This window comes from Trichogramma pretiosum, unplaced genomic scaffold, assembly GCF_000599845.2.
Source record: "Trichogramma pretiosum strain Unisexual culture from Peru unplaced genomic scaffold, Tpre_2.0 scaffold89, whole genome shotgun sequence".
Classification (NCBI taxonomy): domain Eukaryota; kingdom Metazoa; phylum Arthropoda; class Insecta; order Hymenoptera; family Trichogrammatidae; genus Trichogramma; species Trichogramma pretiosum.
Window position 1 is genome coordinate 105,960 of NW_019641656.1, and position 140,966 is coordinate 246,925.

At 41.0% G+C, this 140,966-nt stretch overlaps 16 protein-coding genes across 23 annotated transcripts; 12 read left to right on the forward strand and 4 right to left on the reverse strand.

Annotated features, from left to right (window-relative positions):
- The first annotated feature begins 819 nt into the window (after positions 1–819).
- LOC106653680 (ATP-binding cassette sub-family G member 8) lies at positions 820–6,148 on the forward strand. The gene is made up of 3 exons (XM_023460125.1): positions 820–1,618; positions 2,802–3,401; positions 5,263–6,148. The coding sequence occupies exons 1-3, from the start codon at positions 820–822 to the stop codon at positions 5,937–5,939; spliced, it is 2,076 nt and encodes a 691-aa protein (XP_023315893.1). The 3' UTR covers positions 5,940–6,148.
- An 880-nt stretch (positions 6,149–7,028) lies between these two features.
- LOC106653721 lies at positions 7,029–8,631 on the forward strand. 3 transcript variants are annotated; one of them, XM_014373258.2, is made up of 2 exons: positions 7,029–7,099; positions 7,351–8,631. In XM_014373258.2, exon 2 carries the CDS (start codon positions 7,368–7,370, stop codon positions 8,577–8,579), a length of 1,212 nt encoding a protein of 403 aa, XP_014228744.1. In that variant the 5' UTR covers positions 7,029–7,099; positions 7,351–7,367; the 3' UTR covers positions 8,580–8,631. The 3 variants fall into 3 exon arrangements, with proteins under 3 accessions (XP_014228744.1, XP_014228743.1, XP_023315909.1); XM_014373257.2 differs by having other exon boundaries at positions 7,031–7,099; positions 7,235–8,631; XM_023460141.1 differs by having other exon boundaries at positions 7,031–7,099; positions 7,374–8,631.
- A 1,371-nt stretch (positions 8,632–10,002) lies between these two features.
- LOC106653681 (ankyrin repeat domain-containing protein 39 homolog) lies at positions 10,003–10,350 on the forward strand. The gene has a single exon (XM_014373212.1). It carries the CDS (start codon positions 10,003–10,005, stop codon positions 10,348–10,350), a length of 348 nt encoding a protein of 115 aa, XP_014228698.1.
- A 15,048-nt stretch (positions 10,351–25,398) lies between these two features.
- Positions 25,399–26,616, forward strand: LOC106651726 (ankyrin repeat domain-containing protein 27-like). Its single transcript, XM_023460126.1, has one exon. It carries the CDS (start codon positions 25,399–25,401, stop codon positions 26,614–26,616), a length of 1,218 nt encoding a protein of 405 aa, XP_023315894.1.
- Positions 26,617–31,663: 5,047 nt separating this feature from the next.
- LOC106651763 (WW domain-binding protein 2) lies at positions 31,664–37,816 on the forward strand. 3 transcript variants are annotated; one of them, XM_014370428.2, is made up of 6 exons: positions 31,664–31,921; positions 32,676–33,010; positions 33,083–33,241; positions 33,559–33,768; positions 37,424–37,509; positions 37,610–37,816. In XM_014370428.2, exons 1-6 carry the CDS (start codon positions 31,866–31,868, stop codon positions 37,655–37,657), a joined length of 894 nt encoding a protein of 297 aa, XP_014225914.1. In that variant the 5' UTR covers positions 31,664–31,865; the 3' UTR covers positions 37,658–37,816. The 3 variants fall into 3 exon arrangements, with proteins under 3 accessions (XP_014225914.1, XP_014225916.1, XP_014225915.1); XM_014370429.2 differs by lacking the exon at positions 31,664–31,921 and adding an exon at positions 32,391–32,527; XM_014370430.1 differs by lacking the exon at positions 33,559–33,768 and having other exon boundaries at positions 31,866–31,921.
- Positions 37,817–38,897: 1,081 nt separating this feature from the next.
- LOC106651762 (ubiquitin domain-containing protein UBFD1-like) lies at positions 38,898–41,877 on the reverse strand. Its single transcript, XM_014370426.2, has 3 exons — positions 41,550–41,877; positions 40,505–41,259; positions 38,898–40,418 (listed from the first exon to the last, which is right to left on the reverse strand). The coding sequence occupies exons 1-3, from the start codon at positions 41,557–41,559 to the stop codon at positions 40,311–40,313; spliced, it is 873 nt and encodes a 290-aa protein (XP_014225912.1). The 5' UTR covers positions 41,560–41,877; the 3' UTR covers positions 38,898–40,310.
- An 835-nt stretch (positions 41,878–42,712) lies between these two features.
- Positions 42,713–64,932, forward strand: LOC106651753 (polycomb protein suz12-A-like). 2 transcript variants are annotated; one of them, XM_014370407.2, is made up of 8 exons: positions 42,717–43,556; positions 45,688–45,734; positions 46,239–46,737; positions 47,352–47,747; positions 47,843–48,132; positions 48,225–48,478; positions 48,545–49,026; positions 49,161–50,351. In XM_014370407.2, exons 1-8 carry the CDS (start codon positions 43,340–43,342, stop codon positions 49,631–49,633), a joined length of 2,658 nt encoding a protein of 885 aa, XP_014225893.1. In that variant the 5' UTR covers positions 42,717–43,339; the 3' UTR covers positions 49,634–50,351. The 2 variants fall into 2 exon arrangements, with proteins under 2 accessions (XP_014225895.1, XP_014225893.1); XM_014370409.2 differs by lacking the exons at positions 46,239–46,737; positions 47,352–47,747; positions 47,843–48,132; ... (1 more) ...; positions 48,545–49,026; positions 49,161–50,351 and adding exons at positions 61,060–61,341; positions 61,413–62,056; positions 63,033–63,784; positions 64,302–64,932 and having other exon boundaries at positions 42,713–43,556.
- On the reverse strand, positions 52,173–55,504 carry LOC106651756 (methyltransferase-like protein 22). 3 transcript variants are annotated; one of them, XM_014370414.2, is made up of 5 exons: positions 55,438–55,504; positions 53,900–53,990; positions 53,640–53,810; positions 52,968–53,324; positions 52,173–52,886 (listed from the first exon to the last, which is right to left on the reverse strand). In XM_014370414.2, exons 2-5 carry the CDS (start codon positions 53,982–53,984, stop codon positions 52,603–52,605), a joined length of 897 nt encoding a protein of 298 aa, XP_014225900.1. In that variant the 5' UTR covers positions 53,985–53,990; positions 55,438–55,504; the 3' UTR covers positions 52,173–52,602. The 3 variants fall into 3 exon arrangements, with proteins under 3 accessions (XP_014225900.1, XP_014225897.1, XP_014225901.1); XM_014370411.2 differs by lacking the exon at positions 55,438–55,504 and adding an exon at positions 55,160–55,404; XM_014370415.2 differs by lacking the exon at positions 55,438–55,504 and adding an exon at positions 54,142–54,241.
- LOC106651755 (protein disulfide-isomerase) lies at positions 56,790–60,292 on the forward strand. Its single transcript, XM_014370410.2, has 3 exons — positions 56,790–57,170; positions 58,358–59,559; positions 59,658–60,292. Exons 1-3 carry the CDS (start codon positions 57,023–57,025, stop codon positions 59,793–59,795), a joined length of 1,488 nt encoding a protein of 495 aa, XP_014225896.1. The 5' UTR covers positions 56,790–57,022; the 3' UTR covers positions 59,796–60,292.
- Positions 64,933–65,016: 84 nt separating the features above from the next.
- Positions 65,017–96,437, forward strand: LOC106651725 (dynein intermediate chain 3, ciliary). Its single transcript, XM_014370370.2, has 7 exons — positions 65,017–65,261; positions 65,351–65,512; positions 66,380–67,251; positions 70,837–70,972; positions 71,174–71,320; positions 96,006–96,191; positions 96,276–96,437. The coding sequence occupies exons 1-7, from the start codon at positions 65,079–65,081 to the stop codon at positions 96,354–96,356; spliced, it is 1,767 nt and encodes a 588-aa protein (XP_014225856.1). The 5' UTR covers positions 65,017–65,078; the 3' UTR covers positions 96,357–96,437.
- LOC111693929 (zinc finger protein 62-like) lies at positions 67,678–69,724 on the reverse strand. Its single transcript, XM_023460140.1, has 3 exons — positions 69,599–69,724; positions 69,414–69,519; positions 67,678–69,330 (listed from the first exon to the last, which is right to left on the reverse strand). The coding sequence occupies exons 2-3, from the start codon at positions 69,516–69,518 to the stop codon at positions 67,795–67,797; spliced, it is 1,641 nt and encodes a 546-aa protein (XP_023315908.1). The 5' UTR covers position 69,519; positions 69,599–69,724; the 3' UTR covers positions 67,678–67,794.
- Positions 96,438–97,264: 827 nt separating the features above from the next.
- On the forward strand, positions 97,265–106,573 carry LOC106651723 (jouberin-like). Its single transcript, XM_023460127.1, has 7 exons — positions 97,265–97,861; positions 97,932–98,323; positions 100,443–100,707; positions 100,763–101,152; positions 101,226–101,910; positions 102,938–103,578; positions 104,597–106,573. Exons 1-7 carry the CDS (start codon positions 97,265–97,267, stop codon positions 106,571–106,573), a joined length of 4,947 nt encoding a protein of 1,648 aa, XP_023315895.1.
- A 327-nt stretch (positions 106,574–106,900) lies between these two features.
- Positions 106,901–109,866, forward strand: LOC106651751 (nuclear transcription factor Y subunit beta-like). The gene is made up of 3 exons (XM_014370404.1): positions 106,901–106,974; positions 107,046–107,642; positions 109,692–109,866. Exons 1-3 carry the CDS (start codon positions 106,927–106,929, stop codon positions 109,737–109,739), a joined length of 693 nt encoding a protein of 230 aa, XP_014225890.1. The 5' UTR covers positions 106,901–106,926; the 3' UTR covers positions 109,740–109,866.
- Positions 109,867–112,957: 3,091 nt separating this feature from the next.
- LOC106651722 (extensin-like) lies at positions 112,958–114,944 on the forward strand. The gene is made up of 5 exons (XM_014370368.1): positions 112,958–112,981; positions 113,487–113,675; positions 113,755–114,238; positions 114,314–114,418; positions 114,496–114,944. Exons 1-5 carry the CDS (start codon positions 112,958–112,960, stop codon positions 114,942–114,944), a joined length of 1,251 nt encoding a protein of 416 aa, XP_014225854.1.
- Positions 114,945–120,209: 5,265 nt separating this feature from the next.
- Positions 120,210–122,144, forward strand: LOC106651721 (leucine-rich repeat extensin-like protein 2). The gene is made up of 5 exons (XM_014370367.2): positions 120,210–120,233; positions 120,614–120,802; positions 120,876–121,347; positions 121,424–121,612; positions 121,690–122,144. Exons 1-5 carry the CDS (start codon positions 120,210–120,212, stop codon positions 122,142–122,144), a joined length of 1,329 nt encoding a protein of 442 aa, XP_014225853.2.
- Positions 122,145–122,567: 423 nt separating this feature from the next.
- Positions 122,568–127,303, reverse strand: LOC106651720 (membrane metallo-endopeptidase-like 1; the record flags this gene model as incomplete). The annotated part of the gene is made up of 13 exons (XM_023460128.1): positions 122,568–122,744; positions 122,859–123,035; positions 123,109–123,295; positions 123,362–123,410; positions 123,543–123,601; positions 123,809–123,912; positions 123,979–124,361; positions 124,936–125,224; positions 125,296–125,980; positions 126,808–126,865; positions 126,980–127,036; positions 127,116–127,207; positions 127,290–127,303. Coding segments are annotated over 13 exons (2,331 nt in total), but the record flags the coding sequence as incomplete, so codon positions are not given.
- Positions 127,304–140,966: the final 13,663 nt, after the last annotated feature.

Genomic DNA, 140,966 nt, shown 5'->3' on the forward strand with positions numbered 1-140,966 from the left:
GATGATGATGATAATCGACGATGACTATGCTGGATGATCCTAGAGTCGTTGTTGTTCAGGAGGAGGAGGAGGAAGGAGAAAAGTATGCGCTTTTGCCAAGCGGCGGAGGGGGCCCCCTCGTATTATTATACACGGGGCCCTTCGAGCAGCAGAGAGGTAGAGAGAGGTAGAGATAGAGAAAGAGAGAGAGAGAGAAAGAGGGAGAGACGCCTTGACATTGCTGCCATGCCAGTCGTCGGGAGTGGACCTGTTGTTGCTGTTCGCGCTGCCGCTGCTGCTGCTTCGAGCTGCCAGACAGCAAGTAAGTACCGTTTTTGGGGCCTTTATTTTTCGTTTGTTTTATCACAAGCCTTCGCGAATATTTAACTCATCTCTCCCTTTTAAATCTTTACTAATATTCCCTATCTATACTTTTTTCCTTACGTTCTTCTTATGGCTTTACGAATATAATAATTAAAGCGTATATAGGAAATCGGATAAAAATAGCGAAATACATCGTGCGCGTGAGTCACACGGGTGCGCGCGAAAAAAAAAGCCCCAACTCTCTGAAACAATGCGTGCGTATTTCTACACCGCGCGCGCACGCACGGATTGACATTCTTCGGATTATATTATAATAATATCGCAAAAAAGAGAATTCCATAATAATGATCGTGTCGCGCGCGACAATCGATCGTTAATAATCGATTAAATATAGGATCTATAAAATAAAGCGACGCGTATTGTCTTTTGTAGGATGAAAAAGTTATTGGCTGCGCCTACGCCGGTACTTTAAATCGAATGAATAAAAAGTAAAGAAAAAAGAAAAAAATAGACAAGATGACCGAGAGCGTGCTCGACGTCTCGTCCGTCTACTACTCGACCAGTCTGCCGGTGATCGGCGACTCGGGCACGTTCGGCGCGTGCTGCGGCTGCGCCGGCCAAGCCGAGGCCACCAGCGTCCTCAAGGACGTCTCCACGCGGGTCTACGGCGGCGAGGTGCTGGCCATCCTCGGCTCCAAGGGCTCGGGCAAGCGTGCCCTGCTCGACGTCGTCGCCGGGCGCACCGCCAAGGGCGAGACCCGCGGCCGAGTCAGTCTCAACGGCAGCCTCCTCACGCCCGAGCTGTTCCGTCGTCACGGCGCTTACGTGTCCCATCGTTGCCACCTGCTGCCCTCGCTCACGGTCCGTCAGACTCTGCTTTACGCCACCCGGCTGGCGGGTCTCTCGGGTCAGCGGGACTCGCGGGTGCGTCAGACTCTGGCGGATCTGGCGCTGTCGCAGCTGGCCAACAGGCCCGTGGCGGAGCTCACCAAGCCCGAGTATCGCCGACTGATGCTGGGCGTGCAGCTGGCCAAGGAGCCGCTGCTGCTGCTGCTCGACGAGCCCACCTGGGACACGGATCCGCTCAATACCTACCTGATCGTGTCGATGCTCTGGTCGTACGCCACGAGGCGAGGCAGCATAGTGCTGCTGACCATGGAGACGCCGAGATCCGACGTGCTGCCGTTCGTCGCCAGGGTGACGCTGCTCTGCATGGGTGGCACGGTGTACTCGGGCCCGACCAGGAGCATGCTGGATTACTTCACGTACATCGGGTTTCCGTGCCCGGAGCTGGAGAATCCGCTGATGTACTATCGTGAGTGTGGAATGTTTATTGTACAATAATATTACAGTTATGTTAAGTTTTTGTTGTAAAGGTGATCTAGACTTATACAATTATTTTTACTTTTCCACTTACAGATTTACAGATAATGGTACTCGCCATCTAGCGGCAGATTGTATAAAGTCTACACTTTTGAAATAATAGTTGAATTGTAATTGTCGTATCATTTAAATTAAGCCTAAATTAAGTAAAATTAGTTATTCAGTGCCGAATCCACTTTCTTTTTAAATATATGATTTTCGTTATCAGAATTTTCGGTATACTTCTAGGGGAGATCGGGGTGTGTTGGCATGTGAGGTAAGTTGGCAAAATGGCATATTTCTCCTTATCAGTGACTTGAACCGATATGGTGCCATTGCATACAAATACAACCTATTATGGTGTTAGCACTACTGATAGTATTATTTCTATACAAGTTAGTGGTATGGAGAAATATGCATTTTTGCCAACTTACCTCATATGCCAACACACCCCGCTCTCCCCTACATTGAAAAACCCAAAAATATAAAATTTGCTGTGAAATAGGATAACTTACGCAGTTTATACTACTGTATTCAAAAGTTTTTTAAACCTTTTTTGACGAATCATCACAGTAGAAAAAGTGTAAGAGGCGCAAATTAAAAACAAAAATGTAATTTTGACGTTGATTTTGATTGACTAAATTTACCTAATTTAGGCGCATTTTAAACGATCCGACAATTACAATTCAACTGTTATTCCAAAAATTTAGACGTTATACAATCTGCCGCTAGATGGCGAGTACCATTATCTGTAAATCTGTAAGAGCAAAAGTAAAAATAATGGTATAAGTCAGATTTAATTTAAAACGAAAATTAAGTTTTCACAGCACAGCATATATATCTGCTGTAATGGTATTTCAAAAAGTGTAATCTATGCTCTTGAAAAAATACACGTTTGATAAAAGTAAATAATAAGCTCCTTACACTTTTTCAAAAAAAAAATAATTTTTAAAAGGTATAGTATAAACTGCGCAAGTTATATACTATTTTACAGCTAATCGTACACTTTTGGTTTTTCAATGTATGCAATAGAAAATCTAAAAACATCCAGTCTATGCAAGCTTATTAAAGAAATTTTATTTTCGAAAAAATCTCTTATAAAAAAATGTATCATTACCCATTCGTTCACTTTACAGTCTGTCTGGCCACCGTGGATCGTCGCACTCGCGACCGCTTCTACGACTCGAACCAGCAGATCTCGGTGCTGGTCGACAAGTTCAAAGCCGAGGGCGGCTCCTTCCTCAAGGAGGCGCCGGCCTCGAGCCTCGGCGGGGCAGCGGCTGCCTTGGCCCTGGCCAAGGCCGACAACGGCGGCACGCCCACGTCTTCCCAGCTCGCCCCGACGCCCTCGTCCATGACCCAGCACCACCAGCATCACCACCACCATCATCATCATCATCACAATTCGCCGTCGTCGGTGGCCGCGGGCCAGACGACCGCCACCATGTCGTCGCACAAGTCGCTGCAGAGCCGGGGCGGCGTCAAGTCCGGCTGCTGCTCGACCCTGCTGGCCCTGTATCTGCGCAGCTTGGCCGCCACCTTCGCCATCAATCGCTCGGGCGTCTGCCACTTCGGCGCGCGCCTCTTTCTGCTGCCGTTCCTCGTCGCCGCACTGAGCGTCTATTACTCGCACTCGGAGCCCGAGCAGTCGACGGCTTTCTTGCAGACCAACGGTCTGGTGTTCAACGTGCTGACGCTCTTCTATCTGGCTGGGATCGTCGTCACGGTGTTGCTCTGTAAGTTGGCATATTGATACTAAGACTTGAGAAAAAGAAGGTAAACTTCAAGTGAACAACAAACTTTCCCAAAGAAGAGCTCTTTAACTTATGCAAATATTTTTACTTTGCAACTTGCAGATTTACAGAAAAATTTGCACTCGCCACCTAGTGGTAGAGACTGGCATTGATTAAGTTGAAGCACGATCAAGAAGAGCTCTTTAACTTATGCAAATATTTTTACTTTGCAACTTGCGGATTTACAGATAAATGTACACTCGCCACTTACAAGGATAGCTTTTCAGGTCCGGGTCATGGTTTTGCTACAAAATTTTTTTGCAATACTGAAGCTCCCTGTGCTTAGTTTGATCTCATTGGCCTTAGGGCCCATTTTTTAGATGATTTTCCACATTATAAAAAAATCTTTGTCATTTTCTATATCGATATAGAAGTACTTAAACGAAAAAATGCAACGATCAAAAGTTTTAAAATTTTTCAAAGAATCTGCTTGAATTTTTTCAGAATTTTTGGGATCATCTATCACTTAATTCAAGAGGCCCAAATTTGACGCTTTTTTTAGTATATTTTAGGACTTCTTGAAGAGAATGGTGGATGGTCCAAAAAATTCTGAAAAAATTCAAAGAGATTCTTTGAAAAATTTTAAAACTTTTGATCGTTGCATTTTATCGTTCAAGTACTTCAATATAGAAAATAACAACGATTTTTTTATAATGTGGAAAATCCTCTACGAAATGGGCCCTAAGGCCCATGAGATCAAACTAAGCACAGGGAGTTTCAGTATTGGGTACCAAGAGACCGCAAAAAAATTTTGGAGCAAATCCATGACCCGAACCTGAAAAGCTCTCCTTGTTAGTGATAGAGACTGGCATTGATTAAGTCAAAGCACGATTTTGAGGATGTATAAACTCTCGTGTTTGCTATAGCTATAATTTTATTTCATTTTTTTTTATAAATTCAAAATTCGATATAATTAACGTTTTACATTAGATGCGTAAAAAATTGGATAAAAAATGTTTACATTAAATATTAATGTAAATTGTTTTTTTTCCTTCTTCTTTTCTTTTATTTACAATCTGTCAGCGAACAATAAGACAATGAAGCATATATAATTTGAGCTAATTATGTATGAGATACTGAAGTCTAGTCTAGGTGGACCAATGATCACCAGCCAGTTTTTAATGTAAAATTGCTGCTTAATAATTGATAAAAAATAGTATACTTTACCCCTAGGGAGTGAAAAATATACTATCAAAACACATCAATTTTAATGTAAATGCTTGACCTTAATACAAAATTTTAATTAGACGTCCAAATTTTTAAGGAATTTACAATCTTCTTTGAAACTTAATGTATAAGTGTCGATTTATTTGTTTTTTAAGTAAAATACACAGACCATGCAATGAATGCAAAAATGAAAAAAACAGATCTAATTATACGCTTGAATTGGAAAATTTCCATGAAAAATTAATTTTTCAATAATGATGTACACTGAAAAAAATCTTAGAGGAAAGTCCAACCAAAGTGGCAGCTGAATCAGAAAAAGATATTCTGCTGCCACAGCAAATTAATTGAGCAAAATTGAGCATTGAAACATATCTCGATAATTTTGCTGTGGCAGCTAAATATTTTTTTCCGATCCAGCTTTCCACTTTCGTTGGACTTGCCTGTAAGTTTTTTTTCACCGTAGTATTTGCGTCAGCTGTACACAAAACTCGAATCAAACTCAATGGTCGTCCTCCACCGCCAGATGGCGAGTACCTCTTTATCGATAAATCTGCTTGTGGCAAAGTCAAAATCACGGTACATAAGTAGAAGCTCGTGTCTCAAATCCTTATGGTAATTTATATGAAATATATTACAGTCCCAGGCTTTCGAGCGCGCTACTACCAGGAGCAGCGCGAGGGCCTCTACGGCGGCACGATGTTCATCGCCTCGTACTCGCTGCTCAGTCTACCGCTCAGCTTCGTCTCCACCGTCATGAGCGTCGGCATACTCGTGCCCATCGTCGAGCTCGCGGATTTCTCCGCCTGGGCCAAAGCCACCGCCGTCCTGTGGGCCTCGTTCGTCTGCACCGAGCAGCTCTGCTGCGGCTGCATGATGCTCGTCAAACGGCCCGCCACCGCAGCCTGCGCCGTGCTCTACTTCACCCTGGCCATGCTGCTGCTGGCCTCGGGCTCGCTGCGCAGTCTCAGGGCGCTGCCCGACTGGCTGAGGCCCCTGACTCTCGGCTGTCCCGATCGTTACGCCTCGCTGGCCCTGAATCAGCTGGCCCTGGACACGGAGCAGTTTCGCGGCTTGAGATACAACGCGACGGTCGCCTGTCTGCCCGCCGGACCACCCGAGCTCTGTCGCTACGCCGACGGCGCGGCCTATCTGAGGGAGCGCTTCGTCGCGGAGGAGGACAGCGTGTCGCGGGTGCTCAACGTCGATCTCAATCTGCTGATATGCGTGGCGCTGTCGACGGGTCTGGTGCTGCTCAACGGGGTGCTGTACATGCTGCCGCTCTCGGCCAGCTTCAAGGCCAAGTTCCGAGAGTGAGATTGTGTATGGATTTTGTCACGATCGCCTGGTTAAGTTATAATTGACGTGAGAAACCGACGAAGCCGATACGCGATAGAAAGTAATAATGGACAATTTTTTGAAAAAAAAATTTTTTTTTAAAGTATTTAATTGTTCGATTTTACACGAGGCTTTGGCAGCAGCAGCAAAGTTTTTTTGTTTTTGGTGACAAGTGCAATAATTAAATGTATAAGAGTGATTTGTAAATTTTTAATTCAATAAAAGTTATAATAATTATGTATAAATTTTATTAATGATTGTAATTATTTTACTTATTTCTCGGGATTCTAAAATGGAAATCGTCGCGAAAAACTACTCGATTGTTTTATGCAGTCGAGTTCGAACGTCTATAGCACGATTCCTCGTATTTTTCAATGAGATAAAAAACAAAAAAAGTATACCATCGATGTATCACTTGTTAAAATCATTACGATTTTTTATCGAAGGCTCGAAGGGAGCTTAAAATCGCAAAACATTTTATTGTATCTTCGAGTAAGGTATATGCTCCTATTAACGGTAGTGTCTCTATATTCGGTTAATAAAATGAATCAAACATCTTCAATAGAAATATGTTATAGAGTCACCTACCCCCAGTGAATGAAAGGTTTCAACAAATTTTCCTTAAATTTAGCTCAAATCAACGTTTTTCAGATGGATTATAATAATAAATGTCTTTACTGTAATGAATATAATTTTTGCAGAATTTTTACTTTTAACTTTCATTGATAAAATAAGGGAAAAAATACACGATGCACCAGTGAATGAATCATTTTTACCAGCAAATGAAATCATTTTCAGAGTCATCTAATTAATGATAATATATTCAGAAAGTTGTTGAAAACTATTGAAATATTTAGTATTAATGCTCAAGTATATTATAAAATTTCACTACCGATGAATTAGTTCAGTATAATTAAATTACATTAATTTATTAATAAAGTTTCAATCACTGAGCAGGTGACTCTATTTGTAATGTTTTTGTCGAATTAGTTAATATTGTATTCACGTGTTATTGTTTGTCGCTGTAAATAGCTGACTCGTATATTATGTTATGTTATTATTGTCGAGCCTCTCGATCGGTGAGACGAGAGCAATCCTGTATAAATAATTAAAATACAAAGTTGGTCGACCGAAAATAGGTACGTATACCTTCGGACTTTTAGTCTCCGTTCAATCGCATTTTTCAAAATTCTCGTCGATCTTCTTCTCTTACTCGCGCATGTGCATGTGCACCGACCTGCCATGTGCTTTTGAAATATACTTTCTCTTCGTAGATCGTAATTTACGTACATCATCAGAAGTCTATACGACGCCGCAGCGCACACAGTTCTCATCCTCCTGCTGCAGCAACTTTATTATTAAAAGTCGAGTGTTAAACGTGTGTTCATAGTGTGTGTAATTTTATGTATGGAGAAAATGATGACACCTAGCCAGAAGGAGCAATTCCTACGCCAGGACGACTACCTGTTCAACAAGCGGCTGAGTCGCTCGTCGTCGTGCTGCCTCGTGTGCAACGACGAGGTCTGCGTGTCGCGCTTTCATCGCGCCTGCGAGGACGGCCGCTCGGACTTGGTCGGCCAATTCCTCGAGTTCTGCCGGGATCCAGACTGCCGGGTGCTCGAGACGGATGATTCACCGCTGCATCTGACCCTCTACCACGATCGCAAAAGCTCGACGGAATTGCTGCTGAGGGCCGGGGCCGATCCGAATTTGGCCAACTCGATCGGCTGGACGCCCCTGCATGCGCTGGCCAATCGAGACGGCGGCGACGACGAGGACGACACGACGAGGACGTTCTTCAAGATCTTGGCGCAGCGAGGCAAGGAGGTGGCGGTCGACGCTCGCGACGACCTGGGCCGTACGCCGCTCGAGTGCGCCGTGGCGAGTCTGAAGCCGAACGTCGTCGACGCGCTGCTGGAGCACGGCCGCGCCGATCTCGCCAACTTCCGCTTCCCGAGGCAGGTGTACTTCAGCAAGTGGCTGCGCAGATCCGTCGGCGAGTCGCGGTTGTGTCTCGTGCTGCGAGCGGCCTCGGGCATGATGGCCGTCATGGAGCGCTTGAAGAGGCACGGCTACCCGTTCGACCACGCCAAGGTCCTGTTCATCCTCAAGCTGTCGGGCCTGCACGGGCTGTTCAATGCGCCGCCCGAGGCCAACGAGCGCTGGCACGAGGACGAGCGATTCCAGCGCTTCGCCAAGACGATCGCGATCCGCGGTCTCACGCTGCACGCGCTGCTGCACACGCGAGCCGAGGACGCGACCAAACTCGTCTCGTACGAGGAGTACGCGAGGCTGGCCAAGTCGCCGGGATTCGCCGAGCTGCCCGAGGAGTGCCAAACCGCGTGCGCCAAGCATCTGTGCGCCAAACTCACCCGAAAGTTCTTCCTCGCCTGGGCCACGGAGTGTCTGATGCGAGTGGCACCCTCGGAGATGAGTCAAGAGGTCAAGCTGCAGCTCTGCGAGCGGATGCTGAAGCCGTTCAGGAACGCGATTCTGTATCACGTATGCCTGGCGGCCGAGCGCGGTCTGCTGCGCGAGCTCGCGATGTTCGAGGAGATGAAGATCGACGAGGTGAAGCTCGATAGCTTGTTTTCTAGGAATAAGATTGTACAAGATTGAGTGGTTTTTTTGTCGTTGTTTTGCAAAAGAAATAATTATTGTAATGATTGGATGAAGAATAATAAATAAAATATCAATGTTAATTAATGAAATTCTTTTGATTCATTTATTTCATCCAAACTTTTTCCCCGACTTTTGTACTTGATGCTTTTTCGTGAAATGCTCATCAACGCCGCTTTAATTGACCATTATCATATAAATGAGCCTTTTCCCTTTTTAATGAATTTTCACTTTCTTAAATTCCATCCCAATTATCGTCATTAATATTTCGATTTACTTTATCTCAGACTGTAATTGAAATTTCATCGAAGAAAAAAGTGACTTGCATTATGCAGTAGACATTAACTTGAATGGTGTAACATGTCATTAGCTTACAATTAAGAATGTGCTTAATTTCACTTCAAAATGTAAATGACTTTTTTTTTAAACTCAAACGTTGCTTTGACAATATAATAAAATGCCATTAGAGGAACTTATGATATTAATTGAAATGAAAATTGGTTTAGTTCCTTTCGAATCTGTGCACTAAATTTAATGTTCATTAATGCTGTTATGGCTACTACTTTTACGATACAATCAGCTTTTATAAATAAGATAGTTTCTAACACTTCTTAATATGAAATGATAATAATATCAATATGTATTGATATTATGCTTTGGCAAGAATGACAAAAATATATTCGTACTAAAGACTAAATTATTTACAACAATATAACATTTTTAGAAAAATGTATTCAAGTGCACTTGAATTTTTCAATTTTTATTCGGCTTGAAACATAACATATTCGTTTTTGGTTAACATCTATCGTTGAATAAAAAATGTATGGCGTAAAATGTATGAAATTATGGCGGCCTCCCATAAGAGCCCATGTTAAGTTTGCTATTTTCAAAGGCTTCGTTCTTAACAAATTAATTCGATAACCCATGCTGAAATTTCGACTGTATATCAAGGGCACTTTAAATGACATTTCTGCAGTTTCATAAACATCTGTTGTCAACCCGTTTTACTGATGAGCCACCTTAAGATAAAATGTAAAGTTCGAGCAGCCGAACTACATTATATCTTTTTTTCCGGGCGAACGAAATCTATTCAGGTATTCACGAACTACAACTTGGCTTTCTCTTTCTCTAATGATTCGACCATGTGTTTTTTACTCACTAAAACGTGGAGATCAGTATACGTTCGAACGCGGCAGTGTGAACATCGAGAAATAAACGCAGCGATTGCTCCTGAAGTGACTTTTGTGTAAAAAAGAAATATATTTTGTTATATCGCGAGTTAACTAATAATCGTGTGCGAGTGTGAACAACGGCCGAGCACATTGTTTGGGAGACTTTCCACTATCTCTGCAAATTAGCCAGTCACTACCCGGTGAAAAAGTGCCTCGAGCTCGGCCAGGATCCCAATCATCCACAGAGAGAAATGGGCGACTCGCCGCTACTCTTGGCTTCGTCGAACCACGACATGGACCGCGACGTCGGACGAGCGATCGAGCTGCTGCTGAGAAACGGCGCAAATCCTAATGCAGTCAATCGATATGGATCGACGCCTCTTCACAGGTTGTGCGAATCCCGTAGCCCCAATCATATCAAGCTGATCGAGAGGTTCTTGTCGGTCTGCGGCCAAGTCCGGCAGCAGGTGAACATTAACGCCCGGGACAATCTGGGTCTGACACCGCTGCACTTGGCCATGGAGAAGCGTCGACAGGATGTGGTCGAATTGCTGCTGAGACATGGGGCCGATCCAAATGCTGTACACCATTGCAATTGACCGTGTACAACGCGGCCTCTGGGACGAAGCCAACACGCTGCTGAGCAGAGGCGCCAGTCCCAGGGCGTTCGACGCGGCGCGGGCTTGACACCCCTGCACGGCGGAGGAGGAGCTACAGCAACGACTTGGCATTTTTCCGGCGCAGGGCGATATATCCTTTCTGGGAGCTGATACACCAGCGGCTGACGATCGAGTGCTGCGAAATGATCCTTGGAACGCTGATGAACGAAAATTTGTTCGATACCATCTTGGCGGTTGACGACCGCAGCTCGTGATATTGATGATCACGTTCGTAGAGTAATGAGTGTTGCAGATTTTCTATGTAGCATTCGCGTAAATAAATTCTAAACTCGTTATTTTATTCATTATTTTGTAATTGAAATGTTTACACTTGTAATTGTTATAAGGGAATCATCAATAAAAAAATATAAAAAACTATTAATGTAAAAGAACTGTAAATGAAACTCTATAAATTCAAGTATCTCGTATCTGAACATATCTTGTGTCTAACTTTCTTTTACTCCCATAAACTCTTACGAATACGAAAACATAATATTTAAGCTTAGACTAGATCCTCTTATAAAAAATGAATGTGCTATACAGATTAGGGCTGAATACAGATCACTCGAACAAACTCGACTCGAACTCGACTCGTCGAGCTCGAGTAAAACTCGGAAAATTGATTATTCGTACTACCCCTATACAAATAGCGTAAACAAATTTGAGGAAACTGTAATAAAATGGACATCGACTTGAGAAGTTTACCAATTAAGGTATTACATCGGCTACAATCGGAGCCAAAAGTTATACCACATGCTTCGCGCGAGTAACATTGCGCGCGCACGAAGTACAGTATCAAAATTTCATGGGTGACTATACCACACAAGCATGTCCGAGCGCATGTCCGTGTGCACGCAGCGGACAATCCGATTTTCCGAATCTTTCGCCCCAGTATTCCTTATGGTCTAATGTACCAGTATAGTTAAATTTTTATTAAAATCCTATGAAAACTTTTCTTTCTGTGCAACTTTGTCGAAATTTTCCTATCTTACCAATGTTAATTTAACAATTTTAAAATTCAATATCTCGTTAACTACACGGTCGGTTTTTTTTGTAATTTGTAGAGTATTTCTATGTTGACTAAAACTAACTACCCTCCAAATTTCAAGAAAATCGCATGAAAGTGATTTTTACCGATGTAATACCTTAATTAGTTTACAATTAAGAAATCACCTCATTTAACTCTAAACATTTTTCGATTTTTTTTTAACTTGAAGATTGTTTTTACACTACAATGAGATAACATTCGAGGAATTTGTGCGATTAATCTAAATGGAAATGTTTATTTGACTCATTTATTTATATACCACATCTATGTGTTTATAGGTTTTTAAACTCTATTATATATAGAACTCGGAATATTATAAGAAAACAGCTGCATTATTTGAATAATTTGCAACGATGAAAATGGAATTCGGAACCAGAAATTATTATTTCCTCGTTCTCTTCACTTTACACTTCGAGCTACAAGATCGATCGCCAGATGGTTTATCGTCGAAAAAACGCACCCGCAAGTGGAAAACCATTTTTTAGACTATTAGTAAGAGAGACTTTTCAGCTAGTTTTATCTAGTTTCTTTAACATATTTTCCGTTAAGACGTAAATTGTCCGCAAAACTTCCTTCTAATTCGACAAATGCTGTCGCATCCATCTTACGAATGTTTGTTAAATTGGCAGGCTGAGATGACACCAGAATGAAATATTCTCCACGTTGATTAATTACAATAAAAACATCATTGAATTTTATTTGTTCAAATATAAAAAAATGTATTAGTCAGCACACAGTCCGAGGTAAGACCCAGTCACATTGACAACATTTTTATTCCAGAAACTTGCGGTATCAATTTTGACAATTGTCATGAAAAATGTAAACGCTTTTAATAATTTGTTGATGAAATACATGTTATTTACTTAAAAACTATTCAGTGCGAATGATTGACAAGAAATGTTGAGTCTTTCTTAATAATAATAAATTCGTGGCACAATAAAAATTGATTATAATAAGGGCTCCTTATATATGAGTGATTCTGACTAACTTTTAAAATAACGCCTAAAAAAATTTTTGATGAAAAATTTAGCGGCACAGTATCCGGAATGAATTTTTCTTGAATATTATCAACAAAGAATCCCAAAAATAACTTTGGGCTTTATTTTCCTCCATAGTCCATTTGGGAAACCCGATTTAAATGTGGGTCAAAATAAAACTTCTTCAAATTTTCGAATGACACCGATCTAGATGCGCTTTTGATATGTTATAGTACATGGTAAAAAAATCCTAAAGCCAAAATTTTACTCCCCATCCCCCCCTCCTACCCCCTCCACCCCTATAAACGTCCATTCTTTATTTATATTCATTCTGAAGCCCTGAAGTAATTAAAAAATCTGAAAAAATTCATAATAGTACATATCAACAAAACTAAGCACCTTGAATTTCTTCAGATTTTTCGAGGGCTTCAGGCCTTCAGATAAAATAATTAAAAATTTGGAAAATTTATATACGGCGATACGAGCCAATATCAAACTCGAAAATTTTTTTCTCTGTTTTATGCATTGAAAAACATGACCTTAAATTTCTTTGGATTTTTTCAAGTTTCCTTATGCACTTTTTGAAGCGAAAAAACCCCTTTTTCTTTCATGTGTTTTCATGTGACATTACTTATATCATCCCGCACATAATTATCTACGTAGGCGAATTGCGTAGTCATTATAAATGAATTAAATGTAAAATTTTTTTTTTACGGCCTTGCCCTTGATGATATAGCAAAATTTTTTAAATAAAAAAAGAAAGTGTGTGAAAAAAAATTATTTGTTGAATAATTTATTTATTCATGATAAGAAAAAAATTTTTCATGAAAAAAAATATATTTATAAAAATTTTTCATGAAAAAAAAAATTGTTTATAAAAATTGTTTATAAATTTCCCATGAAAAAATTTTTTTTATAAATTAATTAATTTATTCATAGTAGAAAAAAATTTCATGAAAAAAAAATTTTTTTCAAAAATTTTCAAGTGATTAACGCAGGATTATCGAATGTTCAATCCAGCGTACAATTCTTATTAAATAAGGGACAGAGTTCTGGTTGGGCTCATTTTGTTCGTCTTTTCCAGCCCTTTTTAAACATGTATATGTAGATATTTATTTGTAGCCGCCAGGTCGGGCTATCTAGCGGTCCCGAAGAGGCGGTTGCCGGAGTGAAGGTTTGAGGTGAAGAAGAGTAAAAGGCACAGTTACAACGGTTAAGCTTTATTGTTGGGCTTTCGGAGTCGCTGGTAAGCGACTGTGTGTGGCGCCGGCTAAATACGATCTAACGCTCTTACTGTGTGAGCTGTGCGCGCAGGCACAAGGCTGGCTTTCAAATAAGGCGCGTACGTTCATACATGTATCGTGACGTCGCCTGACGTATCTATGAGTGCTTATGCCTACATACCTCCCCCCCAGTGGGTTAGAGGGAACTGAGAACTACACGGCTTGTATCAAATGTATGCATAGCACTTAGTAGCCGATTTACAAACGTTTATCCGCTATTAAACAAATGTTTTAGCATTAATTACATATTTTTGAATACATAAACTAGTTGAAAGCCGATAGCTTTACCTGCACTTATTCGTGCAAAAAATAACAATACATTGAGTAAATGTGTACTTATTTCTGCTAATGGAATTACATATTTGATTTTTTGAATCTTATCGCTGGTTTTAAACAATAACAACCATTACAATTATCGTAGACTCTTATAAGATACATTTACAGGTAGTTTTGTTTTTATGTAAAAAAAATTACAAACTTCTTATTTGAAGCGGTTACTCTAATCTTACTGACTACAGAGGTTACTCGGTACACTCATTCATTCAGACATACGCGTTTATTTTACGCTAATTATATCATTACCTACGTAGTTTTTATTGGTCCCTTGCAAGAGTGACATTCAATTCGTCACGTACAAGCGAGATTTGATTATTTTTAATTCTTTGTTCCAGTAAAGCTGGAATTACAATTTTACATTTATAAAAACTAAACAAGAATTTATCCGCGTGCGTTAAATGTTCGACGCAGTTCAAATCGACACATTTACTCTTCTTTTTACCCAAATTGTTTATTACCGAAAGATACTTAAATGAATCCGCCAAAATAGTCGATAACGACGAAACAACATACCTCGAATAACAGATCTTTAGCGATTCAAGTGCCCACATCTCGGTAAAATCTAAATAATCGAGAAGCGGCACGTTTGACAGGTCAAGAGTTTTAATGTTCTGTACATTTATGATTATGAGAGGCAAAAACTTAGCTATGTGCGTATTGTTTGAAAAATTAATCTCTTTAAGTGTCAAATTATTTGTCAGGTTTATAAACTGACCGTCAAACGGCTGCTCGACTGTGACATTGCTAAATGCAATCGTGAGTTTTTCGACGTACGTGTCCTCGTTGACGATAGCCTCCAAGAGCCGCAACATGGCTTCTGTTTGATTATTAATTAAAAAAGTACAGTCATACATATACAGTTCTCGCAAGATAAGGTTATCTCTCAACACGTCAATAATCGGTCTGAACGCGACCTCTCGGCAACGGTTCAAATGCAAGACTTCTAGCGTGCTCTTGCTTTCTGACAAAAAATCACCTCTGAGGTGGCTATTATCGTCGACGCGCAGCTGTCTCGGTCGAATGCGTGAAAAAGACGTACTCAAGGTGTTACTAGCCTCCGCGATTTTAAGCTCGACTACCGCGTACGACTCGCCGATAAGGCTTATAATTTGACTATTTATACGCACACCCGTTAAGTCCAGCAGGTGCAAAGAAAACGGTAATTGACCGGAGGGTGAGTCCAACACCGTAAATGCCACGGCGGCGTCGCGTATAATGCCCTGCTCAGAGAGCACGACTTCCTTCGGCTGGAAACGATAAATATAATCTTTAATCATTTGCCGCGCGTTCTGGCCCACGAAACCAGGCCAAGCCGAATCTACCCTCCTCCTCATCAGCAGGCGCACGAGGTTTAAATTTTTGCAGAGGAGCCACGCGTTGCTCAGATCGTCATACGACAACATCTTCGAGAGATGCTCAATCAAATCAACATGGCTCACTACTCTACTCAATAAGGACTCAGGGTCAATCAGCTCGCTCGTCGGCACGGCCGCCGCACGCTGGCCGGTCTGCAGGATCGGACGCACGACGACGTGACTTTCGCTCTCGTGAAGTGTACTGGAATACCTAGTCCATAGGACTCTCTTCAGCATCGCTGCGAGTTGAAGCCTACACGACGATGTCAGAGATGGACACGCGACTTTGACGGCGGTTGAATGGGGCCTGGGCCTAAAATATGTCAAGTCGCACGTGTGTACACCTGCGTCTGCGAGCATACTACGTACTTGGTTGCGATGTAAGTAACCAGAGATATTCTTTAATTCGAGGTTTTTCACCGGCTCGCCGTTATGAAATAACGCCGGCAACCGCAGGTCAACGGACGCAGCCGCGACGCTGACGCCGTCTCTCATGCGTTTGCGATTAATGCGACGCAATCTTTGATTGATGACTTCTTCTACCTGCGGGAGGAACTCGCGGAGGCAAATTTCCGTATTTGTAAGGTCGCTCGCCCATAACGAATCCCGCGCCGACTCCCGCTGGATGCGAACCGCCTCAAACAACGCCATATAAGAATCCATCGTGGGGCCTGCGCAACAAAAGAAGAAAAAGAGAGTGACTATTTGGAAAACACCACAGCTACCGAATGCCGAACGAATATCAAATCAGCGAGTCGTTGCGCACCGTCTCCGGTGGAAAATTTTCCACCCTCGACAACGGAGGCTCGGACATTATTCGCTGGAACTCGACGCTATTTACGCCTTCCACGCCTGGTGTTGCGGGCGCGTCTCACTCGCACAGGTGCCACAGGCCCCTCAGACGACGATGCGCGCACGGGGCTGTTTACAGCTTCCGCTGCCACGACTGAGTCACTACTTGCTTCGCGCGTGTCGGTGGCGACTATAAAATGAGCCGGTTTCAGCCTCTCGATCGAAACGACCGATTCTCGGCCGTGGTCGTCGATAGTGATAGTGTGGAACTTATCGTTTCGATCCAAAACTCTATGGGGTCCTGTGTAAGGTGGAACAAGAGCAGTTGTTATTCTTTTATCAAGCTTAAAAACGTGAGAGCACGTGCTCAGGTCGTCGGCGACGAAACCTTCCTGTTTTCTTTTGTGATCAACGAGAACCGGTTTTACTTTGCTCATATGAGCTCTAAGTTCACTTTTGAAAATTTTAGGATCGACCTTGGTCTCCTCGTCAAAACAGAGATCACCCGGAATTCTCAACGGCCCGCCATACAGCATCTCAGCCGGACTGCAATCCGCGCCGCTAATCAACCTAGTCCTGAGCCCGAGCAAAACAGAGGGTAAAACCTCTAGCCAATTCTCCGCGTTCGAGTAGCACATAAAAGCGGCCTTCAACGAGCGGTGCCAACGCTCGATTAAACCGTTCCCGGACGGATGATACGCGCTGGTCCGGCAGCGCCTGACGCCACATACCTGAAGAAGCTCTGAAAAGACGCCACCCTCAAACTGCCCCCCCTGGTCCGAGGTCAAAATGAGAGGCGCGCCGAATCGCGCCACCCAACAACGGTAGAATGCGCGAGCGATCGTGACGGCCTTGGTGTCGAGCAAGGGGACGGCCTCTGGCCATCTAGTGTAACGATCCATCATCGTGAGGAGATAACGGTATCCGCCGCAGCTCGGTAACGGGCCCACGATGTCGATGTGGACATGGTCAAATCGCGCATCCGGGGTATCGAAACGCAGCGGAATAGGCTTTGTGTGTCGGGTGACCTTGGCGCGCTGGCAGTCCAGGCAATTTTTGCATCGCGACGCAATATCTTTATCGATGTTTGGCCACACAAAGTGTTGTTTTATCCGTCTCTTCATTGCTCTCGTACTATCGTGCGAAAGAGAGTGCAATAATGAAAAGATCTCATCTCTTAATTGCGCGGGGACGTACGGTCTCGTAACGTTCTCGCGTCGCTCGCAATAGATTTCTACTTTCTCCGGGCCAAACGGAATCTTACTCAATTTCAGCGGATACGCAGGGTCGTCAAGAATACTCGGTAAATCTGAATCAGAATTTTGCGCAGATTGTAATCTACGTACGTCAAAACGCGCGGGGAAGTCAATGCTGTGCACGCTCAGAGCCGGCTCTCCACGCGTCACCTCAGTCGACCCGGGCTCCGGTACCTCTACGCGCGACAAGGCATCCGCCACATCGTTGGACTTGCCCGGCAGGTACTCATAAGTAATATCGAACTGCGCTAAGTACATGAACTGTCTCAATCGTCGCGGGGGCGCTTTCTCCTGCGACAGCGATCTCGCATAAATCAAGGGCTTGTGATCGGTGCACGCGGTAAACTTTCGTCCCTCGAGGTAATAGTGAAAATGTTTAACCGATTCTACCATGGCTGTCAGTTCACGATCAAACGTCGAGTATCGCAGTTGAGCCGAATCAAACTTACGTGAGAAAAATGATAGGGGTAGCCAGGTCTGATCGACCTGTTGTTCAAGAGCGCCGCCCATGGCCCGGTCCGAGGCATCCGACACCACGCGAATCGGGGCATCGCACCGCGGAAATGCAAGCAAAGTTACGTCAATGAGACTTTTCTTGCACTTCTCAAAAGCTTCAACAGCGTCAGCGTCCCAGATGACTGGACGCTTATCGTTCTTACGTGAATCGGTAAAAAATTTATTAAGATGGGCTTGCATCTCCGCGGCGTGGGGTATACTGCTACGATAGAAATTAATCACTCCCAGGAACCTACGTAGCTCCTCTATGTTCTCCGGTCTCGAGTAATTAACTATTGCTTCTACTTTTTTTTCTAAAGGTTTATAACCGTCTCGCGAAATCAGATATCCCAAAAACTCGACCGAGTCACGGCCAAAAACGCACTTGTCAACATTGAGTTGCAGCGAGAACCGTTGAAGTCTCTCAAAGACAGTCTCGAGGTGCGCCTCGTGCTCGTGTACCGACGACGATGACACGAGAATATCATCTAGATAAACGAAGATGAAGTCTAAGTCGCGAAGCGCAGAGTCCACATAACGCTGGAACGTCTGCGCCGCGTTCCGCAGGCCGAAAGTCATTACGTTATATTCCCACAGACCGAACGGCGTAATTACCGCCGTCTTGGGAATATCGTCTGGGTTCAAGGGAATCTGATTGAAAGCTTTCTTTAAGTCCAGCGTCGAAAAAATTGACTTGCCCGCGAGCATAACAGTAAAATCTAAAAGACGGGGTATGGGGTACGCGTCGAACTTCGTAACCGAATTTAAGCGGCGGTAGTCGCCACAGATACGCCAAGAGTTATCTTTCTTGAGTACCATGTGGATGGGAGAAGCCCAGGGGCTACTGGATGGTCTAATTAAACCAGCCTTATGGAGTCTGGAAAACTCCTCTTTTGCGGCCTTGAGTTTATGTGGAGGGAGCCTACGCGCTTTGTGCAAAATAGGCTTACCCTCTGTCTCTATATAGTGAAAAACATTGCTACCTGAGATCCGCTTAGGGGAAGCACGTCCGGATACTTCAGGAAAATTATTTAAAATTTGAAAAAATTTTGATTGATCGTTACGTAATGATAAGCTGCAAATGGCTAGCTTACGTCGATTTATGCGGGAAATAAAACCACGTCCGACCACCGCACCTGATGCGTCCAACAGGCACTTGCAGGTAAGGTCAGGGAGAAAATGAAAACATTTGAGTAAATCTCCTCCCACTATAGGGTAGGGTACGTCCGCCACAACGAAGGTCCAAGAAAAGGGTTTGTCCTTGCTAAATTTAATTTCTAATTTCTTGGTACCATAAACTTGTATCGGCAATTGATTCGCCGCGGTCATGCCAAAGCTCACGGGTCTCGCCTCCCACTCGCTCGGCCTAGGGATCGCCGACACCTCTGCGCCCGAGTCTATCATAAAAACTAATCCGGAATTTATATCTTCTATATGGAGACGAATAGAGTCGTCCGACGCAGCCGTCTCGGAAGCTACGCCGGAGTCCGAGAGTTTTTTGATTGAGGTGACTTATCGGGGCCAGAATTACTACCATTCGATCTATCCTTGCCATGATCGCCGCGATGGCTTTTACCGTCAACGGGCTCCTTCCACGCGCACGAATCCGGGTCGGCGCATCGCCGAGCAAAACGACCGTATTTGTAGTGCGTGTGACACAAGCCGCCGCGATCGCGACCCGAACCCTCGCCGGAGTTGCGCCGACGATCAGACTCGCGGCCACGACGACTGCGTCCGTCACCGCGGGACTCGATACTTTCCAACACGCGGTCTAGTTTGCGCTCCAGGTTATCGATACGCATATCCGTGTCGCGCTCGCTCGCGCCCCTCGAAATACTGGCAACGTCGAAAGAAACCCTATTATCGAAATCGCGCTTAAATGAATTATAAATGTAATCAGCCCTTTTCACATTTTTCGACTCATTACTTGCGTCAATCATATCGTCAAGATGCACGCCAATGTTCGCCGGTATAATCTCGCGCCAAATTCGCACGACCGTTTCTCTGCCCAATATGCCACCCGCGCTCGAAATAAGATACTCCAAAAATTCCGATGGTGTACGTGAGCCCATATTAACATTACCCAAAATATTTTTCAAACTTTCCGACTCACTCATTGAAAATTTACGAACGAGAGAATCTTTTAATTTCGTATATCGCTCAACGGTTGACGAGCCGACCGCGGCTGAAACAGTTCGAATGAGGTCTTCATCGAGGTTGCTAATAGCGCAAAAATATTTATCGCTATCCTCGGTAATGTTTCTGCTCTGAAATCGCTCCTCAAGCGTGCTAAACCATAAATCTGGCGCGCTTCTCCAGAAAGGACGAAGGGAAATTTCGGGCCTCTGTGGAACGCGAAGGGCACCGCTTAAAGCAGCCAGATCCTCAATGGCTGAGGGTGCTCCCCGCTGCGCCTGAAGACGCTCGAGGTGCTGAGCGAACAGGGACTCGACGCGCTCGATCATCTCCTCTCTGAGTCTATTAATATCTTCTCGGGAAGCCGAGGCCTGCTGCTGGTCGCTGGACATCGCGCTCGCGTCGCTATTGACCGATGCTGTATCGCTAGTATTCTCAGACCGATGTTCCCCCCTACTACGCAACAAATACGGCGATGACTTAACGGGTGATCTCTCAATGCCCATGTAAAAAGGCTTAAATGCAATACGGCGATCAAAAACGTGGAGAAAAAAATCCAAAAGAAAATAACAGCCTAATCAAATCTTAGAGTCGCACGCATCAGTCAAACTCGAAAAAACTCACTCTCAATTCAAAAGCCACAGTGCCGCGGCAAGGCAGGGGTCGAAAATTTACTTGCGATATACAAGTTCAAACGCGGGGACACGAGACAGCTGCGCGACGATAACGACGGTGTCGTGAGTACACGTGCACCGACGGTATACAAACTTTCAATGTAATCGTTAAATGAACACGGAACGCTCGCCAAAATCCAACGCGTACACCGAACTCCAAAACAAAGGCTCGATTAGCCGCACACCGTACAACACACAAACGCGTACATTACATCATACATAAATACACTCGGCCACGCAAGCTCGCTCCTGGGTGACTTGCTTTGTTTATCTTTCATATGAGAATACCTGAGCGCGGTCGAAATCCAAAATTTAAACTAAACAATCTAATTAAAAATAAATGAATAAATCGTCATCAAGAACGATCCGCTGCGTACGAATCGTTACGGTGTTGGCGACGACTCGCTATGAAGTCAAAACTTCGAGGTGCGAGAAGCTGCACCGAACTAACGCATGCAGCAGGTCAAAGCTTAAAAACTGATAAAAAATAAATAGCAGACCAGCTCAAGTATCTCTTCTTTTGGCGCGGGCCAAACCAAGTGTTTGCGATAAGATTGTACACAAAATTCTTACGACTTAATCGAAGTTGATCGCAGCAACGCGCCGGCAGGCTCGGACGCAATCAGCAGGAGCAGACGCGCCTCGACGAACAGGTGGGAGAGAGAGAGCTCCGAAATCCGTTGATGGTGGTAGCAGTGACGGCGATGCGCGAAAAATCGGCGCGGCCCGCCGAGTCGCTGGTAGCCGATGACGTTGCAAGACGAAGCTCGACGACGATGAAATGGCCGCCAAAAATCCGCTCGCCCAACGAATTTCCGTTGCGAGATGTGTTGACGCAAAACGGAGCGAGCCGCAGCAAGATGGCCGGAGCGCGGCTGTCTCGCTCGTCGAAAAGCTGGTGCGCCGCGTACGTGGCCGTAAAGTGCCAAGATGGCTGCCAAAAAACTCCAAACGTATAAATACGTTACTGCCGGAACGGCGATTGATGAAAAATGGCGATTGGTTGGCTGCGTAATTAGATGATGATTACGCGCTGCAGAGCGGCAGGAAAAGCGGCGTCTAGGTAGAAAACCCGATGTCGTGAATGTGGTATCGGTATTCTCGATCCCGCTGAGATCTCGCCTTGCGCCACGGCGAGAGAAAATTCTTAAGCCCGGTAGATGCCAAGAAAAATACCTTCTGTTTTTCGCTGGCTAGCCTGCTGCCGTTGCTGCTTACGCCCTGGGGGTCGCGATCCTCCTTGACGAAGCGCTGCTGTGCTTGATGAAGATGCTGGTACTCACTCGCTCCGGCGATGTGTTCGTATCTCGGTCAGGTCGTCCTATGGTGGTGGTTTACCAAACGCTTCGATGCTGCTACCCGGGAAGCTGCGGCACGATGAGTCTCGATGACGACGATGACCGGTGTTGTTAATGAAGCTAAGATGTTGAGAGCTTCTTCTTGTCGGAGGTCACCAATGTAGATATTTATTTGTAGCCGCCAGGTCGGGCTATCTAGCGGTCCCGAAGAGGCGGTTGCCGGAGTGAAGGTTTGAGGTGAAGAAGAGTAAAAGGCACAGTTACAACGGTTAAGCTTTATTGTTGGGCTTTCGGAGTCGCTGGTAAGCGACTGTGTGTGGCGCCGGCTAAATACGATCTAACGCTCTTACTGTGTGAGCTGTGCGCGCAGGCACAAGGCTGGCTTTCAAATAAGGCGCGTACGTTCATACATGTATCGTGACGTCGCCTGACGTATCTATGAGTGCTTATGCCTACATATACAGATATAAAAAAAAACAATAGTCCATTGTAAAAAATGAAAATGTATAAAAAAAGCTAAAAGTTCAAATAATCCAGTACGCGCGGAAAACATTCTGGGAAATTTCCAATTTAGGAGGATCAAGTTCAGGTCACAAATTTTTCTAAAGTATGTGAATAAAGGAAGGTAACATGATAATTTCAGATCATTTGGTTAATAGTCCATTTTTTAAGAAGCTATCGAAAATTTATTTTATTCGCAGTACGTTTTTTGACTCAAGAGTAAAATCGATTTTCAAACGTGCGATACAAAAAGGACGGGCCACCCAAACGCTCAAAAATAAAAGTGTAGATCTCTCAAGTCTTCTTAAAGACCCTGATAAAATTTCAGAACTGTGCATGGTAAATTACCTGACTTACACATCAGTACGTGCAATTTTAAAAGTTAGTCAGAAACACTCATATGTATTATACGCAACACAGCCTGGTGGTGATTTATTAAGAAAAAGCTCTTGAAATTTCTTTACCATCTGCACTCGTTGCGAGTCTCGAACTTTTTTTTGCCTTTGCTCCAGCCTTTTTATTTGACAATAATCTTTGATACCAAACAATTATAGCATCTGTCAAGAAGTTTGTCTTTGTGGATTTTCTTGGCTTTTTTTCTTTTTCTAATCGTATTCGATAAATTATGTTTGTATCGTTACAAGGAACTCGTACTATAATTTGTTCGACAAGAAGCACTGTAATGACTGTTCACGACTACATTGTTTACAATTAAGTTTAAAATCAATCTGTTTGTATATTGTCTGCACATCTTTGAACTTTGTCAACACTTTGGCTTGGCGATTACTCGAGCAATTTTTCAGCCTCATAAAACCAAGTACTTGAAATAAGTTCACACATGTTTTTCAGTCAGTCAAACCGATGGTTAAAGCAAACGTACAAAGAGTATAGTTCCTCGTTGTTTTGCGATATTCATAGGAAAAAGTAGGTTCATTACGTTTGAATATTTGGCTTTTTCATCGAAATAATGAAGGAAAAAAAGTGAAACACCCTTAACCGGCGTGTTTTTAATCTGTATTCAATCTCATACCCCAACTAATGTGTAATACAATGCATCCAAACATAGCTTCCAAACATGGCATAGCATTTCTTCGCCGCTCGAGGCTCATTACGTATAGATGCTATATATATAGCGCGTATTTACGAGTGCATATTTACCAAACACAATCTGTGCATCGGTTGCATCGACAACGATGCTTTTACGCAGTATTATTGCAAAAATCGAGCAGTCTCTTTCTCTACATTGGGATGGAGGAGCACTTTGATACTAATTTTGTAAAAAAATCTGAAGGGCTCGACGCTAAATTTCCTCGCACCGATTTGAGTTTTATTGATAATGTGTAGTCATAAAAACGATTCCTCCGCTAGGTACTCGAGTTCATTGAACCTATTTTGGCTAAAGCATTTAGTCGATGTAACGATTATCGGCATATGATCGTCGCGAAATCGCTCTAGTTAATCGCGAGATGGATTACGCAGCAAGACTACAATACCTTCCCGGCTGTTTATACGAATCGAGCCCTCGCACTCGTCGAGCAAACTATTTCATACGAAGCACGACGATCTTAAGGTGGCTTATCGGTAAAACTAAACGGGTCGACAACAGATGATTATAGAACTTGGCGGAAATGTCATTTACAGTGCCCGCGATGTGTTGTCAAAATTTCAGCATGGGTTAGCGTACTAATTTTTTAGAACGAAGCCGTTGAAAAAAGATCAAATTTAATATGGGCTCTTATCGACAGATCTTAACCAGAAACGTATATGTGTTATGCTTCAAGTCACTATACCTTTCGATTGGTATGTTAAAAATGACTCCTTACCGTACTAACTAATGAGTAATTAAACAAAATGTGCGTAAAATCATTGATTTCGAATAGTGCGAGCGGTTGCCTCGCTATACTATTGTTATTATTGCTGACGAGAAAGCTTATGAAAGTAGCGAAGTGCCATGTGCTTCAGCTGTTGGTTACGGGCGTTAGCGCAGCTGGTCGCTTTCTCATGTTAATTCTCTTAAGTTGGCTCGTCAGCAATCATAATAATAGTACAGCGAGGCATCTGTCTGTCTCTTTCTCGCATTAGGCAGACAACCGCTCGCACTATTCGAAATCAATGATTTTGTTTAATTACTCATTAGTTAGTTCGATAAGGGGTAATTTTTAAGGAAAGGTAGTGACTCGAAGCATAACATACTCGTTTTTGGTTAAGATCTGTAGTTTAATAAAAAAAGTGATGGCGTAAAATGTATGAAATTATGGTGGCCTCCCGTAAGAGCCCGTGTTAAATTTGCTATTTTTAAAGGCTTCGTTCTCAAAAATTAGTTCGATAACCCATGCTGAAATTTCTACAGCATATCAAGGGAACTTTAAATGACATTTCTGCAGTTTCATAAACATGTGTTGTCAATTCCCGTTTTACTGATGAGCCACCTTAAGATAAAATGTATAGTTCAGGCAGCCGAACTACATTTTATCTTTTTTTCCGGGCGTACGAAATCTATACTGTTATTCACGAACTACGACTTGGCTCTCTCTGTCTCTGTCTCTCTCAATGATTCGGCCGTGTGTTTTTTTTACTCTCTGACTGTGGAGATCAGTATACGTTCGAACGCGGCAGTGTGAACATCGAGAAATAGCGATTGCTCCTGAAGTGACTTTTGTGTAAAAAAGAAATATATTTTGTTGTATCGCGAGTTAACTAATAATCGTGTGCGAGTGTGAACAACGGCCGAGCACATTGTTTGGGAGACTTTCCACTATCTCGGCAAATTAGCCAGTCACTACCCGGTGAAAAAGTGCCTCGAGCTCGGCCAGGATCCCAATCACCCACAGAGAGAAATGGGCGACTCGCCGCTACTCTTGGCTTCGTCGATCCTTGGCAATGACGACGAAGTCGGACGAGCGATCGAGCGGCTGCTGAGAAGCGGCGCCGATCCGAACCAAGCAAATCGGGAGGGAAGGACGCCTCTGCACAAGTTGTGCGAGTTCCGTATACCCGAACATGTTGGCTTGATCGAGAGGTTCTTGTCGGTCTGCGATGAAGTCGGGCAGCAGGTGAACATCGACGCCCGGGACAATGAGGGTCGGACACCGCTGCACGTGGCTATGCAGCAGTGTCGACAGGATGTGGTCGGATTGCTGCTGAGTCATGGGGCCGATCCAAATGCTCGCGATGCGAAGGGAAAGACTCCGTTGCATTTGACATTTGCCTGGAGTGAAAACAAGGCCTTTAAAACTATGCTGAGAGGCGGCGCAGATCCGAATCTGGCCGACGAGGATGGAAGCACCCCTCTTCACCTTATCTGCCAAAGAGACCACAAAGATGAACTCGTCGGGATTTTGTTTGAGATTTGTGATGAAAGGCAGCTGACGGTCCAGGTCAATGCCGGAGACAAGAAGGGGAAGACAGCGTTGCACTGGGCCCTGGAGAATATATTGCCAAACACCGTCGATGTGCTCTTGAGTCGTGGCGCAGATATGTCCAACTGCACTTTCCAAACACACGATTTGATTCTCCGAGACGATCCACGTTGTTCCTTGGAAGTGAGTTTAGCGGCTGGTACCCTGGCCATCGCCGAACATCTCGAGGCAAGAGGATATGATTTCAATCGAAGCGAAGCCTTGAAAATCATGAACTTTTTCGTCGAACAGAGATTGTTCAAAAACCCGTCGTCGTATCTTGAAAAAACTCTGCGCAATCAAAAGTTCGTGAGCCAGGCGAAACAGGCAATGGTCGTTCCGAGTCTGTCGCTCTACGATCTCATCCACTTAGGACCCGAAGAGGAGGAAAAGCTACTCACGTATAGGGACTATTTCGTGTTCGCGCGTCGGTTTGATAAATTGATGAAGACTTCAAAAAAGAATGAAGAGAATTGTCTTTTGCATCTGTGCGAAAAACTATCGAGAGGATTTTTTCGACGCTGGGCATTGGATCCTTTCTACGAGTTGATCCACAAACGGCTGCCGATTATCTGTTGCGAGATGGTCCTGAAGAACCTGGACAATCGAGATTTGTGCAATATTTGCTTGGCGGTTGCAGGCCGAACCTCGTCATAACGATAAATGTATTTCCAGTACTTTATTTATGTTCTTGTATTATTCATTGTTCCGTAAAGCTTAACAGAGAACTTTTTTCCAAAAATACTCCATTGTAATATTATTTGATTGTAGATTGAGCAAAAAATAAATTGAACGACTTGAAAAAAGAAAATTGAACCTACGTATCTTTTAGATCCCGCTAATTCAAGATGAAAAAGTAGTTATTATGTATATTCACCAAAGAGCATTTCTTTGCAGTGTAAACGATACTTATTATCTGATTTTATGGCAGTGAAAAGATAACAATTTTAAGTATACAAAAGTAATAATTCGCTTGCTTGTCTTATTCTGGTTTGCAAAGCCAAGTGTATACCAATCTTACAGCGCCTTATTACAACGATTCTGCTGGGATCGAATCAAACAAACCTAAAGTTGGCTAGAGATAACATTCGTCGCGCGGTTGTTAGCCTTGCTAAATAATCCTTGACGACGCGAAGATAACTCGTCAGTTGACATCTTTGAGTTGAATTTAAAAGATAAAATGACGTCAAAAAAAGAGGAGGTATATTTGTTCATACAAATACCTGGCGAAAAAACCGGTGAGAAGGAGACTCGCGAGATTGTAAAAGCTGATGAAGTACGAAAATTTAATTTTGAAGACTCCCAAAAAAATAAAACGATTTTCAAAGCAAAAAAGTTTAAGTTTCGACGCGACAAAATTGAGAAATCTAAGAAATGTTTTGTTATTTTCGCCTCAAGTTAGTATAGAATATTTATATCGATATTACAATTCTTTATGATGCTTGATATCTATCTTGATTATAAAAACGAAACGCAAAATAACCAATTTTCTATATTGTATATGGGCAGAAAACTATGACGAAGTCTTCGAAGCTCAATCTAATAGATATGGAATTCCAACATTGAACACAAGTGTTACAGATGATACTGACGACATAACCGAAATCTCATCGCATTTTTTTAGCAGCGATGAAAGTGGTAAAAAATTGTCCGATAACAATATTACAGATGAAGAGCCTGAAGTTGATGAAATTACGATTAAGAAGAGCAAAGCAAAGCGAAAAAATTTAAAAAAAAAAAAAAAAAAAAAATAGTAACGAGGAAAATGCTCAAAGAAATATTCTAGCTGCTTATTTGAACGCTTTATTGGTAAGTAGGTTTTCTAATCGAAATTTTATTAAATAGGTATTTATTTCAAATGAATTTTCAATATTAAATGTTTTTATTTTATTTAGAATGATGATGAAAATGAAGTACTTGATGATTTGTTTGACTCTAGTTCATCACCAATAACAAGTAATAACAATAAAGATTGTGGAAAAGTTTCAGCGGTAAAGCGTCATGCTGTACGTATACGTATAAATATATTATAAATAAATGTACATCCTTTTTTTTGCATTGTATTTTAAATAAGTACTTGTTTGCGATTAGGAAGCGGATTCACACGTTGAGAATGATAGCGATTTCGAGTCTACCTCAGCGCCAAAGAAAGCTCGCAAACGCTCAAAGAAAAGGAGCGAAGAAATCGTATGTATTTATTTATATCATATTTATGTCATATACTTCGTGTATATCTTAGAGTTATTTTCGTAATTTTTTTATACAGTTTAATAGTAATTTATACCATATTGATATTCTACATTCTATATTTATTCTATATTCTATATTTTATATTCTAATAGGAAAACTGAATTTAATGTTTTTACTTAATCTTTCAGATTTACGCAAAAACTACTGAATCTGCACCCAATTACAAAGAGTTATACGAGGAAATGCGGGCACACTATGAGGCGTTGCGTAAACAAGTCCAGAGAATGAGGGAGGAACACGAAGAATTGATGGAATCTTTATCTTCAGATTATAGTCACCATTCAATACCTCGATACCAACAACAGCCAATGCCTAGTAAGTATTTATAAACATTTTCATAATTGTCTTAAATTATATTGGAGTGTACTTTTTACAGGTTGTCAATTTAACGTTTATAAAACGCATGATAGCATTTATTGCTATGGTCCAAATGCAGAGTATAATTTAGAATACAACGAGAATGGAGATGTCCATTTGGGCAGTAATATATACTGCAATAAAATAGCGTTTCATGACAGTTTTAAGTCAAAATCAGCTGCGAAATGCTTAACAACTTTAACTCAAGGAGTGTACGATTTAAAGGACTTGGCTTCTCGATGTGTCAGAAAACAGAAAAATACAGGCTCGAAAAAGGTTTTGTGCCCAATAAAAAAATTTGTTGTCGAGAAAAACGTTTATGCTTTCATGCGCATGAAGGATAAAACCATAAGTGACATTGACGATTTTTTTGACGACATCAATAGAAGACACCACAATGCCATCACTTGCGCTCAATCCAAATTGGAAACGCATAGAAAATTAAGAGAAATGGAAGAACTCGAGGCTCTTAATGGCCTTATTGCTTAAGACTTCATTCATGTTTTAAAAGTTGCCATGGTTATATTTCATATAATGTTCAGTACAGATGTATTATGAAAAATAAAAATATAAATCTTAATTTATGTACTTAAAAATTACTTCTGTATTTACTACAAGATAAGAGAAAATGTGCGGGAAAATGTTCTGAATTAAGAAGAAATCATTCTTTCCTCCAACTTGCACTAACTTAAAGTAAATCAGTCCTAACTACAGTGGTCGCGGCTTAAAAGAATCGTGTTTAAAAATATCAGCCTGTACTTGAATCAAAAATCTTGGTTCCGATCGGATAGTAGAACTCCACGTATAATTGAATCAAAATCGGTGTTCTGAAGTAATTTTTTAAAGCGACGACCACTACATATTTTATAATTTTAATAATTCAATTTTCTATTAAATTGACCTTTTATGGTAATCAAATTTTTATGATTTCTTTTTGGGGCAGATTTTTTGAAAAAACTTAACGAAAAATGAATTGAATTTACTATCCGTAAAAAACGAAAAATATTGGTAAAAACCTGTAAATATTTGTTTAATAAAGTTAATAAGTTTAAAAGTAAATATTTCGATTTGTCGTCAGCAATTTTTGAAAAGTGAATAGTTGTAAAAAATTGTAAAAAATGGAAAATAACAGTAATTTTCTCATTTTCATAGTCCGAAATGCAGCAATCATAAACTGTATTTAATAGTAATTTTCGATAAATTATCAAAATTTACAATTTTTTATATTTGAGATTTTTATTCGGGCAATTTAAAAATTATTTAAATGAATATGTAAGGACTAAGATAGGTCATTAGAACACAAAAAATAAACATGCCAGCAATGAATTAAATTTTTCTTTTTAATTTATTCGTACAAGCTTTTGGAAATATTTTGGAATAACGCAGTGAAAACTTTACATCAACAAATACTTTTTTACTGTAAAATATCCAACTTAATTCAATTTTAATAAAATTACTAACCAGCCGAAAGCATGAGTTGTTTCATGAAAAGAAAATGTATTTGCTGTTTTACATAAATTCTTATTTTTGTGATAATTTGTACTTAAATTACCATCCTCATTATCCATTTGTATTAAACCTGAAGTATTTGGGTCAGAATTAACATACTAAAATTTACAACATTTTGGATATATTTATCTTTAAATATAGAAATTTCTATTTTACATGGAATTGCTTTAGAGCGAAAAAAATCTTAAATTATATACATTTACAAGTCTTCATAAAATAGAGCAGTCATAAATTTTATTTATGATATTTTACAAAGGTATGTGAATTGTAATAATTTGACACTAATACTCTTTGTAGCTAAGAAAATTGATATAAAATCAAAATTTTTCAAGTACAAGTATTAAAAATATCCAAGTACTAAGGGTTTATTATTTCAATCGCAACCTGCATGCTTCAGATTAAATGTGAGTGCGTTGGAATGGTAATTTAAGTATAATATAGCAAAAAGTTGAGAATTTATCTCAATCAACAAATAAACCAATAAAGTTTCCACTTGTTTAGCTCAATTTGCACCTGATATCCATGCAATTTTTTTAAACTGGGTTTATTAAAATTTAATATGTTAATATTGATCTGTTGCATCTTTGTATTAATATGTTCTATCAAATCTAAGGTAATTGTTGATCAACTTTTATATGAGCAGTACATTAGATCTTGTTGAACATATGAAAGGACATTGACTTTAAATAAAACTATTAGTGTATTACCTGCAAAGTTTAGTAATAAATGTGAATTTGAAATCAAATTAGTATACCAAATGCATAAGAGCAGACCAATTATTCCTGGAACATATTAATTCAAAGCATGCAACAGCAGTTTTTGAATAATTTTTATGTTCAAGTAACTATGTAGATAAATTTACTAAGGGAGAGATTCATTACATTTTTATTTTTTAATAAACGCATAGTGATCTTTTGTTTTTTTTTTGTATTTGATAGCTTCTGGCCTATAACTTTGCATGAAATCATTTATATACAAAGAGTACATCAATTTTAGAATGTTCAAATGCTGTGTACATATCTACAGTAATTCTTGGTGCATTAATTAAGTGTATTGAGAACTTTTTTTCATGAAATGTTTATATTTTTCTAACATGCAGACATTGATGTGACATACTCTTGTGATGGGTGTTTGGCGCATTGACAATTGTTATCACTATCAAATACACAATAAGCACATTGAATGCACTACACCATGAGTGAAATTCTTGTAACAAGGCATTCGTAATAATCTTATTTAAAATGTATTATTTACAATAGATATTATGAATCTCATGAATAATCGAATACTCATGAGATGTTATACAGCTGATGGAGCTTATCTTAAAAAATTTGTTATAATTTTGATACCTAAAATGATAATCATCGAGTGTCTGTGTATGAACTAATGAATAAATCAATCACTTACTGTATCAGTATCTGGTTGAATTAAAATTAGCAGTATGAATCTCGTTGCTCGACTTCGCAGTTGGTAAAAAGGCGATCCTCTACAATTTGTCATCGGTAATGCGGCGCATGCCCATTTAAAGAAGACCACGTTATGCTACAATATATATACTTCACACACACTGCACGCACTCACACAACCAAAGTATACGAATCTTCGAAAAAACTTAGCTCTATTCGCTCGTGCCTCGTTTCTGCTACACAGTCGTTTTCTCTTCTCTCGCACGCACACGTTGCCAGAGAGAATACATACGTGTATCGCTGCTCAAGTGAAAACAACCAAGTCCGAGGCTTTTAATCGACGAGAATATATAAAAAAAATATAATAGCAACGACGATAAAATCATGTCTTTGAACACGGCCCACGCCAACGGCGGCGTGTTGTTACACAATGGAGAGGCGTAAGTACATCCAGACCCTTTTTGTTGATTGATAGTGAACGATTTTTTCTTGTGCGACGCAATCGCAACGTTTAGTGTCCCGCGACGATAACGTAAACAGACGTCGGCTTACTGCGCGATAAGACCGATGCAAAGGATCGACGTTCACGACGAATTGTTTACACGCATATATTAATTATGGCAAAATCGATACGGTTTTTTTATGGTTGGTTGGTTAAGGCTCGTGTGACACATCATCGTCACGTGGGAGATTTCTCTCTCGCTCTCTCTCTCTCTCTCTCTTACTGTACAGAGGGTTGAAGAATTGTTATTAATGCTAGAGTCGAGTGTGACGACGCATCGAATGCAATGGAAAATTCATGACAATTGCGTCATTCAGTGCAATTTAACGAAGCGCAACGCAGCACACACAATGGGAGGTGCAGTTGTATTAGGCCTTATCTCGACCTTGATGAGTTCGGCTCGTTGTTTTACGACTTTTTAGACGTGCGACTAACGCAGACGATGAAATTTAGGTTAGAGAGGTCCTGTCAAAGCTGAGAAACTGTTTTAAAGTTCTTTGTATAAGGCTTTTCCACCTGATGATTCAGACTCGACTAGATCTAGGTTAGAAATGTCCTATGAAAATAAACACTTCTTATGTGACGTATGAGTTGAATGTATCATTCTATGCAAATACTCAATAGATATTAGTCATCTTACATGAGCTACAATAACGTTATGACGTTTCAATGTTTTATTTTAACTATTGCAGAATCCTGCTCTACAGTGACAATGTTACCATCACTTTTCATGGCCAGGAGCAACCGGAGTTTTTGGGAACTAAGAAGGGTCGAATGTTCTTGACGACGCACAGAATGATCTTCAATTCCAAAGATCAGAGAGATAGAATGTTGTCGTTCAGTTTTCCTTTCGGAACTCTGAGAGACATTGAATGCAAACAGCCAGTTTTCTCAGCCAACAGTATCCAGGGCAAATGCAGAGCTCAGCCGAATGGAGGCTGGATAGGCGAATGCAAATTTAAGTTTCACTTTAACAGCGGAGGAGCGATTGAATTTTGTCAAGCTATGATGGCTGCTGCTCAACTTGGTAAGCATACATTTATGATTTAATAATTTCCTTGATTAGGTCTTCATCTAAAACTTACAATTTAAATTATAGCTTCGAGACATGGACCCATGGATGCGAACGATTCTCCACCACCGTACCAACCACCACCGACTAACTGGTATGCAGCTCCACCGCCAGCGTACCAAGCTGCTCCAACTGGCTACTATGGTTGGGTACCACCAACAAATGCTTTTCCAAATCAACCTCCAGGTAATTATATCTCTTTCATTATAAATCTTGTATAAATTCAAGAGGTGATATGTAATATTTAAGAAGTATCTTTAATGTAGCTTTGAATAATTGAACAAAACGCTCTAGTAACATGCCCATTTAATTTTCAAAACAGCTAACTAAATTAAAAAAGATTGAATTTCATGCAATTTTTTTTTAATTTTATTTTACAAACAAGATCTTAAACAGTCTTTACATTTGTCACACAGCTTTGCGGCTAAATTTATTCAATTACATGTTAATGCCATCATATTGCTAATGATTAACGCTTTCTCATGGCCCACTGTTGTTCACAGCAAACAGTGTGTTTATGACTGACATGCCGCCACCCTACCCGGGAATTAACTCGCCATACGCCTCAGCTGCACACGCAGCCCAGCAACATCAACAAATGAACGGAATGGGTATGACGAACGGCAACACATCGGCGAGTCAACCTCAGGCCGGTTCACCGCCCGCTTGGGCCAATCCTAACGTCAATAATCCAAATACGATGTCTCGTGCAGGTTCGTTCGTATATGTTTATAGTCCGACAGAGGCTGAAATCGAAAGTATGCGGCGTAATTCAAAAAAAGAAACAGAAAGTCACACTAATAATCCAGAAAGTTCAATCGATGATTCAAAAAAAGAGACACAGTGTGAAACGAGCAATCCAGAAAATTCTCGTCCTTATTTTGACTTTGCCGAACTTTTGCAGCAAACGATGTTTAGCTCGACCGAAATTAATAATAACGATACAAGAATCGCTTGATTTACTTTGTGTCTTTCCTCAAGCAGGCTCTTTAGCACGCTTTAGTCGGACTCTTAGAATATCGATCATTAAGGACTATGCTTATTAATTTTAGCTATGTGAATTGTAAAATTTTGTCACTGGTTACTAACCAATCATTTTTTTTTTTTTTTTAATATTTTTTATGTAAACATCTCTTGTAGGAATTATTTTTCATTTGTATATGTAACATTTTCTTCATTTATTATGTTTTAAAATACACAAATAATGTTCTATGATGTTTTTCATGTAGATAGTCTATAGTAATAATCACCTCTCATGTTGTAAATGTGTAATTTTTCTCATCAATCATTTTAAGAGTAAAAACTTTGTTTTTGTTTTTTATGTAAGTAAGAATCGCTTTTCACTTGTAAATATTACATTTTTGATTTGCATTACATTGCGTCAGAAAGAAGCGTAAACATTTTCACCCAACATTGCATGTAAAATCGTTTCATACAGTTGCTTGAAAAAGTTTGTCCCAAAACTTTTTTTCCTTCTATTGAATGTATTTTCACTGAATATTTTTCTAAATCGGTGATTGCCTTATCTTTTGTCATCACGTAAGTATACGGAAGAATATTCAGTTAAAATAGTGGATAACACTTTATTTAGTCCGCTTCATTAATGCGACCAAGTGCAATAAATTGTTAATTTTTTTTTATTTATTTTATTTTTTAAAACAAATTTATGTATCATTGAATACAGGAGAAAGACACATTAAAATTTATACATCCAAAACATAATCGTCACGCATTACCATTATTCACCCACACACAAACACTCGACATTCATATCCATACACTTTGATGAGTGATCGATACCGATTTTCGAAAACGAAATTCCACAATCTCAAACACGTATATGAAAAAAAGAAGCGAACCTTTTGATCGTTGCAAAACCATTTGAAATGCGTTTTGAATATTATGTAAGGCTAAACTCAATAGGTAAACACTCGCGCGTGCACATGCTCATTTGGACATTGCATAAGAAAAGCGCCGCTGCTGTACGTATACCGTGTACACACACACACACACATACGCGTACTTATGCGCGTCCAATGGCTTTCACTTATGCCGCTGCAGCAGCACATATAAACATGTGACCTCACACGCATTATATACAATGAACATATATATATAATTTTCGAAGGATGTAATCCTAGGATACGAAATGCTTCGCGAGGAGAGTCGGAAGAAATTTTACCGAACCTCGTGGAATCGGCAACGATCGTTCGAAAATCGCTCGTGATCATCGCTGCTGCATCGTACGGGGGCGAGAAAAGGAGGTACATACGTATTCGTATAAAAAAAAGTTCAAGGTCGTTTACGTGCGCGTGCTCCGTTAATTATACTCTGCGTGGCTTCTTTCGCTGCTGCTCCTTTTTTTACCCGCAACTACGGGATTTCGTATTTATAAAATGTTACTTACATAAATTCATTGACAAAAATAAATGGAACACTCGTGCACCACTCATGATCGACATATTAGTATACTAACATATATACACAAGAACAACCTGTTCTCTCTCTCTCTGTCTTTCTGCGCGTTCACTTTGTGCGAAACACCAAAGGCAGGCAGTATAGGCAGTATAGGCAGGCAGGCACAACCAGCGTATAATATAATCTCACGACGAGTATATAGCCTCAGACAGTCATTGGTGCTGCGCGTTCGGTCAACACTGTATCGCGGAGAAGTGAAATAGTGCAACTTTAGACTCTGCTCCCTTGTTTGTTTTTGTTTTTCTTCCTTCTAAGTTCAAAAGAGTGATAGAAGAAAAGTGTCCGGTCCCTGTGTGTTTCGCTGCGCTTCTTTTTTGTTTATATTTTGGTATCCAGTGCGTGTGCGCGTCAGTGATTAGCATTTGAAATTTTCACTCTTTTCTCTCGTGGAAATGAAGTAATAGCGCATTATTACAGATATATAGATAGAAACAAATTGAGTACCTCAAGATCTCTCTCTCACTCACGATGATGCCTATTGCAGCAGCAGCCACCACAGCGGCTAACGCCAATAAAAGTTTAGGCTTTGGCGCGCCGAAGGTTGCTCCCTGTGCGTGTGTATATAGTAGTTATCCAGTAGCAAATCTTGCTTTTTCTCTCTCTCTCTCTCTCTCTCTTTTTTGCTCTCCAACGTCTTGATACAGATTAATAGAGCACAGAGCGGTGCGCGCGCGAGTGTATGCCCGCGGCTGTCTTTTTAATATATGTACCGAAAGTCCTTGAAATGTTTTTTTCATTTTATTTTTTTTTTATATTGGCTCTTACATACTGAGGTCTCAAGAGAGTTGACCGATTACTTTATCATCGATGGGATAATTATCTTTTTGTGCATCTTGTATGCGTTTTTCGTTTGTTGTTTTGACTCGCAGCTCCTCGCGTCACACTTGGCAGACGATCAAAGAAACTTTGCCCATGCCATGCACCTGTTGACTTTATCCGGTGCCCGCGCGCTATATACATTGAAATCGAAAGCGAATCGGTCTGGGGATTTACTTTGATTTATGTACTCGATCGATCGATTCGCGCTCGCGTTTCGAAATGGCACGCGTAATTTGTTGTTTTTTTTCTCTCTCTCGCTCTCTGGCTTCTTTTTTCCTATTCGAGCGTGTTTTTGCAAAGAGTCTATAGATGTACATGAGTGATCGGCTCGACACACCGGTGACACTATTCTTACACGCGCATCGAGCATAATATACTTTACTACAACTAACTTTCACTTCTTTACTCATTCTTCTTTCTTATAAAAAAAAAAAAAAAATATCGACCCCGTCATCTTGATTAATTTTTTTTTTTTTGATAATAAAAAATACCGCATTACGTATTCGCACGCGCGCGCNTTCCTTTTTTTTTTTTTTTTTTTTTATTACCGCCGTGCGAAAAATCTTCATCGTTCGCGGCGCTTATATACTCGCATAAATATCATCACATATACGTAAGTCGACGACGACGACAATCGTCCGGCGCGTTCGCCGGCCAGCAGCGCACAATGATTGGGCAACAAATTTTTTTTCTCCGAAAATTACGTTTTCAAATTAGCAGTTCTGTCTCTTTCTCTCTATTTGTACTTTGAATTTGCTCGGGTGGCCGCGATTCCGGATGTCGTATACACTCTTATTCAAGTGATGGGCATGTGATTTTCTTTGTATATTCGCGCGCGCACGCACTGCGTTTATAAGCGGCTCTGGTATCCTTCAAGGTCGTTCCTTATATATACACTCGCTGCTCTCTCGCCTTTTTTCCATGCCGTCTGCGGTTTCACCTTTGTCTTTCGCGTGTATAAGGAAACTTTTAATTCAAGGATAATTGAGAGATTATACCATAGCACGTATGTTATTATATATTTTTTTGAACGTGGAAAAATCATTTCTCCGCTTTGACGATGATTCGCAGATGCTAAAGCCGCGGAAGCAGCCCAGAGCGCCTACTACGATCCGAGCAGGCCACAGTGCGCTTACGTGCCGCCACCGGCTTACTATGTGAGTGTTTTTTTCTTCTTCTTTTCTTCTTTGATTGCAAAAAAAAATCTATCCTCGTATTTGACTGACGATTTTTTTTATTTTGATGATGATGATACAGGAAAGTCCGCCGAGTTTTCACCAAGCGACCGAGAAGAAGGATCAATAAAAGACACGACATAGACCCGAAACCAGATCGGACCAACGAATTTCTATATTTCTGAAGAGTAAACATCAAAATTCACACGTTTCTCGCTCGCATTAATTAATTATTATATATTAAAAAAAAAAAAAACGCAAATACACACGTGTATTATATTGCAAGATATAATACAATATAATGTATTACCATTATTAATTTTATTTAGTTTAAGAATCTTAAAACAAACAAATGAACTTGTCATCGATGTTGTTATATTTATATTCTAAAGCTCTTAATGTTATAGTATAAATTAGTAAAAAGAAAAAGTTTTTTGTTCTCAAACACTTTGACAATGGATTTATTACGACCAAGACGATGAAGAAAAAAAAAATGAATCGAATTCTTTTTGACGATCTTCTGCATTTAATATTAAGATATTAAGATGCACGCGTGCGAAGGGGAAAAATAATGTGATATGTCGCATTGAAGTAAAAAAATATAAAAAAAAAAAACAAAGACAATTGTAAAACGATTGTACATTAGTCCGCAACGTTCCTTGTATATTATTCACTTCTATATGATCGCAGTATTTTAGAGTTTTTCTGCTGTGTACGATTTTTTTGTTATCATAATTCTACTTATACCGTCAATATTAGTTCTCTTTTTCTCTCTCAACCAATCGGTGAACTTCGCTAAAGTACAAATTGTTTGTCTATTGAAAAAAAAAATTATGGATTTTATCACTGATTTTTGTTTTGTTATGTATATGTTATAAAGTTTGGATGTGAGTAATGAAAAGAATGAAAAGCAAATAATGCCCGAAACGAAGTAAAAGCTTATCCTGTTGGCTTATTATTCGTTGAAAGCAATGGAGATGTTAATGATAAAAAAGAACTTGTTTTCAGCGGATTTTTGTATCATATTAAGAGCTAGATTTAAGTATGAGTTAATTTCATAAAAATTTTATAGTGAAATAATCGTACCGGGCTTTGCGTCGAAAGTATTGTAACTCGTAATGTTTGAAGCTTAAGAAATAAAGATTATCTATTACCAAAAAAAAAAAAAAATAAAATGTTTCATTATTTAAAATCTTTTGAGTTTAGTTGAAAAGAAAAGTATAATTACTCACTGATATAAAAATTGTTAAGACTGGTAAGTAAACTCTGACAATAATTATGATATAATCAGAGTAAGCTATTATTATGAAAGTATAAATCAGACTATTTTTGACAAGTAGAATGGTTTCGATAAAAAATTTAACATAATGTTCTTTAATGACTCCGTTTTTATTTGATAACATTTACATTTATTATTTAATAAATATCATTTGTGCAGTATTTATAGTGCAAATAAAGATAATACCAAAAAAAACTACGCCTCACTAATAAATGACTTTTAGTAGTCTTGCTTCCTTTTCAATTAAAAGTGCAATTGTTGGAAATTTTGAAATTTACAATGATTTTAGTGATTGTAATATCACATTTGAATTTAATTCTGTTTTATGTTTTGTTCTTTTGTAAACTAAAGTATCACTTTGTAATGAAAATATATTAAGCATTGAAATTCGTCGTGAATCAGATTTTGTGATTAGAAATCAAGTTCATTGGAGATTTAGGACGTATCATTACTTTGATAACAACTTTAACAATCTATTGGATGTTTTCAATTACATCTATTAAAAAGTATTATTGCTTATTTGTGTGATGAATTATATAGCAATCTTTACAATACAAATAGTCCTATAATTCAACAAATTGAGCAGTAGTCGTAGCATGCACAACTCAATAAAATTTACCATCTTTAGTTCGTTTCAAAATACATTGGTTTTAAATAGCTACATTTTACTAGTTACATACACTCACATTGACTTTTTATTTATAATAATATGTTTGATATTCATGCATTTATTATAGCTCGCTAAAAGTTATAATTTGAGGATTCTCTTTTCAATGATGATGTTTTGAATGATGTCTTCACGAAAATGTTTAATCGATGCATGTTATAACGACGACATTACTTTAATTTCAATATTTTGAACGAAGAATGAACACTGAACGAAAAAATTATCGTACATAAAATGTATCCAGCGAGCAATCTAGAGGCTCGAAATTAATATTCTCGATGTAAAATATAATATTCATTTATATTTATAATATATATAAGAATATAAAATATCAATCATTACGTTTTTAGTTACGCAAGAGAAAACTTTAATAAATTTTCTATAAGTTTGAACGGTATTTTTTTGAAAACTCATGATATTTAATAAAAGATAAGAAAAATGAAATGCAAGCATTTGGAACATCATGCATTGTTATGATTATGCATTGTTGTTGTTACCATAATCATAATTTCTAATTGACAAATTTTGCAATATAAATTTGATTTACAAAATCTTCATAATAAATTTTCTTAAAATTTTGACTCCATAAAATCTGTATATTAATTTGAAAGAACAGTTTTAAATATTTATATTTCAAACAGGCAGTTTGTTTGCTTTATTATGGACATTTACTTTGACTATCAATAGCGTAATCTCAGTGTATGACAAGTTAATTACTTATTTTTTAATTAATAAAAATGCCTGACTAGTTTAGTCTTGTATTGATGTTCACGTCCTGTTACGCTAAGTTTTTTCCTTACACATATATTTATAGTAGTAATTACATCTGATATTCCATCAAAAGTACCATTTGCCAAGTATAACATCTCTAATTGCTTGTGAATACTGTGCTGGCACCCAATATAACCAATATCTGGAAGCCTCTGTTGGTCCCAGTTGTATCGCCTGTAACAGAATAAATTTTAATAAAATAAGATCCATAAAATAGTAAAACAAATAGTAAAAATAGTTGTGTGACTTTAATAACTTACCATAATGTGATATTCAGTGTGATCGTGAATTGGCTCACTGATTACATCTTTAATCGAATTCATAGGTATTTTATCTGTCCTTTCCTTTGTTCCTATCCACAGCTGATCTGCTTCCATTTTAAATGTTAATCTAACTTTTCCACCAGATTTATTGAGCATACCCTTCATTGGCTCTAACGGAAGTGACATTTGCTTTCCTTTCAATCCAGGCATCGCGTCTTCTGGTTTACCTTTGTCCAATATTTTACGATGCAGTTTTTGTTTCGAGAGAGGTTCTGCTTTCGACTCAGACGACTCGCCTTTGGCTCCCTGCGCATCTCCTGATTTACCTGGTAACGACACTTGGAGAACGTCGTCCAACTTCGAGCCGACAACCATAACTTTGGCACTTTTGGTCACACCCAATTCTCTGAGGGTCTGTTCGTCTTTGGCGAGTCCCTTGATCATGATCTTTTGCATGGTCGACGGCACGGATATGATGTCCTGCAAGTGAGACTTGAGCTCGAGCACGGTGCCGTCGAGGGCAAAGGACACGTCGATTTTCTTTTTGTTGAATATGACTTTGAAGTCGACCTTTTCTCTGGTATCGGGCTCGGGGGTTTTGGTCTCCAGCAGATTATCCAGAATGTTCCTCAACGGACTGTCCTCTTTTTTGTCGTTGTCGTCGTTCGTTGTCTGCTCGGCTGCGTTGGAATTCAACAACAATTCCGACTGGGAGTCGGCGTTGCAACGATTGTCGTTGTTATCTGCCATCGCTGCAAGGAAAGATAGTCGAATTAGAAAAGTGAACTGTCAAATCGAAGCACGTGTTCACGAGGTCTCCCCGCACGAGCACGTGCGTTTCGAAAGGCCTCGTAATTTTGACTTTCGTCGAGTATATATGGTATATAATTTTCGTATCGAAGCGAGCGCGTGCTGTGCAGACGTCACTGTTCGCGGAGAGGGTTATGTTCGACGTAAACTTTTGCGCGTAAATACACGAATCATCGCGAATGACGAGGTGAAAAAATCATCGGCACTCGGACGATCGAGCGAAGCGACTTACCTATATCCATTTTGCCTCGAAAAGTTGAGCGCGAGACCACGTGTTCCTCGATATCAAAAAGAGAGAGACTCGAAGTTTCCTACACACTATATGCCTTACTGTTATGCAGCGAGAGATCAGTGGTTTGTTATTGGTGCTATTAACCTCGACTGTCAGACACTGTACTGTGGAGTGCTCTGCTGTACTGCTACTGCTACTGCTGCTGCTGCTGCTGCTGGGCAACTGATATCTAAACTGCACGAGGAGCCGAGGCTTGAGAAAGTGAGACTTGCATATACGAGTTTTACTGTCTTCTATTCCCACTGCTGCTGCTGCGCATTACGATCGAGTTATGTATGTAGGGTGCACCATATGATGCAGATGGAGTTATTGACCGTGAATACCAAATTTGAATGATATTTACCTTTACAATCTTTAGTGGTGAATTATTACAAAGTAGTTATAGTTTATAAATACGTTTGTTTAGATTTTATACGAATAAATTAATAATAAAGTTAGATTGATCGGTGTTTTGATTTTATTATCGATACTTATGCCTTGTACTGTTAATTTTAATATAATATATTTTTTAGCCGAACGAGAAAATGTAGCTGTCACTATTTTTGTTAAATAAACCCGTATCCGCACCAATTCAATATACTATTTTTTTCTCAAGTAGCGACAAAATTGCATATTATTGGTCAGAGCGAAAAAAAAAATGTTTATACATCTCGATCATTAAAAAAAAATCCAACTGTCAAAGTTATCCTTCGGCACTACCCTCTTCAATTCTTATTTCTTATCATCGACGATATAGACGTCGACCGTTAATCGCGTTTTTATTCCCGCGTCATTCGAATTTCAGCGCTCGATCGAAGAACTTCCAGATGTCGCTGCGAATTTCACACGCGGCCGCAGCGCACAGCACACGCACACACACACATGCACGAGTGCACCGAAAAACACACAGGAATTCCTGCAGCTAAATTTGTGCACGCGTATGTGTGTGTGTGTGCCTGGCTGGTTGCCGATGTTCGGCCCGCGCATTCGTCGCGGCGCATTCTCCCAGGCCCAAGGCGAGAATGGGAGAGAACTATGGACAGAACCGCGATAGCAGTCGGATCAGCCGTTTCTCTCTGTCTCTTTTGTCAGCGTGTGTTACAGCATATATATATATATATAGACATATATTATATCGAGCCGCCATACGAATACATATACACACACACGCCGAGGAGAAAGACTCCTTTTTTCATTCTGCACTCGGGGGGCCTTATAAAACATACACATAGTCGTAGCTTCGTGATCGTCGCGTTACCAATAGGCACATTATATAGAAAACACACCCAATGATCGAGCCGTGGGCGCCGCTCCAACTCCTCGTTGCTGCACCACTTCTCTGTGTAGTTACATAGCTGTGCGCTGCCTCTCTGTGCGTGTGTGTCAGTATTATTATACACGTATATAAAATAATCGCGCGGTGCTCCGCTCGTGCAGGTATATTATAACATGGTGCGAGTATAGGAGTTTTGAGAGCAGAGTGTGTGTTGTACGTGCCGTAATAAGCGCGCGAGCGCGACTAGGCTGTTTCTTCGTTTCTTTTTTTTTTTGGTTTGGTTTGGTTTGCATTGCATCGAAGAAACAAGGAGACCCACGACGAACCGTGTCCAATGAGTGCTCGATAAAAACTCGCGACGCTGAAAAGTTTTTTGGCCAGAAACTGTGCGCGCGTGTTTGTGTGCCTTTTGGTTGTTGTCAACAAAAAAAAACCCGCGCTGCAAGTACAGTAGCAGTGTGCTGCAGTCAACAACATGCCGCCCAAGAGAAGATCCGACAAGGATCATCAGCTGCAGCAGCAGCAGCAGCAGCAGCAGCAGCAGCAGCAACAACAGCCACAGTCCCAACAGCAAGAAGTCGGAGTAGCAGCCACAACGGCGACGGCGTCCTCGGCTGGCAGTACCAACGGCAACAGCAACAATCCGAGATCCGCTTTCGCCGATCACGAGCTGTTCCTTCAGGCGTTCGAGAGTAAGTGTCTCGACCGAGTCGATTCGAGAAAATTTTCGTTTGTTTTGGTTATTTGTATAAGGGCCACGCGGTGTCTCGAACGTAGCGGTGTCCCGAGCGTATATCGAACAAAGAGAGGTGTTGTGTGCAGTTGTATAGCTGCTCTCGACGATACAATTGTGTATCGAAAAATTCGCGAGACACATAACCTGCAAAGCCCGCGCGCGTCGTTATATACATGTATACAACCGCACGGGGGCCGCCTGTGCGTGCACGATGCTGCTTCTCGTGTTGTATATTATATTATATACTTACACCATGAGAGAGAAAGAGAGACTCGTAGTCCGAACGCTACTCTATGCACGAGAAAAGCGATACAGTTTTTTTGACGTTATGTTTCGTATCCTGCCTCGTTCGGCGCGATACGTTTTTGGATGTACCAACAACGGCCCCCGAAGTTGTTGACGCGGTACGTCATTTGCGGAGCGCGCAAAAAAATATATACCAACGACTCCCGTCGTTCTGCATCGTTTCTGTATTTCTCTCTCTCTCTCTCTCTCTTTCTCCATGCATCTGAAGCTCGTGAAGAAATTTAGCCAAAAACCAACAAATAATAAATAAAAAGAATAAAAAGAAGATGAGACTTATAACTCGAGCATCTCACGGACGTGCCCGGGTGGAGCTACATGGTTTCCGCTCTCTTATACTTCTCTCCTCTTTACTTCTTCCAATTGAATTTGTTGCATATGTCATATATACGAAAACGGAGGGGTTGTTGCGTGCACGCGTAATTCTCCTTTCATCTTCCATGAGAGAGAGAAGGAAAAAAAGAGAGAAAGAAAGAAGGAAAGAGAGCGAGAATGAGAAACGTGAGATCGTTGTGTACGCTTCTCGTATTAAATCTGCTGACTATTACGAAAAGTTCGTTACCGCATCTATACGAGACAGAGAAAGAGAGAGAGAGAGAGAGAGAGAGAAAGAAAGAAAGAAATAAAATTGAATTCTACTGATCTAGAACAAAAAAAAAGAATTACTTATTCCGCGTGTGACAAAGCCGTGCTTACGCGCGAAGCTATTTATCGATTTTTAAAAAGTCCGGGTAATCGATTCCTTTCATCGCGATGAAAAGTCGGGGCGCTTGGCCATAAGCGGCAGCTGCACATCATCGGGATCAGTTTGCCACGCGCGTGTTTTTAGCTTTTCGAATTTTATAAAGTCCTCGAGACTGGGTATACCCGGCAAATGGTTAAAAGTCTTCCTAATATTATATTCAATATTGTAGACTCACGGAAGCGAGAAATGGGCAAAACTTTCCGTTTACCCTTTTTCGTGCGTACCCATTATGTATATTTTACGCTCGACGAAGCAGCACCGAGAGACACCAGCTGACGTAGACGTATTTGGCGCGTGTTTCCATGCATACGATGCATATACAATATATGATATATACTTACCTGCTGGGCCCCCAAGGTAAAAAACGGTTTTTTAGTTTTTCGAGGGGTTAATATCATTTTATTTATATCTTTAAAAAAATTGTAAGAAATGTAACGTGTCCTGAGCCTTGCAATATAAAAAAGAAATTCGTCACATTGTCTAGCGTATATAGGCGCGATGCATTCGTGGCCGAGTGTTTTTCCACGTCGCTCTGACCCACATTTCTCGTTGGTATCGTTTCGTTAATCATCTATCGTATAGACGCACACTACTTCTCATTAGAAGTTTTACTCACGATTCGGTGAACGAATTTTTTCTAGTCGCTTTAACTTTTGATTTTTGATTTATATATTGGGGGTTTTTGAACGGGATCAGAGTGTCATAGTCTGCCGATTGCGTAACAAGGTTCCGAGCGAACAGACATCTCGTATGGGTAACGAGCGACTTACTCAGTCATCATCTCCCGTTCTGAATCCAGAAGGATCGTCTTTACGGCACCAAAGCACGGTGCTTTGTACGTTTTCGGCCGCACTTCGCTCGCGAGTGTCGTAGACCAGACAGCCCTAAGACATCTGTTGGCCGAGAGAGCGTACTAATGTATAGGCGCGCATCTGTTCGAAGTCGATTCGAATTTCGAAGATACTTTCTTTTTTTTTTTTTTGGAGATTATCCGAGAGTTCGAATGATGGAAATGTATGGTTTTGTTTTCTTCTTGCAGAACCGACGCAAATCTATCGATACCTACGTACCCGCAATCAAGTATCGGTGAGTACACGCAACGCAATTAAATATTTTATAACATTTATCAACAAACGAATTATTATCATTTATATCGTTTATATCATTACTTTATTGTGCTACGATGCGATATATACTATACCCCCCAGCCCTACATGTTATGTTACTTTGTTTCAACACCTTTTTTGCGCCAATTTTTTTGCATCTCATCATCATCTCGCTCGTTGTAAAGTTTTGTTTATTTTTCTTGCATCTTCGTCTGTATATGTATGTAATATATAAAGTGCTTGTCGTTGACTTTTGATTTATAACACACATCTTTGATCTTAATTTCTGCCACGGTACGTATTACGCTCAAGTCTCTTCATTCAAATGCAATTTTACTTTTCTTTTTTTTTGTTTCTTTTATATAATCAGTCTCCGAACTTTACAAAATTAAGAAAAAAAGAGAAAAATAATCATTCGCGCGACTCTCGTCCCGCCCGGCACGTATAGCCCGAGGATATATACTCGTCTGTTTTTCCGTTTCAGCCGATATTCCTGCACAGAAATCTCAGCTACATGATGGACTGGCGAATGAAGCGCAGCAACAGGACGAGGCGCAACTTTCGCGTCAACTCGATTCTCGATCGGCAGCTGGCCAAGATCGACAAGAACGTCGCGGGCAACGGGCGCATGACCATCACCTTCGCCGGCGTCTTTCATCCGTCGCTGAGCGACACCCAGGATCCCGTCACGGTCGAGACGTATCTCGTCAAGATCTGCCACAAGAAGCGCAAAGACGTGAGCACGCCGATCATGCAGGTCTCCGTGGGTAGCGCCAAGATCCCCGTGAATCCGACGACGCAGTCCACCAACGGCGTCGGTGGTGCGACGACGACGACGACGACGAGCTCGTCCCCGGCGACGACCATACACGTGCCCAAGGAGTCGTTCAACCTCGGCGGTACCTCCAAGACATACATGCTACTGATGACGGTTCAGTTCCCGAGCTCGAGCTCGCCCACCATGAACGGCGACAGCGACGATGGTAAGAATCGAGGAAAAAATAATCATACTAAACTGAAAAAAGTGTAAGGGTAGATCTAGGCAAAAGTGTAGACAGCTAGATTAGAACATGTATACTTTGCTGTGACATTATTTTGAGTAATAATAGTTTGTTAAGGGCTAAAAGGGAGCTTAATTGTTTTTTAATTTTTTATTTATTTATTAAAATGAATAAATGAATAGTAAATTCTTAACAAATTGTAATACAAAGTGCTAAAGATCACCTTATGCTTACCTTATCGAACAAAATGAAATTTCAGAACTATTTTGATTCATCCAATGACTTGGAATTCTAAGATAGGTAGCTTAAATGTGTGAAATAGTTACCTATAAGATCAGTTGACTCAATCAGTGCATTTTACTGTTTCTAAGTATCTATCTCGACAAAATACTTTCAAATGAGGTATTGAAAAGGTTTTTATATGTGTCCTTCAGAAGAAAATTTCTTCCACTTTTACAGTCTAATACTGTAAATGAAAAACTAAACCCATTGGGCCATATACTGTGCTAGATCTCTACCCATAAGATTTTTCTCAGTGATCTATTTCACCACGGCTCCGACTCTACAATTTTATTTCTCCCTTTTTTTTCCCCCAGAACCGGCCGCCAAGCGCTGCAAACTGTCCAACGGTACGGCCAGCGGCAAAGAGCCGGAGACGCGAATCTACAGCTCCGAGCTCACCGTCTACGACAAGCACAACAAATGCCAGCTGACGGAGGGCGAGTACGCCCTGAGCCTGACCGAGATACAGGGTGCTGCGCGTGGCAGCCCCAAGAAGCATCTGTCCTGGGAGACGCTGACGCAGGAGGCCAAACGCGACTGTCCGCCCGTCGACGATTTCGAGCAGCAGCTGTTGCTCAAGTTCAAGCTGAGCTGGACCAGAGAGCTGGGCAACGCAGCGCAGAACGGATTCGTCGACAGGAGCGCGAGCAACGGTCTGCAGTCGGCGGCCACCGCTGCCGGCGACAACAAAGAGAACAGGCCTGGAAACAGTGAGTACACACGGTTGCGACTGTTTTTGCGTTCGCGAGAGATCGCGGTCAAAAGAATGCGTGAAAATAACGATTAGTTCTTTCGATGATCTCAGATGGCCTCATTCACAACAACAACACGTCCACGAACAACGCCAATAACTCGTCGCTAAACTCATCTAGTCTGTTAGGAACTCCGAAGGTTACCCTGGCGAACGGAGAATTGGCCGAGGCGTCCAAGCGACACCAGATCGTTTATCAATTCCTGTACAACAACAACAGTCGACAGCAGACCGAAGCCTGCGAGGATTTTCAGTGTCCCTGGTGCTCGCTCGAGTGCGGCAAGCTCTACTCGCTGCTGAAGCACTTGAAGCTCTGCCACTCGCGATTCATCTTCACTTACGCCGTGAGTAGTGGACTCTTCCTGAATTCTTCACACCTCTTTCGTGTACGCAAAGGAAAATGTTTGAAATCTACGTTATGACTTTCTTTTTACAGCCCATACCCCAAGGTGCCAGGATAGACGTTGCCATAAATCACTATTACGACGGCTCGTACTCGGGCAGTCCGCACACGCTCATCCAGCAGCCGAGCACCTCGAAAAACGCGAAAACCGGCCCGGCCAGGCGCACGAGCGTCTCGAACATTTTAGTCTGCAGGCCAAAGAGACCGAAACCGAGTCTGTCGGAATTTTTGGAGCCCGACGAGAACGAGCTCGAGAGTTCGAGGCCTTACATAACTGGGCACAATAGGCGAGTACAAATCATTCAGTTGAAAACGATGACAATATTTTTTTAATTTCTCGCTTTACCTTTCAGGCTGTATCACCACACGGTCACCTGCTTACCGATCTATCCCAAGGAATTGGACGTGGACTCGGAGGGCGAGAACGATCCCAAATGGTTGCAAACCAAGACGATGATGATGATCGACGATTTCACCGACGTGAACGAGGGCGAGAAGGAGCTGATGAAGATGTGGAATCTTCATGTTATGAAGCACGGTTACGTGGGTGACTGTCAAATACCCTTGGCCTGTCAGATGTTCGTCGAGCAACGCGGCAAAGAATTGCTCATGAAGAATCTCTATCGAAACTTCATTCTGCACATGAGCAATCTTTTCGATTTCAGCCTGATTAGCCCGCCGGTGCTATTTCAGACGATACAAAAGCTCCAGGACATCATGCAGGCCGAGGGCGCGAACAGCGAGGCTCGCAAGGTCCTGCAAAAGGCCCACGCCGACCAGGTCGAGTGGTGGAGCGCCAACGGCTCGCAGAATTTCAGCGAGCCCGTCAAGACTGGTTAGAAAAAATTTTAATAATTTTACCGCATGCTAGAGATGGTAGAATTTAAGAAAAAAACAAAACAAAACACAGATCTCCTTTACCGAGAACGTATTTTCTTAATTAAAAAAAAAATTACTATTATCCTTCAGCGAATAGCGTTCAAGCGAGCAAAGTCCATTTCAACAATCAGGACACGCATCGTCGCAAGACGACGACCCTGCCGATGAGCTCGCCCCCGGGCAATGCGCATCTGCACGCCAAGCACCCGAGCATGATGTCGAGCGGCACCAATGCCCTCGGCAACTTGCACTCGCCGAAAGACGCGGCTGCCCCCGCCGTAGCCGCGTCCGTCAATGGCGTCGACGCAGCCTCCTCCTCGCAGCAGATCCGACGCAAGAGCGCCGCGATCGATCATCAGCAGGACGGTAGTAGTGGCGCTTCTGGTAATAATGCCAAAGCGTCGGCGACGACGACGACGACGACAACGTCCACCACGGGGATGCAACGACGCAAGTCGTCCGTGGGGGGAAACGAAAGCGAGTATCACAGGCGTAAACTGGTACTCGATCCCGTGCCCAATGGCACGACCGCGACTAAGACTGTGCAAAACGGCTCGTTTTAATGATAATAACAAAAAGAAAGAAAGAAAGAAAGAAATCAACGCCGTCGCTACTAGGAATAAAATGTATATTACGATTATATTATTATAATGGATGTTGAAAAGTTTGACTTTTAATGTTGTTTCGCGTGAATGGATTCATGCTTCGCTCGTTTTGTATTTTTATTGACAAAATAACATTGTGGTATAAATGAAATAAAGAGACGTCCACATAGAAATGGCATGATCCTCGGCGGTGGTTCAATTTTGAATGAATTTGTTGAACGTTTGTTTATCATAAATTTACAAATCAACATTTGTACAGTATTTGTTGGAATTATCATATTACTTGAGTTTAAAACATTTTCTATTTTATCGATCAGGTCAAGTAGAATAATTGTCGAAAGTTATCGATCCCATTTTCGTTAAGACAATTGTTTTAAAAGGACTTGATATCTAGTAGAATTGCAAAGAACTATTAATTTTTTTTCAAATGAAACAAAGAGATCATGAAAAATTAGACGCAATTTTTATTAAGTTTTTCAATTTTGTATAACTTATTAAGTTTAGGTATTATTTCTTCTTCATGAACTTCGAATGAACTAATATCGTTCATTTTTTGCTTTCAATAGCGAAATTAACAAATAATGTAATTAATTACGATTTACGTTTGAATTATTTTCCTTTGATCATAAATTCATGCATTTTTACTGAATAACGATTCGCTTTCATAACGCTTCAATCAATTTGTATACTTTTTATTTACACTCTAGTCACCCATAACATTTTCGACGCTACCTTTGATAAACTGATGAATTTTCCCTCTCGCTTTATTTACAAATTCCAATGATCTTATTGCGTTTTGAGTCGCAGACACTAATAGTTAGCTTCAATTATTTAGGTATTGAACAACTATAACTCAATTATCACAGGACACACACATTGACTATAATAATCCGAACGTGTAAAAATTGTGTAATTGATAAATATAATGCTAATGAATGATCTGAAAATTTCGTTCACAAGTAAAACGTGAAAGTAAAAAACGAATTTGCGTACAGATATTTAAAAATTCATGTAATGCAAATCATATCAATATATATCCCATATAAGTTTTGTAACGTTTTTCCGATTTTGTCCGAATTAAATCGATTTCGATAAAACAGAAAAACATTCTACGAGCGCAAAAGTGCCTTCTGTGAAAGTCCAGGAGTTGCAGATGGAAAAAAAAATTTTTAGCCGAAGCTTGAAATTGATATGTATAATCTTCTACCATTATCGTAGGAAAACTCATGAATTTAAAATATTAATCGCAAACGAAGGCAGATGATGTTTTTTTTCATGCCGATGCGAAAGTGCAAATTATTATTATTTTCTTTTCGTTGCTGTTATTATTTTTTTTTTTTGTATTATTTTGCGCCTACTCTTGTAATAAGAATATTGATGCGCGATCGGACAGTGCAAAAAAATCGAGCGACACACACACACACACACACACCGGTGCCTCGTCGCGCACTGTCCACATTCAATCGTACGATACATATTTATGTAATAAATTTACTGTTTACACTGTAAGGATGTATATAGTATGTAAAGGATCTTTCAATAAAAAAAAAACAGTACAGTGGACGAAAATTGTACAATGTGTAATATCGTTTTTATTATATATAATATATACTCGCTGATATGTTCAATCGGTATCGTACACCGAGGCGGGTCGTTAACCCAGTTTTTTTTTATAAATCTGTGCAATCCTATATATGTACATGGTATTTTTGACGACTTTTATCAGCAGAGAAAAGTGCGTACGTATATCTACAAAAGACCTATATGGCAAAGGACAATGTGAACAATGTCGGATAGGGAAGAGGCTGCCGCGATCGACGACGTCATGGACGAGAGCGTCCCCGTCCCCTCCGCCACCGACGACAACGATAATAATAATTCCGAAATCATCAAGGCGAAGAGCAACAACAGCAACAACAACGGCAGCGTAATCAAACGTCGACCCAGCATCAGCCGGCTGAGCATAAGATCGGCGAATCTCGAGCAGCGCGGACGCAGACACTCGCGCGCCCGCTCGACCGGCCACCACCATCATCATCACGTTCTCACGGACAAGCGCTCCGTACAGCAGCTGCGTCGGCTTCAGCGCGCCACGACTCAGGCGCAGATCGTCGTCGGCGCTGGTGGTGGTAGACGACTCAGACGAGTGCCGGCCGCCAAGACCATCTCGAGCGCCGACATCGATAACAACAACAGCAACGAGAGCAACATAAAGCAAAACGAAGAATTGGCCAAGTCGTTGGAACTGCTGCAACTGGTGGACGACGAGACCAACGACGCGACCAACGCCGAAGCAGGTGATAATAATCGAGCGTTGATAGATCAGAGCTCCGGTGACTTTAGCTTCGAGGAGGAAGCCGGAGGAGCTTGCGCAGCCGCTGCTGCAGCAGCAGCAGCAGTCGAGACGCCGAGGCCGCGCAGCGTGCAATGGAAGGGCGACGTCGACGTGATCTATTACGCCGGCGACAGACGCGGTAGGTGATTCAAAAAAAAAGAAAAGAAATCAAGCCTTCGGAAGAAAGAATCGAAACTTTTCCTTTCTTTATGATCCAACTTGGACACAGGTAAATTGATAAGACGCGAGAACGAGCCGCTGCGCGAGGAATCGGACCAGCAGGCGCGCAAGAATCGCTACGTCCAGCTGGCCCTGGCCAAGAGCCTCTTCTCCAACGTCACGACGGTGGCCACCACCACCGCCTCGTCGTGCCACCTGCGCGGCGCTGCTGCTCCTCCCAATTGGCTCGCCGAGTGGCCGAAATGACACACGCGTCGCTTTTAAATGACGCTCGAACAAATTGCCCAGTGACTTCTCTTTTTTTAATATATACACAAAATATACACACAACCGCGCACATTTTTATTCCGTTTTGAATCAATAAAAAAACAAAATGATAATACTAATGATGAATTCACGCTCTCTCTCGTCGTCATCTCGTCTTCTTCTCGATCTTGAGCAGCACCAGCTGCTTGAGCCTCTGATAGGCGAAGTACTGGGGAAAGTCGAGGCTCAGCTCGGTCACCAGCCAGTCGCGCTTCTGCCTTCTTACGCAGCGCCGAAACTCCTCGTACATCGGCGCCACGGAGTCGAGATCCGCCAGTGTGAACACGTAGCGCTTCTCGAGCGCCACGTAGGCCGCCCGGGCCGGCGTCTCGTCCAGTAGTCGCGCGAGGGTCGCCACGAAGCCCGCCGTGATCTCGTCGTCGTAAATCACTGCCACAGCCCAATATAGGAGAGATGATATAGAGTAAAAGCTGTGTTTTTTTGTTGTTGTCAAGACGAGACTATACTCACCGTCGGCAGCCATTATCACGTCTATCTTATCCAACTTGCTTCTCAATTTCGGACACCAATCGGCATTCAAAAAGTCCAGCTCGCACACGCTGACCTTGGCTTTAACCAGCTCCGAGTTGCGTTTGAAATTGCGCTCGATCAGCTCGAGTATGCCCGTGCCGCAGTCGATGTCGGTGCAGCAGACCTCGCGCGCCAGGCTGGAGGCGACGATGCCGTCGAGGCCCACACCCGAGCCCAGCTCCAGTACGTGCCTGTCGCGAAACAGCTCCGGATGCGACAGCACGTAATCGGCCAGCAGCAGAGCGCCCCGCCATATCTGCAGACCGACGAGTTTCAGTTCCGTGGCGATGCTGTGCTCTGTAATGCCAGGAGTGTATAAAAAAATTTTACGAGATATTTAGAGATATCGATCGTGGTCGATAGATAAATTCTATATACTGAGAAAAAAAATTAATTGATTCAATGAAATACTTAATTAAATACAATCTATGAAATAATTTCATTGAAATAATCTTTTTTTTCTTTAGTTTCATGAAATTTCGGTAAAAACAACTAAATATTTTGTTGGATGAAATAAAAAAAGATTGTTTCAATGAAATTATTTCATAGATTGTATTTAATTAAATTTTCATTGAATCAATGATTTTTTTTTCTCAGTGTATAAATACGTACCTATGGAGATGGCGGCCTCGGTGGCTGGTTTACGATCGAGCACGAGATCGCCGTCCTCGTCGACCGCGAGGCTCGTCGTCGTCGACGATTGTCCGTTTTTGTTACTGCTGCTGTGGCTGTGGTTTCGTCTCATGTAATCCGGAAGTACGAAAAAGAATTTCGATACCGCGCCTGTGTTTGATTTTGATCGTGGGATGCGATTATTATTTTTTATCGTAGGAAATTTTTATGCGAGTGATAAAGATATAACTGTACTCAACTGTTGCTGCCCTCCTCGTTGGTCTCGCTGCAGGCGTCCTTCTCGATCATTACCTCCGAGGTGATCTTGTGCTTCGTCGTCGTCATTTTTTTCTACAGGGAACATAAGAAAAATTACAATTATGATTTTTTTTTTATCCAATCTGACCTCACGACGAGTATTTATAATTATAAAATTGATCGATGAGTAGACGAAAACTTGGCCCCACCCAAGGCTTTTCTTTCTACGTTCGAGCGCACGCACCTCTGTAAAGCACGCGTTTCAAAGTTCAATGCCAATTTTCGCGCGTGTCTGCGCCGTGCAGTCGGGTCGATCGACGACTTTTCTCGCACTGATGATGGCACCACAAGCACGCTCATATAAAAAACGATCGATATTGTATCGAATAATTATGATTTAAAGAGTGCAAAAAGAAGTACAAAATTCAGATCTCGAAATCGCGCGAAATCCAACTCGATACAGTGGACACCGACTGCGACGCACGACACGCGTTTCTCGGATGTCGCGTCTGCAGTGCGTAATTTATTTTTGGTTCTGCAGCAGCAGCAGCATCGGGAGAGACGAGATTTACTACTTCTTCGTTTTAATACATATATACCTGCCTCTGCAGCACAGAGCGCATAATTAAACACACGTGTTTGCGCGTTTAACTCGAGATGCATTAAATATAGGATGGTACAACTATTAAAAGTCATTTCGGTTTTCTGGCCATCTAGCGCTTGTATTATATATAGCTGCTGCTGCTGCAACTGACAGCTGCGACGGTGGCAGCGAGATACGATCAGCTGATTCTATACACAATTTAGAATGTTCTATTATTTTTTCTGTACTATTGTGTGTTTAAATCACGTTAAATATTTACCTCGCGTACCTGAAATAACAATAGAATCGTTGCCGTTGGAGCGTGCGATTATATCCATGCCCTACTTCGATTCGATTGATTTTAATATCAACAAAAAAAAAAAAAAAAAATTAAATTTCGCAGCCCTGAACACCTGTGCAAACGTGTGTGCGTGTTGCGTCTATCGTGTCTCTCGCGTTTCGAGAGAGACAAACAAAACGCGCGCGAAAAAAAACTTGGATAAATAATACAACGCGTTTCTCAATTCGTGCGAGAGAGACACGCGCATCAGGTGGTTTTTTTTTGCTCGAGACATCGCGCGCGACGATTTCTGTCGCGCACGAAAAAAGGGACGCATCACGATGGCGTATCATGGCACCCTTGACCCTCGTGACACCCTTGTGTGTTTATCATACTTACATAGCTCTCAGAGTCCGAGTTGCAGCAGGTGGTCGCGTCTAACCTACATATAATGTTATTCTGCTGCACAGCGGAAGTTCAACGTATCCCACACATCGACACACATTTGTTGTTGTTGTTGTATGCACTTACGAGATTTCTGTGTGGCAGCAGCAGCTTAAAGTCATAACGCGTGACATAATATAACGAGAGAGCCCGGCGTCGTTCAATTCTTCGTTTCGGAGAGCAAGAGATAAAAAAGTACAGTTATTATATCTTACTTTATATATCGATAATACCTATTGGACGTAACCCATGGGGTGGTGGGGAGAGCAATGACGCAACTAGCTCGCGGACGACGATGGCACCTACTGTCTCCCTGCGCCTCCTGTATAACCTGCTGAAGCTAAAAGGATATATGTATATATGATAACGCTCGCAGGTCTCCGTGTGTATTATACCGCGCCATGGAAGGGGAACTGCGTGCGTGTGTGTTATATACCCATATTTGACCTGTGAATCTCTCGCACCTTGGGCCATTTAAAATTCGATGACCCCCCCAACTGAGTGTAATAGATTTCGTTATATATTTATTTTTGTGAAAAATAGATTTGTATTATAGATACGCATAAGTGATCATCTCTCTCTCTTACATACGCGAGTCACACGCGGAGCTCCGATATTTCCTGCTCTCTCTCTCTCTCTCGGCGGTTTCGACTTTTCAGTTTCGGTAACATTACGACTCGTCAGAAGTAGAAACGAGCCAATGGGAGCTCACCACGCTGCCGAGTACGTTGATACACGTACTCACGGCTCTTTACCGAAATGTGTGTATACGCGGGCTTATTGCCACGACGCGACTCGTCGTTATTTTTTTTCTTCTCCGTTTTTTTACTTTTCGTTATTTTTATTGTTTACCACGAAAAGATGAGATTATATATTGTTTTTGCCTCGTATATAATGCAAGCCGACGTACGTCGTGCGTGTGCGATGACCTATTTCGTGACTGTCACGAGACGCCGCCGCCGCCGCAAATGCGGATGATGATAATGCAATGCGATTGTTTAACGCTTAGCGTATACACGAGAGCTTTATTTTACCATGTTTACTGCTTCATTATGTTATTAGAAAAAAAAAAAATAAATAACGAGGGAGAAGACGATTCGAGAGCGAGTGATATCTATTATTTTTCCATTCCAATTGCGATCGTCTTCTGTCGAATCGAATTAAAATCCCATCAAGATTTCATTGACACCCGCGCGACGGACGCAAAAACATTTAATCGATGTAACGTAACACCGCGTAATAACGCTTGGCTCCGAAAAATTGTTTTTCTCCTGTGGGACTTTTCTCTCTGTGTATCAATCGCCTCCGGAGTCTTTTTCCCCCTTTTTTTTCTCATTAAAACCACGTCGTCGTCGACTCTCTATGTGTACACGAGATTTCGCACACACGCAAAACTACCGCTGCTTCTCTCGTGTGTGTGTGTGTGAGTATTACTATAGCTTCCATCTCTCTCTCTCTCTGTCTTGCGCGGCGCCGCTCGGCTGCTGCTGGCTGCTGATCGTCTCTTTCCTTCTCTCTCTCTCTCTTGTACCTATACCACTGCGCAACCCTATGGTTTCGCTGCGTGTATAGTATAGTATATAGTACCGCACCGCCGCGGCCATTCCGTTCGCGAGATTCGCCGTCGTCGCTGCTGCTACCGTATATAATACAACATAGTCGCGGGGCGTACATTAGCGAGAGCCAATATCTACTATAAGCCGTATAAATAAGCGCGCCGCGTGCCAGCCGACGTTTTGTTTCTTTTCGGGTACGAAGCAGTCGAGAAGTGTGTTGTTGCCTCCGTAGTCACTTTTTATAACCGCTAACCGCTACACCATGAAGTTCGCGCTGGTGTTGTTCGGCCTGTTCGTGGCTGGCTGCTCGGCCGCCACCGAGATCCCGACCGAGGACGAGGTCCTCGTCCTCGGCAAGGACAACTACGACGAGGCTCTGAGCCAGCACGATTACGTGCTCGTCGAATTCTGTAAGTATACAATAATTGATGTACGCTTTCGTTTATTTATTTTCTTTCTTTCTTTTTTTTTGTCGTTAACTGCATTGTCGCACATATACGCGTCTGCTTCGTCGTAAATGGCATCGTCTATTTCTATACGAAATATAAAAATTTTCGGAGGAAATTCGCGCTCAACGTCTTTCCAGATGTGTCGTGTGCGTGTCTTCTTATCTCTCTCTCTCTCTCTCTCTCTTGCTCTTCGCTGCTGATGCGGCACAGCGGAGAAAGAAAGAGAGGAACACACGATCACACATCTTCCTCGTCGCGGCGTATAAACTCTCGCCTTACAGTTGCTGCTGCTTCGCGAATGTCCACGTCATCGTGCCGTTTCTGCGGCGCGCACGAGGCTAAGCAGCATATATACACGTATACCCACACACACACATACAACGACTCCTTTTCCTTTGTGCGTGTGTATTTATAAACATATATATAGTACGTTCTATACGCATACACGTAAGCAGCAGCAGAGGCAGCAAGAGAGAGCGAATTGACTTAGCCGAAGCATATTGTTCGCGAAAGTTGAATCATTGTCAACTTTTTTTTTTTTTCTTCAATAATTATTCAACCAAGGCTCGTACGTGTCTGTCTGCGTTGCGGTATTAAATACATTATGCTTGAACCGAGGCACTTGCCGGCTTTGTCGCGGCCGGTAGTACAGCGAGCCGCGTACACACACACACACACACACGTCACGACCTCGTACAATTTTTTTTTTTTGCCACTTCCTTTATACGCGTTTACACTGGTACATACGTGGTATATAATAAAATATCAACGGGCGAAATTAGTCACAATTCAGCTGCGAGCGAGCTTTTTTTTTTGTCGCGTTGTCACGTCGGATGCACGGATGACGATGATGATACCTTATGATCAATTCGAAAGATGATGACTTTGATGTTTACAAGTTCTTCTCTCGCGGCTGCTGCACACTGACAATTTTATGGTCTCTCGCGCGTGGTGTCCCCTCCGCGCACGCGATCTTGAACTTTTAATCCGCCGTATAGTGATAAGACGATAATGATGCGCGTTTCTCTCAACGAGACATATGTTCGTCTTGCTTACGTGTATATGGATGCCACTTATGTACGAATACGCAACCGTATTGGAAAAATATTACAATATATCGTTATCGTTACTTTTCCTTGTCATCATAGATGCCCCATGGTGCGGACACTGCAAAGCTCTGGCGCCGGAGTACGCCAAGGCCGCCAAGAAGCTGCTCGAGCAGGGATCCGCGGTGAAGCTCGCCAAGGTCGACGCCACCATCGAGGCCGAGCTCGCCGAGAAGCACGAGGTCAAGGGCTATCCCACTCTCAAGTTCTTCCGCAAGGGAACACCCCTGGACTACACGGGCGGTCGCCAGGCCGACGACATCGTCAACTGGGTGACCAAGAAATCTGGCCCAGCTGTCGTCCCGTTGGCCGATGTCGAGGCAGCCAAGAAGTTCGTCGACGCCACCAACGTCGCCATCGTCGGTTTCTTCAAGGACCAGGAGTCCGCCGACGCCAAGACCTTCATGGAGGTCGGCAATCACTACGATGAGTACGGCTTCGGTGTGAGCAGCAGCGACGACGTCTTCGGCGAGTACTCCGCCGAGGACGGCCAGATCTACCTGTTCAAGAAGTTCGACGAGGGCAAGGTCCTGTTCGAGGGCGAGGTCAGCATCGAGAACCTCAAGAAATTCGTCGACCTGCAGTCCCTGCCCCTGATCGCCGAATTCAACCAGGAATCGGCACGCAGAATCTTCGGCGGCGACATCAAGACCCACCTGCTGGTCTTCCTCAGCCAGGAAGCCGGTCACTTCGAGAAGTACGTGGAGGAGCTCAAGGAACCCGCCAAGAACTTCCGCGGCAAGCTGCTCTTCGTCACCATCAACGCCGACGACAACGACCACGAGCGCATCCTCGAGTTCTTCGGCATGAAGAAGGAGGAGGTCCCGGTAATGCGTCTGATCCAGCTCGAGGAGGACATGGCCAAGTACAAGCCCGAGAACCCGGAAGTTAGCGCGGCCAACATCCAGGAATTCGTATCGGCCTTCTTCGACGGCAAGCTCAAGAGGCACCTGCTCACCCAGGACCTGCCCGAGGACTGGGACAAGACCGGAGTCAAGGTGCTGGTCGGCACCAACTTCGCCGAGGTCGCCTACGACACGAAGAAGCACGTACTCGTCGAGTTCTACGCGCCCTGGTGCGGACACTGCAAGCAGCTCGCCCCCATCTACGAGCAGCTCGGTGAGAAGTACAAGGACAGCGACAAGATCGTGATCGCCAAGATGGACGCCACCGCCAACGAGTTGGCCGACGTCAAGATCTCCAGCTTCCCCACGATCACCTTGTACAAGGCCGAGACGAATGAGGTAAGCGAATTAGCGCAAAATTGCTCGCGTCACGTTGTCGTTTCGTTTTCTTACCTGAAATCATGAATTTTAATCGTTTATTTTTTCTCCGATTCCAGGCTGTCGAATACAACGGCGAGAGAACGCTCGAGGCTCTCTCCAAGTTCGTCGAATCCGAAGGCAAAGAGACTCAAGGCCCAGTCGAGACCGAGGAAGAAGACGAAGACGACGACGTCCCACGCAAAGACGAGTTGTAAATTAATTTCGCACCTTTAAGAAAAGACGAAACAACAACAACAACGAATCGCGAGACGATATCCCGGAAAATATTCGCCATCCATCGTCGGTAGTCGTCTCGAAGATTTCTCAAACGCGATGTCGATTATACATATATTTTTTTTTCTATCGACGTGAGCTATATAACAATTTGGCTGTTGTATACATCATCTCACTCAAAGCCTTAACTACACTCACACACACACACACATTTTACATAAGTTCGTGCTACATTCGTTGTGTACATTTTAATCATTGAATTTCCTTGTACAGTTGTCAAAGCCTCCGCGCTTTGTGATTTAATTTTTTTTTATGTAACTCATGTATAACTAATGTTGTGCCGGTACTAACTGCGCGGAAAATTCACTTGAAGAAACAAACCTTGTACGCTAGAAAATATACGCGTCTTCCATCGTTGGCGTGGTAGTTTTTAAGATTTTATTCTTCGTAGCCAGTACTATTATATTTTTTTTTTTTTTTATAAAAAAAAGAAAAAAACGTGAGATCTATGCATTAAAACACTTCGTGAAAAATTGTTATTAGCCATTCCGGTGAAACTCGACAAGTATATTTATGAAAATAATAAAACAAACAAAAAAAAAATTTTTTAACTTGAAAGAAAGTGCGCGAAAGAAAGAGTGTGAATGACTATTATTATTATTACAATATACTAGTTGATTATTAGAATAAGTGTGACATCTTTTTCATTTTTAAATTTGTTAAATTTTGCCAAGTATAACTTAGAGACGGGGTGTGCCTCGTTTATTTTTTTGAATGGACACACACACACCTTTGACAAATTGTTGTAATTCAGAGCGACGTATATACTTTTTCTTTTCTTTTTTTTTTGGACGTGAAAGATATCGACACTTTTTTTTATGACTGAGAGCGCGTTTTTTTCACGAAAAGAATATTGCTTGAGAGAGTATAGTGATACGAATAAACGAAGAACAAGTGGTGCAGACAGACACACATACATGCGCGCCCACGTATTGGACGATAAAGAATACTACGAAAATATGTGAAAAAAATTCATTATTTTTAAGCCATCATAATAATATGTAAACTATATTCTTAATATTTATTCGTTTGTAAAAAATGTGAATTAAATATTATTTTGATATACCAAAAAAAAAGAAACTGTTGTGCTCAATGTTATTCTTCCTCCCCAACATGTGACAAATTACCAATTACCAAAAAGAAAAAAAAAAGAAAGAATATGAACACTGTATACGATATTCGCAGAATGGCACGATGAGCAACGGACACCACCACCACCACCACCACAACAACATCAACAACAACAATCACGACGATGATCGCGACGACGACGACGAGACGCGACCAAATAACGGCCCGCTGGACCTGCAGGATCTCGCGAGCTTCGTCGACTCGATGCTCAGAGCCACCGAGCTGACCAAGAAGACCCTGCAGATGGAGTGCGAGGAGGCCAAGTTCGCCCTGAAGCCCTGGCCGATCGAGTCGACGGTGGTCAGGCAGCTTGATCGCAACGTCTGCACCTGCGACGTAAGGATAAGGATAACGAAGGATTTAAGGTCTTCGTTTTTTTTATTCACGTTTATATCCTTCCTTTGTAGCCCATAACGACGGACGAGAAGGCCGAGGAGATAGCCGCGGAGATCGGCCGGACACTGCTGCACTCGCAGCAGCTGCGCGAGAAGCTCGCGGCGAATCTGTTGCGCGAGCGCCAGAACGCCCGCAAGCAGCCGAGCACGCAGGAGATCTACTCGAGCTCGATGTCGCAGAGCAGTTATCACGGCAACAGACCGGCGGCGGCGGCTGGAGCTCCTGCGCCGGTTCCGCGCACGAGACTGCCAACGGCCGCGCCGATGAACAACAACAAGGAGAACTCCAGACCCGCACCGGCGCCTCGACGCAGTATCTCTCAGGTACGCGGCGGCAGCAATACCGGTCCGAATCAAGCGAGACCGGCGCAGAGACGCCCGAGAAATCGTAGCGTGTCGTCCGCGAGGAGGCCTGCACAGCAGCAATCGACGGCTTTAGAGCCCTCGAAGGACAACGTGTTGGCTCAGATCACGGGATACAGAGCCGCGCCCACGAAGCCCCAGACGAATTTCATACTGGCCAACAAGAGGAGCGCGGCCAGCACCGCGGCCAGATCCACCGCGGAGAAATCTTACGGGACGTTGGGACCGCCGCCGCCCACGATCTCGGCTGCCAAGTCCCACGGAGATCTGAGAAAGATACCCTCGAGTACTGGGTAAATTTTGGACGACAATTCTGTTTGGAAAAAATTCCTGGAGTTTGATTTAAAAGCATCCAGCTAGATTTTATACCTGTATATTTCCACGCGAATTTTAAATTATTCATCTTAGTTATTATCAGGATTGCAAATATTTAATTGAAAAATTTATGTTATTACCCGAGCGATTTCCAATTACAAGAATAAGATAGATTCGTATCCTTGTACTTGGGTTGGTAATTGATTTCAATCGATGAATGAAAATCAGGTATCAATTGAATCTATTTTAAATTATAAGTATAATTTTAGTTGTTGATTTAAAATCAATTGATATGAGAAAATCGATTAGATCGAATTGAATTAATAAATAATTTTAATTCATATCAAATTGATTTGTGCAGTAAAATAGGTTGCATTCAAAAATCAAATGGATTCGTGATTTATTAATTTTCATAGTTCAATTTTACAATCTTAAATTACAACTTCATTTCAAATATCAATCAAAATTATTCACGAATTCGAATCCATTGAATTGGTTTTTAATTTTTAATTAATCTTAAATTAACAACTAAAATTATACTTATAATTCAAAATAGATTCAATTGATTATCAATTAAAATTATATTCTAATTAAACTGATTCAGTCGTTAATTGATTTTCAATTTACTATAGTTATTATTTTATTCAATCGAAATTTTCGCAACTCTGGTTATTACTCTTAAGTTTGTAATTAATACTTAAATTGTATATCTGTACTTAAACAACAATCAATAATGAGTATTTACGAAATACTTGACATTAATCATCGTAGGTTCTTTTTCATACTTTATTTATAAACTTAAAAATAATAACTAATCCGATTAATCTCAAATTAACGTGGAAATGTTATTTTAAATCCAGCTGGATCATACACTTAAAAATCGGCGATTTTTTTCAAGCATTGATTTCTTTAAATTAATAATCTTTTCACCGATGCATAACTTTGATTTTGCAGCGTCAAACCAAGAGCGAGATCGGTAAAGAATCTTCCCAAGGCGGACAACAACGACAAAGCGGCTCCGACGACGCCGCGCGGCAGCGACGAGGTCGAGACCCTGGCCGAGCTCAATCGTCTGATCAAGAGGTTCGCCAGCGAGGCGGACGCCAGCTCGGAGCTGCTGCGCCAGAACTGCCCGCTGCACGCCGACAACGCCACGGGCTGCATCGAGGAGCGCGTCCTGAGTCACGTGGACGCCGTCGAGGGCCTCGATCGTTACGGCGTGCCGAGTCCGCTGCTCAAGTGCCTGAAGATCTATCACGCCTACGTGAGATCCGAGCTCAACCAAGGCAATAATAACGGCAACGGCGGTGGCGACGACGATCTACGCAACGGCAACGCCAACGTCAACGTCAACGTCAAGGATCGTCACCAGCAGCAGGACGATCGATTTTTGGCGCGCTTCGAGGCGGCAGCGCGCCGCAAGAGTCCGGCCCGGTTCTCCACGCATCGGCTGCTGCTCGACGAGCTCGCCACCCTCTTCGGCGAGACTTTTAGGCCGGGCGTGACGCAGCACGAGGTAAAGTCGATCAAGTCGCGATTCATCGAGTTGGACCCGTGGTACAACGAGTGCAGCATCAAGACCCAGATCGGCCACATACAGCTGCACAAGCCCGACCAGTCCGATCTGCCGCGGGAGATCACGGCCGACGCCAAGAACTGGATGTCCAACGGCGTCTGGAACTTCGCCTGTATACCCATGCTGTCGGGTACGCGCGCGCGCCGAGAGCTTTGTTGAGCGGGGTTGCGCAAAATTTCGATTGAATCAAGTCGATCGTTTTTAATTAGTATATAATTTTAATAGATCATCAATTGAAGCAATTTCAAATAATAAATAATTTTAGTTGTTAGTTTAAGATTAATTAAAAATTGAAAACCAATTCAATGGATTCCAATTGATAAATAATTTTGATTGATATTTGAAATAAAGTCGTAATTCGAGATTGTAAAATTTAACTGTAAAAATCTATAAATCACGAAACACAAACAAATCGATTTGATTTATGATTTACATTCATTTTAAATCACAATTCGCTTTAATCGATTTTCACATGTCAATTGACTTTAAATTAACTACTAAAATTATTTATTACTTGTCATTTAAAATAGATTACCAATTGTTCGAATAATTACATAAATTTTTCAATCAAATATTCGCAACCCTGCTCGTAAGACACAACATCGCATAAACGAAAATCAATCTCTGACATCTCTAAATCTTCGCAGGTGTATTCGGCACTCACTGCCTGCGCTACTCCGAGCGCTCCCACCTCCTGCTGTTCCAGGACTTCGTGCAAAAGCTCCAGCGCAAGGTCTACGAGTCGCAGCTCATCGACCTCTTCGTCGCCAGTCTCGTGCCGAAGATCTGTCGCGGCCTCGAGCCGAGCAGTCCCGAGTACGCCCTGGCCTACAAGCTCATGATCGCCATGGTGCAGGTGCTCAATCCCCGGCTTCCTGTGCTGGCCAAGACCGATTCCGACGACTGATTTCTGTTTATTCATTATTATTATTTTATGATTGTGTGTATTTTTTTCATAATTTTTTTTTCGTTGCTTTTACCGATTTTTTGCCAAGCGTTACTTACCCTGCGTTGATACAGCAGGTAGTATTTATGTATAGAATCAAGGCGCGAGGGCGCGTTCGAGAGAATGCATGCCACCGGCGCGCCCTCCTCGAGTATTATTATTATATCGATCAAACGAATCGCGCGCAACTTTGCGTTGTACCTATTGCGAGATAATAACAACAACAATGAAAACTGCGCGTCTGCACTGCCAGAAAAAAGACGACGAGACTGTATCATGTATTCCTATCCTTGTGTCGAATGAATAAAGAAACAGAAATAATAGTGCCTTAATTTCTTGTGCGTTCGTTATTCTCTCTACACACGATCATCGTCGTTGTTATCCCCTCCATGCGTTACCGATTCTCGAATACCGATCGTAAGTCAGAATTATTATAACCTCTCGATCGGTAGCAGCATCGTAAACAACAACGACAAAAATGACGGCCCCCGAGTACATCTACATCAAGAAGCGCTCCGAGTTCGGCAAGCGGGCCTACTTCTCGGACCGCAACGAGATCGAGGTGGACGTGAGGCCGCAGCGCGAGCTCGCCCACGACTTCATACGCATCGATCCGGCCTGCAAGTACACGCAGACGGAGAAGATCATCGCCCTCCATGAGGTATAATACACAACTATGCTTCAAAATGAGCCGCCGCCGTTGTTGTTGCCACCCTATTTTTACAAAATTACAATTATCGTTGCCTGAAGGTCAACACGACGACGGCGACTTTTCAAAATCGGGGCATGCTGCACACGGAGGGCGGCTGGCCCAAGGACATCAACAAGGACGACATCGAGCAGACGGTGCGCTATCGTCGCAAGCTCGAGAAGGACGAGTTCTTTGTGCATACGATGCTACAGCTGATGACGGTATTAACAACGAGGATAAAATTATGTGTCAGAATTTAAAGAGAATCGAGAACCATTTCTGTCCTTCATTTTATGAAAAAAAATACAAATTAATGAAGTAACCATTAGGAGTTACAAGTCAAATATGTTTACGAAACGTTGAATTGTTTTTTAATTGATCTTTTTAAATTTGTGACATTAGGGGAACACACCTGTGCCAAATTTTTAAAATTTTAAAAACATGAAAATTAATTGTTAGCATTGAATTTTTTGTTTTTGATGTAAAAGTATGTTTTTGTAAGTCTTTTTATATTAGCGAACATGTCTCTAGTACATTTTATTATTTAAATTCCTTCAGGCCTCATCTAAAAATGACTTATGATTTCAATAAAAGCCCATGAATTTGAATAGAATCTTTGAAAAATTCTATGATAAAATTTTATTTTCATATTTCCTAATTCATAGGAAAATAAAAGTTTTAACACAGGTGTGTCCCTTTACCCCTACGGAAATTTTTTTCATGAGTAAGTTTTATGAAGTCTAAAAAAACCTTAAAAAGCCGTAAAGAGTTAATAAGAGTTTTTAAAAAACATTAAAAACTTTCATCAACGCTTAATAACTCTTTATAACAATCACGTCACCTGTAAACATTTTTTTTTTAATCGAATATTTTGTAAACCAAATATCAGGTTTTACATAAATTTTTTAAATTCATTTATATCATCTAAAACTCTTAAAAATCTTGGTACAAAATCCGGACATTTACAAGAATTTTTCAGGCTCATTCAGACTTTTAAATAGTTTTTAAGAGTTTTTAATTTCCGTAGGGGTTGATAACAAATATTTAATAATCATTAACATCGATTTTGTGCACTCGTACCCGTGCAGCCGATGGAGCACTGCGTCTTACAAAACAACGCCTGCAACATCTACGAGCAGTACTTCCAGGACATCGAGCCGCGGCCCCTGGTCCAGCAGACGGTCTCGCGCACCGTCAACGTTTATCGCGACCCGCTGCCCACCAAGCGGCCCGTGACGCACATCAGCTGGTCGCCGGACGGCCAGCGCATGGCCGCCAGCCACTGCAGCACCGACTTCAAGCGCGCCGGCAGCAGCAGCAACTACAGCACCATCTCGTACATCTGGGAGGTGGAGAACCCGAACAAGCCCTGGGCCAAGCTGAAGCCGTTCTGTCCGCTGCTGGCGCTCGAGTACAATCCCAAGGACAGCAATATTCTGGCCAGTGGACTGACGACGGGACAGGTGGCGTTCTGGGACGTGCGCCGTGGCAGCGAGCTGATCGAGGCGAGCTCCGTGGAGCACAGCCATAGGGATCCGTGCGACAAGCTGCTGTGGATCGCCTCGAAGACGGGCACGGAATTCTTCAGCGCTTCGAAGGACGGACAGATCAAGTGGTGGGACACGCGCAAGCTGCACGCGCCCATCGAGACCATCGCCATGGATCTGACGCAGCCGGACGAGCAGTCGCTCGACCGGGCGATCGGCGTGTCCTCGCTGCAGTTCGAGCCGTCGATGGGCACGAGATTCATGTGCGGCTTGGAGAACGGCTGGGTGATATCGGGCAACAGGAAGGGCAAGACGCCCCAGGAGAAGCTCATGGTCAGGTTCAAGGCGCAGTACGGCCCGGTGATCAGCGTGGAGAGGAATCCGACCTTCCCGAAGAACTTCTTGACGGTGGGCGATTGGACGGCGAGGATCTGGTCCGAGGACTGTCGAGAGTCCTGCATACTGTGGACGCCGTGAGTTTTTATCTATAACTTGTTTTTTGTCTTGTTATCAGAGGACGATTTTGTCGGGATCGTTCGAAACTTTTTTCTAACTATCTTTCTCTTTTTGGTTTTTGGGTATTAAACAATTGAAAGAAAAATCGCTTAGAATTTAAAAAAACATGACATTAAATACCTTCAGAAAATTATATTCATAGTAACTATGGGATATATTTTTGTAATTGAGAATGTACGATAGCTTGCATTATGTACTTCACTTACTTTGAAAAATTTATTGATTTTTTTTTCCACAAATTAAACATTGTTTTCAAATTTTAATGAGGTAATATTAGAGGAACACATTATAATATTATAAATGAAAAAGCTTAAATTAGTAGTCATTCGATGATGTAAATTAAATCTTTGTGAGCGATGCACCCACCCAATGTGGGCTTCGAGACGTCTTTTTTTTATGTCCTCGCGCATGTATCGTAAGGGTGAGTGACGACTTTATCCACCGTATCAATGTAGTTGCTGAGACGACTACTTCTTCATGAAATTGCAGATTTGTGCGATTCAGCTATGCACCCTATTGATATGAATTTTGAGATGACCTTTTTGTGTGAATGTATTTCCACAAGTATCACATGCATGTCTGACATCGTTATGCACCAAATCCATGTGGCGTTTGAAACTAATTCTTCGTTTATACACATTTCCGCAAATGTCGCAAGCATGTCTGACACCATTATGCACCGAAACGATGTGCTTTCTGAGACCACTCTTGTCTGAGAATGTCTTTTGGCATTTATCACATGGGTGCGTAATTTTATGATGTACCGACTCGATGTGGGTTTTGAGATGACCCTTCTGTGTGAATGTCTTTTCGCAAATATCACATGCATGACAGACACCATTATGCACCGAATCGATGTGATTTTTAAGATGTTTCTTCTCTGTGAACTTCTTTCCGCAAATGTCGCATGCATGACGGACACCATTATGCACTGAATCGATGTGAGTTTTGAAATAACCTTTTTGTGAGAATGTCTTTTGGCATCTGTCACATGTGTGCATGATTTTATTATGCACTGAATCGATGTGGGTTTTGAGATTACCTTTTTGTACGAATTTCTTTCCGCAAACATCGCATTCGTGTCTGACATGATTATGCACCAAATCCATGTGGCGTTTGAAACCAATTCTTAGTTTATACACATTTCCGCAAATGTCGCAAGCATGTCTGACACCATTATGCACCGAACCAATGTGATTTCTGAGATAACTCTTGGTTGAGAATTTCTTTTGGCATATATCACATGGATGCGTGATTTTTTGATGCACCGATTCGATGTGGATTTTGAGATTATCTTTCGTTGTGAACGTCTTTTGGCATATATCACATGCATGTCGGACTTGATTGTGCACGAAATCAATATGTTTTTTTAGATAACCCTTGTGTGAGAATGTCTTTTGGCATATATCGCATTCATGTCCAACACCATTATGCACCGAATCGATGTGTTTTTCGAGATTGTTCTTATATGAGAATGTCTTTTGGCATATATCACATGCATATGTGAAACCCTTGTGGACTGCATTAATGTGGACTTTGACCCAACTTTTTTGAGTAAAAGACTTTCCGCATATATCACATGAGTGGGTAATACCATGATGTATTGATTTGATATGCCTGTCCAAACTTGCCTTATGTGCGAAATATTTTCCGCATATTTCACACATGTAAGTTGGATCATTACGCACCGTACTTTGGTGTCTTTTGAGGTTATGTTCGTTGCTCAACTCTTTCGTTATTTTTCTTGTTTTATTTTGCTCGCCACGTTTACAGTCTGAATTCAAAGTTAATTCTTCTACGGTGTTCACAAAAGATGCCTGTTGTACTTCCTCCGTGGGTTCCATTTTAATCATATTTTGAGTTGCATAAACATTATTGTACTCCATGTCTTTCAAGCCATTTTGAGAATCTTCTTCAATTTTCTTAACTGCTAATAAATTAATGTTGGGCTTGACGTCTTCACACTCAACGACTATTTCCACATCGTCATTAAATTCACGTGGATGATTCAAGTCACTTTTTCGAAAGGTATGGACCTGTTGAAAAATCAAAACTACGTGAGAATGTACTTCAAAAAACAATTGGAATGCGAGCTACGCACAATACTATCAACACTTACTGAATTTTCTGGTGGAAATGGTTGATAGTTTTTAAGATCGGGCTTTTCATCCACCATCTCCGAATTATTTTCACTACGGCACTCGCCACTAGGTTCCTCTTTCATTCTGAAATAATAACCCCAGTAAGATCAAGTATTCTGTAATAATATTTTTATTCATTTAACTCTCGTACAATGAAAATTACCTGGCGGCACAATTGAATGAACCACTGGATTCCACCTTGCTAACTTTGAAACTCTGCTGACAATTAATCTTTCGGCGATGATTTTACATATCTGCAGAACTAACTGTATACACATCGAAAGATTGACGATCACTGCTGCGCTGTGCTCGCTATAAATTATTGTGAAAAACTGTATATGCGGGTTTGCGGAGAGCAGCGCGGCTTATGCGCGACCGACTCGACCTCCTTGTGCGTAACTCAGCGCTCTATGTCGTGAACGCGCGTGCAAAACAAGAGAGATCGTGGACTCACTACTCGCGAGACGTAAACAACAGAACGAGCACTTATACTGCACAGTGCACAGCTTCGAGCGCTTTGAAATATTTTGAAAAGATTCACGCGTATTTTTTTTGAACGATTTTTGTTAGCTTGATGGTTGTCAAGTAGAAAAGAATTGTATTCGTGCGTTGATATAGTTTAACGTTCACTTGGAATGACACCATTCGAATGTAACTTTTTTGAGAGTCAGAAAACATTTTCGAATACAGGGTAAGGAGGTATCAAAATTTTCATTCTGGAACAAGTTATTATTCCACTATTGTTCGCATCGAGTGAGAAAAATGTCAACCGCCGTTTTAGTCTCGAAACTTAATAGTTTCAGAGCCCATTGACGTATAAGATCATTTATTAATAACAATCTGTAAATTTCTGTATGTATTAATCAAATCCAGTCTGACAAATATTCGCTTTGTTAATAATTAATGTCAAAATAATGACCCCAAAAAATTTATTAATATATCAATCTAATTTTTTCAGTAAATGTTAAAAATAACATTTAAATAAGGTTATTTGACTTTCTCTGACAAAATTTATTTACCGCTTTTCTATTCTGAAAAAAAAACCCGATAAAGAAATTATGAAAAATTCAATTTTGTTGTCATACTGGAAAATCGGTGTATAAATTTTGTTAGAGAAAGTCAAATAATCATTATAAATGTTATTCTTAACATTTACCGAAAACATTCGATTGATATTCATAACTTTTTTGGGGTCATTATTTTGACATTAATTATTAACAAAGCGAATATCTGTCAGACTGGACTTGATAAATACATACAGAAATTTACAGATTGTTATTAATAAATGATCTTATACGTCAGTGGGCTCTCAGACTATAACCGTTTTATAGATTTGTTCACGGCAATATTCGTCGTGTTTCGTGACGCCTCGATTTGATGATCAATATATTTTTTCCCCAGGTCTCACGACGTCCTCTTGACGAACGGCATGTGGAGCCCGACCCGCTTCTCCACCTTCTTCCTTACCAAGGCGAACGGCACCCTCGACGTCTGGGACATCATCGTGCAAAAGGACACGCCCGTTCTCAGCATCAAGGTGTATATACACTATACTTTATTATACAACATTATGCATACGCTCGAAATTCGGCAAAGGCAATGATATATTCGGCCCCGAGAAAATTAGCATACATGGCATTTACGATATCGCGTGTCGCACGAGTTTGATAGCCATAATACGCGCGATGTAAATGATCTTGTAAATGTACCACGGAGAATAACGTCGGGTGCGCCGCAGGTGTGCGACGAGCCGCTGACCTGTCTGAGGCCGCACGAGCAGGGCGCCCTGGTGGCCACCGGCGGCAAGAACGGCTCGGTCTATCTGCTGGAGTTCTCGGAAAATCTCACCGTCAACCAGAAGAACGACAAGCTGCTCTTCACGGCGGTGAGTTTGTTTTTTTTTTTCTTGCATCTCTCGATTCTGCTCGTCAAAGTAAAACTTATTTATGTACGAGCGTTGAATGCAACGAAAAGTATACATTAAACAAAATAATCGTAGGTAGGAATAGTTCTGATAGGATAATTCATTGGATACGTTCTATAACTATTCTTATATTAATAGTACTTTTGGAGTTTATTCAATTAAAATTTTTTTTCAAAGTCTAAAAAAACTTCATGCAATTTTACTTTACTATTTTTAATATAATCGCAGCTACTATTTTCATCTAGATCCTGCGCTTTCAAACTTATAATCAAATTTGTTAAGAAAGGATATTGAATGAAAAGTGTATGAATTCGCTCCGAAAATGAAATGTGAGTTTTTTACAGAATTTTTCAGACTACTTTGAAAGAATACAAAATGTTTGATGAAAATTCTTAAATCAATTTACACGTATCCTTTGAGCGATTTTAAAAACTTTTCATACTGTGACATTTTTTCATAAAGTGGATGGTTATCGAGGAAAAATCCACGCATTTTTATATCACAGCCTCGTTTTGTGAAAGTTGTACATGAAAAATGTACATGTTTTTTAGCCAAGTGACCAAAATAATGACCATTAGAAATATTCTTACAAATGTTGCCAATCATTAACTTGTTTTTAGTAATTTTCCCGTAACAATTGTATTACAAATGCATTTCCCAAGATCTAAACATTTACATTAATTGTTTGAAAAATTAAAAATAGTTTTAACCACTATAAATCGATAATACTACTTAATGAATACACCGCTAGATGGCGAGTACCTTAATCTGTAAATCTCCAAGTGGCAAAGTCAAAATAATACTATAATTCACAGTCCGATTTTGTATGGAATTCATGAATAAAGTTTTTAGTTCTTCATTTAGTAAACCTTCAACGAGAAAATTTCTTTTGATACAACTTATGGTATTATTTGGCGCATCCGAAGGGAAAAAACGACTTTACTTTAGGTAGAACTCTAAAAAAAAAGTCGAAAAATTGTAATATTTTCTGTTTTACCGTGATTCGATGTTTATGTATCGCAAAACCAAAACTAGATTCAGAAAGAGCACACCCTTGAACCGTTCAGTAGGGATTTTCGAAAAAAGATATCATTTAAATCTATGGTTGTTAACGATTGAAAATTCATTAACAAAATGAAAAGTTTGAATTTTATAGAAAAGATATTATTCTGCGCTGGGGGCGATATGTAAGCAAGCATAGAAAGCAGCAACTCAAAAAATCAATAAAATTGAACGTCCTACAAGCTACAGAAAACATAAGTCGATCCGGAGTCGGTATACGATCGATCCGAATTATTAGGTTGCAGCCCTTCTAACGTTTCGGGATCAATTTATATTTTTGTCTCTCTTACTCGCGCATATGTCCATGTTTTATTTACACAACACAATATCCCTCGCTACTATAAAATTTCCCCGGACGCCTATACGTGTTCAGATCGTAGCGTATGCGAATACCGTCAGTAGTAGTTACGACGCCGCAGCGATGAGAACAAAAAGATATCGCATCGTTTGCAACAATACACAGTAAAAAATTGTCAACTATTAATTATAAGCGATTGTGTTTTCGCGAAAGTGTGTGTGACGATAGGCAACGACATGAACTGTTTGAAAAATTTGAAAACCTCTCCAGAGGAGGTCGACTTGAAAGAGCAAACCGAACTTCTCCATCGATTCGACAATATAAGCAAGAAATTGATAATTTGTCGAGAAAAAGTCGATTCGGAGGTCGAAGAAAAACCATGCGAACTTCTCGATCAACTCGCCACTTTAATTGACAACTGGCAGGGTGAATTGCCAGATCTTGGACATTTTTTTCGCCGCGACGATATCGACTGGCTTCTCACGCTGGCTGTGAAAGATTTAAGGGTAAGATCACATTTTCGTCGAGGAAGGCGAATCATTGACTTTGTTGCTCGCAGCGGCTACAAAGACGAGCCCGACCTGGATGAAAACGGCAAGCCATCGTCGCGTCGCACTACAGCTATTCACTCGATCAGAAGGTCCAACTGGCTGCATTTATTTATTGATTCGATCGAAAGTCTTTTTAAAATATACGACAGATTCGACGTGAATTATACCGACGAATTTGGATGTAGCCACTTTCACGTGGCCTGCGAGAACGGGTATACGGACGCCGTCAAAAAATTTCTCGATCTCGGCCAGGATCCCAATCTGATTGAGAAAGAATCGGGTAAATCGCCGCTGTACATGGCTGTGAAACATCACAGTGACGAAGTCTCCGAGATACTGTTGAAAAGAGGCGCCAATCCGATTCTGGCCAACAGGGATGGCAAGACTCCTCTGCACGCCGACGTCCCCAAGCGTCTATTTTTCAAGATGAACAAAAGCATGTGTCAAAGATTACGGGTCAATGCCCGGGACAAATTTGGCCGAACACCACTGCAATCGGCTGTGGTCTGCGGCCACAAAAGGATGGTTAAATGGCTGCTAAAATTAGGTGCCGATCCTAATCTGGCCAACGAATGGGGGTGGACACCTTTGCATATTATTTGCTGCAGGAACTACGACGACGGCTTAGCGGAGTTATTTTTCAAGATCTGCGACAAATTAAATCGGCCGGTGCATATCGATGCGCGGAACAAGTTGGGCCAGACCCCGCTACACTTGGCTATGTCCTGCAAGAAAGAGATGTTCGAATTGCTGCTCAGAAGAGGCGCAGATCCTAATTTAGCCGATTTCGAAGGATTGACTCCTCTGCATTTTATAAGTGATAGATACTACGGTGACGAATATGTCAAGATGTTCTTCGAATGTAACGATGAATTACATAAGCAAGTGCAAGTCGACGTCTGGGATAAAAAGGGCTGGACACCGCTTCAATTAGCTCTACTTCGAGGCAACAAGAAAACGACCGAAATTTTGATGAGGCGAAGTGCTGATCCTAATTTGGCCAACGAGGACGGATCGACCCCTTTGCACAGTATTTGCAAATATTATTGGGATGACGATTTGGCCAAGATGTTATTCGAGATCAGCGACGAGTTAAATCAGGTGATACAGATCGATGCAAAGGACAAGTGGGGTCGGACGCCGCTTCAATTGGCTGTGGCGAATCTCATGCCGAATACCGTCGATGTGCTTTTGGATCGTGGCGAAAATCTGTCCAGGTTCGTTTTTCCAATTGAGAGTGATTTCGACGATGGCTTTAAATTTACAGAAGCACGACGTGAAAATAAATTGAAGCTGACGTATAGACTGATGGCCGTCATTCAACGTCTCGAGAGAAGAGGATACGAACTGGATCGAGGCAACGCTCTGATCGTCATGAAATTGTTCTCCAAGTACGGATTGTTCGAGAAGTCGACGAATCTCGCAAAATGTTGGTACCACGACGAGGAGTTCGCGACGGAAGCCAAAGAAAAAATGGTGAATTCAAGCCTGTCGATCTATGACTTGATCCGACTACGACCCGAGGAGGCTGAAAAACGTTGCACACATTTAGAGTTCTTCGAGATCGCGTATTCATTCCAATGGTTCCTCGTTCGAACCGAAGATTCTTGTGTTTTGCATCTATGCGAGAAACTGTCGAGAGGATTTTTCCGGCGTTGGGCGATATATCCTTTCTGGGATCTGATTCACCATCGCCTGCCAATTGAGTGCTGTGAAATGATCCTAGAGCCACTAATGAACAAAGATTTATATCATATTTGTCTGGCAGTTACAGGACAAAGCTAGTGATGGTGATCAGCATATTTGTTGTATTTTTCGTGTTCGGTGATAGTACATTTCGAAAATTTTTAATATCATTCGAATAAATGCATTGAAAAAACAATTGAATGCATGAATCGACTTGGACTTAACTTTAATTATTTTTTAATTTTCTATTAGTTCTATTTACAAAAAGTAAATAGAAAATGTATATCTTGGAGCTGTTCTTATGTAAGTAGGGTATTAAAGGTGGATTTAAAGTGCAATGTTGGAGGCATTTCAACTACATTTTAAATAAGATGAAGCTCGTTTTTAATTCTTTGATGTTCTAGTCTGGAAATAGAGGCTTTGAGAGGACACACCTGTGTTAAATCCTGTATTATCCTATGAATTGAAAAACATGAAAATAAAGTGATAAAATTGAATTTTTTGTTTTGGATGTAAAAGTGTGTTTTTTCAAGTCTTTTTACATCATAAAACATGTTTATGGTACCTTTTATTATTTAAATTAGTCTAGGAGCCATCTATAATGGCTTATGATTCCAAAGTCCTGTGCTGCATGTATCTGAATGGAATCTTTGACCAATTTTGATCGTAGAGGTCTTATATTTTTCTAATAACATTCTTCTTTCTCAGAGATCCCCAATTATATTTAATGGCAATATATAATTACAATGTCGATTAAATTTTTAAAATACTTATTATTCGAATTTGATACTTTTTACTATCACCGTTTCAAAACTGACTCTAAAAATGTATAAATTCAAAAAATAAGCCAAACGCTGAAAATAGATTGAATTCGTTCATTTAACTCATTTAATTCGTTTGAACTTAGAGTCAAAAAAGTACCTCAGCCCTATATTAATAGATAAAATTACATTACTATTCAGGCTTCTAAGTGTAAGCCTTTCCGTTTAAAATTACAACTCTGCTAATAAATTTTCAATTGTATGCAAACCGTAGATGAAGTTCAAATTTTTTCTTGAAAATCCTTTTCAAAAGATTTTCGGATTTGTTATTTCTTAATGCAGTATAAGTTTTGCGATTATTAAACATTATCACCGTTTATTTTCCATTTGAACACAAGAAAACGTAATTTTCAACTCAAATTTTCGCTCGATTTTCTACTTTCTTTTAATAGAGGACTCAAATAACACAAAAAGTCGTGCCATTTCCGTCCACAATTTTCAAGAAGATTGTTGTTGTGATTTTTATCTAGCTCCTACGTCGTCAAATTCACTCATTTCTTGCAGACTTTATAAAAAAAGTGTACATGAATTCATCGAACGATTTTGAACACTTCTTATTCTACGAAATTTTTGTGAACGTTTTTTCGGAGAAAAGAAAAAGTAGAAAATAGACTGTAAACAAATTTCAAGTCGAAATACATGTATACGTTTTTTTGTGTTTAATTGTCTAATAAACTGGTCTAGTATTTATTCGTGGCAAAATTCAAACCAGATTCAAAAATAGCACACTTGAAAAACCTCTCAGTACGGAGTCGTAATAGGAATTGAACTTTCTATTTTGATTTTTGAAAATATATAACTCGACTATAGTTTTAATACGATCGACGATTCTTTTGCAAAATTACTATTTTGGACTAGAGGGGATCACCGTTCTTCGCATGGGGTGGCGATGTATGTGCTCATCGACAGCAACAACCCCAAAAATCAATAAAATTAAAAGTCCTACAAGCTAACGAAAACATAAGTCGATTTGGAGAGGGGAAACGATCGTTTCGAAATATTCATCCGCAGCTTTTTCGAAATCTCTCGGAATACATATACAGTCATATTTTTGTCCCTCTCCTTCGCGCATACGTGCGTGGCATCGTTCTATATACGTACAATATCTCCCGTTACATCATACTTTCGCAGCCGTGTTTTAGATCTTGAACGCACAGTCAGTAGTCGTCGCGATGTCGTAGCGAGAAGACCAAAAAAATATCGCATTTACATATCTCGACTCCGGCATCGATAAAAAGTGAAAATTATTCGATATCGTACGTTTTAAGCGACTGTGTGCTTACGTGAAAGTGTGCGAGACGATGAGCAATCGCGTCATGAACCGTGTTAAAAAATTGAAGTATGTCCCAGAGGAGGTTCACGTAATAGAGCGAAGCGAACTCGTCCTTCGATTTGCCTGTGTGTGCAACGAATTGAAATTTTGTCGAGGAAAAGTCGCCTCGGAGATCGAAGGACTACTAGCCGTACTTCTCGATCAGCTCAACACTTTGATCTATGAATGGCACGGCGATATGCCGGATATCAAAAAAATTTTCTGCCGCGAAGATATCGACTGGCTTCTCAAGCAGGCTGTGATTCAGGAGATGACTCACGAGCGATGGTTTCGAGTACGACGACTCATTGACTTTGTTATCAGCTGCGGCTACAAAGACGAGCCCGATCTGGACGAAAACGGCAAGCCATCGCCGCGTCGCTCCACTGCCCTGCATCATTTTGCCCGATTACGCCGCGTGGTATACGTACCCGAGGTAACTGGTCTTTTTCAAATTTACGATCGATTCGACGTCAATTACACGGACGAGGCCGGCTACGCGCATTTCCATGTGGCCTGCATGTACGGCCTCGCGGACATCGTGCAGAGATTCCTCGAGCTCGGACAGGATCCCAATCTCGTTTGGCCGAAAACGGGCGATTCTCCGCTGCACCTGGCTCTGTATTACGAGCGCCAAAGCGTGCCGCAATCGCTGCTGAGAGCGGGCGCGGATCCGAACGCGGCCAATAACTCCGGATTAACTCCTCTGCATCGTATCTGCGAGGTGACATGCGGCTACGAGTCCGGATTGACTCCTGTGTATCGTATCCGCGAGGTGAGCCGCGGCTACGAGGATTTACTGGACGAGTTCTTCGCGATCTGCGACGAAAAGGGCCACGAGGTGCGGCTCGACGCTCGGGACAAGTCGGGCGGCCGGACGCCGCTGCACTTGGCCCTGCAGAACACGTCCACGGCGATGCTCGATACGCTGCTCAGGCGGGGCGCCGACCCGAATTTGGCCGACGCGGAGGGATTGACGCCGCTGCACATTATTTCCATGAGACGCCGCGACGACGACTTGGCGGAGATATTCTTCGAGATCAACGACGAATTGAATCGGCAGGTGCCGGTCGACGTCTGGAACAAGAAGGGCTGGACACCGCTGCAATCGGCCCTTCGTCGGGACAACAAACAGACGGCCGAGATTCTGCTGAGACGGGGCGCAGATCCTAATTTGGCCAACGAGGACGGATTGACCCCTTTGCACAGTATTTGTCAGACGTACATTTACGATGATTTAGTCAAGATATTCTTAGATACGTGCGACGATTTAAATATGGTGATACAGGTCGATCCGAAGGATAAATCGGGCCGTACACCGTTGGATTTAGCTGCGGCGAATCTCATGCCGAATACCGTCGATGTACTCTTGGATCGTGGCGCAGATTTGTCCGGCTTCGTTTTTTCCGTCAACAGTTGGTACGACTCCGAAGACGAATCGTCCGCTTGGGTGCCTCGTGGGAGATTGAGACTCGCGCTCGGTCTGATGATCATGATCGAACGCCTCGAAAAAAGAGGATACAAACTGACCCCTGGCGACGCCCTGGCGATCATGGAAACGTTCGCCAAGAACGAACTGTTCGAGACGACGACGTGGCTCGGAAAACGTTGGTACGACGACCAACTGTTCAAGGGAATAGCGAAAGAGACAATGGTGAAGTCGAGCCTGTCGCTCTACGATCTGATCCAGCTGCGACCCGAAGAGGCGGCAAAATTACTCACTTACGAGGACTATTTCACGTTCGCGAACACCATCAATTGGTGGAATTTTGACGATATTCATTGGAAGGTTTGCGGCACGCATTTGGTCGAAAGAGCGTGCAGAGGATTTTTCAGGCACTGGTCGATGGATCCTCTTCAAAAGCTGACTAACCAAAGGCTGCAGCATCTCCCTTGCGAATTGATCGTGAAGAACTTGAAGAACGAAGATTTGTATCATATTTGTGCAGCGGCTGCCACGCTATAAGCGTGTTTCCGGAATTTCTTACGTTTATAGAAAATACATTTGAAAAATTTTTAATATCATTGCAATAAATACATTTGAAACAAAATTGAATTTACGAATTGACTTGGACTTTATTTATACTGCTTTTTAATTTTCTTTTGGTTTTATTTACAAAAAAATTATATAGGAAATTCACATCTTGCAGCTGTTCTTATGCAGGTAGGGCATAGCATAAATAAAAAATGCAGTGTAGAATACTTTTCAAGAATAATTTAATACAATACAATGCGGTTTTTAATTTCTGATGCTTTAGATCGAAATTAAGGTCTTCAACGAAACTTTTTTCAAATCAACATTTTTAAAAAATTATTTTAAAAATTTTTTTTGACGCATAAATATAGAAATGTGCTGAGTTTCATCGAAATCTCTCCATAATTTCAATTTGGTGATATACTACCTTAAAGCGTCAAAACAAAAAGAAGAATAAATTCTAGGATGCTTGTATCATAGAAATATACCTCCATGAATTTGTTTCAGATTTTTTTATAAAGTAAAAAACTGCTTTAAAATCGGTAAAAATAGAAAAAATACAATCTACCCTTTTCTGTGCACAAACCAAAAGCGCGTCCAAATCGGTGATATCTGTGCGCATGGTTTTTTAAACAAGTTACATTTCAACCCATTAATATTATAATAAGATCCACTATAAAATATTTTAGCGTATGAAGTAAGACTTGGAATTCAATTCCTGTGTTTTTTGCATAAAAAGCTCCCTTGGAGTGTGTAGAATGCAAAATCAGCGAATTTCGATAAATTTAGTAATTTTTCTATTCAATCATCGTCGCTAAAATTTCATGTAAGTACATTATCGTACGAGTGAAAAGTGGCTTTTAATAAGTAAAACGACCTGTAGAGGTTGCTATAGGAGGCCAACTGTATGGTGCAGGGATCGCTGATTAAAAGTAATACATAGGTTTTGTATGAATTCCGTATCAAAAAAACTTTAAACGCGTTTTTCTCGAAACAACATTTTTCGGCACTGGCGGAACGATATCTCGAAAAATATTGAACCGATTGAGCTGAAATTTGAACAGAAGCTTTAAAATAAGATTACTAAGGGGAGTACGTAGGATTTTTTCGATAAGTTAATTATTTCAATTTTTATAAACAATATTCGGAGGGAATTTTCTCGAATTTTTGAAATTTTTTTTTAGAAACACGCAATTTTCACAATTTTCACTTTTGAGCTAAAATCCTACGTACTTCCCTAGAAAAAGCATTTAACTTTAAGACCTTTTGTGATATTTTGTTCTAGATGCCACAGAAGTCGAGAAAGCTTTCCGCCAGTCAAAAAATCGCTATTTTGTAAAATTGTGATATCTTCGCTATTTTCTGCCTAAAACTAATAAAAAAATATTTTCTTATAGTTCATTGCATGTATTATTAGTCCTCAAAGTCTCAAATTAAAGTATTCATCGTGGCCCCCCACAAAAAATTCGTAAATTTTACCAATTTTCAAAAATCCTAGAGTGGTGTGGCTTAATGTAGGGTGTACGCTGTCGTTCGATCACGCTTGCCACGCGTGAAAGAAAAATAGGCAAGCACAAAAGTATCGTATAGATTTAGTCAATAAGGGTCAAACCAGAGTCTAAAAAAAATCATCACTCGTTTGTATAAGCTGCGTGGTAATAATAACAATGTTATATATAGGCCAGCAAAGACAGATACCCTAGCTTCGCTGTGTTTACATTTTCTCGACATTTATGAATTAAAGCCGAACCGGTGTTCACGATCATTGATTTTTACGAGATGGTGAATTATATAAGGCAATAGGTCAATAAAGTGTCAAAATTTATAAATTCAAAAATAAACCCTATGCTGAAAGTAATTTGAATTCGTTCATCAAAATCATTGGATCCATTTGAACTCGGAGGCAAAAGAGTAACCTCAGTTCAATATTAAGTAGATAAAATTAAATTACTCTTCAGGCTTCTGAGTAAGCCTCCACGTTTAAAATTATAATTTTGCGAATGAATTTTCAATGGTATGCAAACTGTAGAAGAATTTCATATTTTTTTTAATAAAAGTACTTACCGTAGTATTTGAAATTGGATTTTCAATTTTAATACGAAAATATATTAGTCTATGGTTCTCGCACGATTGAACATTCATTCGTAAAATGGGAAAGTTTGGATTTTATACAGAGAAGATATTTTTCTCCGCTGGGGGTAGCAAATTCGAATAAGTCATATTTCTATTTGTCTCTCTCTCTCTCTCTCTCTCAATCTCCCACATAGGCTGACCTTGTTTTATTTACTTTGCCAGCTACTGTGTAGCTCCCCCTGACGCCTACGCGTTCGTATCGTAGTGTATGTGCGAATAACAGTCAGTAGTCGTTACGCAGCCGCAGCGATGAGAAGAAAAAAATATCGCATCGATTCCAGTGATACGGAGTGAAAATGTGTCGATTGTTAATATTAATATCATAAATTTTAAGCTATTGCGTGTTGAGTGAAAAAGTTCGATACGATGGGCAACGACGCGAACTGTTTCAAAAAATCGAAAACCTACTGCCCTCGAGAGGAGCCCGAACTTCTCCGTCGATTTGGCAGAATATGCCGGGCATTGCACTTTTGTCGAAGAAAATCCAAGTCGAAGATCGGAAACGAGCTACCCGTACTTCTCGATCAGCTCGAAACTTTGATCCGAGAGTGGCGAGGTAAATTGCCGAAACTTGAAAAATTTCTCCAGCGCAGTGATATCGATTGGCTTCTCAAGCAGACTATAATTAACGCGACGACCGACTCGCTGTATTCGCGACGCGGAGAACGAATCGTCAAGTTCTTGGCCGACACCGGCTACAAAGACAAGCCGCTCGGCGGCTCGATGGACGAAGGGCCCGCGAAAATATGGCCTCGCACGACAGCCCTTCATCGCGCGCACAATCGCGGCTGCACCACCGCCGTGATTCACGATCTCTTTCGAATATTCGACAGGTACGACTTGAACTACATCGACGCGAACGAGTCGAGCCATTTTCACTTGGCCTGCGAGCACGGCTGCGCGGACGCCGTCCAGAAATTCCTTCGGCGCGGACACGATCCCAATCTACTCGTGCTGGCTACGGGCGATTCGCCGCTGCATTTGGCCCTCAAGGGCCGTCGTGGCCACGCGAGGATCGTCGAGTTGCTGCTGCGACGCGGCGCCGACCCGAACTCGGCGCGCAATCGCAACAAGTGGACTCCTCTGCATTACATCTGCCATTACACCGACAACCAGAGCGAATTGATCGAGGTGTTCTTCGATGTCAACGACGAATTGAGTCGGACGGTCAAAGTCGACGCCCGGGACAAGTGGGGCCGGACGCCGCTGCACTTGGCTCTGCCTCGCGGCTGCAAAAAGACGGCCGAGATTCTGCTGAGGAGGGGAGCGGATCCGAATTCGACCGACGAGGACGGATCGACCCCTCTGCACTGTATTTGCCGAAAATTGTTGGACGACGACTTGGCCAAGGTATTCTTCGACGTCAACGACGAGCTGAATCAGCGGGTGCGGGTCGACGCGAAGGACGACGAGGGCCGGACGCCGCTTCGATTGGCCGTGGCGAATCTCAAGCCGAATACCGTTGCTGCACTGATGAACGGTAGGGCCAATTTGTCCAGATTCGTTTTCCCGAACGAGAGTAATTTCGACGACGGCTTTGAAATTCACGTGAAAGGCGGACAACTCGAACATAAATTGAGGCTGGCGTCTGGTCTGATGGCCGTCGTCGAGAGCCTCGAGAAAGGAGGCTACGAGCTGGACCGAAGCGACGTTCTGATCGTCATGAAAATGTTCTCCAAGTACGGATTGTTCGACAAGTCGACGAATCTCGCGAAATATTTGTGCAACGACGAGGAGTTCGCGATCGAAGCCCTAACCGCAATGGTAAATTCGAGCTTGTCGCTCTACGACGCGATCCAGTTACGACCCGAAGAGGCGACAAAATTACTCACTTACGAGGACTGTTACAAGTTTTCGTACGCCAACAAAATGTGTAAATTAAATCAAATTTATCGTATGGCTTACGAAACGCATTTGAGCGAAAAAATAAGCAGAAGATTTTTCTGGCGCTGGGCAATGGATCCGTTTATGGAGCTGATCAACTACAGGCTGCCACACCTCCCCTGTGAAATGATCATGGATTACTTGGATAACGAAGATTTGTATCATATTTGTGTGGCGGCTCTAGGCCAAATTCGCGATGTTTATCAGCGTATTCGCAGATTTTCCCACGTTTAGTGATAATACATTTCGAAAATATTTTACATCATTCAAATAAATAAATCTGATACAAAATTCGATTTATTAATTGACTTGGACTTCACTTTTATTACTTTTTAATTTCCTTTTAGTTTTACTTACAAAAAATCATGTAGAATTTCCTATGTTGCTGCTTATTATTATAAACCAAAAAATGATAATCTAATCCAATCTAACCATAATATTATCGATTGCATTTCATTTTTAACATTTAATTTGCCTATAACGATGTAACATAGATTTCTATGTTATAAATGCTTGCGGAGGGGAATGGCATGTGAAGTAAAGAGTACGATCTGTTCGATAGTTTTTGAGCATCATTTTAATAAATTTTTTTCTAGTACATGGCGAACTGCAGCAAATTTTTCACACAACTGAAAAAAAAAGATCGATTACGGTGGACACTGTAGCTGAAAAACTATTATTTAATTACATATCCAGGTAATCGCGGAGAGGTCTCCAGTGAGGAGTTTCATCATAGTGCACGGCAGGAAGTTCTATATACTCTCTACCATCGTGGCGATGATGTCGATGATGCCGATGATGCCGAAGAAGCTGATGATAGCGGTGTTCCGCCGGTTCATCGTCAAAATCTTCCCCACACGGCAGAAGCTTTTTTCACAATTTTATGCTCCTTATTATCGCTATACTCATTGGCTTCTCTCGAATACTTGAAACCCAGTGGCTCCTCGGCTTCAAAATCTTGAAGAGTATGACGGCGGTGGTGATGGTGGTCGTCGTGGGCGCCGTGAGCTCGTGTCTCTGACACCGAGTGGGCCAACAGGAGCAAAAGAACAGCAGTAAGAGCAAACAACGTGCAGGACTTGGCCATCTGCACGGCCAATGAACGACCAATCATGATGTCGCTGTGTGATTTTGTGCGCTTGGTGCAAAAAATCGAATTACTCTTATGTGTGTGTGTATGCGGACGAACGCACATGTGTGTGCACGTGTATTTAGTTTAGGTTGGATGTACACAGTACATTGCCAGCAAGTAGCGACCAGCAACACGTTACGCGTTACACACGTATATCAGGCTCGGATATCGATGTGGAGTCATCTACTTTCACTATCGTGTATGGTCGATCTCGGTGGTATTCGTAATTTAGACGGTGCGGCGCTCCTGGAGCGGCTTTTTAAAGACTCGAAATATACAGCATAGAAGCATTAGAGATTGTAACTCAAAAACTAATGCTATTAATTCAAATGCCAAAGGGCCGCTGGAATAATTCAATTTCTCGATCGCGCCTGAGTAACCGCCACCTGACGCGCTTCAAGCTAAGTGAATGGCAAATTGACATTACGATCGTCTTATCAGCGAAGCGCTCGTGTAAGTCATAATATTGATTGTCGGCCTTTGTCCACGTCTCACGTCTCGCAGTAATGATTAGGGATGTGCGATTCCACTAAAAATCGAATCGATTCTTCACAGCCGATTCCTGAGAGAATCGTTTTTCAAGAATCGATTATTTTGAAAAAGAATCGATTCCGATTCTCAATTTTTTTAAAGGAAAAGATAAATGAGCAAATATTATTCAAATTATCAATAAGTAAATTAGATTGGTTTATTTTAACTAATTGAATTACAAAAACTATTGAAAATAGTATTCAAAACTTTTGATCAATTTGAAATTTTTTTCAAATCACATAATTCCAGTCATTGGTAATTCTTTGTAAAAATAATAACATATTCAAATAGTTTCTTGTCACTCAATTGCTACGAAGAGGCATTTCAATTTAAATTAACTTATAAACATGCTATACTCTTCGTTGGGAGCGTCGAATTACCCCTTTTTATAAGGTCTAGGATTGAAAGTATAAGCTGATAAGTTTTCGAAGAACTAATTTGCTCATTACTGGAATGACTGAGCACTATTCTTTCAAAATTTATAAATGTTTTGATTCCGAGGAATTATTAGCAATTTTAAGTATCTCATCAACGTATTTGCTGTATCTTTTATGGTTTGTGATAATTATTCTAATAAATATACATTCATTAATTTTTTTAGATTTATAATCTTGTTTGTTCTTCAAAGAATCATAAAAGAGTTGCACATCTGTTGCACACTGTTAGTCTGAAATCCATAAATTCCAAAATTGAAGTTTATGCTGATGATGAAAATAATACTTGTCTTTCATACAAAAAAGTTCTTCAGCTAGAGATCTGAATTTTGGCCAGTAAATGTGATGTAACATGTTATAATACTCATTTATATTTTATACCTGTAGCTTAAAAAGTATCAAACTTGACTTTGAAACTTATAAATTCAAAAATGAGTCATGCGCTGACAATATAAAAATAACTTTTATCTCATACTTAAAAAGTTCATAAGCTAGAGAATTAAATTTTTACAAGTAGGTGTGAAACAACTTGTTAAAATACTTGCTCAAATTTCATAGTTGTAGCTTTCAAAGTTTTAAATCTGACTGAAACTAATAAATTCAAGAATAAAGGTTTACGCTAGCAATGGAATTTTTGAGTTTTGTTTGATACATAAAAAATTGATAAGCTGGAGATATGAAACTTGGTAGGTAGGTGTAAAAAAGCTTGTTGAAATACTCATTGAAATTTCAAAACTGTGGCTCACAAAGTATTAAAATTGACTCCAAAATTTAGATATTCAAAAATGAGCCATGCGCTGAAAATAAAATTTATACTTGTATTTTATTTATAAATAGTTCATAAGCTAGAGATCTGAATTTTTGCAAGTAAATGTAAAAAAGTTGTTTAAATACTTTTTCAAATGAGTTCAATTTAACCTTTAAACTTTACTCATTTCAATTTCCAGCGCATAGCTCATTTTTGAATTTACAAGTTTTAGAACCTGTTTTGAAAGTATAAGGGCTACAATCGAGAAATTTAAACAAGTATTTTAAAAAGTTGACAAGATTCTCTAGCTCATGAACTTTTTATGAACAAAATAAAAATATAATTTCTATTTTCAGCGTTGATTTATTTTGGAATATTAAATTTTCAAAATTTTCCTTTTAACTTTAGGAGCTAGATATCAGAAATTAAAACTAGTATTTGACCAGTTTTTCATCATTTACTTGCTAAAATTTAAATGTACAGTTTTTAAATTTTTTTTTATGAATTAATGAAATAAAAGTAAAAATACAATTATCACCAAAGGGGCACTCTTAAAAGAATAATTCTTATGTTTACAGCTAGTACTAAATATTGTACTTTTATTTATACTAAAACCATAAGACAAAATTACCATTAGTTTAAAAAATACAAATGAAAACACACATTATAGGAAAAGCATCTTAATTCGAAATATCTGTGTAACCCGGTCATTCATCTTTTTTTCATCTCTTTTACTCGCGCATGTGCATATCCACGTCGTGCGTACGTATAATATTTAGCTCTCACATATATAGCTTCGTTCACTACACGTGTTCACAACGCCGTAAAGAAAAAACATAATGTCGACTGCTTCGAGTGATGTGTAAATAAAAAAATATACTACAAGTGATTGTGCATCGTGTCAACGGCGTAAACATAGCTGTCCAGCTGTGTCGCGCGTGTCGAACCAACAATGGACGAGCTCGGCCAAGCCAAAGTGAAACAATTGAAAATCTTACGAGCCCAGGTTAACTGGGCCCACGCGAACGAGCGAAACAAGTTTCACGACGAGCTCGATGCTCTGTTCAAGAGATGGAAGGGTCCTCTACCCGATCTCCGCGAGATCTTTCGGCCCAAAGAGATCGAATGGATCGTTCGGGAAGCGGTGTTTGACAAAGATCGGGGCCAACGAATCATCGCCTTGGTGGCTGGCAGCGGCTACAGGGACCAGCCGGACGCAGAAGTGCTCGACGACGCGGGCAAACCGCTGGCGCGTCGCGCCACACCGCTGCATCGTGCCGCCAGACGATCGCGCGATCCCGACGACAAGATGGTCGCCGAACTGTTCAAGATCTTCGACAGGTACGACGTGAACTACGCGGACGACTCGGGATTTACGCACTTTCACATCGCCTGCGAGTTCGGACATCGAGAAATCGTCGAGAAATTCCTCGAGCTCGGCCAAGATCCCAATCTCGTTTGGCCAGAAACGGGTGATACGCCGCTGCATCTGTCCCTGGCCAATCGACGCAAGGACGTGGCCAGGTCGCTGCTGAGGCACGGCGCCGATCCCAACGCGGTCAATGCCAACGGACTCACGCCTCTGGCCGTGATCTGTCGCAAGGAATGTGACGACAACCTGATGGATATATTCTTCAAGACTCTGGGCGAGATCCAGCAGCGTGTGCAGATCGACGCTCGGGACTGCTTCGGTCGGACGCTGCTGCAGTCGGCGGTGGCCAACGGCTTCAAGAGGGTGACCCGAACGCTGCTGAGACAGGGGGCCGATCCGAATCTCGCCAACGGCAACGGAGAAGCCCCGCTGCACGTCCTTAGCAAGTATCACGATCGCGAGTGGGCGGACATGTTCCTGACCGAGAAGAAGAGGGTCGACGGCGGTGGCGAGCATCGAGTCAGGGTCAACGTTCGCGACAAAGAGTTTCGCACGCCGCTGCATTTGGCGCTGCGCTGGGGCAACGAGCAGATAGCCGAGGCGCTTCTGAGACACGGCGCGGATCCGAGCACACCCAGCAGGGACGGATCGACTCCGCTGCACGTCATCTGCGACCGAGACGACGACGCGGACGGCCTGGCGAGGATATTCTTCGAGATCAACGATAGGATCGGGCAGCAGGTGGAGGTGGATTTCATGGACAAGCTGGGCAACACACCCCTGATCTTGGCTCTGCGCTCCGGCCACGGGTGGGAGACCATCGAGCTGCTGCTGAGGAGAGACGCCGACCCGAATTTTCGCAACGACCGAGGACTGACGCCTCTGCACGCGGCATGCGAGAGCGATTACGACGACGAGTTTGTGACGCGGTTCCTCGGGATCGGCAAAGAGCTGGGCAAGCCGGTCAAAGTCGACGCCCGGGACAAGAGGGGCCGGACGCCTCTGCACTTGGCTCTGGGCCTGCGCTGGAAACATCGGGTCGTTCGAGTGCTCCTCGACAACGGGGCAGATCCCAATGCGCGGGCGAACGATGGTACGACACCGCTGCACAGGATCTGCGACGAAAATTACGACGACGCTACGGCGCGGACGTTTCTCGAGATGAACGACGGTAGGGATCGAACGGTGGAAATAAACGCCCGGGACGGGAAGGGCCGGACACCGCTGGAATTGGCCGTGACGCATCTCTTGCCGAATACCGTCGAGGTACTTTTGAATCACGGCGCCGATGTCTCTCGCTTCGTTTTTCCCAGCCAGAGTCGTCTCTTCGAGGGAGCCAAGCTTTACGAAAATGGTTTCTCGTTGAAACTACTGTCCGCCGTTCTGAGGATCGTCGAGCGGCTCGAAGAAAGCGACTACGTTCTGGATCGAAGCGACGCAAGGACGATCGTAAAATTGATCGCCAAGCACGGATTCATCGTCGACCAGTCGGAGGACGTTGTGTACTGTTGGTACGACGACGTGGAGTTCGCGACGAAAGCGAGAGAGATAACGATCGTTCCGAGCGTGTCGCTATACGACTTGACTCGATTGACACCTCAACAGGCTAAAAAAGTAGTCAAGTACGCGGACTACTTTAATTTCGTTCACACGATGGAGTGTAGGGATATCTCGAGAGGGCTGCATCGGGCGTGTCTCGGGCACTTGTGCGAGAAGATGTCGCGAGAATTCTTGCGCCGATGGGCACTCGAATTTTTCATGGAGCTGACGCACTATCGGCTGCCCATTATCTGCTGCGATATGATACTCGACGAATCGTTCACGAACAAGGATTTGTTGAATATTTGCTTGGCGGCGAAAGATTAGAGCTCGCTATGGCGATGATCATATGTACATAGTTATTTTTTATTGCTCGTTGTTATTAAATGTTGTAAATTATCTATATCGTTAAAATAAATACACGTTTGAAAAAATTAAATTTTTTATTTGACTTTGAGTTTTATTTCACTTACGTTATTTTTTAATGTATAAAGAATTTTACCACGTAGCTTTTCTTATATACCTGTCAATTGTTTCCAAAAAACGAATGATGATTTTGGTTCCCACAAAATAAAAGCATAAAAAGCACCCGTTTCAAACAGAAACAAAACATTTTCTTGACTTTTTTTTCGGCAAATTTAGAAATATTTTTAAATCAATAGCCCGAGTTACTATGCAGCGTTGCATTTAATTGATTAAAAAATTAATCAAATTATCGGAAATCAATAAAGAAACTGAATTTTTAATTATAACAGATCATGCGTTTACTAATTCTAATGATTTTTAATTTTAAAAATTCTTCGATTAAAGATTTAATTTTAATTTCAATTGGTATGATTGCTTAGTCACCAGCTTGGGTTTTATTATTATTATTAAAAACAAAGAAATTTTAAGTTATTTTCAGAGTCAAATACGCAACTAGTACAATTTATGTAAATATTGCAATTTTCATCGATTATCAAGCACTTTTTGTCGTCGGGGCGCTTGGATTATGTTCCAGTAAAATCTTACATAAACGAGCCTATTTTCTTTACACGTTCGAATATTGTAAAAACCCTGTTATTTAAAAAAATTAATCTTATCGTTTTTTAATAAAGGAAGCAAATACTCATTTTTTGATATCTATTGTAGTTTCTTAGTTATTACGGTTTTAACTATTGGAATGTTAATAACTAATTCTGACCCACTGGGGAATATTTACCCTACAGATATTTGTGAGCAGCAGCAAAGATTACAAAAATATTGCTTATAAGTTATGCCTCGTAACAATATAATTCTTATTAACTGGTTCAACGAATAACAATGAAGAAATTATTGATATCGCAATTTACCGTCATGGGTGAAGCCAAATTCTTGTCACAGTGAGAAATGATTTCGTTCAAAAATTCGTATATGTTTCTTGTTCACTGTGTCATAAATACTTGCTCATTTAAAAATTATAAGATGTATTCACACTGTAGAGATTAGAAGAATTTCTCGACGATGTCATCGAAGCCATACCTTCAGAACACATTAAAATGAAATTTTCCTGAACCTCGCGTACTTACCAACGACCTGTCTGCAATCCTGCTTTGTCATTCGGAGGGAAATGGAGAGTCTTTGCGATGGTTAACTTAGGTTAATATCAGCTCAAAACACTGTCTTGTCCCCTTAAATAAACCCGCGGACGAGGTCCACGGATTTTCCTGAAATTTGGTATGTTATAGTACCATTTAAAGTAAAACTTAAAGAATATATAGTTTCCCTTCTTTTTATTTCTCATTGTTCATTCAAGGATTAAGAAACCTTCTAGAGTCGAAAATATTTGTGTAAACATTTTCGAAGGGTTCTTTCTTTCTCTTTCCACGATCTTTTTTTTGAAAATTTTAATTTTTCACACTGTTGAAAATGTTTTTCAACGGTTGCACGTACTCTGACATTTCAAGTTTTTTTTTAATTTAATGACTCTGCCACCGGGTGATTTAATTATCATAATTAATCATTGCATATAAAAATCAGAAATAAAACTTCAATTTCTTTATAGTTCAAAAACATTTACATTTCAACCGGTTCAAAAGTAAAACACCAATACGGTAGTGAATGAAAGTGTAATGAGAGTTGATAGCGTGAAGTTAAAATATGACTATTATATGGACATGATTTTTATTGAAATTTTAAAAAATCGATTTAAGATTCTATAAGGTAAATGTACCAATGGCTGGCCAGTTAAGCAGCTTAGCTGAAAAGAGCTCTATAGAAATGATATAAATGAGTAATTTTGATAATAAAATACTCTTGGGTTCTTGAGAACTAATAATTTTGGACACGAGGGAATATAAAAAACTCATCATAAGCCAGTAAATAATTGATACAGTTGAATTGATCAGATATTCACATCGTGCCAATGACTGGCCAAAGTAATTTTTTCATGTACCAATGTCTGAAATCCCATGTTCCAATGCCTGGCCACCTTTTTTATAATGAGTATTATTTAAAAAAACATGCTTATTTAATGAGTTACATGTTTTTTTTTTGCGAATGAGTTTTTTTATACGAATATGTTAAATTGCACGAGTTTTAATAAAAACAAAAATGATTAAAGAGATTTTGTTAAGATTAGTTTTTTTATTACTTTTTCACAAATTTACTGCATTAACATAATCAGGAACATTTTAAAATCATATCGATCATATTGACTAATAGTCATTAATATATAATTTTTGGTTTTCAAATCTTATAAATAACCACGAAAATGTGAGGTTATGTCGGCACTTTTTTGTACTTAATCGAAAACAATCGGCTAATTAACTTTAATTGTCACAATATGTTTCAAATATTATGAATTTGGGTATTTACACATATATATTTAGTCCAAAAATATTCCAAATAAAAATGGTCCACTAGCTCATCAAAACTGCGAAAGTAAAGTTGGCTATCCAACGAATTCGAGATTTCGTGAATAACAAATTTTTGAAAAACAGTCCATAAAATTCACTAATTATTTTTCAATGAGAAGGCTGAATATTCAAACACAGCTTGCAATAAATGATGGAAGGATTTCAAGTTTTTGTGAATAATTTATAGTTTTTACGAATATAGCTGGAACTTATTGCAGGCACATGATAACATCATTCCCAAAGAGGATAAGTGTGCATTTCATCAGTGAAATTATGACAAGGGCTTATTTTTTTCTTGGCTAATGTAAATATTTATAGAAACTTATATAGATTTTTGAGTTCAATTTGTTTCTAAAATCTCAATAAAAATCATGTCTATATGATAATTTTATTTTGCGCGTCGAGACTGCAAGACCTCTGAAAAATTGAATGAGATATTAATGTGGGACATGAAAAGTATAGGAAAAAACAGAAATCAAAGAAAATTTTATATATTGATATATTTATTCAATAAAAAACATGAAAAATGTACAAAAATCAACAACAGCAGTCATTTAAAACCACCAGCTTCATCCTATTCCCAAAATGGCTTAATTTGGTGTCAAGGCATCTCTCACGAGGTCCTCCAGCTCCAGGAACTCGTCTCGCACTCGCCGGTAAAATCTCTTCACCACCTCCTCGCACAGATGTCTGTCGCAGGCCTCGAACAGTGGCCCCGTCGGGAGTCGCCACAATTTTTCCGAATCGGCCAGATTGAAGTACGTCGCGTACGTGACTCATTTCTTCGCCACCTCCTCGGGTCGTAGATACATCAGCTCGTGGAGCGTCAGGTTCGGCCGGACCATCGTCACCTTGGCCATTATCACGAAGACCGTGCTGCTGTCAAAGTGCGGCATCGCGGCATTGGCGGACAATCTGTGAACCAATGCGTTCCGGTTGAACAAAGTCGCGATCGTCCTGGCATCGTTGGCCTTTAAACGGTAGCCGTGCTTTTCCAGCCGCTCCAGGCAGGTCAGCACGCCCGAGGCCAGTTTCAGCCTGTGCAGTCCGACTCGGCGCTTAGCGTGCCACTCGAAGCACTGGTCGAAGTGAGTGTAGCTCGGGAACTTGAAGCCGGACAGATCGTCGTCGAGTTGCAGGAGTCTCTCGACCAGATGAGGCTGATGATTCGCCACGGCCCATTCGAGCGGTGTACGGCACCCCTTGTCCCTGAAGTCGATCTGCACCACACGATCGATTTCGCCGCAGACTCTGAGCAGCGTCTTGGCCAAGTCGTCGGCGGGTAGTCGTCTCCGGCTGATGCAGTGCATGGCGGTGGTTCCTTCGTTGTCGGGCGTGTTGGGATCCGCGCCTCGTCTGAGCAACAGCTTGATCACGTCCTCGTTAGCGTGATACAAAGCGTAATGCAAAGCAGTTCGTCCTTTCAAGTCCCGGGCGTTGACCGGACAGTAGCCGGCCATGGCGTCGAGAATCTCCTCGATCGATTTGCTGTCGTAATTTCTCCGGCACATCAGGTGCAGTGCTGTACATCCCATCTCATCGGCCGCATTCGACTTGGCGCCTTTCTTCAGCAGCAGCAAGGCCGACTTCTTGTCGCTACGGTTCAGAGCCACCAGCAGAGGTGTCCGACCCCAATCGTCCACGGCGTCGATATTGATCGACTTGCTGAATTGTTTGTTAACTTTCAAGAACATCTCTACCAGATCTTCGCGGCTTCTCTTGCAAAGGTCGTGCAAAGCCGTCTCTCCCTCGGCGTTGGTCAACTGTGGATCGGCGCCTCTCATCAGCAGGAAGTGAATGATTTCCTTCTCGCCCCACTGCGCCACCAAGTGCAGAGGCGTTTCGCCCTTTCCCCGGCACGGAAGATTGGAATCTTGGCCGTTGTCGAGGAATTCCTTGACGAATCGCTCGCAGCTCCTGAACATGCACGCCACGTGCAAATGAGTCAAGCCCGACTCGCTCGCGTAGTTCGCGTCGAATCTGGGATAGATTCGAATCAGATCGCCGATCGCGAAGCTGAACAGGAGGACGTCGCTCGCCGCGTAATGCAGCGGTGTGGTCCGCAGCAAAATTACCTCGCCGTCTTCATCGAGCTCCGGTTCGTCCTCGTAGCCGGTTTTGATCAAGAATTTGACCACCGTGATAAACGGCCATCGGATGAGTCCGGGTTTCCTCACGCATTTCATGGACTCGATGATGAGCTGGTCGATCTCTCTGGGACGAAATATCTCTCGGACATCCGGGAGCGGGTCTTTCCAATTGAATATCAAAGTATTGAGCTTACTGAAAAAAGCCATGCGCTCTTTTCCCGACTCCCAATTCAAGCCGCCGTCGCGTAAGCTCTTCAATTGTTCGATATCGCTGCAGTGATACATCGTTGAAACACTTGCACAAAACACACAGACACGATCGTTTATGATATTCAAAAAAATTAAGGATGAATCCTCTTTACCCAAAAATCACTCGTTGCAATGGATGGTGCGAGATCTACCTAATAGCTGTACACGCTACGGCGTCGTAAACTGTACTAATGCATCGGATGAAAGCGTAAAGAACACATGGCCGAACTCTGAAGTAGATAGATGTGAAAGTATTGGCCTCAAGTCTCGACTGCAGCGCCAAGCGCGCGGTGGCGGTATCATGAACTGGGGGAGGTCTACAAATGTGTACGATTGCATGTATTTACGAAGGCACCCACCATAAACAACTGATAAATAAACAATCATTGATAATACAACATTACATTGATAAAACAAGCATTTCTGCGAGTTACTCTATAGGCAAATAGCTTGTTATCTGTAGGGAAACTCTGACTAGCATTGACCACTCACAGTTCATTTGCCTGACACCATGGGCGCTACATGTCCCAGACTCGAGGCCGATAGTCTCGAACTCGATTGCCGTGCAGACGATACTTTTATAAAAATTTTCAAAATTTCCATACTTACAGTAAATGAAAAAGAACGATTTTTATGAGTATTTGAAATATGGCAAGTTTACCTAAAATTAAATCCAAGTTTCAATATTAGTTCACACTCATTAGAAACCGAGGGTGTTTCGCGCTTGTGACTGAGTATGAATTGTGCTCGACTCAGAGCGCGAATGTATCTCTATGCATTCGAGCGTGAAACATGGTCAAAAGTTTTTCCGTGTAGGCCAAGTTCAAAGAATACTCGTCTATGTAATCGTATCCATACCTATGGAACACATGAAAAATTTTCAGAACGATCTACGTTGAACCTATGGTAACTTTCCTTAGCGGTTCGGCTTAGTCATTCGGAGAGAAAGCGAGAGAGTCTTTCGGAGCTGCGACGTGTGCGATGTGTGCAGTACGTGTACGATGGTACGATGGCGTTTTGTCAAAGTTAGTTTTGTTCTTGTAGTTGGTATTGTTACCGTTATTCTTTATTCTTTGCTTAAATAGCTGTAATTCCACTTACGCTATTCAATCAGTCTCATTTTTTTTTATTAAGATGATCCACGTATTAAAAATTTTAGTCGTCGCTCCCGTCAATTCCGCTTTCGCCATGAAAATTCTTATCGGACTCCTCGCCGTACAACATAAACATCGTTCTACACACTCACACAAAAACACAGTCACTTGGATTTTAAAAAATTTAATTTCTCTGAAAAATACACTTTGAGCAGCTGATGCCACTTTTTTTCATGCTATGCCAGCCGGAACTAAACTTTTTCGTCCCGATAGCCAAAACGAAAAAATTAATTATTGCTGGAGGATTCGCGAAAAATAGTGTCACACCTAAAAAACGAAAAAGGAAGCCTCAGAGCACATGTTTTCGGCCTGGACTACGCCTCGGGCGATATTTACACGTGCTCTGAGGCATTAGAGTTTTTCGCTCCCTAGACAAGTTCTTCACTCTTGGACATTTAAAACTAGACTAAAGACAGCCCTAATGCAAATTAAGGGGACATTCCCATTGAAAATGAGAAAAAAATCGATACATTTTTTTTACGTTAAAACGTTCTTTAACATCATAAAAATATCCTGTTAAAATTTTAGAACGAAATTCATAAAGGAAAAAAAAGACTGGTAACGGCCTTTCGTGTGCGTGTAATGCATGCTTTTCATTAACTTAAACTCAAGATTTGTCATTAATTTATCAATAATAAAAGTTTCGTTGGTGTGTATTAGTTGTCATACATAAAAATACCTTTTTTTTTGAGGAGAGGCTTTTCCTAATAATAATAATAATAATAATAAAGATAATAATAATAAAAATGCTTTTTACGATAATATTTTCTAATGACATTTCGTGGCATTGTGCCTACAGCTGCTGGAACGCGAGACGAAGCGCGAAAAGGTGATCGAGGCGAAAAATCGCGAGTTACGGCTGAAGATGAAGGCCGTGATGGCCGATCCCGGGGACCAGGAGCAGGCCAAGAGGCACTCGCTCGCCGACATGAAGGATCCGGCCGTGATACAGGCCGAGAAGGACTATTACGCCGCGATCGAGGCCGTGAGTTATAGCCGAGCAAAAATTTTCAACTCTTCGTAATACATTGTTTAATTGACGTTAATGTTTTTTTTTTCTTCTCGTCAGGAGCGAGCGAGACTCGCCTCGTTCGACAAAGCCCAGGCCGACAACAAGGAAGACGACAACAATCCAGAGAGGGACGGTTGATCGGGATGAGGCTATTTTGCTAGACTTTAAGATTTTCGTATTCAATACTGTATTTTTTATTCGAACAAATCGTACGATATAAAGTTACTGTTAAACCATTGAAGAAAAGACCGATCTCGATTTTTTGAATCGTAAATACACCTTCGGCCATTGTCTCTTACTTATCACTGCGATAGACGTTAAAATGCATATAATCAAGAGGGCAGTGGCACGCGTATACGTACATATACCTTCCGCGTGGATCGATATTATCTATTATGCCGAATATATAACCCACCGGTAGTAGTGCCGCAGACAAAATGTATTCAAAGCTATATACATGTATAATCGTACTATACGCTGGTATAGTGGCGCGTCGACCTGTGCGCCCGGTGAACACCTGTCCCGCCGAACGTATAAGTATACGTACACACTCGATCGCCGTTGCCGCTGTATATGTACTACCTGTGCAGCGTATAGTTATAATAGTCGTTGTGGTGCTGCCGCTGCCGTCGCCGCGTTGGCAGGCAACAGCACTCTCACCCAAGACGACAACAGTATACAATATAGATAGCCGGCGCCGAGAAAATAAGATCGAGAAGACGATCTCGTTGCGTTGGTTTACTTGATTTTTTGCGCTCTTTGAATAGTGTTCAACGTGTCGTGATTGTGTTTTGCGATTAAAAAAAAAAAAAAAAAAAAGAGAGAGGAAGAAAGGGGAGTAATAGTCGGTGCGCGACAAATCTATATTACGTATCAAATGCACACAAGCGGGTATTGTTTAATCGATTCGCTCGTCGCGACTTTCTATACCACTTGATAATGGGTCATCATCGTCATCGTCGTCGACGACGAAGCACGCGTGTAAAGCACACAAAAGTCCAACGAGCGTCATGAGAATAGTTTTTTCGTGATAAATCGTGAAAGCAATGGATCAACAGCAGCAGAAATCGGCCAAAGGCCGAGCTGCCGCTCGTGGCAAATTGAGCCGTTCGCGAGCCGTGAGATCCTCGTCGTCATCTTCGTCGTCGTCGTCGAGTTTATCGAGCAGCAGCGATAAGGACGATGCCGCGGCCGACGACGAGTCGAAGGATTTCGGCTCGCGTATCAAGCTGTTTCGCGAGCGTGGAAGATCGTCCTCGTCCGCGAGACAGAAGAAGAGGCAGAAGAAGGTGGCGAACGACGAGAAGGAGAACAGAATCGAGACGGCGGTCGAGCAACGGCAAAAACAACAACAAGAGGAGTCGATAGGAAAGGAAAAAGAAGTTGTAACAGCAGCAGCAGCAGTACCTTCGACGAGTATAGCGCAAACGATCAAGAAGCGATTCGGATTCTTTCGCAGATCCGAGAGCGTCAAGTCCGCTACCGCAGCGGAGAACGTGGACGTCGAGGCTGGATTAATGGTGAAGGATCAGGACAAGGAGAGCTTGATCGATAGCAGCAAGATCGACGAGGAGCATGACGACAGTACGCGCGTACTCGATGTCGTGGCAGACGTGCACGTGGAGAACGAAAAGCAGCAAAAGGTAGGATGATTTTTTTTGTAGACGCGATTGAATTTTCTTTAAAAAATTAAATGCATGTATTATTGTGTAGAAGAAGCAGGATAGATCGTTGTCGTCGTCGACCTCGCCGGAAATCGTCGCGATCGAGTCTTCGTCGCCGGCCCCGCCCGTCGAGGACGACAACAATATCGAAGAGATCGGTTCGATCGACGACGACGACGACGACGATAACAACGAAGCTCGGCCAACTTCCGGCCGTAGAAAGCGCTGGGACAAGAAGAAGCCAGCGGCGGAAAAAATCGGCGCGGAACTGATCGAGCTCGAGGCGGACTCGAAGAGCCAGAGTAATAAGCCACGCCAGCGTCGGCAGTGGGCCAAGGGCGGAGCGGCCAGTGCCGAGATACGCAACTCCAGTGGCCAAAGGATTCTCCTGCCCGAGAGATCGGCAACGGCCGAGCCCGTGGTTAGGCCTGCCTCGTCGAGGTTGGCTTGTTTTTCATTCTTTTCGCTTTCCGCTCCTACAACCGATATGGTTTTTTTAATTTCATTTCGTACAATTAAATCGTGGATAGGGTAAACTTATCGGTACTCGGCCAGTAAAGAAAAATTACCGATTATAAAAGTTACGCATAAGGTTATGCATACTTTTCTAAAAATAGTTTCTGATAACAAAAAAGGTAAACTTTTGAATGAGTACTCACACTTGATCGTAAAAAGATGTTAATTTTTATAAAAAAAAGTTGTAAAGCTAAAAAATGCGTATCTTCTAGTTGGTGACCACATTATCGAACAACCCATGACATGAACTTAAAACTTGCTTAAAATTTTATTTTTGAAGACTCAGAATATCATAAATAAGTGTACGCGTTTTGAAATGCAAAGGAATCTATTTTTTTTTCTTTAAAATTTAATTGATATATATTTACCTGGAAATTATTAAGGTTCCTTGAAGAAGCTCGAATACTAGACGGCGTTTTTTATTAAATAGTCTAGTACTTGACCAGGGTTGACCAGGATAGAGTTTTATATCACGTAAAAGAAAGATTTGACGATTTAAAAGTGTATCTATAATTTTTTTTCTGAAAATATAATATATAAAGAAGTGAAAAAAATTTTCACTGAATCATCATTTTTTAAAATTAATATTTATTTAAATAACAGCTCATGGTGGTTGGTCATTAGTAGGTTTACCTTATTAAGGGAAGTCATACACCAATTTACTCCTCTTTGTCATTTTTGTAATATAAACCACAGTTTAATGTCAATCTTCATTTTCAACATAAAATTTACATTTTTGAGTCCTAAAAATGTGAAAAACGTTGCAAAATAATCCTTTGCATCTTTAAATAGCTTATCTTTGCTTTTTTATCCTTTCGTCACCCTGCGCAAGGTTCAGATGAGAGTTATTTAAGTGGCCATGCCTGATAGGAATCATAATCTTCAAAAAAATATCCTTTATGGGCTGAGTTCTGTGGAATTTTCATTTATACCTTCATATCAGTTCTATTATTCAATATGTATCAAAAACATTAATACATTTTTTTTATTTCTTGATTTTTTCACATCTGCTGGCATACAAACTTTTTTTATAATTCTAATCAAAATTCCACAGAACTCAGCCCATAAAGGATACTTTTTTGAAGATTATGATTTTTATAAGGCATGGCCACCTAAATAACTCTGATCTGAACCTTGCGCAGAGTGACGAAAGGATAAAAAAGCAAAGATAAGCTATTTAAAGATGCAAAGGACTATTCTACAATTTTTTTCACATTTTTAGGACTCAAAAATGTCAATTTTATGTTGAAAATGAAGATTGACATTAAACTGTGGTTTATATTACAAAAATGACAGAGGAGTAAATTGGTGCATGACTCTCTTTAAGGGCTAACAGAAGGCTTAATCATCATTTTTTAATTACAGTATTAGGCTGTAAAAGTAAAAAAAATTTTTTTTTCAATAACACAAATAATAACCTTTTTCAATAGCCTATTTGAAAGTATTTTGTCAAGTTAGATACTTAGAAACAGTTAAGCACAATAATAATGAGGGTATTGGTGCTCAACGCAAGCTATACGTATATCTAAGCTACCTGTCGTAGAAATCCAAGAGCAAGCATTAATCTATCGTAGCCCATGTGGTTTCATTTTGTTCGATAGCCAATTGGCCATGGTCGCAACCAAAAGCTAGCCATAAGATGAACTGTAGCTACTTGTACATATAGCAAAGTGAAATTAATTTATGGAAAATGATAAAAAATGAATACGAAATTGTAGAAAATGGTACCATCGATTAATGCTTGCTCTTGGATTTCTACGACAGGTAGCTTAGATATACGTATAGCTTGCGTTGAGGGTCAATACCCTCATTTTTATTGTATTTAACTGTTTCTAAGTATCTATCTGGACAAGATACTTTCAAATAGGCTATTGAAAAGGGTTATCATTTGTGTTATTGAAAAAAAAAACATTTTTTTTCACTTTTATAGCCTAGTACTATAGTTGAAAAATGATAAATAATTAAGCCCCCTGTTAGCCCTTAATTATTGAGGAATCATTCGAAAGAGCTGTTAAAATTTACTGGTTTTTTTTTGTGAGTGTAGGCTTCGATCGAGGCCGCCGATAGCCGCTCCGAGATCGAGGGATCCTCGAAAAGAGGAGAAAGGGGGTGGATTCGACAACGAAGCTTTTTCGTCGGATCACGACGAGGTCTTGCGAATCGAGACGATCGACGATCGCAGCCCGACCATCAAAATGAGCAACGGTGGAAGCGAGTACAACGACGACGATAGCACGACTTTGAGCGAGGAGCAGGAGGAGGAGAAAAGATTGCCGAGCGATCGTAAATCCAGCATCGAAAAAGCTGAGGTAAGAGAAAACTCTACAATAAAGAGGACAATTAAAAATTCTGGGATCGTTTCAGATACAAGACTTCACAGCCCCAACGTCGTCAACGAACACGACTACAACAACCGAATCGAGCGAGATTCAAGACTCGCCTCGCAATGATAATAAAATCGCCTCGTCGTCGAGGCGATCGTCGAAATCTAGCGTAAGACGAAAGTCTTCCGGCGAGAAGCGATCGTCCGGTGGCCGAGGAGACGACGACGATTTCGACGAAGAGGACGAGGAAGAGGAGGATCAGGAGACGACGACGGTACTGACTGCCATGCAGCGAGGCGGCAGCAAATCGAGACGCTCGTCGAGGAGCTCGAGCAAGAAGATATCGGCGGACAACTTTTTCGAGAAACGACGAGGACGATCCAGTGGGGATGAGACCACGACCATCACGACCAACGAAGACATGCATACGGTACGATATTTTAAATACGATGAAGTAGGGTATAGACGTGACATTATGTGATATAACGTTTGTTTACCCACAGTCCCGGAGAGACTCTCGACACTCGCGCAAATCGAAATCGTCATCGAGACGTAACGACGACGACGAAGACAAGAGCAGCAGTCGACGCTCGTCGAAGCATCGTGCTGCCAAGCAGCCAAACACGAGCTCGTCGACGACACGTTATTCCGGCGACGAGCGACGACAACAACAACAACAACAACAATCACAACGACCGCAAAAGCCACCGCGTAAATCCAGATCGAAATCGAAGAGGCGCTCGAGACGAAAAAAATCCTCCGATCGATCCGATGCTGCTGCCGCTGCTGCTGCAACGAACGACGAAGAGGAGGAAGAGCAGCTGAGATACGCGTCGATCAGGATCCATCGCTCGGACATGCTCGAGGCGGATTACCTGACGCGACGACCGATGGTCAAGGTGCACCTGGTCTACGCCGAGACCGGCGAGTATCCACGGTCGAGAGGTGCCAAGCCGAGCGACGAGCAGCAGTCGCTGCTGCCGATCGTTACCGATCGCTTCGACTTCCGGGCCAAGAGGTCGATGGTGCCCGTCTGGGAGCAGGAGCTCGTCTTCGAGTTCAATTACAGGCATCTGCTGGCCCAGGGCCGAGCTGCCGTCGTGCTGCTGTTCGAGATTATCGATCGAGTCAGCGGCGGTGGTGGTGGCGGCGATGACGACGATGGCGGCTCGTTCGATCGGAATGACAGTAAGCTCGTTGTTGCGGCGTGATTTCATCGAATGAACGTGTAAAAAAAGCTTTGGTAGAAATGCTCAACGTTAATGGTGACGTAATGACCAAAATATTACCGTTTAGAATGTTTTCTACATTATCATCAACTGGCTTGTTTTTGGCGATTTTGCTGTTGTAATTATATTAGAAATATTGAGGGCACTTTAAATGATCTGGAAATGACGATTTGAGTTCATGAAAATTCAAACTATTTTTCAACCACTTTACTTGCGACGATACTGCTTTAAGCCTCCGCCACTAGGTGGTGAGTACCTTTATCTGCAAATCTACAAGTGGCTAAGTAAAAATGATTGTATAAGTCTAAGCACGGGTTGCACAGTGCCAACAATAAGTATGTTCGTATCTAACGATATGGCCAATATTGTAATATGTTTATCAATACATCAAAATACCACTTCTGATAAATTTTGGTCATCTGCAGACAAACAGACCCCAGGAGGGACAGGAGATGGTTTTCTCCAGGTTGTCACTGCGTTACAAAAAAAACATTAAATGGAACAATGATTAAAATTAGAAAAAATTTAAATATATGAATGAAAAAAAATCAGCTATTTATGAACAGCTGCAAGAATTGCAAGTTCAAAGTTGAATAAAATAAAAACAAGAAAATTGATCAATCAAATAAGTTATAATGAAATAAAATAAAAAATTCAAATAAGTAAAAAACTAAAAAAAATCAAAAAACATGAATCATGCAAGTAAGAGTCAAAATAAAGAACCAAAATAGAAACTAAAAAATCAAGTAACAAGAAGAAAACTTAGAAAATCCACACACAAGCTTCGATGTTTCACATTAAAAACAAAAAAATATGAAACTTTTGATTAGTACATGTCCATTTTTTATGTTCAAGAAATCTTTCGTTGGTCAAGCCTTTGAGCATTTCTACCAAGGCAGAAAAATTCAATCGCATAATTTTAAGTTTCTGTGTACTTTCTTGCTCTTGTTTTTCTACCATCGGTTTTATTTTTTTCTGTAACGCAGCTCGCGACCCGTACTGGTACAAGGTCGCTTGGGCGTTTCTTCGCCCGGTCGGCGTCAACGGCGCCCAGCACGTGGACAAGCGCGTGCGTCTGCAGCTCTACCGGCCGAAGAAGTCCTTCTGGCGCTGCTCGACGATAACGACGAGACGCAGCAACAACAACAACAAAAACAACAACTCGAAAACGCCGACGAGATGCGACATATACAAGTGGTGGAAGTCGTCGGCGAGCAGCCGCGTCAAGTACCCGAGCAGTCTGTACGTGACGGTGTGCGGCGTCGAGCCGTCCACGCCCCGACTGCTCGAGTCCGTGCGGATGACGACTCGTCAACATCCCGACGAGCAGCCGCTGAAGATCGACGATCTGACCGATTTGAACAACGACGAGGACGACAATAACAAGACCGGATGCCGACCGTTGATTCTGGACGAGGAGTCGTCGAGAATGACGACGACGACGGAGCTCGGCAGGCCCAAGTGGACGCGTCACGCCGCCCAGTCGTGCCAGATACCCAACGACCTGGCCTGGGAGACGGACGAGACGAGCGAGCGTGGCTGCTTCGCGCTGGCGTTCAGCCACGACGGCAAGTATCTCGCCTGCGCCTGCTCCGAGGAGTACGACTATCCGATCCTCGTTTACAAGGTAATGCATTCGAGAAAAAATTCCGTCTTTTCCCTTTCGATTCCAAATGTACTTCTAATCATGAGAAATTGGATTGCAACGTCTAAAATTCAATAGTTCGTTTTGTATGGATATAAAAAAAGATTCACGTCGCTCGCTTGTAGCAAATTAAGCATGAACCTGAAAAATTTTCTAAAAATATCTTCCAACAGCAAAATAGGTAACCTTTCGAATGAATACCGACACTCGATAAAAAAAAAAACTAGTAGTGTATATTAACGAACGATTAAAGCTAAAAAAAAGTGAAATGTACCAAGTTGGCCAATGACCCTGAACTTATAGAACTCGATTATATTTTTAATTTTCGAGGACTGAAAGCATTAAAAATAAACGTACTTGTTTCGAAATGTATGTGGATTAAACCTATGATTTTTTGACAAGACAAGTCGTAAATACGAAAATACAGGTAATTTAAAATCAATCTGATTTTTAATTTTTTTCACAAAGGTGCGTTTTTTAAAAGTAAATTTCACACATTTATAACTTTTCTTTGGACGTGAAATTGGTCGAAGTGCCGAATTATTTTTAAACCGTTGACTAATGACTGAAAATTTATTCCCATTCATATATGAAGACGATGATTATGCCCTATGAAGCGTCATTTTTTAGACCTCGTTTGATACTACAATTTTCAGTAAGGTCACTTCCCAATTTTCATCAAACTTTGAATTCATTTCTTACATGAAATAAAAGCTTAAAATTGAACAAAAATTGTCTGCATGAGCCGAACATGTTTAACAAAACTATATTTATTTAAATACTGGTGGAAGTGTTTTATGCACAAATTAATACTAAGCATTGAGCGAAAGGATTTTTTTGAAAATGTCCTTGAAATTATGATTTTCACGCGACCGACACAGAGAAACTATAAAAAAAAGTCTTGCTCCATGAATCCTTGAATTTGAATTACATTTCTAATCGATTTATCGTAAAATTCTTGCTCCTCTACAATTCGTTGTAACATTATATTCGATTGCAGCTCGACGACGGCAAGGTCTCGATGCGCTTCGCCGGCCACAAGAACTTCGTCTACTCGGTGAACTGGTCGGGCGACGATCGCCAGCTCGTCACCTGCTCGTCGGACCAGACGGCCCGCGTCTGGGACGCGGCCGAGAAAATCATCGAGCCCCTGCAGGCACTGCCGCACCCGTCCTACGTTTACTGCGGTCAATTTTTGGCCGGCAACAGCGGCAGCAGCATCGTCACGGGCTGCTACGATCACGTGGCTCGCGTCTGGTCGCGGTCCGCTCGCGAAACGACGAATTACGAGCTGATCCAGGAGCTGGAGGGCCACGAGAGCTTCGTCAGCGCCGTGTGCTGCTGCGACGAGGCTGGGGACCAGCTGATAACGGGCGACGGCGCGGGTACGCTGATCGTCTGGCTGCTGCAGGCCAAGAAAACTTCGACGCCGACGAGCTCGAGCAGTCATCGTCATCGTCGTGGAGTCAGAAAGGAGTGGCAGATCGCCAAGAAGCTCAAGCTCAAGGATCTCGAGGGCGTCGCCATCAATACTCTCCTGGCCCTGGGCCGCAGCGCCAACGGACCGCGACTGATCGTGCACTCGCGCAACGACGAGCTGCGTCTGCTCGAGGCCGCCACGGGCCTGGTCGTGCGCAAGTTCACCGCCCCGGCGCAGCTGCGTCGCAATCGGCGCATACAGGCCAGGGCGTGCGCCTCGCCCTGCGGCGGTCTGCTGTTCTGCGGCGGCGACGAGGCCTCGCGCCTCTGCTGCTGGTCGCTGGACACGGGCCGACTGCTGGCCACCTACGAGCCGACGACCAGTCATCCGAATCAGGCCTGCACCTGCGTGGACTATCATCCGTACGATCACGCGCTCGCCTACGGCTGTTACGGAGCGCCGGGTCAGCCCGTGCGAGTGCTGAGGTACGATCGCGAGGCCGACGGCAGCCGAGTGGGACTGAGGCTGCTGCAGGCGCAGGGTCTGCCGCAGGCGAGGATCAAGCTGCTCGAGCCCGTGAGCAGTAGGAATGGCTCGGCGACGAGGAGCTTGACGACCTCTCGGAACGGTAATAATTTATTGGCTCGTTTCGGGCGCGTCGACGACAGCGCGGAGGACGACGACGAGTCGAGATCGAAATCGAGACAGCAGCAGCTGCAATTGAAGGGCAGAGTGCAGAATTTCATGGAGACGGGGCCGAGTCTGCGTGCCAAGAGTCTGAGTCGGCTGAGCGGCATCATCGAGAAGATCGATCGTATACTCATGTACGCGACGAGTCATCATCATCACAATCATCAACAGAAATCATCGGGTACCGTAATGGTCGACGTCGAGGCCGCGCGAAGAGAGGACGATGATCCACCCGACGCCGCTGCCAAAGTGTTCACGCAGAGAAACGCCAGCCCCGTGGAGATCATCGAGTTGAAGGACTTGCCGCCGCCGCTACAACCGAGCAAGAAGCCAAGAAAGAGATCCAAGAGCGCGAGAAACGCCTGCTCGCCGACGACCCCCGACAACTCGGCCAAGTCCTTCTTCTCCGACGGCAATAATCGTCGACGCAGGTATTCGGGTCGGGGCAGCGACGACTCGGCCGCCAATCGACAGGGGGGACAGTTCGTCTTCGAGACGGTGGATCTGGACAAGATCGAGACGGACGATAATTACGATTACGAGCCGGAACAGCAGCAGCAGCAACGCAAGGACTCGCTGGATACGATCGTGGATGGGAGGGAGGAGGATTTCCCGAGCGAGGAGGTGCTGGACGTCGAGTCGTTGAAGAGCGACGATACCTACGTGGTGAACAAGGACGATGGCGACGATGACGGTGCGACACCGGCCGTTAATAATAGTATTAGCAATAATAATAATAATAACAACAACGAGGATGGATCATCGGACAGGAGCAACGCGACTTTCGTGATCGAGAGCGAGATAGCCGCTGCAGCGCCGGTGCCGAAGCCGAGGAGAAGGATCGGCAAAATCGAGCTCGCTCGATGAATGGAAATGTTTCATACTTGTAAATAATTTTTGTACACCCACTAAGTCGTTCATACAGTAAGATGGGAGCAAATATGCCTCTGGTATTATAATAATATTGATAATTTATGTAATTCTATTTGTACCCGATCACAAACCTTATTCGTAAATGTATAGTACAACTATATATCTCGTTGCTGATATTCATTATAGTAAATAAAGAGAGAAACTTTTTTTAACGGAACTGTTTTTTTCGTACGATTCAATCGAGTACACCTGCCACACGCAATCAGCTCGACATTGATTCATTGCCCACGGAAATGCAGATTTTTTCTTTTTTGTAAACATACCGTAAAGTTGCGCATACGAAAAAAATGCAGTCGTACGCGTTTGCCAGCCTGTGCTACATGAAATCATCGACGGTATTTTTGCGAAGCAACCAAGTTTTGTACAAAAGGTTCCGATATGATCCGATTTCTATATGTTCTCGTAGATATTTCTGTTGCTCGCGATCACTGCCGCCGAGGCGAGAAATTGCGGCGATCCGTATCACAAGATCGACCAGGTGATCGAACGAGTGCCCAAGCCGCCGCCGCCCCAGCAGAAGCCCTGGTCTTCGGGGGACTCATCGCTGGAGGATGACGGCGGAAAGGTATCGAACGAAGTGAACGATAAACCGGCGCCGCCCCCGCAGCGCGCGGGTCAACGTTCGTCGGGAGGAGGAAAGAATTCGGCACCGGGCGAGGATTACATCATGAAGGGCGATCCGCACGCCTTGGACGAGATCAACAAGCAGATGGACGAGATGCGAAAGATGGACTACGACGACGACGACGACGTCCATGAGGTAGCGAGACCGGAGACGGTAGTGCAGAAGGAGCCGCAACCACCACCGCCACCCCCAAAACAACAGCAGGAGTGGCAACAACAGCCCCAAAAGCAGCAGCAGCAGCAGCCGCCCCAACAACAGTCCGAAAAGCAGCCGCAACAGCAGCAGTCCTACGTTATCGGGATACCGATCATATTGCCGATGTTCAATATGCAATTTCCGCCGCCGGGCTCGAAGCAGCAGCAGACCGCCATAATCAAGGTCGTGTATTAAAATAACGTGTATTAAACTAAATAGGGGTCTTGACTAAATTTCAAAAAAATTTTTTTTTTTTTGGACATATAGTAAATCGAATTGATCCATAAATCATACATATAATTAATAGTTATTTGAAGAATATTCAATAAAATTTTCAGCCCAAAATACTGAAAAATAAGCTGGCTACAGTAAATTTTCACATGCAACGTAAAAAATATCCGGTGGACACCATCACTCAAAATCTACTCGACCGATCAACTTCATATTTTATACACTATTTAAGTAGATAATATATGAGGTAATGACGTCGAGATGATTTAACTTTTTGCATTTTTAAATGTTTTTTACCACCATGTATGATGAATTTTTGCCTTCATCTTTTCAAAAAAGTCATTTTTTCCCCCATCAAAATGATGCCAACAACTCAAAAATCATTTTAAACGAAATATCTCGACGTCATTACCTGATAATTTATGTAGATAAATAGTGAGAAAAATTTGGAAAGAATCGGTCGAGTAGATTTTCAGTTACAGTGTCCACCGCGATCGATCTTTTTTTTCAGTTTTGCGAGAAAATTTGCTGTAGTTAGCTTATTTTTCACTATTTTCAGCTGAAAATTTAACTAAATGTTTTTCAAATAACCATTTATAATGTATATAATTTATAGGTAAATTCATTTTACTATGCGCTCAAAAAAAATTATTAAAATCCAGCTCGAAAACCATCGAACCAGACCCTATCCCTCCCCTTAACAAAACGTTAGATATCATATGGTATACGCCCTATTTTCGCTCAAATTTGAAATAATTTTTCATATAGAATTGAAATTTAATATCTGAATTTAAATAATATATTTCGTTTGAAGATTCGTTAAGCCAATTTTTTTTAAATTTATTTTACGTACAATATTAATTATTAACCGAAAATAGGGGCATATACCTCAATACTTTCAATGTGTGAGTTAATACAACGGGAAAGTGTCTGCGTATGGAAGTAGCTACTTTAAAATAACAGTAACAGACATCAGATTTCTCGACTATTATCGCTTCATTTCCGAAATCGATTGCATTTTTAGCTTTAGAAAAATTCACTATTACTGTTACATTTTTAAGCATATAGTTTCCTTGACATTAGCAAGTGATAAAATAATTTTTCTAGTTCGAATTTATTTTTACATGCAATTGTCGAGCACTAAAAATTACAAATTAACTCGGAATTCAAGCCAACTATGATATCTCTATTTTCGGCCAATTCAATTATGCAATTATACATACAATCTTCTTTTGATGAGAAAGTAAAGGCGTTGACGAAATGAAAGAATATTAATTTCTGACTTTGACACGAGACCTGTACACCGCGCCTCGTTACGTCATTTTTGAATTTATATAAAAAAAGTGTATAGACCGCGAGGCGTAAATCATAATTTACGAGAAAGTAGAGCTGATATCGGTATACAAAGTTATTCGCAAGAATTAATCTGATAATCGACGATTTAGAGTCGCGAGATGAAGAAAATATATACTAAACGTATTCAGTTTTTTTTTTCGCGAGATATTGCACAGAAATTGTAAATTTAGATTCTCGGGCGCCTCGGACTTATTGAAATAATTGGCATTTTTCTCGAAATGAATTTCTTCTCCGCTCTTGATAATGTATCATTTTAATGCATATGAAACGATATTTACGGAATGCATAATTATAGATCCGTAAATAGACGAGTTTCGAGGAAAGTTTTATTGTGCTCTCGAGAAATGAATGTTAAAAAAGATTCCCAGGTCTTTGTAATAATAGTGCAGGTTCAAAAATACATTTCGACTCAACCTCGATAAAGTTGATAGAGTAGCACTTGACTGATTGCAATGCAATATGCATAAAAATTTTTAATATCCAATGGTTATTGATCACCACCTGCTGTTTATCACTATTCTCAATAGTTATGGACTTGGTACTAATTTTTATTTCAAACTTGATGTAACATAATATTTACTATAAGTACGAAAAAAAGTTGAATTAAAATTTTCATTCAATTATATTTGATTGTTTTTTTTCCAGATTGAGTATGGTCGCTCGAAAAGAGACAGTCTTCATTCATTTTGGTAATGGACTTTTTGTCAAATTTCTACGAGATAGCGCAGAAGTAACATCGCAGGATCTTACATTTAGACCATATGTTTGTCATCAAATGCATGAGAAAAATAGCCAATAAAGAATTCGAATGTTAAAACAATTTTTTTTCTCCATATTAAAAAGCCATAAAAATATTTCTTTATAATGATTTTCATCGCGTTGGAATGAAGTGTGACTGGACTGGAGAGATCGAAAAAAAGCCTAGCTTGCGTTTTTATTTATATATTTCATTGAGAAATGAACTCTAATACGACTCTATAAACATTTTATTAAAAATTGATAAATTAACGAACAACGCGGTTACGCAATGAAAAATTTCAAATGCATAATAAATTTTGACGAATCGTCACTACGCAAACATTTGCGCTATGCACAAAATCTAAAAGTCGATTGATCATCGCTTTAGAGCGAGAACACAATGCTCGACTTTATATTTCTCTCTGTAAAAATTGGATCATCGCATATGTATTTTTTCGCGCATCATCGTCGTAGGCCGTCTAATAAGGTCCTATACACCTTAATTTTTTCATCCTCGAAAACATTTCACATTGACATTGCGCCGTCGTTAAAAGCGATGTAGATATTGGCGAGTGTGGAATCGACAGTCGTGTATACACCTATAAATCGAGATCATTAATATCGTCGGGTTGTCGTTCGGAGAAATCACAAAGGTCTTTTTATTGATGGCTGCCTAGACGATCGCGGGCCTGCACGAGTCCCGCGTGTCAACGGTGAAATACGCAAAACGAAGCGTATAAGGAAGATTATTATAGAAATTCGCTTGGACTTGTTTTCGTCCGCGTGAGTGTGTGTGTGTGTGTGTGGCACGAGCAGGACTAGACGTTATATATGTTATATCACAATAGGCGAAACCAGTTATATAATCGTACAATAATCTTCAATTTTTTTTTATGACATCGCCGATCGGCCTTGGGCAAAATTTGAAGTCCGCCGAGCAGTCCTAATGCCTTTGTTATCTTTTTTTTTCAACAACCTCGAGGGTTGATTTGATTTTTTTTTGCAAAAATTTTTTTGCGCTTACGAATGTGCTTCGAATCACCGAGTTTACCTCGTTTCGATATCTTGGCGATTAATTTATACCGACTTTGTGTAATAGCAGCACACATGGCCGCGACGATCGCGCGACGCAATGAAATTCTGAAAAAGAGAAAGATATGTAAAAACTTCTCTTTCTGAATATTTATATTCACTTTTTTTTGCAATCTTCTTACTAAATTTCCCCTCAGTAATCAGTCGCTGTAGAAAAGGACTGGATTCGTACATTCGGATTCATTTTTCGAGGCTATTTTTGGGTACAAGACAGCAGCAGCAGCACGCACAGTTATTCAACGAGAGAGAGACCCCAAAAAAAGATCGTACCGATTTTTTAAATTCGCTATGCTAATCTCTCTCTCTCTCTCTCAAAAAAGTATGGCATTTATTCGATCGAGATTCGAACCGCAAACTTGCAAATGTGACAAAAAAAAGATGAAGAAGGAAGATTTTGGTCAGTGCCGAAATTTCTTTCTCGTGCGGTGATCGCCGCATGATTTTGTAACAATAATTACATTTCTGCCGATGATGTATATTGAAATACCATTAACGAAACGAGATCATTGCTCCGCGTCAAAATGTAATATGCACATGGATCGTTAAAAAAAAAAAATAATTCGTGAGAAAATATTTTTCTTTTTTTCGTAGTTCGTATTGATGCTATTTAACGATCTAATGCCGATTTCGACGCGTTTACACGGAAAGCCAATTATGTTATGTTAGATCAATGGGATGTCGGCAGGTACATAAAAGCGATTAATAAAGCAATTTGTATTCTCAGAGATCTTTGAACTTAAAATAAAGAGTCTAAATAGTTCAGTAGAACGTTCGAGCTTTGCAGCGGATGTAAAAATCGGCAAAGAATCGATCGCCGATCGATTAAATTACGCACATTGAAATAGAGTTGAAAGATCGATCTAGGCCTTGCGCAGATCAAAATCGAAGATCATTTCGCTATCAGAGATGTACGTTCAATTTTTTTCCATTCATATTATTTCATATGCCTGTCTTGAAGGCGCGCGCGCGCCCAATGTATATTACTTTCACTTTCGTGGCAGATAGTGTCGGCAATGTCGCGACTGTACGTATTTTTTTTTTTCGAAATGCTCAATGGCACACGCACAGATCACGATGTACTTTTTGCATTTTTTCGATCGCGAGGTTTCGAAATTGTTGTTAAAGTTCGTACTATTTGTCACGTACGCTCTTTTTTTTGGCACCACGATGATGATGAACGTATCGATGCTTTACAATCTTATTTTTTATTTTTCGGAAATTAAAAACTAGGAATAACAGACGCGTAACGTATCGTTATTTTTCACGCGTCCGTGTATATTCTCGGATTATTAAAGGTTGATTCATGCGCGCGACTGCCATAAACTAAATCAAAGGAGAGAGAGAGAGAGAAAAAAAAGGAGGAAAATGTCAAAAAAAAAACGAATGAACACTCGTGGAAGGTCATCCACTTTGTAGTAAGCTGAATTTCAATAAATCGTATGAAGCGTAAAACGCGCGTAATTCGATAATATATAGAAAGAGAATTTTTCGAGCCGATCCTTTTATACGAGATAAAAGTAATGCTGAAAAAAAATAACGTAGAGCAATTAGAATCTTCGAAAAAAAAACAATTGCATCTTGTGAAACCGAGCAATAAACTTGCACTCGAGACAAGTACGAAAAAAAGTAATGCGAGTACGAGAATCCACTTGTGTATAGATTTATTATAATACAGTCTCCCGTACATTGCTATCATCGTGGCGAGACCTTCGCGAGCGCGAAAAAAAAGACGCCGAGAAAGAAGAGAGCTCCGATCGTCTCGATCTCTGCGATTCAATGCCGATATGTGTATCTTCGCGTACACGCATACAACAACACATACTACCGGTCGCTCGTCGGCTTTTGCCTGTGTACTATAATACGTTGCGAAAGAGATGATGCGCGCTCGTGTGTGTGTACGAATTTCGATGTGCGTTTATCCCGACATCGTGAGATGATCGCCCGTGCGGGAGGGAAGAGGAGGAGGAGGAGGAAGATGCGCGACAGGACCGGGCCCGAGAATCGGAGGATTTTTTTCTAGTATAAAAGCTGGGCGTCCGGCCGAGTAAAATCATTCTGAGCATCATCAGCAAACAACCAACATGAAGTCCACTCTTCTGGTTTTGGTGAGTTTGCCTACATAGTCTACCCTACACACAATACATACATACGTAAAAGTGGCTCGTCGAGAAATTAACTTGGAATCAGTGAATCTTGTGGTTTTTGCGGAATAAATTTTGTGCCTCGGATCAAGTGTGATTTATACGATACAGTTTTGCGGATTAGTGCGATTTAAAACGAGATCAAACGATTGTCAAACACGAGTTTACAAGTGTTCGTTCGATTAAAAAAACGAATTTGATCAATTGAGATTTTTCGAGTCCATCGATCGCGCGGTGCTTCTGATCAATTACAGTGAAACTTTATAAATTTTTTTTCTTCTTCTTTCACTCGCAAGGTCAACGTGTCTGTAAAAAAAAATAGAGCCTACTGTTACTTTTTACGCGGAGCAATAAAAAGAATAAAAAAAATTAAACGACGCGCACCGACCGCTTGATACAGCATTACAGTGAATAACATCGTCTGCAGTTATGAGCTGAACACTTGATACTAATTTCTCTCTTTCTACAGGCCCTCTTCGCCGTTTCGGCATTCGCCGACATCCTCCCCGGTGATCCGCGTTACGGTACCGAGTACCACCGTGAACACCATCACGCTCACCATGATCGTGAGGTAGGATACCCCGTCCACGAACAACCCCAGGGCAGCTACGAACTTCCATCAACCGGCTACGGAACTCCATTCCAGCCAGAAGGCAGCGTAAGTGTGAAATAGCTCTTCGAGCGTAGAAACATTTTGAAATGAGCGATTGACTCATCGTCATTTTTATTGTTAACAGCACGACCACGGTTACGAAAGACACCAACCAGCCCCAGTCCCACATGAGGAATATGGACCACCTAAACACCAAGCCGCCCCAGTAGTCCACTACGAGCCCGCTCCAGCTCCAGCTCCAGTCGCCCACTACGAGCCAGCTCCAGTCCACTACCAACCAGCCCCAGCACCAGTCCACACATACGTGCCAGTCCAGACTCCAGCTCCAGCCCCAGCTCCGGTCCACACATACGTGCCAGTCCAGACCCCAGCTCCAGCCCCAGCTCCAGTTCACACATACGTGCCAGTCCAGACCCCAGCTCCAACCCATGTGCCACACCAAGTCTATGGACCACCAAAGGCCCTCCCAAGCCACCCAGCCCCACAGGCCCCATCCCAAAACTACTTGCCACAACATCAGGCTCCCCAACACCCAGCTCCAAGCCACCCAGCCCCACAGGCTCCATCCCAGCACTACTTGCCACAACACCAGGCTCCAGCTAAAACTCGTAAGTATTGATACAAACTTATAAAAATTCAACCGACTAAGTTTCGAATTTTAAACCACAATCTGTTTTTTCTAGTCCCAAGCTTCCAGTTCCCAAGCCAACAGCTCGGTCAAATCGCCAACCATTTCACATCCAAGTTGAACAACAACCAGTTCTCCCAGAAGCTTAACCAGAAATTGGGTTAGTATGAACGAATTAATTTTTTGTTAAACAACCATCGGAATTATGCTAAAAAATGTATATTTTTTAATTTCCAGGTGGTTTGATGCACATGCTCCCAATGTTGCCCCAGATCCGTCTCCCATCTTTCATGAAGCAAGCACCAGTCCAACAATACTTGCCAGCCCCAGCTCCACAAGCCCACCCACAACCAGCTCCATCCCAAAACTACTTGCCCCAACGCCCAGCCCCAGTCCAAGTTCCATCCCAAAACTACCTGCCCCAACGCCCAGCCCCAGCCCCAGTCCAAGTCCCATCTCAAAACTACTTGCCACAACAACCTGCCCCACAACCACAAAAAGTATACGTGCCAGCAGCCCCAGCTCCAGTCCAAAAGCCAACCATTGTCTACGTACAACAGTCAGCTCCAGTCGCCCCAAGCCACCAAATCAGTGGATCCTCCCAGACCACCTCCGAGCACCACGAGCACCACGTCGTTGAACACCACCAACAAGCCCAGGACTCCAACGGTGGATACCTCTACTAGATAATTATTAAGTTATTCAATTTAAGTATGAATGCTGATAGATGTACAGAATGGAAGAGATCATGTTCGATCAGTTTGAGTGATTTTTTTCACTTGTATTCATGATAATAATGATGGCAGAGGGTACGGATGAGACTCGTATAACGATTGTAATATACGATGATAACATCTAATCCTAATTTTGTTAATCATTATTATTTATTTTGATTTGAAAAACAAGATACAGTAACAATAAAAGTTATTATTTTTCCACAAACAATTTTCGTTGTGTTTGAAAAAAAAATATCCATCTCTCCACATCTGAGCACATTACTTTTACACTAGTAAGTCTTTAATATACATGTTTTTTGATCATCTTATTTATAAATATGCAAAATAATGTACAAGCACATATGTCACTTGTCGAATTCTCGATGATGCCTCATACATCATCAGCTTATCATCGCTGTGATCATCACAGCTGGCACTTGTTATTGAGATTCATCGTTGAACCAACAAAACAGCTAAAGGTCCGACTGTAATGATCGGAATTGCGTAACACCCGCTGCGACTTTGCGCACCCAGGACAGTGGGAGTTGTGCAAAATTCAGGTTGGCAGCCCATCGTTAGTTTAGAAATGAGCAGTATTTTTCTGTGGATAATTATATTCGGGCCTAATAATCTCGGACAGTTCCGATATCATATTTATCTCTTGCAAACACACTATTAAATGTATATATTAATTGTTCTATTTTAGCTCTATTTATCTACTTTAAATGGTCCAGATTAGCTTTGAATTCGAATTCTTCCACATATTCAAATAATTCATCTTAAATTAATTCAAAATAAGAGGTTGTAAGTAGTAAACAAGGATATGACGAAGACATAATACTACTAAAAAAGGAACAAAAAGCCAGCTTCGATTATCTGGCAGATATTACTGATTATGTCAGTTAAAAATATCAATAAATTTAATTATGATAAATAATTATTATTAATATATTTAATTATGTAAAAAATATTTAAAAATATTCAAAAATAATGTTAATTATTAATTTCTAATTAATTAATTATGTACATTATTAAATAATATGTTCAACAAATAAAATTATATAAAAATCATACAAATTTATATGTTTTATTTGATGTGATTTATTTATTTATTTGTCTGTATTTGTTTTATTTATTTGATTTCATTTAATGTTTTGCCAATCAAATTTATCAAATTTATGTACTATTTTAAGAACATATTTAAAAAAAATGAAAGTAGTTACAATTTATAACCTTTATGTGTATAAAATGATATGTATTTATCAAATATCATTTACAGTAACAAAACCGTGTGGATACATGAATACTCACGAAGATTTTTGGTGTGAACGACAGTTTTGAAAAAAAATTTTATTTAAAAATCGCATAATTTATTCCGAGTATGATGTGGTAGAAATGAATTAATGTATATTGTAATATTTTCTTAAAAACTTTTATTTGAGATATAATAAATAGAAATATGTTTATACTTTTCTCATTTTAATTGAACTGAATTCATGAGCTGGTCTTAATCAAAATTTCTCTTTAGTTCAACGTTAATGTATGGTAATACGAGTGCGTTTAGATGCTCGTTGTGTTGAGTGGATCGGTAATAACTTTGTACTCTCTTCAAAACTGAAAAAGATCGCTCTTCACTACAGTTGGTATACCATCATGCACAAATATATGTATAACGCAGTGTGGAAATTCGGGTATATACTTTGAAAATTATTCTCACAAAATAATTTTGATAAATTTGTACCCATGGGGTTTTCAATTTCGATCGAATTCAAGTAAGATGCGAAGTGCATGCATTTAATGGCGAGGGAGTCATTTAAATCGTGTATACAAGATGAATATTCTCTTTGCTTATTTTTTTTTCTTTTTTTTTTCATAGATAATACAATTATTTCATAGAATTTTGGTCAGAATAAATTTTTTATTTACAAAAAGGCATTAAATCATCTATATTTCAAAGATTTTAAGGTACTCGGAAAAAATTATCAGGGAATATCTCAATCGCGACATCTCACAGAATTAACGTATAAACATTGCAAGTAATAATTTTACGTCCAGAAATAATCCTAGTGCTACTTGATAGATACTTGCTGGATTAATGGCGCTCATAAATCTTGTAAGATAAATCAAATCACCATAGAAATATTTCTCTTCGAGTACTTACAATTGCATAAAGGCAATTGCTGAGGTTCCTTGGGATGTTTGCGGTTATTTAAATGGCTTCATAATTTTTTTAATTTAGGGGTGGCAATAACTTATAGACTTACAGGTGGCAAATACCCTTAATCATTGAGTTATATTTTTACCGTTAACAATGGTGCAATTACGCATTGCTTTCTTCAGATTTAAGTTTTACATTCGATATTATAATGCTACTAAGGGGAAGGTACGGTTCCGTATGATTGATTTTTTCCATTTTTCGAAGTACTGTATTTTACTATAGGATAAAAAAAAAATACCTCATTTTTGCAAAGTACATGTGAAAATGCATGATAGCAAGAGTATGCTGTGAAAGTTCCATCCAAAAATGTTCATATTTAAGAGACCTGCAGATAATGACAGATTTTGCATAACGATATTCTTATTCCTGCCCTTTGGAGTACTTAAAGTATGTCCAAATATAAGCATCAGCCCAAAATTTTAGCATGATCCTATGTACATATAAATGTGCAAAGCGTACTTTCGTTTGCAATAAATTAATGCCTTGGATATTTATTTTTTAACTCATGCCTTTTTTATAGAATGATTGTTAAGTATTAGTTCAGTTTACCTTGGACAAGGCATAAGTGCATATAGTAGCCTTAAATGTACAGGTCTAGGCTCGAATTGTAAAAAAAATAATTCGAGGATATTAATTTTTTAACATTATGCCCTTGAGCAGTATGAAATTGATTGTCTACAATAGTTGATAAAAAATATTGGCATAAGTGCAGGTAGTAGCAACCCAATATAATGCGCTGAAAAGGTGAGCATTTCTCAAAAGTCGTTTTTAGGATAATCCTTTCTAAACTTATGCCATTTTTCTGAGAAGTAGAAAACTATTAAATACTATTCAAATGCATAAGTTAAAAAATTAATATTCTCGAATTATTTTTTTTTTACATTTTGAGCCTAGACCTGTACATTTAAGACTACTATGTGCACTTATGCCTTGTTCAAGATGAGCTGGGCTAATAGTTTACAATCATTATATCAAAGAGGCATAAGTTTAAAAATAAATATCCAAGTCTCAATTTATTGCGAATGCGCCTAGACATTTTTATGTACATAGGATGACGCTTAAATTTTGGATTCATACTTGTGTTTGGACATACTTTAAGTACTCCAAGGGGCATAAGTAAGAAAATCGTTATGCCCAATCTGTCATCATCTGTCGGTCTATAACCCTTTGAGATGTAATTTACGAAAAAGTCTTGAAAATTCTGGAGACTTATTACAGGATCATCTGACACAAAAAATTCAAAATGAGTTAATTAGTTTGATGTAATTAAAAGTTAAAAAATCGCTTACTTCAATTTTGCTCGGATGTGCTCGAATTCCTTTATAAAGTTTTTCACAATACCTGCATGGGTTTTTTCTTCATTGGTTTCGTTCAACTCTATTTAATTTTTTTTAGCTGATAATTATTTCCTCGATCTATTTTTCTCTCACATTTTCTCGCCTCATTGAATTAGTCTGATTAATCATCTTTATTCATATTCTCCCGATAGCTTAACCATTTTAGTTTATTTCAATGTTTCAAATATTTCAATTTGTAAATATGCACAAAAGAAGAAAATTTTTTCCAAATTTAACACAGTTTCAAAGAAAATTACATCGATTCTATCCCACTTCTGACAATTGTAGCAATAATAATATGCGTAGTTCTGTTAAAAACTTTTATAAATCTTATTTGATTACAAATAGCGTTAAAATAGCAACATAAAAAAAGAATTGAATAATAAGAATACCTGTATATTAGGGTAGAGCAATATTTTTTTTTATCGATGAATAATAGTAATCAAAGCTATTTATTTGACACGAAAAATGTGCAAACTTAATTAGAATCTTAAAAAAAAGTTTCTGCCCACAAAAAGTTATGGCAAATGAGCAATTGAACATATTTTCACCATTAAAAAATCAAAATTTCTTGCCCAAAATTTTAGTGACTTTAAACTTCGCTTTTTACTTACTTTCACTAAAATCGATATACACTTGAAATAATTGACACAGAATAACTTATGCGCAATATGATAACTATGGCGCATTTTCATATTTATTTCGAGTGTATGTTTTAAATAAAAATTTAATCAAGGGCTTTTACCACGAGACAATATTTTTCTCGTGTTACAAATTCGGTTATTATTTGATTATGTTTAATATTCAAATAGCTCATAGCTTAACATTAGTCTAGTTAAAAAAAATTAAAGTAAATGTACCGTGATGCAGAATTTTATGATCTTATTTAATATCCGGCTTCGAAATTGAGATTGATGTATTATTTGAAACTTGTTAGCAACGAGAAAACTGTTTTATTTAGTTTATAAAAACAGCTGAGCATAATCACTGAACGAAAAAATTTCAATGGATTATTTGATTGGTTTTCATCTCGCCTTTTGAATTATGCCATATTTAAATGTTCAAAGTTTTTCATTTCGCTGAAGTATAGCATTTTTTGTGGGATGCGTTTTTGTAGTTTAAAATTTAATAAATCGACTTCACTTGAGTCATTTAGAAAATTGTTTGCTATTTACCATCCTCTTACCTATGAGGTGACACTCGACGCTTTATAAGGGACAATAGTCAATGACAACGTAAACGTGTTGCTCTGCGATCAAAAATACAGATTTTTTCATGAATTAAACAAACTGCCTACAAAATTTCACTTAACCGTGAGCAAAAAAATGCCAATTTAAGAATATTTTCGACTCGACTTCTTACCTCAACGACCTCTTATACAATGATAGCGGTACACGCCGCATATTTGATCACGCGCAATGTCATGGTGCCCGCCTGCTCTCTCTCTCTCTCTCAGCTGAGCAAGACGAGCACGCGTTATACATTATTATGCGCTATTACATTATATCATTACGTATACGAATTTCGATAGCTTATCCCGGTATCGTTACTACAGAGATGAGATGAGCGCGCGGGCGGAGAGGAGGAGGAAGACGATACCGATTTTTTTCTAGTATAAAAGCTGGGCGTCTGGCCGGATAAAATCATTCAGTGCTCCAACAGCAAACAACCAACAACAACATGAAGTCCACTCTTCTGGTTTTGGTGAGTTTGTCTAGGAGGCCTAGTCTTCTCCGCTTACATTTATACGTAAAAGGGGCTCGTCGTAGAAATTTATTTCGAATCAGTGAATCTTGTGGTTTTCGAGGAATAAATTTTGTGCCTCGGATCAAGTGTGATTTACATAATACAGTTTTACGGATTAGTGTGAATAGAACGAAATTAAGTAATTGTTAAATCACGAGTTTACAAGTGTTCGTTTGATAAAAAATTTGAGATTGATTTGAGATTTGTCGAGTCCATCGATGGCGAGGTGCTTCTGATTAATTGCAGTGAAATACGATCGCTTGATACTGCAACATGACGAATAAAATCATCTACAGTTACGAGCCGAATACTTAATACTATTTTCTCTCCTTCCACAGGCCCTCTTCGCCGTTTCGGCATTCGCCGACATCCTCCCCGGAGATCCGCGTTACGGTACCGCGTACCACCGTGAGCACCATCATGCTCATCACGAGCAAGAGGTAGGATACCCCGTCCACGAAACACCCAAGGGCAGCTTCGAACTTCCATCAACCAGCTACGGAACTCCATTCAAACCAGAAAGCAGTGTAAGTGTGAAATTGTCTAAGTGGAAATTTCGATATCAGCAAGTGAATCATTGTCATTTTTCTTTGTCAACAGGACAACCACCACTACGAAGTCCAAAAAGTAGCTCCAGTCCCACATGAAGTATACGGACCACCAAAACAATTCGCACCAGCACCAGCACCAGTGCCAGTCCCAGCTCCAGCTCCAGTCCACTACGAGCCAGCACCAGCTCCAGCCCCAGCTCCAGTCCACTACGAGCCAGCCCCAGCACCAGCCCCAGCTCCAGTCCACTACGAGCCAGCCCCAGCACCAGTCCACACATACGTGCCAGTGCAGACTCCAGCCCCAGCTCCAGTCCACTACGTGCCAGTCCAGGCTCCAGCTCCAACCCATGTGCCACACCAAGTCTATGGACCACCAAAGGCCCTCCCAAGCCACCCCGCTCCAGTGCCAAGCCACCCAGCCCCAGTGCCAAGCCACCCAGCCCCAGTTCCAAGCCACCCGGCCCCAGTTCCAAGCTACCCAGCTCCACAACACCCAGCTCCAGCCTTCCCATCCAAACCTCGTAAGTATTGATATAAATTTATAAAAATTCATACACCTAAGTTTCAAATTTTAAACTATAAATTGTTTTCTTCTAGTCCCAAGCTTCCAGCTCCCAAGCTTCCAGCTTCCAAGCTTCCAGGTCCCAAGCCAGCAGCTCGGACAAATCGCCAACCACTTCACCTCCAAACTGAACAACAACCAGTTCTCTCAAAAGCTCAACAACAACCACTTCTCCCAGAAGCTCAACAACAACCACTTCTCCCAAAAGCTTAACCAAAAATTGGGTTAGTATTAAAGAACAAATTTTCAAGGTAACAACTATTCGAATGATGCTAAATGATTTTTATTGTTTGATTTCCAGGCGGTCTGATGAACGCACTCCCAATGTTGCCCCAGATCCGTTTCCCATCTTTCATGAAGCAAGCTCCAGTCCAGCAATACTTGCCTGGCCCAGCACCACAAGCTCACCCACAACCAGCACCACAGCCCCCCAAGGTATACGTGCCACTCCCAGCCCCAGTCCCAGCACCAGCTCCAGTCCAGAAGCCAACCATCGTCTACGTGCCAGCCTCAACCCCAGCTCCAGTCCAACAAAAGCCAACCATCGTCTACGTGCAAGCCTCGACCCCAGCTCCAGTCCAACAAAAGCCAACCTACGTGTACGTGCAGCAGCCAGCTCCAGTCGCCCCAAGCCACCAAATTACTGGATCCTCCCAGACCACCTCCGAGCACCACGAGCAGCACCACGTCGTTGAACACCACCAACAGACCACCAACCAACAAGCCACAGACTCCAATGGTGGATACCTCTACTAAATAGTTATTAAGTAAATTAATTTAAGTAGGAATGCTTATAAATGTACAAAAGTAGAGTGATAAACATGTTTGATAATTTTGAGTGATTATTTCACTTGTATTCATGATAATAATAATATCACGAGGCATGGATGAGTCTCGTATAACGATTGTAATATATGACGATGACATCCGATCCTAATCTTGTTGATTATTATTTTATCGGATGTAAAAAAACAAAACATAGGAACAATAAAATCTATTATTTTTCCATAAACAATCGCTTGTTGTATTAAAAAAAAAAATATTATCCACCCCTCCACATCTGCGAACTCGACTTTCGCTCCATAAAGTTCTCAATATACATAATTTTTTTCATCTTATTCAAAAATATAGAAGATATCGTACATGCTATAATCAACAACAACATGCCGGTCGTGGTCATCACCAGAGCTGGCACTTTTTTTTGGGATTCATCGGCGAGCCCACGGGACAGCTGAAGGCCCGACTGAAGTGCTCGGAATTGCGCAATACCTGCTGCAGCCTCACGCGGCCAGGACAGTGGGAGTGTTGCGAAATCCAGATCAGCAGCCCGTCATCGGTTAAGGAGTCACACCACATCTGTAAAAAAATCAAGTCAACTTTCATCGATCTTACTTATCGTTGGGTTTATATTTTAGCTCGCTTGAAAAACATTTCGAAAAAATGTCACGACACATGAACGGGATTATTTACGTGTGCGTAGCTCAGAAAGAAGAGCTGCTCGTGAGTGAAATTGCCGAACCCGGTGAGCAGCGGTTCGTCGCCGTGCTTGGACTTCCAGATCCGATAGGCCTCGTAGGCCTGCCTCAGACCGCCGTTGTCGGCTATGTTCTCGCTAAGCGTGAGCTTGCCGTTGACGTACTTGTCGATCTGAACCGAAAAATTTCATCGTTGCCATAAATCGTCACCCTCAAAATGTGTCACAGTGTATTGATGCACGCACCTCAGGAAGGTAGTAATCGTCATATTGTTCGACGAAGCAGGTCGCTTTGGTCGTGTATCTGGCGATCGTCTCGTTGCTCCACCACTGCTTGAGATTGCCGGCGCTGTCGAAATGCCGGCCCTCGACGTCGAAACCGTGAGTCGTCTCGTGACCAAGTACACTGCCCATAGCTCCATAATTCAGGGCTCTGGGAGAAAAAAAAAATGAATCGTAAGCGGTTTTACGGCGGGTCGGTGAGACGAGCGACACTTACTCGAGACCCAGGCCGTAAAAGGGAAACCGCAGGATTCCAACAGGAATTTCTATGGGTTTTTATTTTTCGCACGCAATGCACGATACACCAGAGAATGAGCAGCAGAAAAGGAGTAGTGAATTATGTTTTTTTAAATTATAAAATAGCAGAGAATATTATATGATAGTACTCGTATGTATACCTATTAAATTCGTTGTAATAAGAGCAAGGGCATTGACCGTGATTGGGTCCATGAACCAGCTGCAAAATATAACTTTTTTTATCAGTCTTTTGGCATTTGTATCTGTTCTGCGCAAGCTTATTGTGAAAGTAAAAAATGAAATTCAGACTGTTTACTTGAATGAATATAAGGAGCTTAAACAATTTAGAAAAAAGACTCAAACCAAGCAAACTCTAGAAAAGCCTTGAGGCATTTGATTGCAATGAAGAAAAGAGAGAAAAGATTACTTGTCGTGTGTATCGTTTTTCGACAAATTCATCAATGTCTTGATGTTCTTGGCGCGTATTATCTGCAGCATGTTGTCGAAATAGGTGTCCTTTGTGATATTGATCTGTGTCAAGAAGAGCTCGTCATTTATTACAAATGCAATTCACAAAACAAAGAAAGGAACAATTACCCCTCCGTAATACTCGTCCAGCCGTCCATCCTCGAACAGCCAATCGGGAAAACCGATGAGGGACTTCATCTTGTGAATTTTTTCGAGCGTCGCCAACTTCGTGGCTTCGTCCATCCAGTCGATGTCCTTCAGCACGAAATCCACGAAGGACCGCTTGATGTTTTCGAGCATTTCGGCGACGTGGTCGGGCGAGAACGTGGGCTCGGCGAAGAGCCAAGCCACCGCCATACCCATCAGCTCCTTGACCGATTCCGAGCAGTGGATCGAGCGGGCCTTGCGCTGGCCCAGTCCCGTCTCGTCCTTGAGGATATTCGAGATTCTGCGCAGCCCCCAGGACGTGTGTTGCACGCAGTGCACGACGACCCTCAACCAGACCATCGTCTCTGTCGTGCAATGGAGATTAATCGCAAAAGAATTTTATACGGAAAATTCAAAGTGATATCAATGATTTATCATTTTCTTTAGGTAATGAGTTTTTTTTTGACCAAGTAAAAAAATTTTATAAAGTTTTTATAAAATTATCGCTTTATAAAAACTTTATAAAAACTTTATAAAAAAATCGAAAATTTTGTTTCTTTTATAAAGTTTTTATAAAGCGATAATTTTATAAAATCGATTTTATAAAAACTTTATAAAATTTTTTTACTTGGGTGATTTCTCTAACGGAAATTATCTTTTGTTATAAAATGTTATTTACTTTTAAAATTTTTTATTAACTTTTAGTAAATTTTATTAATTGATAAAAACATTCGGATTTCTTAATTTTTTGATAAAGAAGTGTGACTATCTTCAAAAGGATCGGACCAATACTTTTTACGTTACATTTCTTACCGATTCATACCGATGTCATTTTGATAAATCGCTGTTTCAAGATACATTTTTCATCTCTCGAAATGACATTTTTCACATCGGGGAAAAAACGTAAATCAATTAAGTATGCGTATGAGTCTCGATTACCCAAGAGCTGCTCGTCCGTTGACGACAGCACGAGCGCGATCTCCTGCAGAAACTCGAGATCGCCAACGTAGACTTTGTGCTGGGTCAGATCGAAGTCGATCTCCAGCCCTCGGAGCAGCTCCTCGACGAAGGGCCGCCACAGCGGCCTCGGCACGATCGACTTATTGACGGATCTCACGTAGTCGTCGGTCAGCCTCTGCAGCTCGTCCAGCAGCATGTAGTTCGCGTCATCGACCTCCTCTGGTTTGTCGCTGAAGTCGCTCGACTTGTTAGCGTATCTACTGTTGATCTATCGAAGAATAAAGTGAAAAAAATTAATTTTTACATATCGAACGGAAAAATTCCGTATGAGAATCTCACTTTATTCGTGACCCCTGCAAAATTGACGACCTGATCCACGAGATCGGTCATCTTGGCTATTGTTGCGTTGTCAAATTTTTCGGGCGACTTGCAGCTGTAGAGCGAGTCGCTCGTCCCGTTGCCGACAACGTGCTTGAGCAACTCGACCAAGTAGAGCTTCTCCATCGCGGAGACAGTCTCGTTGCTGCTCTTGCTGTCTCTGGTTAGATCGTCCTCCTCCAAGACGCTCCTGTCGCGCGGGAAGGGCGTGTGCGCGCGATCCGGCAAATCGAGCAACAGTAATTTCTGTCTGTTGTCGCGCGGATCGGCGTGGACTTCCAGCCCGAAGAACATGTCGGACCATAGCAGCCTCTTGACCCGCGCCATCTGCTTGACGAAGTCCTCGCTGCCATCGTCTTGGCCACTGATTATTTGCCTCGGCACCCGAGGCAGTCCCAGCTCGGCCAACAAATCGAAGAGAGGCTCGAGGCCCAGTTTGTACTGGGCCTGTACGTCGAGGCAGCTGAAGTACAGAATCTGGGCCTCCTTCACGGCCCGGGGTACTTCCGGTCTACGCTCGGTGAAGTTCTGCGCCATGAGGTCGGGTATGCGTCGCAAAATACGAGTTTGTCGTTCTGATAACCAATTTTGCGATCGGTCGCCGTCGGGGATAGGATGCGACTCCGGCCATCTGCCGCACACGTATCTAACATTTGGAATGCATAATACGTAATTTAAGGGGAGGCTCTCATGAGACTCGATCAAAAAATCGATTTTTTTTGCTTACTTAGTTAGCAAATGTCCCGTAGAATACACCCCCGAAACCCTTTTTACCAAAATCGATTTAGTTAAAAAGTTATAGGCCAAAAACCGAAGCTGTCTTTTTACGAGGAAACGATATTTGTATGTATGTAAATTCACTTTCTAAAACTTTAAACGCGTTTTTCTCGAAACTATGATTTCGGAATCGGGCGGCAAGATATCTCGAAAAGTACTGCACTTAGAGATACGCTTTTTTTTTATTTTAAAGCTAATTAAATTGTCTGGAGGTTGAACCTATAAAATTAAAAATTTTTTCATTATTATTACTTTTTATAGCCCTTAAAAGAGCCAAAAAAGGGCAAAAAAAAAGAAATTTTTTTTCCGAAGTCCGCCATTTTATCAATTTTTAATTTTTTTGCAATTATTTAGGTTCAACCTCCAGCAAATGTCATCTAGTTTAAGAGGAACTTCGCATTTTTAGTTTCGGGCAAAAACTGAAGGCGCTAGCTTGCCGCCCGTTGAGATACCTTTTTTTAACACGACCTCCACCAAACGCTGCTAGGCGATAAATAATTCGATATTTTGGTCTGAAAAAATTTGTAAATATAGTTGAATACATACTTTATAAGTACCAAAAAACTTGACTACATTATTCACTTCGTTCCACGGAAAAAAAATCACGAAAAACACGTCATTTTTGAGGCGCTAGATGAGAGCCTGCCCTTAAATAATTGAATCGTAAATGTTACTAGCATTATGAATATTACTCACTTATGAAAATCATCGCACGGATCTACGGACGTATTCATGGACTCTTTCAAGCTCGAAGCTAAGTAATAAAAATTGAAACAATAAGAAGTTTACTTCTTCGAGATAGCTCCCGCACACGCACGCGTGTGTGGAGTGTCGTATGTAGTGCAGGGGCACTTTGTTATACACTCACCCATTCGCACGCATTCCTCGTTGTCGCACAAAACCACGGGCTTGCTGAACTTGGCATCTAGAAGCATTTTTTACGACGATGTTGATAACATACGATGCGGTGTTTTTTATCGTGACGTCCGATAACGTATACTTACACATCGCGCCGAGAGTCAGACACGCCATCGTCAACGCCGTGAACGGGAGGACAACGAAAAGCAACGGTAATATTCTACGATGCTTTTTGAAACTGCATGTATTTTTTTACGTGACAAAATTATAAACGATCTTTCGTATGTAATAATACTAATGCGATTCGTGTGTATACGTACAAGGATTTTTTCGATTTCACGTCTACGAATTTTTTTGGCCTCGTCCTTTTGACGTAGTCTCCAGCAGCGGCGGCCGAGTACCCATCGACATCGTCATCGTTGTAGCTATTATTATTATAACTATCGTAAGGATGGGTGACGACGACGACGGCGGCTTCGGTCGGATGATCGCTCATTATATCGGGGTAGATGATTCAGTGACTGATTGACCAAAGTGGCAGGCGACGGCTCGCATCAGAGAACGACGAGCGAACTAAATATGATAATATCGAATTTTTTTCTCTCGCGTCCAAATGAGCGACAGATGTCATGGTGCACACGAGTAAGGGCAGATCGATCGAAATATTAGATGGCTCGAGGACTAAGCTTTTCCTTTCTTTTATTACTGTACTTGCTATCTACGCTTCATCGCTTGGAAAAATTACTGTCTTTTTTGCAATTTTCTTTTTTGTATCCGTACATTATCTACAGGTGTTTATGACCCATAAAAAAAGTTATTTTCTCCGACTAAAGGATATGAACCTGTAACAATATCGATACATACCTTCGATTGGCCAATGTTTGCTATTGGTTGAATGCATCTGGATCGCAAGTATAGTACAAAACCACAAGCTATACCTGCAACGCGTAATGCAGCTTGCACTGCCTTTTTTCTCTTTCTCATTACGTCGAGGACGTTCATGCAAACGTTTTGATAAAGTAAATTTTCACTGCAATAATATATGTAACCCATCAAATTCTGGAACATCACCTGTTCTTTTGGCGAAAATGCGCGCGATCTCGATGAATGTCGGGCTGACCACTGTGCTGTTCCACTTGTCCGATGTATTGTTTGGATGCATCACTTAATTATCAGACAATGATCGTGCGAGCCCTTTTTCCCATCGATTTCTTCATCTTCGACATCTACGCTAGGCCGGAGTGAAAAAAATCTTTTCACGTCGTTCGTCTTGTAATAGCCAATAGAACGTTACTATGACGTAAAAAAACTTATCCTATATATTACTCCTTGAAAACTTTTTAAACGTTTTTGCGTCCCCAATTTTTCTGATTTCGATTTCTAAAAAAAAAAAAACATATATATATATATATAATATATATATATCCAAAAAATTGGTCGTTTTTTACGATTTCGCACGTTTTAAGCCTTTTTTACATTTTTTACACATTCTTCTTTTGTGGCGTGCACCAAGAGCCCGTTCTGGCCTCTGTTGGAACTTCTTCGGGAAATTTTTTTTCTCCTGTTCTCGCGGATGAGTTTGTGGCGAATAACTTGAACGTGTCGACCTGGTGCACCGAGTCCCCGTTCTGGCCCTCGTTGGAACTTCTTCAGGGAATTTTTTCGTTCTCCTGTTCTCGTGGATGAGTTTGTGGTGGAGATCTTGAACGCGTCGACCTGGTGCACCGAGTCCCCGTTCTGGCACCTGTTGAAACTTCTTCGGGGAATTTTTTTGTTCTCCTGTTCTCGCGGATGAGTTTGTGGCGAAGAACTTGAACTTTCTTTTATTTGTTGATTCTAATAAAAATTCATTAATCCCATATTCGAAAACAATATATCAAACTAGACTTTCGACCAAGAAAAAAATGTACATTTGAAAATTATTATTTATCTTAAAGTAATGTAAAAGAAAAAGATATTAATGTTTATGAATTAAAAGCAGACAAGTTAGTTATTTAAGTATATAATTACAGATAAGTCAAGTGAACGGGTACAATGATCTTTAGTATTTGTCTGTATTCTGTGAAAAATTTTCATCGCTAAAATGAAAATTAAAAAATTCAGGCCATGGAAATTTTTTATCAGAAACCTTTATTATGTCGACTATAGCGTAAACGATTGCTTTCTTTAAGGAAACACACCTGTGTTTATGCCTATAAATGCAAAAGCATGAAAATTAAGGATTAATATTAAAATTTTTTGTTTCGGAAGATACCATATGTTTTTGCAGGTTTTTGTACAACAAAAAATATGTCTGTGGATCCTATTATTATTAAAATTCATCCAGGATACATATATATTGACTTGTAATTTTTAAGTCCTTGTCAAGATGATTTTGATAATATTTAATCAATATTTAATCAATGATCCTTTAGGTCTCAAAATTTTTATAATTAAATTCTTTTCCACTCAAGTGTAGCAGATTTTTTATTTAGTTATTTTTTAAATCTACTAATCTCCAAATTTTTTATAGACCTATTTCGACGTACAAATTAAAGCCCTTTTAGAAAGTCACTGTACTATATTTAAGACGAGAAGGAGAAATGATGTTTCGTTCAGTTAAATCTATCAAGTTCTTGGGTTATTTTGTATTCAATGAATCATGACCAATTACATAATATATCGATAAACATGATTCTATTATATTCTATTATGTTTCAACATCTAAATTTGTTCAAAATTTAAATATTTCATAAATATGTCTTATAATATTCTTACTCCTCCAATATTTCTTACAATTTCTTTGAAACAATCTGAGACCGAGCGAGCGTTAGCGAGCGAGGAACGCCGCTAGTTTTTATTATCGATCGCGTCTTCCCTAACAGAAATGATCATTTCATCCACAAATTTGTAAAAATCATTCTTCAACGATCAATTTAGGGTAGCATGTCAGGTTTATCAAAAGTCAAGTATGCAAACAATTTACGCATAATTTTGTTTGAGTTTAGCAATGAAGCACCGTCATGATCAAAGATGTAATGATATTTAACACCATGGGCTTGGGGTGATTCGAATCATTTCAGCATAATTTTTATTGTTTAAAGGTATTTACAATTGTCAATCATCATCACTTTTCGAATTTTTCAAAAGCAAAATCTTTGCGAATAGCGTGTACTGTCCTCTGGTGGTATAGCAAATATGATTTTTGCCCGAATTTTTTCTCGCATTTCTCGCAACCGTAATCTTTGCGACCCTCGTGTACCGTTTTTTGGTGCTTCAACAAATCCGATTTATATCCAAATTTTCTCTCGCAATAGTCGCATCCATAATCTTTTCGACCTTCATGGACCACTTTTTGGTGCTTCAACAAATCCGATTTATATCCAAATTTTCTCTCGCACTTGTCGCATCTGTAATCTTTGCGACCCTCATGGACTGCCTTTTGGTGCTTCAATAAATCTGATTTACTCGCACATTTCCTCTCACAATTTTCGCACGAGTAATCCTTGCGACGATCGTGAACTCTCTTTTGGTGTTGCGACGATTCTGATTTAGTTCCAAATTTCTTTTCACACCTGTCGCATGCGAAATCTTTGCGACCTTCATGTATGACCTTTATGGCTCTCTTAAGGGCTTTGCCCAAGTGCTAAACCAGCCGGGTCCGAGTTTTTCATAACCACCCGAGAGTCGGTAACTTGTCGACTTTTGTCGACAAGGCTAAGTAGCTGGTTACTGCTAATTGTCGGCTCTTGGGTTGCCAGCCCAAGAGTTCGCTTTGTCGTTGGCGCAATGAATAGTAACAGAAACTTCTGTGGATCAAGTGATCCACCGCTGGCGGACCCTCGGGTCAATCGGATCGCCAGCCCAGCGGCAGCAAATACGCGAGATGATGCCGAAGCACCAGAGGCAGAAAGGGCAGCAGTAAATTTCACCTGTACTGTCTGCAGCAGAGTTTTTACCACGCAGCGTGGACTTAGTGTACATTTCCGACAACACCCGAATGAAGCCAATGCGCGGATTGAGATATCGAGTAGAGGAAAACATTGGAAAGAAGATGAGATGCAATTACTTGCGAAGGAGGAGGCGCGGGCGGCGATTGATGGAGTTCACTTCATCAATAAGCACCTCTGCCGACGCTTTAATGTTGATCTTGTGAGGGTCCAAGGCCTTCGAAGGAAAGACACCTATAAGCAGATGGTACGTGACTACAAAGCCGTGCTGCAGGCCTCAAGTGACGCAAATGACAATACCTTAGCGTCCTCCTCATCTTCTAGCGTAGAGGTCATCGTTACGCCACGGAACATCGATTCCAATAATAATGAAGTGGACGGCAGTTCGTCCGGCTGCGATTCTTTCAGGCAACGCTCGATCTTCGAAGCGATTGGTGCCTTGATTCGCAGATCGGCGAACATTACCACGCACAAGGCTGATGTAATTAGGGGCATCGCCGAAGCCGTCCTAAGGGAAGACCAAATTTCATCTGTCGATGTCTGTGTATGGCTCGACCAGGTCTTCCCTTCCTCTACTACGCCTTATCCTCGTCGTCGGTGTTATAGCCGGCGACAGAGGAAGAAGATCTCGAAGCGAAGGGCTTCTGACGGGTGGAGAAAGAGGCGAAGAGAGTACGCAAAGATGCAGGAGCTGTTTGGCAGCAAAATGTCAGCAGCCGCGAAATTAGTCCTGGATGGCCCTATTAGGTCGGTGTTCCCTTCGATGGAGGAGATGGTTTCTTTTTGGGAGCCAATTCTCACTACTCCTTCGAAGGAGCTTGACGGTGTCACAGCCGTCGAGAATAGGGACCTCCAGTGGATAGCGGACCCTGTATCGATGCGTGAACTCCTAGCCTGCGAGGTGCCTTTGTCATCTGCACCCGGTCCTGACAGCATTACGTCGCGTCAGTGGCGTTCTGTTCCGATCTCTCTTAGAGCATTGTTCCTGAACGTTATCCTCGCGCTTGGCGGTTTCCCATCAGACCGCCTCTTGAGCCGGACGATATTTATACCTAAGAAAGACGGCAGCTCGCTACCATCAGAGTTCCGTCCCATTAGTGTCTCCTCTGTTGTCGTTCGTCATTTACACAAGGTCTTTGCTTCGCGTCTTATGCGGGCAAATCTTGTGGACGAGCGGCAGAGAGGCATGCATGATGGCTGCGCGGAGAATATCACTGTGCTTAGCACAATTCTCCGCGACGCAAAGTCATCGTTGAAGGAACTGNAAATATGATACCCCTGACATTCGTCATCAGGTCGCCAGTGAGTATGGGGTCGAGAACGATAACATCTCGTTCTCTTCGATCACGATCTCCTGGCGGGGTATCTGGTCCGCTGCTTCCGCCGCGAGTCTGTGCGAACTCGGATTGAGCAAATGTTTGGATTCCATCACGTTTAGAGCTCTCCGTGGTTCGTACATGAATTGGCTCCGGTGGAATAAAATGACCACGCACATCAGTGGTTATACAGGTATTAACTCTGCAGGTAGAAGAGAAGGCATAGGGTAGCCTTGGCATCATCTCGCGCACATCTTTTGGAGAACGTGGTCTCCCACCATCTAAGACGGCACCACGAAATAAAGCCGCGTCCGAGCACTTCCATCGCTCGGGCAGATAGAGTTTTAGTGGGTATTCCCTCACCGACGCAAATCGGTTAAGGGCGAGTCCCACACACGGGGAGGTTCGGGGTTGACTTCAACTCCAACCTCCTTACGGTGCGTAACGCATTTCTCTATCTATAAAAAAAAAAAAAAAAAAAAAAAAAAAAAAAAAAAAAAAAAAAAAAATGTATAAGTAAACTACTTTTCTCCGTAAATTTTCTCTCGCACCTGTCACATGCAAACTTTTTAAGACCTTCATGAATTGCCCGTTGGTGGTCGAGCAAATGTGATTTCTGTCCAAATTTTTTTTCACATTTGTCACATGCGAAATCTTTGCGACCTTCATGGATCGTCTTTTGATGGTAAAGCAAATGATGTTTTAGTCCAAATAATTTTTCGCACTTGTCGCAAGTGTAATCTTTACGACCTTCATGGATCGTCTTTTGATGGCAGAGCAAACTCACTTTCTTTCCAAATACTTTTTCGCACTTGTCGCATGCGTAATCTTTGCGACCCTCATGGACTGTCCTTCGGTGGGTGAGCAAAGTTGATTTCTGTGAAAATTTCTTCTCGCATATGTCGCATGCATGATCTCTGCGACCTTCATGTACAGTCTTTTGGTGCCTGATCCGATTCAATATTCTTCCGAATTTCTTCTCACACTTATCACATGCGTAATCTTTCCGACCCTTTTGGACTGTTTTTTGATGAAAGAGCAAATACGAATTTTTTCTAAATTTCTCCTTATATTTGTCACTTGCGAAATCTTTGCGACCATCGTGTACGGTCTTTATATGGATGAACAAATTCTGTTTTGTGTCGAATTTCTTCGCGCAAATTTCACACAAGTAATTTTTGAATACTTCGTGGAATATTTTCTTGTGCCTGAGTAAAGATGATTTATTTTCGAATTTTCTCTCGCACTTGTTGCATGTGAAATTTTCGCGATCTTTATGAAATAATTTTTGGTGCGTTGACAAACTCGATATTGTTACAAATTTCTTCGCACACCTGTCGCATGCAAATTCTTTGCGGCTTCTGTGTTCAAATATTTGGTGTCTACTCAAATGACTTCGAAACTCAAAATTCTTTTCACACTTGTCACAAGCGAAATTTTTTCGTTTATTGTGATTTGTCTCTCGATGTGTTATAATGCTTGATTTTAGTGTAAAAGCCTTATGGCAAATATCAGAAACGTCTTCATTGTCGTTTGAAACAACATCGTCGCGTTCACTTAAATTATTTACCGAGTCAACTTCTTCTGATTTTATATTACTTTTATCCATTGTAGTGTCCTAATAAAACGATAAATCCCTGTACTGAATACGACCAAAATTGAATGATTAAAATCTATCTCTGGTATTATCGCTCGCTTCGACGGGAAATACACCGTCCAAACTAACTTATTATCACGGTAAACATGATACGTGTTCGATGTCAAAATCATAAATAATTGTATTGTTTACAGTTAAGGTACCGATTTTACCGTTTATACTTTGCTCTTACTTTTGAGACAATTTAAAATGTCAATTTTGCTATGATTCCTGCGAGAAATTTTTTGGTCATCTACTATTAAGTATTTCCCAAAAACTTTCCAACCGGCAACCTCGAGGAAATCAATCCTTATACACATATGTATAAAGATAGTATGTTATACACGTATTGTACATACGATTTTTCTTTATACCTTGGCATGAAAGTCAAAATTTTCGATCGCCCAGGATGGAAATTTTACTTTCGGTCAAGGTATATAAAAAAAAAATTTAATATTCATTTCAAAATTGGCAACCTCCACGCATTAGACTAGTTACTATCATATAAAAAAAAAGATGAGTTCAGCTGGCACACAAAGCTGAAAGTTTGAATTTGCCAAGAATGATATCTTTTTGCAATACAAATAGTTAGGAAAACAATAGTTAGGAAATTTGTTGACGTAAACTGCATTGATTTGGCTAAAATTTTTTTATATCGTTACACAAGTTGACAGGAAGTTATATATATCAAATTTAAATCCTCTATGTATTTTAGAATCAATATTATAGCCAGTGACAGATTAGAAAAAGTGCCACCTCCCTAACAAACTTTGGCATTTTTCGCTTACGCAATTTGACGTTACGGATTGACGAAGGAACTCAAAAATTAATAAAAAAATTATAACAGCTTTTAAAACTTTTGAAGGAATGCAGAAAACCATTTTTTTGTATAAATAAAATTATCAAATGAGTTTCACTTTGATGTTTTCGATAAAAACTTCTTTAATTATTGATCACGTCTCTCCTAACATGAACAATCACTTTAATTTTAGGTAGCGTATTAGGTTTATCAAAAATCCAGTATGCGAACAATTTACACATAATTTTGTTGAGTCTAGCCATGAAGCACTATCACGAAAGTGAACAAAGATTCGATAAATCGCTAATGATAGTTAATACCATGGGCTTGGGGTATCCTTATCATTTCAGCACAATTTTTATTGACATTTTTGAAAACATATGTATGAGTGTTTGTAGTCTAAACGTATTTACAATTGTCAATCATCATCACTTTTCGCATTTGTCTCAAGCAAAATCTTTGCGAATATCGTGTACTGTCCTTTGGTGTCTGAGCAAATTTGACATCTGTCCGAATTTTTTCTCGCATTTCTCGCAACCGTAATCTTTGCGACCCTCATGGACTGTCTTTTGGTGCTTCAACAAATCTGATTTATTCCCACATTTCCTTCCACAATTATCGCATGCAAAATCTTTTCTACCTTCGTGGACAATTTTTTTGTGAGTATGCAAAGTCGATGTTTGTCCAAATTTCTTTTCACACTCATCGCATTTATGTTCTTTACAACCTTCGTGGATGGTCTTTATATGTATAAGCAAAATTCTTTTTCCTGCAAATTTTTTCTCGCACCTGTCGCATGCCAACTTTTTAAAACCTTCATGAAGTGCCTTTTGGTGGTGAAGCAAATGTGATTTTTGTCCATATACTTTTTCGCACTTGTCACAAGAGTAATCTTTGCGACCTTCATGAACTGTTTTCTGGTGTAGAAGCAAGTACCATTTTTGTCCAAATTTTCCCTCGCATTTGTTGCATGCATAATCTTTACGTTCTTGATGGACTGTCTTTTTATGCATGAATAAAGATGTTTTATATGCAAATTCCTTATCGCATTCATTGCATGTGAAATCTTTGCGACCTTCATGAACTGTCTTTTTGTGTGAAAGCAAAAGGGATTTTAGTGCAAATTTCTTCTCGCAGATGTCGCATGCATGATCTCTGCAACCTTCGTGGACCAACTTTTGGTGCCGCAACAATTCTGCTTTAGTTCCAAATTTCTTTTCACACCTGTCACATGCGAAATCTTTGCGACCTTCATGAACTGCCCGTTGGTGATTAAGCAAATTTGATTTCAATCCAAATTTCTTCTCGCATTGGTCACATGTAAAATCTTTCCGACTTTCATGAATGGTTTTTTGGTGCCTGATCAAATCAAATTTTCTTCCGAATTTCTTTTCACACTCATCACATGTGTAATCTTTCCGACCCTCTTGAAATGTTTTTTGGTGAAATAGCAAATCTGATTTTTTTCTTAATTTTGCCTTGCTGTTGTCGCGTGTGGAATTTTTGCGTCCATCGTGTACTGTCTTTATGTGCCCGAGCAAACTGTGTTTGCTTCCAAATTTCTTTGCGCACTTTTCACATAAATAATCCCTGAAAACTTCATGGAATATTTTTTTGTGTTTGAGTAAAGTTGATTTATTTTCAAATTTTTTCTCGCACTTGTTACATGTGAAACTTTTGCTACCTTTGTGAACTAATTTTTGGTGCGTTACCAGACTCGATTTCTTTACAAATTTCTTTTCGCACTGGTCAATTGCAAAATCTTTTCGACTTCTGTGCTCTGATATTTGATGTCTACTCAAATGACTTCGGAACTCAAATGTCTTCTCACACTTGTCACAAGCGAAACTTTTTTGTTCATTGTGAACTATATCTCGGTGTGCTATCAAGCTCGATTCTAGTGTAAATGTCTGGCAAATATCCGTGATGTTTTGTTTGTCGTTTGAAACAACAACGTCGTGTTCACTTGAATTACCGTGAGAGACAACTGTTTCTAATTTCTTTTCGCTCTTTTCCATTTTGGTGCTCAAATTAAACGTTAGATCTTTCGATTTAGTGCTACCGAAATCGAATGAGTAAAATTTATCTTCTGATATTATGTCTTGTTACGTTGGGAAAGACAAAATTCAAACCAGTTTGTTTTTACTATAAGCATAATCAGTGTTCGATATCAAAATCGTTTATGATTATATTGTTTACAAATCAATTACTGATTTATCTGTTTATACATTGTTCTTTCAACATTTGACATAATTTAAAATGTCAACTTGGCTACGATTCCTTCGAGGTAATTTTTGGCCTATAGATCGCGTTATACAGAAGTAATAAAACATTTTTTTTTTCATCAAAATGTGGCCCCCTCCACGCCATAGCGTGATTTACGTGCTTAAGCCGCGATTGGATATAGCCTCAGGAAGGTCGCAAAACGACGTAATATTAAACAATTTTTGTTATTTTTTGCATCTTTAATTGAATTTTCGCATGAATAGTTTAACTCAACTCTTTCGAGTTATTACTCAAACCCAACACCCTATTATTATAATAGTTGAAAACTCCAAGAAAAATCGTTCGACTATTCTACTTGGATGTGGTAATATGCAATATAGTAATGCACCATTTAGTCTATAGAAAAAATTAATAGGTCGTCTTGTAATAAAAATATAATGGTTAATATCACATGAAAGAAAATATGACCTTAACCCATTAACGCGCAAAAGTGCAATTTTGTGCATGAATTTTCCGTTGTAAAAAAATTATAGATAAAGTCAAAATATTTTCTTGAAAATCCATACCCAGGGGTTTTTGGGTATGCTCTTTCAGTGTCCGGTGTTATTTTTGCGATAAATAAACATTATCATCGTTTATTTTGCCATTAAAAACAAAAAACGTGATTTTTTGACTCAAAATTTTTTTTCAAAGTCGATTTTCTACCTTGCCTTGCCTTCGGAGGATTCCCATAACACCAGAAATCGTGCACTTTTTCTCTGAACCTTCAAAAAATGCGCTGCCGCGATTTTTATCTTGCCCCTATATTTCTAAAATGGCGAATTCATACCGAGCAGCGGTATAAAAATTCACTCATTTTTTACTCAGAACCTATTTTACATGCGCTAAATATGAACTCAAAAAAACAATTTGGAGTGTAAAAACTTATTTGAAATCGTTTAGAGAATACGTGTGAATTTTTTCAGAATTTTTCAGATCGCTTTGAAAATTTTCCAAAATACAACCATTTCCCGGCCTGTCGAAAAAATCCAAAATGTTCCAAAAAAAAGCTGAAAAATTCTGAAAAAATTATTAAAAAATTCTAAAAAAAATTCACATGTATTCTTTGAACAAATTTGAACACTTTTCATTGTATGACTTTGTTTTATGAAGTCAATAATTTACAAATAAAAAATAAGGCAATTTTCATATCGCTGCTCGGTATAAATTCGCCATTTTAGAAATATAGCGGCTAGATAAAAATCGCGGCAGCGCATTTTCCGAAGGTTCAGAGAAAAAGTGCACGATTTCTGGTGTTATGGGACCCTCCGAAGGCAAGGCAAGGTAGAAAATCGACTTTGAAAAAAAATTTTGAGTCAAAAAATCACGTTTTTTGTTTTTAATGGCAAAATAAACGATGATAATGTTTATTTATCGCAAAAATAACACCGGATTCTGAAAGAGCATGCCCAAAAACCCCTGGGTATAGATTTTCAAGAAAATATTTTGACTTTATCTATAATTTTTTTACAACGGAAAATTCATGCACAAAATTGCACTTTTGCGCGTTAATGGGTTAATTGGTACACAAAGCTGGAAGTTTGAATTTTCCAAGAAGAATATCTTGACACGTCCGAATCAAATTTTTCGACGTTAACTGTATCTACTTGGCTTACATTTTTAAATCTATTGATACACGTTAACAGGAGATTCTACATAAAATTTCAGTCCTGTGGCCGAAGATATATATGCCAGTGGCAGATAAGAAAAAGTGCCACCTCCCAAGCAAACTTTCGTATTTTTCGTTTACGCAATTTGAAGAGTTTCGATTTGACATAACGATTGCCGAAGGAACTCAAAAATTAATAAAACATTTTAAAAGCTTTTAAAAGTTGCAAAGAATTGGAGGAAACCAATTTTTTGATTCAAATTAAATTGATAAATGATCTTCACTTTGGTGTTTTAGATAACGACTTTTTTTATTATCGATTATGTCTCTCCTAACTTAATGATTAGTTCGTCCGCAAAGGTATCAAAATCTTTCTCTAACGTGTGTTTTCGGTCAATGAAACATCCCCACGACAATGAACAAAGGTATAATGATAGCTGATAGCACGAATTTGAGATGATTTCCAATCATTACAGCATAATGTTTATTACAATTTTAGAAAAACATGTGTATGAGTATCTACTTATATTTACAATTGTCAATCATTATTACTTCTCGTATTTGTCTCAAGCAAAATCTTTGCGAATATCATGTACTGTCCTTTGATGTTTGAGCAAATTTGATTTCTGTCCGAATTTTTTCTCGCATTTCTCACAATCGTAATTTTTGCGGCCCTCGTGTACTGTCCTCAGGTGTTTGAGCAAATTTGATTTCTGTCCGAATTTTTTCTCGCATTTCTCACAATCGTAATTTTTGCGGCCCTCGTGTACTGTCCTATGATGTAAGAGCAAATTAGATTTAAGTGCAAATTTCTTCTCGCAATTGCCGCATTCATAATCTTTTCGACCTTCGTGAACTGTTTTATGATGTAAGATCAAGTACGATTTAGTTCCAAATTTCTTTTCGCACCTGTCACATGAGAAGTCTTTGCGAACTTCATGAATAATTTTTATGTGTACAAGCAAACTCCTTTTCCCTAAAAATTTATTTTCGCACTTGTCGCATGCAAAATATTTTCGACCTTCGTGAACTGTCTTTTGGTGAACGATCAAATTACATTTAAGTGTAAATTTCTTCTCGCATTTTTCACATGCGAAATCTTTCCGGCCTTCGTGTACTGTCTGTTGGTGCTTGGACAAGACTGATTTTAGTCCAAATGCCTTCTCGCATTTCTCGCATACGTAGTCTTTCTGACCTTCATGTACTAATTTTCGGTGCGTTACCAGACTCGATTTCTTTACAAATTTCTTCTCGCACTGGTTACATGCAAAATCTTTGCGGCTCCTGTGTTCTGATGTTTGGTGTCTACTCAAATGACTTCGGAACTCATATGTCTTTTCGCACTTGTCACAACTGAATCTTTTTTGTTCATTGTGAATTGTGTCTCGATGTGTTATCATCCTTGATTGTAGTGTAAATGCCTCGTGGCAAATATTACGAAAGGGTTGTTTGACGTTTGAATCAACATCATCGCCTTCACTTAAATTAATTTCCGAGATAACTTCTTTTGATTTTCACAGGAGATTATCATGTATATGAAATTTCAATCCTCTATGTATGATAGAATCAAAATTATAGCTAGCGGCCGATTAGAAAAAGTGCCACCTCCCACGAAATCTTTCGCATTTTCAATTTGATATTATGGATTAATGAATGAACTGTGAAAAAGATAAAACAATTATGAGAGCTTTTACTACCTTTGAAGAAATGTGGGAAAGCATAATTTGGTTCAAATTAAATTATTAAATGATTTTCACTTTGATGTTTTCGATAAAAACTTTTTTTATTATTGATCACGTCTCTCCTAACGTGAAAAATCACTTCAATTTCAGATAACGTGTTAGGTTTATCAAAAATCCACTATGCAAACAATTTACGCATAATTTTGTTGAGTTTAGCAATGAAGCACCATCACTAGGGTGAACGAAGATGTAATGACAGTTGATACCATGGGCTTGGGGTGATTCGAATCATTTCAGCACAATTTTTATTGACATTTTAGGAAAACATATGTATGAGTATCTATAGTCAAAACGTATTTACAATTTTCAATCATCATCACTTTTCGCATTTGTCTCAAGCAAAATCTTTGCGAATATCGTGTACTGTCCTTTGGTGTTGGAGCAAATTTGATTTCTGTCCGAATTTTTTCTCGCATTTCTTGCAACCGTAATCTTTGCGACCCTCGTGTACTGTCCTATGATGTACGAGCAAATAAGATTTGAGTGCAAATTTCTTCTTGCAATTGCTGCATTCATAATCTTTACGACCTTCGTGAACATTGCTTTGGTGTTTGAGCAAATTCGATTTCTCTCCGAATATCTTTTCGCATTTGTCGCATCTGTAATCTTTGCGACCCTCATGGACTGTCTTTTGGTGCTTCAACAAATCCGATTTATATCCAAATTTTCTGTCGCACTTGTCGCATCCATAATCTTTTCGA

Excerpts from the sequence above, each read along its gene's own strand:
- LOC106653680 (XM_023460125.1), top strand. The coding sequence starts at position 820 with ATGACCGAGAGCGTGCTCGACGTCTCGTCCGTCTACTACTCGACCAGT. Across the intron at positions 1,619-2,801 it reads GAATCCGCTGATGTACTATC|TCTGTCTGGCCACCGTGGAT; the intron begins GTGAGTGTGGAA and ends TTCACTTTACAG. Across the intron at positions 3,402-5,262 it reads CGTCGTCACGGTGTTGCTCT|TCCCAGGCTTTCGAGCGCGC; the intron begins GTAAGTTGGCAT and ends AATATATTACAG.
- LOC106653721 (XM_014373258.2), top strand. The coding sequence starts at position 7,368 with ATGGAGAAAATGATGACACCTAGCCAGAAGGAGCAATTCCTACGCCAG.
- LOC106653681 (XM_014373212.1), top strand. The coding sequence starts at position 10,003 with ATGGGCGACTCGCCGCTACTCTTGGCTTCGTCGAACCACGACATGGAC.
- LOC106651726 (XM_023460126.1), top strand. The coding sequence starts at position 25,399 with ATGGGCGACTCGCCGCTACTCTTGGCTTCGTCGATCCTTGGCAATGAC.
- LOC106651763 (XM_014370428.2), top strand. The coding sequence starts at position 31,866 with ATGTCTTTGAACACGGCCCACGCCAACGGCGGCGTGTTGTTACACAAT. Across the intron at positions 31,922-32,675 it reads TTGTTACACAATGGAGAGGC|AATCCTGCTCTACAGTGACA; the intron begins GTAAGTACATCC and ends TAACTATTGCAG. Across the intron at positions 33,242-33,558 it reads TTTTCCAAATCAACCTCCAG|CAAACAGTGTGTTTATGACT; the intron begins GTAATTATATCT and ends TGTTGTTCACAG.
- LOC106651762 (XM_014370426.2), bottom strand. Across the intron at positions 40,419-40,504 it reads ACACTGAATATCACATTATG|GCGATACAACTGGGACCAAC; the intron begins GTAAGTTATTAA and ends ATTCTGTTACAG.
- LOC106651753 (XM_014370407.2), top strand. The coding sequence starts at position 43,340 with ATGCCGCCCAAGAGAAGATCCGACAAGGATCATCAGCTGCAGCAGCAG. Across the intron at positions 47,748-47,842 it reads AGAGAACAGGCCTGGAAACA|ATGGCCTCATTCACAACAAC; the intron begins GTGAGTACACAC and ends CGATGATCTCAG. Across the intron at positions 48,479-48,544 it reads TACATAACTGGGCACAATAG|GCTGTATCACCACACGGTCA; the intron begins GCGAGTACAAAT and ends TTTACCTTTCAG.
- LOC106651756 (XM_014370414.2), bottom strand. The coding sequence starts at position 53,984 with ATGACGACGACGAAGCACAAGATCACCTCGGAGGTAATGATCGAGAAG. Across the intron at positions 53,325-53,639 it reads CGAGGCCGCCATCTCCATAG|AGCACAGCATCGCCACGGAA; the intron begins GTACGTATTTAT and ends CTGGCATTACAG. Across the intron at positions 52,887-52,967 it reads CGTGATAATGGCTGCCGACG|TGATTTACGACGACGAGATC; the intron begins GTGAGTATAGTC and ends GGGCTGTGGCAG.
- LOC106651755 (XM_014370410.2), top strand. The coding sequence starts at position 57,023 with ATGAAGTTCGCGCTGGTGTTGTTCGGCCTGTTCGTGGCTGGCTGCTCG. Across the intron at positions 57,171-58,357 it reads TTACGTGCTCGTCGAATTCT|ATGCCCCATGGTGCGGACAC; the intron begins GTAAGTATACAA and ends TTGTCATCATAG. Across the intron at positions 59,560-59,657 it reads ACAAGGCCGAGACGAATGAG|GCTGTCGAATACAACGGCGA; the intron begins GTAAGCGAATTA and ends CTCCGATTCCAG.
- LOC106651725 (XM_014370370.2), top strand. The coding sequence starts at position 65,079 with ATGACGGCCCCCGAGTACATCTACATCAAGAAGCGCTCCGAGTTCGGC. Across the intron at positions 70,973-71,173 it reads CGCCCGTTCTCAGCATCAAG|GTGTGCGACGAGCCGCTGAC; the intron begins GTGTATATACAC and ends GGTGCGCCGCAG. Across the intron at positions 96,192-96,275 it reads ATTACGCCGCGATCGAGGCC|GAGCGAGCGAGACTCGCCTC; the intron begins GTGAGTTATAGC and ends TCTTCTCGTCAG.
- LOC111693929 (XM_023460140.1), bottom strand. The coding sequence starts at position 69,518 with ATGAAAGAGGAACCTAGTGGCGAGTGCCGTAGTGAAAATAATTCGGAG. Across the intron at positions 69,331-69,413 it reads CATTTCCACCAGAAAATTCA|GTCCATACCTTTCGAAAAAG; the intron begins GTAAGTGTTGAT and ends ATTTTTCAACAG.
- LOC106651723 (XM_023460127.1), top strand. The coding sequence starts at position 97,265 with ATGGATCAACAGCAGCAGAAATCGGCCAAAGGCCGAGCTGCCGCTCGT. Across the intron at positions 97,862-97,931 it reads AGAACGAAAAGCAGCAAAAG|AAGAAGCAGGATAGATCGTT; the intron begins GTAGGATGATTT and ends ATTATTGTGTAG. Across the intron at positions 101,911-102,937 it reads CTCGTTCGATCGGAATGACA|CTCGCGACCCGTACTGGTAC; the intron begins GTAAGCTCGTTG and ends TCTGTAACGCAG.
- LOC106651751 (XM_014370404.1), top strand. The coding sequence starts at position 106,927 with ATGCAGTCGTACGCGTTTGCCAGCCTGTGCTACATGAAATCATCGACG. Across the intron at positions 106,975-107,045 it reads GCTACATGAAATCATCGACG|ATATTTCTGTTGCTCGCGAT; the intron begins GTATTTTTGCGA and ends ATGTTCTCGTAG. Across the intron at positions 107,643-109,691 it reads AGCAGACCGCCATAATCAAG|ATTGAGTATGGTCGCTCGAA; the intron begins GTCGTGTATTAA and ends TTTTTTTTCCAG.
- LOC106651722 (XM_014370368.1), top strand. The coding sequence starts at position 112,958 with ATGAAGTCCACTCTTCTGGTTTTG. Across the intron at positions 112,982-113,486 it reads AGTCCACTCTTCTGGTTTTG|GCCCTCTTCGCCGTTTCGGC; the intron begins GTGAGTTTGCCT and ends CTCTTTCTACAG. Across the intron at positions 114,419-114,495 it reads GAAGCTTAACCAGAAATTGG|GTGGTTTGATGCACATGCTC; the intron begins GTTAGTATGAAC and ends TTTAATTTCCAG.
- LOC106651721 (XM_014370367.2), top strand. The coding sequence starts at position 120,210 with ATGAAGTCCACTCTTCTGGTTTTG. Across the intron at positions 120,803-120,875 it reads CATTCAAACCAGAAAGCAGT|GACAACCACCACTACGAAGT; the intron begins GTAAGTGTGAAA and ends CTTTGTCAACAG. Across the intron at positions 121,348-121,423 it reads AGCCTTCCCATCCAAACCTC|TCCCAAGCTTCCAGCTCCCA; the intron begins GTAAGTATTGAT and ends GTTTTCTTCTAG.